At 42.8% G+C, this 120,423-nt stretch overlaps 3 protein-coding genes across 8 annotated transcripts; 2 read left to right on the top strand and 1 right to left on the bottom strand.

Annotated features, from left to right (window-relative positions):
* Window positions 1-1,849: 1,849 nt before the first annotated feature.
* On the top strand, window positions 1,850-29,368 carry SLC30A7 (solute carrier family 30 member 7). Its single transcript, XM_035124067.3, has 11 exons — window positions 1,850-2,256; window positions 2,848-2,949; window positions 6,934-7,047; window positions 8,755-8,842; window positions 9,810-9,936; window positions 11,676-11,825; window positions 13,807-13,857; window positions 15,664-15,799; window positions 22,666-22,756; window positions 24,247-24,396; window positions 25,576-29,368. Exons 1-11 carry the CDS (start codon window positions 2,177-2,179, stop codon window positions 25,621-25,623), a joined length of 1,137 nt encoding a protein of 378 aa, XP_034979958.1. The 5' UTR covers window positions 1,850-2,176; the 3' UTR covers window positions 25,624-29,368.
* Window positions 29,369-30,466: 1,098 nt separating this feature from the next.
* On the bottom strand, window positions 30,467-54,504 carry DPH5 (diphthamide biosynthesis 5). Of its 4 annotated transcripts, none has more exons than XM_035124069.3 (8): window positions 54,367-54,504; window positions 52,267-52,479; window positions 52,057-52,181; window positions 45,380-45,488; window positions 40,637-40,757; window positions 34,802-34,841; window positions 32,305-32,408; window positions 30,467-30,696 (listed from the first exon to the last, which is right to left on the bottom strand). In XM_035124069.3, the coding sequence occupies exons 2-8, from the start codon at window positions 52,399-52,401 to the stop codon at window positions 30,482-30,484; spliced, it is 849 nt and encodes a 282-aa protein (XP_034979960.1). In that variant the 5' UTR covers window positions 52,402-52,479; window positions 54,367-54,504; the 3' UTR covers window positions 30,467-30,481. The 4 variants fall into 4 exon arrangements, with proteins under 4 accessions (XP_034979960.1, XP_088529909.1, XP_088529910.1 ...); XM_088673783.1 differs by having other exon boundaries at window positions 30,467-30,693; XM_088673784.1 differs by having other exon boundaries at window positions 30,467-30,693; window positions 54,213-54,401.
* On the top strand, window positions 54,458-117,211 carry LOC118089425 (uncharacterized). 3 transcript variants are annotated; one of them, XM_035124074.3, is made up of 8 exons: window positions 54,458-54,668; window positions 71,918-72,166; window positions 77,714-77,815; window positions 94,417-94,508; window positions 98,251-98,433; window positions 99,895-99,954; window positions 104,486-104,589; window positions 116,720-117,211. In XM_035124074.3, exons 1-7 carry the CDS (start codon window positions 54,548-54,550, stop codon window positions 104,579-104,581), a joined length of 903 nt encoding a protein of 300 aa, XP_034979965.2. In that variant the 5' UTR covers window positions 54,458-54,547; the 3' UTR covers window positions 104,582-104,589; window positions 116,720-117,211. The 3 variants fall into 3 exon arrangements, with proteins under 3 accessions (XP_034979965.2, XP_034979964.2, XP_034979963.2); XM_035124073.3 differs by having other exon boundaries at window positions 104,486-104,604; XM_035124072.3 differs by lacking the exon at window positions 104,486-104,589.
* Window positions 117,212-120,423: the final 3,212 nt, after the last annotated feature.

The raw sequence follows: 120,423 nt of genomic DNA, 5'->3' as shown, positions 1-120,423 counted from the left end.
GAGGGAAGAGATGCCTGTCCCCCATTTTCCAAACCGCTAAAGGAACTACTGTATTCATATAGACTTTGAAACTGAATCACAAACTGGGAATTAAAATCCAGTTCTAATCCTGAATGTGCTTCCTGGAGCTTTATCAGCAGCACGCTTTAACCAACTGAGCTATCCAGTTATCTATGGAATCAAATTCAATGGAACTTGATTCAAATAAATTGCATTTAGGATGAGAGCGTTAATGTGAAATGTAGCCCATTTTCTAGGAATCTTAACATGGGATAAAGCCACATACAACATGTAGAGTGTCTCCCCCCACCGGCTGCTGCCATTGATTCCATGATGGATGGTTCTTGCAGTATTTTTTCCGTGGATTCATTTCTTATCTGAGCTTTGCTCAGTAAGAAACAGATTAAAGATGGCAGGGAGAGCCGAAGAAGTTAGCTGTGTGACGGTCACTTGTAAAGAAGCAGGCAAAAGAATGGGACACAGTGTGATGAGTTTGGGGTTGGTTGGAGAAGCGGTCAAGCAAGTTCCTTTGCAGAGGAAGACCAGATGAAGGCTGCCAAGAGCCACTGAGCCTCTTGGGCTTGCTGATCAGAAGGTCGGTGGTTCGAATCCACGCAACGGGGTGAGCTCCCGTTGTTATGTCCCAGCTCCTGCCAACCTAGCGGTTCAAAAGCACACCAGTGCAAGTAGATAAATAGGTGCTGCGGCGGTGGCAAGGTAAACGGCATTTCCATGTGCTCTGGTTTCCGTGACAGTGTCCCGTTGCGCCAGAAGCGTTTTAGTCATGCTGCCCACATGACCCGGAAAGCTGTCTGTGGACAAAGGCCAGCTCCCTCAGCCTGAAGCGAGATGAGCACTGCAACCCCATAGTGGCCTTTGACTGGACTTAACCATCCAGGGGTCCTTTATCTTTACCTTTTAGTGCTCTGCTTCACTTTGGAGGGGTGAGGCGGGTTCCAATTAGCTGACTAAGAAGCACCTACAGTAGGTGGGCTGGAGAGAGAGGAGAGATGCTGCAAAGCTGAGCTAGAGAGACACATTTTGCTCTGTGCCGGTCTTTGGGACTCCCCTGGTATCAGAAAGGGGGAGCAAGATCAGTTGGAGTGACAGTGCAGTCCTACGCTCATATTATATACTGTACATGTGTGTGTGTGTGTGTGTGTGTGTGTGTGTGTGTGTGTGTAACTGAAGCCATACTGTATAGCCTAAAGACTAAAGACATCATCATTATTATTAATTGCTCACATAATATGGTGCACACACACCATTTGAATGGCAATACCCATCAACTTTTTTTTCGGGGGGGGGGAGCTGACCCATTCAAATATTTTATTGAAGGGCTGAAGACCACTAGGAGTTGGCTCCTCTGCGATGGGGGCATACAGGGCTAAAGATATATTGTGTGCTGTTTTATATTGTTGGAAGCTGCCCAGAGTGGCAACCCAGTCAGATGGGCGGGGTACAAGTAGTAAATAATAATAACAACAGCAATAATATCAACAACAATTCCTCCACTTCACCCAGACCTTGCTCTAACTAAGCAGTCTATGGCCTTCTTTAAAGCTCTGTGTTGGAGGGTCACTGCTTCGTTTGATATGATATGTATTTTTGTGGGGTGTTTTTTTATACTGTAAACTGCCCTCTGATCCTTGGGCAAAGGGCGATATATAAATCTAATTAATAATAATAATAATAATTATTCACGGCCAGGAACTAATACTAATACTGTAGTGGAAAAGTCTCTTGTAAAGAAGCAGGCAAAACAATGGAACACAGTGTTATGAGTTTGGGGCAGGTTGGATAATCTGTTGTTGTTGTTGTTGTTGTTTGTTGGTTTGTTTGTTTCCAGGCCCTGACTAAACTCCAGCCTTTCCCACAGAGCGAGAGAAGCCCCGCCCCTCCTCTCTTCCCCGCCCCCACGTGACGCAACTCGGCATCCGCTCCTACCGCGCAGGCTCCGTAGCGGCGCCTCGGTCCGGTTGTGCCGGAAGTCTCCCTTGGCGGAAGGGGCCGGCTTCTGGGCTCACCTGGCAGAGAAGCGAGCGCGAAGGGGCCGGGGGCGCCAGCCAGCCAGCCAACCCCGCTCGCCCGCCAAGCCCCGCTTCGCCGAACCAGGCCAGGCCTCGGGTCCCGCTCCCCCTCCGCCCAGCCCGCGCGCGGCCCGCCACCCTGGAAGATGCTGCCTTTGTCCATAAAGGACGATGAGTACAAGCCGCCCAGGCTCAACCTGCTCCGAAAGGTCTCGGGCTGGTTCAGGTGAGGAGCGCGAGCGCGAGGCTGGGGGAAGAAGCAGCCGTGGCGAGGCCCCGACGCGCGTCCACACGCGTGTGTGTGGGAATGTGGTCGGAGGCAAGCCCAGCATGACGGCTTGGCAGCAGGGGGGCTGCCTCGGGGAAGGAGCGAGGCTTTGCGCTGTGTGAGGAGGATGATTTGCTTTGGCAGGCTTTCTTGTCCGGGATGTGTCCCCCTCTTTGGGGGGGGGGGTCGGGAGGTGCGGGGGGGGGCTTGTAACTGACGCTTGGGGGGCCTCCCAGCCAGCCTGGTACGGACGTGGGTGGGGGGCGACCACAGAATCCTAGAGCTAGAAGGCACCCTCAGGGTCATCTAGTCCAACCCCCTGCAATGCAGGGCTATTTTGCCCAAAGTGGGGCTCTCGAACCCACGACCCTGAGCTTAAGAGTCTCCTGCTCTACGGACTGAGCTGTCGCAGAGCACCAGCTTCTCTTCTTCCCTTGAGACTCTCGAGAGGCGGGACCCCTGCCAGCATGGCTTCTTTGCCAACTCTCTCTTCCACCCCCATGCTCTCCTCCTCCTCTAAGTGTGCCCTGTTTCCTGCCCGCCCTTTAGGTCGATCCTGTCAGACAAGACATCAAGAAATCTCTTCTTTTTCCTCTGCCTCAACCTCTCCTTTGCCTTTGTGGAGCTGCTGTATGGCATCTGGAGCAACAGGTACCGGGAAGTAAAGGGAGGGAGGATGCGGGAGAGGCGGTGCCTGTTCAGCTCTGCCACGTCTCCCTCTGGCTGGTGCTGAGGAAGCACCACGCCTGGTGTGTGATGATGGCTGAGAGAGTCATTGGCCCTGGGAAAAGAGGGTGTGTGTTGGACTGTCTCATTCATTCCTCCTCTTTGGAATCATTTCAGTTACCGACTGAGCTGCCAATGTTTGTTTTATGGAAAGCGGTCTTTTTGGTACACGTTGTAAAGAGCAGCTTTTAAACTTCAGGAAGAAAAGAAGGCAGGGAGAGTTTCAAGAGGAGGATGTGACTGTACGGGGGATGGGGGAAGGAAATGTTTTGGAGCCCTTATCCCTTTTTAGCTGGCTTGAAGGTTTTTGTTAGAGGGACTGCGTGCATAGCCACCTCTGAGTACATGATCTGCTAGATTTGGTACTCTTGAGGAGTTATGCTGTGTAGAACTGTTGCTATAGTAAGATCAGGGAGAAAATGCTGCAGGATAAGGAAATCTTAACTGGTCAGGTCCTGCAGATTAGAAGTTGCCAAAGGCAAAATGTCAGCATTCCTTGAGCTCATGAAGGCGTACCTTCTGCAGCTGTAATGATGCTGCAGTGGTTCTTGATTGATATCTAGGCCTTTATTTTTCTCTGGCAAAATTTGGGAAGGTTGTTGATAGTTTATGGCACTTGTATTCTCTTGTGGAAGCCATATAATCAATCCCTTATTTCTAAAGAAGCTGTGTCCTTGTATCCTGTAGTGACCAAATGAATGATGCTCCCCAAAGCAAATCAAGTACACTACACTAAGAGCTGGTTCACACATGGCTTTCCCCCTTCTGTAGACAGAGAGAGCACTATAGGAAACCCTTGACAGATAATTTGGGAAGTTATGGCAGCTTCCGAACCTGTCAATATATTGCAGAATAAATACAAATATCATACTTTGCACATATTGCTATATACATGTTAAGAAACACATGTATGTAGGAGGAGGTGTTAGTGCCATAGGCAACTGGGGAACGGGTAAACAAAAAGCCTTTGAAAGAATTTCCTGCATTTAACCAGTAGAGAGAGAATGAAGTATCAATACAACTTATTCAATATTTATTTGTTTGGGCTGCTTTTAAAAGGTTTATATGCATGAATAGCATGGGTTCTCTTCATGTTGGTGCCCTTCAGAAATGTATTGGTAGCAAAGGTATTTGCAGGTCAGAGCCTGATGTTATGAACAGCAGTTGGGCTACAGAACCATGCCGGCTTTTGACAGCATGGGCCCCTTTCAGTACAGAGAGCTCTGAGAAATATTTGACCATGTATCTGTTGCAACAATATAGCTCACCATAAGATTCTAAGAAGGAAGGCTTTGGCATTCTTATGTCAGAAAATAAATTGTTGTGACTTAAAATCAATAAATAAACCGTGTATGCATGAGATACTTGCACCTTAATGCTAGACACCTATTTGTTCCTGTGATGGGTCTGAACCCTGAAGCAGACTTCAACATTTATTCCACTGTGATGAGCAGGGCAGTGTCCTCTGGGAAGCATGATGAGCTGACTGCCTTCCTGCAAACTTTGAAGTTGTGTAAGTGGGTGGGGATTACCCCAGGAGTTGTGCGTTGATCCCTGCCATCTGGAGCACAAAATAGGGAAGTGGGTGTTGGGTGCTGCTGTTTGAAGGCGTTTAGGGCACCTTCAATCAGCAGAGCTCAACCCAGATGCTCTCCACTGACCCTTTCTTCAGGAATGGTTTTAATCTACGGTATGACCAGCAGTCATTAGATGCCTTAATAGTCCCCATGATGCACTTTTATTAGGGTTCCTATGCATCTTAGCACCTTGTGGTATGACAGGCTATCTTTGTATGCATATAGTCTCTGACTTCTTGGTATCTTTTATACTCAAAAGCTTGGTATCTGTCAGGCCCCATCGCTGTTAGAAGCTGCTCTGTGAATTTTTGCATTACAGTGTCTTGGAAGAGCCCCGTTTATTTTTGTAGCACAGTATATTCATAATAAATATTTAAATATTCCTTCTTGTGGGTGGGTCTTCTGTGAATACTAAGAGAGGTAAGGTGGGTTAAGTCCAAATTATGGTTATGATTAGTGGAATGCTCATTCTGACAATTTAAATAGAAAAACACAATTTCAGAACTAAAGTATTTTATGAGCCTCTGGGAATGAATTTGTTTTTTATGACAGTCTTTATTTTCTGCTCTTGAGAGTCCCTACAATTCAAATAAATATACCACATAAGATACCAGTATCAGAAATATTTTAAACCAAGTAAAACTCAAAGCAGTTAAAAGATTTAATGTTGGTACTTAAAGGCCTGGGTAAGTAAGATGGTCTTATTCACACAGTGTTAAAAAGAATCGGAGTGCCTGGGGAGAGCATTTCACAAGCAGGGTACAATGGCAGAAAAGACGTTTCCCTGGCCACTAGCTGCCTCCTTACCTTACACAAGGCAGGGGAAGGTCCTGTGAGAATGATTTAAAATCTTTGGGAGCTTCATAAGAATGCATTCTGCTAGTGTTCCTGAACAGCTGATGAATGCTATGTACTTCAAATGCTTTTATGGAGTAATGCTAATATAAATACACCTTAAGTTAGAGGAAGGTTAGCATCACTTAATAAAATGATTCACTCCAGGCAGGCCTGTTTTGAAAGCTATGCTTCCAAATTTAGGATAAATCTACCATAGGAATAATTATTTTCCTGGGGTGAGTAATAGTTTTTACTTGCCAAATTGTTCCAGATGCCGTGTGAGACGCAGGATTACATTCCTGGGTGGGATGGTAACAATTTTTATGGAGTTGGTTCCCTTTTGTATTTATTTCTTAGGCTGATCCAAACCTACCTTCACTGATAAATCAGAGAATATGGTTGTTTCAATATGCAGATTAATAATAAGGAAAATAACCATTTCATTGGAGCTGAACTTGCTAATTCTTTTGAGCCTGCTGGTTTCTGGTGTTAAAGCAAACCAGTCAACAGGGACTTGTTGAACTGCTAGAAAAAGGAAGCTTTTCCAAGCAGTGACTATTGTGGATATTAGCATAGGGAAGCTATATCTGGAGATCTACCAGATCATATATTACAATCTGTATGACTGGATCCCCAGGAACAAACAGTATTTACCTCATTGGAGTGTGTGAACCAGTCCTCTTAAAACAGATTCAATGTAGGACTTATTTTTAACTAAATCAAAGGTAAAATTTATTTCACTGGTTCTATTTTTTAAATAAAAAACAACAACAGTTGCAGGTAAACTTGAACATATTTTGGCAGAAAACTGATTCATTACTATAATCCAGTATCATTATAACTATGTAGATGGGCTAGGCAATTTCTCACCAGTAGATTGTAATAACAAGTGACTGTAAAGCTCTCATTAACATTCCTGATTGGAATTTCAAATTAATACTGCCTTTTACCACCTGCTGAAGACTTGTCATTTAATGTGCTTGATCAGGAAATAATTTGCCATGAATCAGTGAACACATACATTTTCGAACTCCTCCAGGTGTTCAGGCATGGCTAGGTGAGGCTATTGCATTGCCTCTATTGCGGGGAAAGTGTTGGTGGCAATGTTACACTCTCTGATTTCATCTGAATGTCTTATCCAGGATAGACTACAAATATCCAGGATTTTACTTTTGGTCATAGTGCACTTAATTCCTTCCTCTGACTAATAAATTAATCATCTTGTAGTTCATTGTACTGAATTTTCCCAATGCTTTGTGCATAAGATCTATTAATTAGTATCACTTCTTAATAGGTTCTGATGGGATATAAATGAACTGGATACCGTGTAAATATGCATTAGCAAGAAAACAATATTTCAAGTAAAAACTCAAAAGGAACACTGGCTTTTGAGCAATCCTTGTGCACAGTGGAGTTGCTAATGGAACGGACCTTGAAGCATTCAAATGTGCTATAACTTCTGGTACCTAACCAAATGTTTTCTTTGCTATTCCAGTTTAGGTCTAATATCAGATTCTTTTCACATGTTCTTTGACTGCACTGCTCTGTTAGCTGGACTGGCAGCGTCAGTAATTTCAAAGTGGAGATCCAATGATGCCTTTTCTTATGGGTAAGTAGATAAAACATAGATGTTCTAAGAAACCTAATGCCTGATGGTAATAGATGACAGAATGTCAGCATACTCTAATCAAACTAAACAAGGCAGTGTTGCGTTTAGGAATTGTACTGAAGTGGGCTGGTGGAGTTAGGCTGTAAATATTTCTATTGTAATTTGTCTAATGTACACCTTTTTGGTAGGAGGGTCAAGTCTCAGACACCTGAGAACTTTTCGCTTTTAATGTTAATGAAAATATGATTCAAATTAATGTCAGACTGTTTAGCTGTTGGTTCGGGTACACTTTCCCACTCTCAGGCACATGTGCAAGCTTCCAGAAATCCGAAGCTCTCTTTGCTTAGGGTACACAATGAATGTTTAGTACGGATACAATTTGCCTTTTAAATCTGACTGGTGCTACGTTGCTGCTGAGGCTTTCTGTGGGTTGCACCCCTGTTTGTTCCTGCCTTCCTGATTGTGGTTTGTTTGGGAAAGTGCTGGCTTGGATGCAGTGCTAAGATGGAAGTCTTCTAGTTGTGTCTGTGCTTGGCGAAGGGAAGAGTAAGGACAGAGTGCTTGGTCGTTGTGCACCACCTAATCTTTCTAACTATGGCTTTGCATTATGCGCCCATGAGACCTTTGTGTCATGATGCCTGAAGGACCTCTTCAGTTTCATGCTTCTCACATGTGCATCATGTTTGCTGGCTCATGGTAACTAATTGATTTGTATCAGTAGCTGTCTGGCAGGCCACATCGGGCCCAATATCATCTTTTTGGCTTCCCTGAACTTGGCACAAACCCTTCTGAGAACCAAAACAGATGCTCACATCTTTGATAAACACACATGTCAATTTGGCTATAACGTTCATGGGGGGGGGTCCACTTCTATTGCTCAGTCAAACATGCAGAAGCCTACAGCAAAACCCACATCAATGGTGCCCCCCCCACTAGTTTAATTTCCTCCTCCTAACTCAGCTCTGATAATGAAAGTGAGCTGATTTGGGAGGTGGGGAAAAGACAACTCTTCAGGCAGCAGAGCATGAGGAGGTAAGTTGCCTTTACTGCTATCCTCCGTGCACTCAATTTTACGATAAAGTTAACACACGTTCAAATTAAACTGGCAAATACATTTTTAGCAAACACATGGCATATCTGGTTTTAGCCTCAGTAAGAAAGGGAAGATGAGCTTTCATACGCAGGACTTCTTTCTGTGTGGGTTCATGCAAAGTGGTGCTCGTTGGCAAGAAGCAAGCTGAACGTTGCCTTGCTGCAGGGAATGGGGGACTGCACCCCCTCTGCAGCAAATCTTCCACTACCTGGTGAGAGTTGTGCCTGCAGATCAGGTGAGCAGCAGCACTCTGGGGTCTTCTCACTCAGTAAATGGTGCCAGCTGGTTTGAAAACAGTGTTCAAGGCTCTGTTTCTCATTCAGTGGGTCAGTGCTTCTCATTTTGAAAACTTAATGTAGGGCTTTTGTGATGATACAGTTCTGGTGTGGAGTCTGTATACCTTGTTTGCATTCTAGGAGCAAATAGTACACGGTGCTAGCTTCAATTTCTTCATTAGTTACTCTTTTTTTAAATACGGTATCACTTTATTCAGATTATTCGTCCACCAATTGTTACTGGGTTTCTCAACTACTGCAGAAAAACTAAGACTTCAATAGTTGTGGAATTTGGGCTAACTCAGAGTGCTACTAAGATCTTTGTAAAAATCTTTCTAGGTATGTTCGAGCAGAAGTACTAGCTGGCTTTGTCAACGGCCTGTTTCTGATCTTCACAGCCTTCTTCATTTTCTCTGAAGGTGTTGAGGTATGTTATGAAGATGACTATAAATCATTCCTGACAAATAAACTCATTTGTGCAGTTCAGTCCTGTGGTTTTTTACGTGGAAGTTGGTCCCACAGAGACCTGGTTTGCATGTCACTGTAAGCCTGCACCTAGTGGCATTAAAAGTCAATACTGCTGCCAGAGCAAAGAAATGTGCATTAGTGCCTCCAAATGCAGGAAATGCATCCCCAAACCATCTTTTCACAAGATTTGAGAAGGCCCAGTTTTAGCCCCATTATCATATTAAATAGCAGGCTCAAACCACAGCATGCTTCCCTATCAGAGGGCTAGGCTATGGGCAGCCAACACTTCTACTCTCAGAAAGACCAAATAGTGGTGCAGTCCCCAGAAAGAATTAGGAGTGACATAGCACAAGCGAGATATTCCAAGCGAAACATTCATCCTGTATCCCGAGGAAAGAGAATGGCAGCTTCATCTGCTGACTTGATTCTCCAGTCTTTTCCCCACAAACAAACGAGATAAGTGCTAAGCCAGGAATAAGCCAAGACTTGCTCTTGACTTATTTCTGGTTTAGTGCTTGTAGTTGGTTTGAAACAAACCATGGCTAGAGTTCACATGAGAAACCAGGCTCTGGGTTTTTTGTAATGTGTGCAGCATCCCTGGGGGATTAAAACAAGCCATGGTTCAACTTGATTGAGTGCTCTTTGGCGTAAGGGATCTAGCTGTGATGGCTATGCTCTGCCTCCACAATACCAGTTGCTGGAAACGACAGGAGAGGATCTTGTGCTCGGATCCTGCTGGTGGGTTTCCCGCAGGAATCTGGTTGGCCACTGTGAGACCAGGATGCTGGCCTGATTCAGCAGGCTCTCCTTATGTGTGGATACAGACTGTGCTTCGCAGAGCACTGATATGTAGGATAACCTGAGAATGTTTTATAGGTGGATGTTGCAAATAACTTGCACTGAAACTTTCCGCTTCCCTGTTGCAGAGAGCCCTTGAACCTCCTGACGTGCATCATGAAAGACTTCTTCCAGTTTCTATACTCGGCTTCCTTGTAAACCTGATAGGAATTTTTGTGTTCCAACACGGAGGACACGGCCATTCTCATGGTTCTGGTAAGATGCTCAAACAATAATCTCACGGGCCTTTCCAGGCATCACTTTTATTACGCATTCATGAGGAATTTGTGCTCATGGTGTTATTGGGGCAGTCAGACACGACCCCACTTTCAATTTTGTTTGTGACCTCTGTAATTGCCACCAAGGGTTTTGCCACCAAGTACTGTCATCTTTTGCAAAGGGATCAAATACTTATTTCAATCATTATAATGCACATCAAACTCTGACTTTTGTCTTCTGGGTTTCTGGGGTTTTTCCTGTTGTTGTTCTGTCTCACAGCTACAATAAGCCTACCATTGAAATTATGGACTGGTCATTTCTTCGTCAGAGAGCAAATTGGCAAATTTAGCAGGGGATCAAATACTTCCCCCCCCCCACTGTAGTATGCTACTACAACTCACTGGTTTTCACTGCCGTCCATACTTAATATGTGAAATGAATTTTTAATATGCGGCACGTAGTATTGCTTTAAATTTAGCAAGGAGCATATAAGCTACCATCTGGAAATATGCAAAATGATGGAAAATTTCATGCATGGGGGAACTACAGTGCTTAAATAGGCGATAGCTTCTGATGAAACTACTGTTGTGTAGAAATATGAACTTTAGGTATGGCTTTTGTTCTGAGCTAGTGTAGAATAGAGCTATGTTTTGTTCAGGTTCAGGCATGACTCTCTCAAGCCATGGTTTATCAGCCTGAGATAGAGCTGTGTGCTTATGAGCCCTTGCAATCCTGGCTTTAGTGCATCTATCCTAGCTTTTTAAACCACAGTTCCCTTTGATGTCTGAATTGGTTTACTTGCCTATGCCCTACGATAATTGCGTCTGAAACTGGGCCTTAGTCGATTGGCTTGATTGAGCAAGGGCACATTTTTAGTCGATCAGAATATTTTTGATCAATTAATTGACTGAAATATAAATCCTTATGGTATGTGCCATCTTAGAGGTATCCCTTCCAGGGACAAAAAAAATGACAAAACCCCTTCTGTGATTCATGCATGCATCAACTGAGAAGAAATACTATACTCCCCCCCCCGCAAAGCTATTTTATTAGTTTATTTAAATACATATAATCAATCAGTTAAGATTACAGTGGTACCTTGGGTTACAAACACCTCGGGTTACAAACACTTTGGGTTACAGACTCTGCTACCCCGGAAGTAGTACCTCGGGTTAAGATCTTTGCCCCAGGATGAGAACAGAAATTGCGTGCTGGTGGTGCGGTGGCAGCGGGAGGCCCCATTAGCTAAAGTGGTACCTCAGGTTAAGAACGGTTTCAGTTTAAGAACGGACCTCCGGAACGAATTAAGTTTGTAACCAGAGGTACCACTATACTTTTAATTAGATACGCTAATTAAGGGTGCTGTTTCAGCGTGAGGCAGGCTGCTTCAGTTGACGATTTTGGGGTATCAAATATTTTCAGTTCTAACAGGTAGGTTTTGGGGCAACAAGTTTTCTTTTTTAACAATGGGGATTGGGGACCACATGGATTTTCTGCCTCAAGCACCGAAACATCTTTGGCCATTTGCGTCTTTTTTTTTTTTTAGCAATTGAAAGCAGCTATTATTGCTTCATGGTTTTCAGACTTACAATTGCAGCTACCTACAAATACATTTGTCAAACCTAAGAAGGCTGCCCCTTCCTCATCACACAGGAATGACTTTTACAAGGGTAACCCTGAGAAGTTCCTATTAGTCATGACAATACACAGTCACTCCAACAAATTTCTTTTTGCAGGGCATGAGCATAGCCATTCCCTGTTTAACGGGGCTTTAAGCCATGGGCACAGTCATGGAGGACACGGGCACAGCCATGATTCCAAGCATGGGCATTCTCATGATCACAGCCATGGACATGGGGATTTGCAGAGTCAAGATTACTGCCATGGTAAGTGTATATGACATAGCAGACTCACAGATGGACATGCACACGTTGTGTCGTCTTCATTGTGGAACCCTTGCATGGATGCACTGCAAGATTCTTGACGTTTCAGGACAGGAAGGTAACGCTGATTGTACAGTTGTACCTTGGAAGTCGAAGCGAATCTGTGCGGCTTCTCATTGGCTGCAGGAAGCTCCTGCAGCCAATCGGAAGCTGTGGAGGCCCTGTCGGATGTTCGGCTTCCAAAAATAGTTTGCAAACCGGAACCCTCACTTCCGAGTTTGCGGCGTTTGGGAGCCAAAACGTTCGAGAACTAAGCTGTTCGAAAACCAAGGTACGACTTACATGGAAACAGTTGAATGTTGCCTTCTGACTATTTAACACGTTTTCTGCTGACTTTATATGTAAGTATCCCATGTTGCTTGTGATATGTGCACATGATTATGTTTCTTGCTGTGTGTGCTCCAAGGGAAATTGCTGTGAATAGGAACTACGTGCCATATGTATGTATTTATTTAAATCTTGGTGTTATTTAATACATGTGTATGCCACTTAGATATGGGTAGGTGTGCTCTTAATAGCACACAATGATCTCCCAGGGGAAACTCACCTGGAGCCATCATTATATATATCTTTAGGCATCAGGCAAAAACTTTCCTCTATAACCAGGCCTTTGGCCTTTAATTATCTGTTGCCTTTTAGAAGGAGATGGAGTGTTTTTAATGTATTTCCCCCCCTCTTGGTTTTAATGTATGTATGTAGGGTTTTTTTTGACTGTCTGTCTGTTTGGTTTTAAGTCATTTTGGGCTGCTCTGGGCAAAATAAGAAAGAAAGAAAGAAAGAAAGAAAGAAAGAAAGAAAGAAAGAAAGAAAGAAAGAAAGAACAACAACACACAAGTGTATACTTACATGCAGAAGAAATATTTTATTCAAATGGATCCTTGCAAATCTGTATCTGAAGCTGCTTGTTGTCATTTGAAACAAACAAACAAACAAACAAACAAACAAACAAACACGGATTCAAATCCAGGTTAAATGGGGACTGGCATCAGTTCTATTTCAAGGTTCATGGCAACATTTTCTTTAACTGCATTGAAGGTGAAGGGGGACAATGACTCAGAGTCACTTTCTTGCCAACTTTCAGGGGGTGATTATGGGCCAGTAGACCTCTCTCACCCTCGCCTTCTTCATAGGTTGGCGGTGGGGATAAAATGTGTTGGAGTGGGGGCAAGACACAACCATGTATGTTGCGTTGAGCTTCTTGATGGAAGCATAGGCTAATAACAGAATTGTTGATTGCATTTTTGACAGCGAAGGAAGGTTGCTGAAAAGGATCTATTTTTTTAAAAAAATCATGCTGTGTAGATGTTGAATAATTATTGTCTAGTATTCAGCCTCCTTTTTTTTAGATAAAAAACACAGGTAATTAAAACGTCAGTGGCTTAGCTGCAGAATAATTTGGACTCCTGTAATATGAGATAATTCATGTCTGATTTCTAAGTGTTTGTTTTTAAGGCCTTAAACTTTACACGTTCTGGCCTTGTTTGACTTGCCTCTGGATTCTCAGCCTAATAGTAACCTGCACTTAGATACGACCCATTGTTTGGAAATCGTGACATTATGTCCCAAGTTGGCAGACAACAGAGCTTTCTATGGTTTGTGCCTGCGTTGTTAATTTGCTTCTTCCATCTTTCTCTTCTCCTGTCACCTCAAAACAGAACCTACACATGAAATCGCTTGGAAAGTTTGGATTTTGGAGAATTCATTGATTCCCTCCTCCCTCTATACTGTCACTTAAAAAAAATTCTAGGTTCAGTTTTTATTTTTATTTTAAAAAAGGATTTCCAGTTCCATTTGATTAAGAAGGTGATGCTGTATAAGCAGTTGCTGAAAATAATACGATCCCTGAAAGAGAACTTCAGTGCTGAACAGAAACTCGCATAACATTGAGAGGATAAATGAGTTTTATCTTCCTGCTGTTTTACAGATAATCATCCCATTGAATTGGCTGCGGGATCCAGCAAACAGATTTTAGAAGGTATGTTATCTACAGAGTGTGCTAAAACAGAGTCGGGGAAAACGAAGCAATAATAGCACAGTGAAAATCTGGGGGGGAAACATATGTATTTAGAAAAAATTTATGTTGAAATTCACTAATAATGAGGTTACACATTTCTTTTCTGACCAATCCTGGACTTAGGGGACTCAGCCCCTTGGGGAGTTGGGCAGCAAAAGCCAACCACCCCTATTTTTTCTACATCATACTCAAGAATTCATTAAGCTTATGTCCTATTGTGTTCAGAAGGAAACAGGAAGGAGCAGTTGTTGTGAGTTGCATCTCTTTGCACTGATGGAATCCACTTTGATCCGGTGTAGGGAGCTGTTAGCAGAATGTGGAGAAACGAAAGCTTTGTTGATTTCCTCTTCTCCCTGCAGCTCCATCCATGTGCCCCAAAAATCAGACAGACAGAAGCGGTTAAAGATAGCAGCTGCTTTTTTAAAATGAAGTAATAATGCAATAAATAAGCACGTCAAAGTGCAAGTAGATAAATAGGTACCGCTCTGGTGGGAAGGTAAACTGCGTTTCTGTGCGCTGCTTTGGTTCGCCGGAAGCGGCTTTGTCATGCTGGCCACATGACCCGGAAGCTGTATGCTGGCTCCCTTGGCCAATAATGCGAGATGAGCGCCGCAACCCCAGAGTTGGTCACAACTGGACCTAATGGTGAGGGGTCCCTTTACCTTTAATAATGCAATGCAGATAAGCTTTTCAAGTCCTGTTAGAACTGTTCTAACCTTCATGGGAGATTATGCCCTCAGCTACCAGCAGAGGGATCCCTAGGCTTAGTTTTGGGATAGGTGCTACATATTGAAATGGAGTGGCTTTGTTCAGATTTGTGTAACCTGCCTATATTTACAAACTTAAGTAGTGTATTTGGCAAAAGAATTTATTGCTGGCACACGAAAAATATTTTCAGCAGTTGAAACGCAGAAGGGATTGTAAACTGGTTTTTTTTTTTGCAAAACTTCTTTCTGGTAAAGCTTTCTTTGAGTTCAGCTCATAAAAATGTGTTAAAACATTTCAGCTAATAAAAATATATTAGTGGTGGGTTTTTAATTGTGCTTGGTGTTTTATTAATTTGGAGAAAAACGATTGCTCCACAAAAAGTTCAGGCCCTCAAAAGGGTGTTTGATCTTGTGACGACGATTTTCCTTATGCTTTGCGTACTACGAAGGGACATGTAACCATTTGGGGAACTGGTATATAGACAAGTAGTGAAAAATTATTTTATTGTTGTGTATTATTTTATTACAGTTTTTTGTTTTTGTTTTAGAAAAGAACCTATTTTATTACAGTTTTTTTTACCATCTTGTGTGTCACCCAGGTGACTTTTGTTAGAGGGTGATCCGCAAATAATGTAAATAAATGGCAATGCCTCTTGTAAAAATGCTCCTGATCATATGAAGGAACTGTTTCCGTAGTATGTTTGGCATGGGTACCACTTCTTGGATTGTTTGTGTTGTCCGAGTGATGTGAAAATAGTTTGCACTGCATCTTCTGGAAACTAGGGAAAAGCCCCGGTATGAATTCTGCTTGTGGCTCACAGCTTCTGACACTGCCTTTGCAGAATGGAATTGAGATCTGCTGTAGTAGATTTCTCCTGCAAATGTAATGTGATGATAGGCATCTCCTATAGTTTTATGATCATCACAGTAAATATTTACACAGGAACTGTTTGTCTGCTATCCATTGTTGGCTGTGCCACTTATTTGAAGGCCTGCTGAAATTTATGCTGGAAAAAAATACATTAATATGCTTTCTGATCTGAACATATTTTTTTTGTAGGTGTATTTTTACATATTGTTGCCGACACACTTGGAAGTGTTGGTGTAATCATATCTGCCTTACTGATGCAGAACTATGGTTTAATGATAGCTGATCCTATCTGTTCGATGCTGATAGCTATGCTTATAGGAGTAAGGTAAGTGCTGTCATGGGTGATCATATTCTAGGATTTGGACTTAAAGCCTTGATTGTTGGTTGCTATAATTGCAGCAGCTGTTCTCTTTATCGCTTACTCGTTCCTCTCCCCCCCATCGCGTAGCCATTTATTTTCACACCTAAAACTAACTTTCTCCTGTCGGCAGCCAATCTTGCTTGCACATGTAATTTCTGAGTATTTTAGGCTTGCAAAATGGCCTTTCTGACCCACATTGTGAAGCATCTTTCCGTTGTGTGTTGTTTATATAAGCAATGTACTGTACTACTAAATGGACAATAATGGCCTCAAATTCAATGGAGTCCTGCCGGCTGGCACACAGTGTAGTCTTCACTCAAACTCAGCTGCCAGACTTCTCATAAAAAGCTGCTCAATATCTGTAGTTGTCTTCTGAGGCTTCTTGCTGCCTTTTGTGGTGGAATGTCTCAAGCTTATTTAAAAAGTACCCCATGCAGCAATGGATTTCTGAACCGGGAAAGCGTTCAGCTGTGTAACATAGCTTTCAGAAACGGTTCTAAATAGAAGCTGACAAGGCATTCAGACTTTTCGGTCACGCAGAACTCTTCATTAAGTTGCATGTTAGGAACAATTTTTTTTTAAGCTTCCGGAGTGAGAATAGGAGTCTAAACCAGCATTTGCCAGTGTGATGCCCACGGGCACAGATATGCCCGTAAGAGGGTTTCCAAAGCAACCACAAGGTTTTCCTCCCCCTGCTGGAATTAGGATTGAAAGAAGCATTCCATTGGACCCAATGGAATAGGTTGCAATTTGTGCTTGATGGTCGCGGCAGTTTCTCCAGTTCGCAGACCTGCCCATGTGGTGTTTAGATTGCTAGGTGCTCTCTAATAAAGTCAAATTAGTGTAAATGTCTCACTGTAGAAGTTGCTGAATCACAGAATCATAGAATTGTAGAGTTGGAAGGGACCACGAGGGTCCCCTGCAATGCAGGAATCTTTTGCCCAGTGTGGGGCTTGAACATGCACCCCCACTTGTGCATACTGGAGTTGATTGGTTGGTGTAAAATAAGCCTGGGGAAATGTGCAGAGCTGAATGAAGCTCACTCAAAAGGGGAAACTGAGGGTTTCTTCATAAGCATGCTTACAAAGAAAACTCTGGTTGTCTCAAACAAGGTCCCTGATATATTGCCCTAATATTTTTTAAATGAAAGAAAAACGCTGCACGTTATTGTTTGTAAAAGTTTAATGGAAAATGGTTGAATTTAAGAGTGGCTGTCAAAGATCTTTCGTTAACATCCTACCTAAACGTTTACAAGTTACAGAAACCATTTTTGTCCTTTAGCTTGTCCCTAGAAAACAACCAGACCTGTTATCAGATTGCAATTTAATCTTTTCCAAGAACCGCAGTGATTTATGCAGGCATGTAGTTCCTTCCAAACAAAAATAGATATGCTTCCAAGCACACAACAAAGATGTCAGAATGTTGGCTCTGCTCTAGAATCTTCTATATACATAGGATTCGCTGTGTGACACAGAATAACATTAATCAAGAGTTCTCAAGAAAGCCACTGTCTAAGCCACAATGGTGATGCGGAAACACCAAAGGCTAAGCATTATACCGAGCTGGAAGAATGAATGTGCTGCATATTAAGTGGGCCGAGAAATAAAGCCTTTGAATGCTGTACCTTAACGGTGGTGCTCATTCTTAATCTACAAAAGTGGCTGTATTTCAAGTGTAATTTCCATGGTACATTTTTGGACAAGGTAGATGGACTCTGAAACGGTTTAGATACAAATGTAAATGTTTCCAGCCCTTGCTAGCTAGCTCAGTAGTCGAAACACTGCACTACTCTGAAGTTGCAAAAGAAAATTAAATCTTGTGCCTTATCCCGCGCCCCCCAAAGTGTAGATATGTCAGTCAAGTATTTCCAACTTAGATTTTCAGGTGCTACTGAATTTTGAGACTTTGATGCCTGTTTGTTCCTTCTTCCAGGTTGCCCTTTCTTTCCCCCTCTTTCACATTTTCTTTCTATCGCTCCCTTCCTTTTGACCAGCTGGAAATTCCCTAAGAAATCTGGGTAGAAATCTTACCCAGGACAGTTTAAAGTAGTCCATTCCTTAAAAGAAAGGGGAAAGCTTCTGCTGAGCTCTCCTTGGTGCTTCATTTCCTATTTGTATTGCCTGCAGACTCCATTAAAAAAACCCTCAGTGGGAGACATCCAAGGGGGTCCAGTTCGCATAATGGACTTCCCACTCTTCCATCTGCAGCCCCCTCCCAAAATCTGCTCTGGCGTATTGGAGGACCCTCTGAAGCAGGTTGGAAAGGTGTGGAGACTTCAGCAGGGAGGAGACGGAAGTCTCATCATTTTCAGTGGTACAGTGTTAGATATTGCCCATTATTTCCCAAAACACACACACACACAGAGAAGATTTTAGCTTGGTTTGCAAACAGTACTTTACCCTTGTGTGCTCACCCCTCCCCTTATGCCTTTCCACCATACCATAGTTTTCTGTTGCATCTGATCTGGCAAATTATGGCTTGGGCTTGCTTTCTGAATCAGAATCGTGAGCCACAGTTTTCCAACCATGTTTCTTAGGCTTTTATTTGACTATTGCTGTTTGTCCGCCTGGCTTTTTGTCCACATTCTTCCCGGTGTTTGTTTAATACATATACCAAACATTTTAATTTCAAACCACACAGCCTCTGATGGGAATTTATTACTCAATATCCGTGTGAATGTTTGCAGTAGGATGGACTGACATAATTTTCTCCTTCTGCGGCGACGCTTCGCCACAGACCTTTGGAAAAAGGCTTATGAGGTCATCTAGCAAAAAACTTCTTTGAGTTTTCCTAAATTACTTGAAATGATTATCATTGAGAATCTCATAACCTTCTTGCTAAAAGGAATAGTTTCTCTGATTCCTCTCCTCCCATTGTTCCTTTTGAATATCCTTTTAAGGACTGTTGTGTTGCAGTTGTTCCGAAGTGGGCTTAAAACTAAAATTAAGCAGCTCAGTGTGCAATGTGTTTGTGGGTTGGGAAGCCTGAGTCTGTCCTGAGCCCACCATGAAATTCAGGGATGTCTAGTAGGCTCCAGTGTGGTCTGTATTTCAGCCTAGGAAGCGATGGTAGGAATGTTTTTCCTCCATAGCATTAATTGGCTGTTTTAAGGTGTGGAGTTAACATACTTTGGGACTGGCTCCAAGAAGTTGGAGCTGTTGGCCTGGAAGTTTGGATCATTGGCATTTTCCTCTGCTACATTGCCAGTGAGCAGCAGTTTGTGGAGGACCCAAAGTGCCTGGGAAAGGTGCCATTGGGATTCAACTTTGAGTCAAGAGCTTTCCAGCCACTCTTCAAACTTAAATGCGCTCAAATGAAGTTCAAATGTTCTCTTTTTGTTCCAGACAGGGTGGAGGGTATTCCTCTCTCTCTTTTTTATTCCAGCTGAAAAAGGATATATATATATATATATATATATATATATATATATATATATATATATACCCTGTTTCTCATATTTTAAGACATACCCATAAAATAAGCCATAGCAGGATTTTTAAGCATTCAAGGAATATAAGCCATACCCCGAAAATAAGACATAGTGATAGGCGCAGCAGCAATGCCGGCCGCGGCAGGAGGAGGAGGAAAAAAATAAGACATCCCTTGAAAATAAGCCATAGTGTGTTTTTTTTGAGGAAAAAATAAATATAAGACATGTCTTATAATATGAGAAACACGGTATATATATATATATATATATATATATATATATATATATGTATATATGTATATATGTATGTATATGTATATGTATATGTATATGTATGTATATATGTATGTATATATATATGGAAGAAGTAGCGTATTGCAAACTTTTTCATTTCTGCCTTAAGTTTTTGTTCTTTCCAGACTTATTATTTCACCATGAATACAGTTATTGGTTGTTATGTAATAATCTCGGTGTATTTGCTGGAAAGGTGGAGAGAGAGAAAACGTGGGGTAGCACTTAAATATGGACTGTGCCATTGAGGGTTAGAGGGTATTCAAAATGGCCGATAATCATGATATCGTTATTTCTCATTGGTATGCTGTGCAGTATGTGCAAAAAAACACACACGTTCCCGTTTACAATGTAGTTGGTGTCTGAAGTTTCACAATATGCCCCCAGTCAGCTAGTAACATCTTCATTTTGGAGCAGGGGTGCCGACTAGGGCCCCAGATTATGGGTGCCCCTTGGGCCCTTCGGAGCCGAGGAAATCCTAAGCAGTGGAACTTGTGCTTGTTGGCTATACCTTCACCATGGGACCTTTCTGCATCTACCGGTTCCATGATATTATCACTTTTGCAGTTAGTGGAAGAAGCCTCTAATTGCTTCCAAATGCTTGCAGCTCGAGCTCTTCTGAAATCTTTGGGCTGTCTCATTTCAAGAAGTGCACAGCTGGCTGTTTTCGACAAGTCATTTCATTATGGCTGAACCAGTCCCTAGTAATTTTGTTTTATGGTCTCTCTCCTCGCCTCCCTCCCACCCTTACTATCTTGGATCATAAGAAAAACATTCCCCAAGCCAGATGCAAGGACAGGAATGTCTCTTGCATTTCTTCTACATTTTTATGGCTATTGTAATTACTGTTGTAATGGATCTTGGGTCTGCAGAATCAACAATGTGTGTGCATGTTTTAAATCATCATTTCTTCCATATAGATTTCAGGAACAGATTCTGCAGATCCTGTATCTGGGGTATTCCTTACCCCATAGTTATTCTCTAGAACAGTGTTTCTCAACCTTGGGTCCCCAGCTGTTGTTGGACTACAACTCCCATCACCCATAGCTAGCAGGAGCAGAGGTTGGGGATGATGGGAGTTGTAGTCCAATAACAGCTGGGGACCCAAGTTTGAGAAACACTGCTCTAGAAAGTCCTTGAGCCACAGGCTGTTGTCTGATAGACTTGGCATTGATTCCCACCCCTCTGCAAGGACACAACAACAACAACAACAACAACAATAAAATTAATAAAAAAATAATAATTTATTATTTATACCCCGCCCATCTGGCTGAGTTTCCCCAGCCACTCTGGGCGGCTCCCAGTTGAGGGTTAAAAACAATACAGAAATAATGTTGGTCTTCTAAATAGCTTATTTATTAGAAGTGTAAAGATACAATATTTTCCTGAACTCTGGATTTTTACAGGAAGTAGCGAGAGAGTCACAGAAGCATGAGCTTGCACTGCTTGTCTTTCTTGTAATGCTCTCATATTCCTTTGTTCTTGACAAACCATCTCTGGATGCAAGTGTTTTTTTAAGCTCTGCAGGTTCAAACTTTTAAATGCATAATGCATGTCATTACTTGGATTCCTGTCTTGCCAACACTCCACCCACCCCTTTGGGAGCAGTATTGTCCGAGGAACTTGGGAGATCTCCCTGGCTGCCCCAGGCTTCCTGTTTGATTCTGGGCAAGCTGAAGCCTTTCTGTAACCGCTTACGTCCCTTCCCTCGGCCTCTGGCATTATTTATGTAGCGTCTTAAGCACTCTGCAGCTAGTCTTTCTCTCCTCCTGGGGCTTATATATCCAATCCCCAGCAACAATGGGACATTCTTTTCTTTTGCACAGTTCTTGATAAAACTGTGTGTGACCTGTGACATGTTTCTTTCACAAGGGCCGGTATGATTGCGTGCATTGTGCCTGTGGCTTGGCTTCTGAACCGATCCCCATGGTTACGATGACCATGAAAACATGTCATTGTGGCAGGTCGTCATACTGTTTTGGCCAGAGATTGAAATGAGCTCGATCCGAACTGCATACTCGGGTTGCAGGATGATGAGTGTGTTGCCCAGTCTTTGTGGGAATCTGTGGGAATCCTTCCAATGGCTGTCTTGCACACACACACACACACACACACACACACACACACACACACACACACTAAATGGCTTCACTTCTTGCAGCTCACAACTAGTTGGTCTCTGTCAATAAGGATTACAATGCGGTGGAAGCCCTAAAACCTGCTATGGGTAGTGTTGTTGTTGTTGAATTTATTCAACCTATTCTTAAACCAGCTGCCTATATGAATATTGTACTGCAAGTAGAATGCTACTAGTAATCTTGTTGGAATACGCAACAACAGTTATAATTGTAGATTTACAGTGGTACCTCGGTTCCGGAAGTCTGTACTTAACCTGAAGCGTACTTAACCTGAAGCGAACTTTCCCATTGAAAGTAATGGAAAGTGGATTAATCCATTCCAGATGGTCCATTGAGTACTTAGAACTGAAGCGTACTTAACCCAAGGTATGAGTGCAATTGGTTCCGGAAGTCCGTACTTAACCTGAAGCGTACTAACCTGAAGTGAACTTTCCCATTGAAAATAATAGAAAGTGGATTAATCTGTTCCAGACAGGTCCGCGGAGTACTTAAACTGAAAATACTCAAACCGAGGCGTACTTAAACTGAGGTATGACTGTATATATTTGTGCCCCATTATATTCTGTGGGCTAAGAGTGGCTTAGCCATTTTCATCAAAATAACCGCTGTCCCCCAAACGATTTCTAATGCAAGACATGTGCATGTAGAGGATAAAGCTTTAGAGCAAATCAAAAGTCCTAGCTTTCTCTCATTCACTTTTTTTTGGTCTGGAAAAAAAAATCTGTTGGTTGAAAGCTGGTTTCAACTTGTCATGTATTTTTTTTTCTTTAAAAAACCCTCTTGCCCCCTGTCACATTCCCTTACAGCACTGCTTGAAAAGGCAGGTTAAAACCCACTCCCCACCAAAATCTCTTTTTGGAGTTGAGGGTTGGGAGGTACTTATTTCTCATGTGTTGCATAAGAATAGTTTTGCATGCTTTTTTAAAAGAAACAAGTGTAGGTTTTAAGATGACTTCTGTGAACCTTTCTAGTGTTGTTCCACTTCTGAGAGAGTCCATTGGCATTTTGATGCAGCGAACTCCACCTTCCCTGGAAAGCGGTCTGCCTCAATGCTATCAAAGAGTAAGTTGAAATATTTCCATAAGTTTAAAACATGTTCCTAGGTAATGGAATCGCAGAAGCCGGACGTCTGAAGGACACTTGTTCTCCAGCAACTCCTGTACACGTCTTCTTCCTGAATGATCCAAAGCGTAAGATGCTGAAACAAATCTAATTACCTGATAGAAAAAGCTTCTGATTTTGCAGTTTCTGTACTGCTGTGGGTTGATACTAGCTGATATTTGATGCTCTCGATGCTGATAATTTAAGGCTGAACAGTGAAGGTGCATGCTTGACACCCTACAAGCATAGCGTCTAGTATTTTCCTTGAGTCACTGGGTGTTTCATGATGCAAACTGCTCTTTATACCTTCCCCACCTTAAAAAAGCCTGTAGCATACTGTGGGGTGGAGAGGGGCAATGCTCTGCATTGTAGCTGTATACTTCTTGGGTATCACCCCGTGTAAAATACAATAGCTCCAAGAAGGTATTGGAACAGAGCATCATAGGCCTATATACTCTGTTTTAGAAATATTTTTATTTGCCTCTTTGAACATTTGATGACCTTCTGCACACTTAAATCAGCAGAAGAAAGCTTGCCTGTGTAATTAATTCACATGTTCTCAGGTTTCAAGCTGTAAGCAGTGAGGTCCCTTTTTTTAATTCAATTATTAGCCAAAACAGTCCTGATAAAATCAAGCATATTATTTTAAACACAATGTATTGCAAGCATGCATTCAATAATGAAGGTCATATTGAATTGGGCGAACAGTAATGTTTCTAACGGCACAAAGGACCATTCGTCCTACGTGGATTGAAAGCCAGTTTATGGGAAGGAAGTTGAAGAAATGGCTCTCTTCCCAGAGGAACCTAGGTTTGGGATTGCTTTATTAGTCTTCAAGGTAAAAAAGAGAATTGACTTGAATTTGGCCTTCTTATTATAGGATGCCATATAGTCTGGTGCCAATGCTGTAAATAAATAAAAAAGTAATAAATGTGGTGTACTGGGTAGAATGTCGGACTAGGACCACGGTTCTAGGGATACCATGGTTCAAATCCCCCCACTTGACCACGAAGCTCACTAGGTGACTGTAGGGCTGTCACTTCCTCTCAGCCTAATCTACCTCCCAGGGTTGTTGTGGGTATAAATTGACAAGTGGGAGAGCCATGTGTATCACCTTGAGCTTCTTGGGAGAAAAAAGTGGGCTATAAATGCAGTTAGACAACCATGGCTCAGTTGGTTAGAGCGTGGTGCTGATAATGGCAAGGTTGCAGGTTCCATCCCCATATGGGACAACTGCATAGTCCTGCATTGGGGGGGGGCAGGACTAGAGGATCTTCAAGGTTCCTTCCAATTCTACAATTCTATGAGTCTATAAGTACATTTGTTGCATCTCAGTTTAAAGAAAAGAAATATGCTTACATTGTTCATTCATGGGGCTCTTTCGTATACCACTAAATTTCTCCTGTTTTGCTTTTAAAAATTGATTTCTAAATGCCTCTTATGTATTTTAGGTTCAGCAGTTGCAAGGAGTTTACAGTATACACGACCCTCATTTTTGGACCCTTTGTACTGATGTTTACATAGGGACTTTGAAACTTTTTGTAGCTCCAGATGCTGACGCAAAGTGGATTCTAAGCCAGACTCACAACATTTTTACTCAGGTATGTTTGATGTGTGCCGTGTAAATGAAGGATAGCGCTGTTCCTTTCAGCCGGGGTAATGCTGTTTTTGTGGAAGGGAAGAGTAAAGAATAACAGGACAAGGTGATTACATTTTGTGTTCTGTAGCGGTCAGTCTATGATTGGTCCTTTTCAATATGTGATTGCTATGAATGCTGATTCACGTTCATTTTTTGCTCTGATAATTCTAGTGTGCATATGTATTATGTATGTATGTATGTATGTATGTATGTATGAATAACCAGGCTAGCCTACATTTTTTTAAATATCAGAAGGAACAGAAACTGGCCAGCTGGCTAGATCCTTAGCTCTGCAGGTCACTGGCAGCCTTAAGGGGGTAAGAGCCAAACAAGCACAGTGTGGAGTGTGTGTGAAAGAGAGATATTCACACTTAATAAATAAATAAATAAATATGATTTTCAATTTTATACATTTCTATATTTTTACAATCATTAGAACATTTCAAAACTCAACTTCCTTCCCCCCTCTTTCTGCGGTTCCTTAATTATTATTTTTTAAAAAAATATTTTCTGCATATTCCAAATTAACTTACCTTAATCATTTATTCATCTAGTTTAAATGTATACTCTTGTAAAGCTGCAGGCTATTACAATGATCCTGACAATGTTCTTATCTGTTTACAGTTTGTTTGTAAATATTCAATCAACCATTTCCATTCTTTTATAAAAAGTTTGTTATCTTGATTTCTTACTTTTCTGAGAGATTTTCACACAATTTGATCTGAACTAACCAGCTAGCTGTTTGATATTCCATTTAAATTTCCTAAACAAAGGAATTTGTGCAGGGTGTATTTTGCATTTATTTCTGGTGGGCTTCTCTAAATGTGCCACGCACCACATGCTTTTGCTAGACAATTTCACAACCATAGCCAGTGTGGCATAGTGGTTAGAGCGTTGGACTGGAAGACCTTGGGCCAGTCACTTCCTCGCACCCTAAACTACTTTCCTGGGCTTTTGTGAGGGTAAATGAGGAAGAGAATGATATACGTCACCTTGAGCTCCTTGGAGGAAAGGCAGGTTCAAAATCTAATAAATGTACAAGAGAATCCATTCCCATTTAATGTTTGGTAGGTTTTTACATGGGTCACACAATCCCCTAGAATTTGTATTCCAATCTGTTTCTTTCTTTCCATCTTCGCAGGCTGGAGTGAGGCAGCTCTATGTACAGATTGACTTTGCCGCTATGTAGCAAATATATTGACCGTCTCGTTGGACCAAAGCTTTCTAGTACTGTCATGATTTAAAAGACACTGTACTTCCTTTGGAACAGAGACCTGCTCCCGTCTTCTCTACGGTTGTCCAAAACTGAACAGACTCTGCTGCCTTGTGGGCTAGATAAAGAGAGAAAAACCGAAAAACTGCATGGCCCTGGACTACTCGGGATTGACTTTCACGAGCTCCAGACCTTTGTGGATTTACTGGCCAAGTTTGTTCCTGCAGCAAACTTAATGATAATGTGGTATTGCAATCATTGGTTTTGCTTTTTGTGAAGCTGCTGGAAGTTATTGCTCATTCCCAGAAAGCCAGTGTTAACTACGGGGAGGGTGGATAGAAAATAATTTTTTATTATTTTTCTTTAAATGTCACAGCGGTTGACATTCTACGACGCGTAAGACTGTTTGTACTTTGCAAACTTAACGAACCAAACCATATTGGGTTTTCAGAGTGCCTTTTCCATCAAAGTATCTGCCAGCACAGATATTGAACATCGGGGATTTTTATTAATTTTTATGGCTACTACTTGTACCCAATAGGAGTCTTGCTTGTGATTGGTGTGATTTATGTGTAATTGCATAATGGTAGATATTAGACTCCCTCTTACTGTTACATTTTTAAACTTCCAAGGAGGTGATTCTTCAATTTTACAATACAAAGATAAAATGATTACGCAGTTTGTTTACAAAATGTTTGACCACCATGATGTAAATCTAGGCCGATAGCACCTTCGCATTCTTAACGGTAATTAGAAAATAACGAAGCACTCAAAACAAAGGATGCATTGCCTCTTTGGTTGACTGATGCTGGAGGCTTTGACTGGCAGATTTACTTTAACTGCAGAATGAAGTCAACAGATGATCTGAACTTTTGCTTCACAGTCCATGTTCAGAATAAATTCACAAGCTCTTCAGTCACGAGATCTTACAGATATTAAGCCAGGCTATTGTTCCAGAAATCCACTAGTTGAACTCGTATATGCAATAAAGCCCATGCATTATGTATACATTATCATGGAATATAATTTGGTGTGTTGAATCTGACTGCATATTTTGAAAGGGGTTTTTTGCATTGGACTTGAAAATGAGCCATAGGTTCTTCAGCACTTAATACCTTCAGAAGGCGAGTCTTCTGAGTGAACTGTGTGGTTCAGCTAAATATTGCTTCACAGCCATCATTTTTCATTTTCTGTCTTAACTAAGGTTCTTTTTAAACTTCACCTTGGGCAGTATATTTCCTGGGTTTGTCCTGCAATGCTAGTGTAATGTATAAAGGCTTGCAAGGCAACTGTCAGAGCGCTTCATGACAGAACAACAAAAATCTCATAAATGCACCTCTTGTTTCCAACGTTGAAGCTGAAGTTGGTCGGAATTGGAATGCATGGTAGGGAGCAAGTCCCTTTTTACTAATCAACAAAGATAAATGAATGAAAATCACCTGATTTCCCCCTCCCTCAAAAGGCCATTTGCTTGAACAGTTGTGTGTCAAGACAAGTTTGTTTAGAAAAACAAAACTTTGCTGCTAACCTTTGGTTAGATGCCCCCCCCCCCCGGGCAACCACCCACAGTTGGCTTAGCTTTAGCTGGAGGGAGATTTATTCATGGCTTTTAATGAAGTTAGGCATCAGAAATGCCTAAAACGGAATTGTATTGGTACATTAGTTTCTGTTCAAAAAAGACTGTAATGTGGAACTTCTGGTTTTTATGGGAATAATCTTTTAAAATGTATCTCTTAACTCGGCGTGTGTATTCCATTGCTTGCCGATTTTATATTTATTTTGCTTGCTATTAATTTAGAAATGCAAGTATCTTAATTCAAGGTCTGGAGATGAATCGTGGCCCAATACACTTCTTCAGTAATTCCTTTCCACGAGACACATCAGGACTGCTTCACACATGAAGATTCCCATATAATGTGAGAAGTGCACTATGAGTAACCTGCATAACACTGTAGAAAATGCATGTGCCCTTTTTTCACACGCTATAGCAAATTCCATTTTTTCCCCTTTCAGAGATACGGTGTACCTCTGTAGATTAATGTGAAGTGCCATTGGCTCTGAACCCATTTCAGTAAAATGGCTTTTAATTAAAGGTAAGAAAGAACCCCCATTTTTTTCCGTCCGTATTTCAGAACTTTGCTTGTGTCTTCTGTTGAGCACACACCAAATCATTGGTTGCGGCTGAACCCGAGCACCTAGAAATTGCTTAACCTTTGAGTTGGTGTTAATTTGCTTAAGGCCTTTCCCCAAGGAAGTAGTCCTCTTTATTCTAACTTCTCTCGCCCAAATGACAAGTACTGAGCCTTGTTAAATCATACTTTGCCAAACACATGGCTTTGGAATTTGCTTTTACCTAACTTTGGCAGCAGAGGTTAAATTAATGCTTAGGTTTTACACAACTGCCAAAAGTGAGATTCTAGTGCAATAGGGGTGCTTACCCAATAAACAAATGTCCATGTTTCTCTCCAACGATAATGTAAGGTCTTCAGTTTAGGGGAGGATGTTTATTTTAGTGGGAACTTGTTGTCAACCGAGCCCTTAAGTTGTATGAAGTGAAGAAAAAGTGTCCTTTATACTTTTAGGCTTGGATGTCGGCACACTATGCAGTCATAGGATCGGTCTAATTTTTGAGTAACGTTTTGTACAACATTAAACCACTGCATAGGGCAGATGTTGGTACAGATGGTAGCCAACTGCCTCGGTGGTGTTCTTACTCCCGAAAGCTTTTGCAGGATAAAGGTCACTTCTAAAAAGGAAAGCTTCCAATTACATTAAGATTTTACCAGGTGAATTACACTGGAATCGTAGTGAGGAAATGGAGATTGGCAGTTGGTTATGCCAGTGCAAATAAAAGGAGCAATTATGTTTTTGAGGGGGGGGGGATTTCTTTCAAATATGGCAGTTCAGCTCAAGTTCTTAAACTTGGCTAACCTGGGTTCCATTTTCTACATTGCTGTCGCATTGATTCTTGCTGCCGAAAGTATTTTTTGTATTCCTGCAACATTTTTTGTTTGTGTGCCCCTTCTAAGTGCCGTTTCCTACCCTGACCTGATCTTCAGTCTTCTGATAATTGCTTTATACCCTCCAAGAAATGTGTCTCATTGACTGATTAAATGCTGCCACCAAGCCTCGTGAAAATGCACAGGCCCACGCCAAGCATTTGGTTGGAATGGAAAATGCCACTAAGGATATGGAATATTTTACTTATTTTTCACAGTCCCATTACCTGAATAGATCTAATTTTGGCCTGAGATCAATTTTCTGTGGGAAATGTTTAACAGAAGCAGTGCTTAATCCCAGAGGTGTACCATAAAAAAAATGATGGGCATAGCGATCTTATTGCCAAAATTGTAACTAGCACTTTCAGATTTGATAGAATGCGAAAACAGTGCTGAAACCCCGTTTCCTAACTTGCACATAAAGTGGGACTTTGGTGTCAGTCAGCCTGTTGTATTTCTCAATGCATGATGCACCGGTGCAATTGAAGGACTTCACTGTTTCAGTGAATTCAAACAGATAATTGATGACTGTGTATACTGTAATTGGTTTGGGAATGCTAAAGCGAGTAGCCAGTCTGACTTGCCGTAAGTGCAATACTGGACATTCTAATGCATACTTTTTCTACTTGAATACAGTCTCTGGAATATTTAAACAGCTAATATGTTTGAGACAATATTTGGGATCAATTTTCCTATCAATAAACTTTTTTCCCTTTTGCAAACATTTTTCAAATGTTGTGTGTTTTGTTCCCGGGTGTGGGTATGTGTGCATTTGCACATTCCTGGCTGTCCTCAAGCAAACCATCTCCTGGACAAATGTAATGTGAGAACCAGAAGTTGGGAGTCACATCTTGTGACATCCAAAGCTCTCACTCATGGAAGGAGAAGGAGAGGCAATCCCCTACCCTGTAAACCTGTTTTGGAGATTTGGGAGGCCCTACACAACAGTGTGGAAGGTTGCCTGAAGAGTCTCTAGAGAGGATTAATGAAAATAGTTTTTTCTCCCGCCCTTCAATGACAAGAGAAATCTCTGCTGCACTGCAGGCCATTCAGTAAATGGAAGATTTACAGAAGTGGCACACTGGATCCAAGCTTAGTCGATCTCAGCTGTGGTGAGGTCAAAATCTAAACCACCATGAAATCAGTAGAATGCACTGCTATGGTCAAAAGAATTGCTACATTATTTGGTGCAGTAATACCATGTCTCTTCCCCCTCCCCTCTGGCTATCGTATCCTGTAATCCAAGTCTTGTTGTGTAAGCAGAAGTCTGTTCACATATGGATAGCACTGGATGCAAGCCATTGTTAATGTGTTACATATGTAAGCCGATAAAACACATGATGCGCTTAATTTCTCAAAGCTTCAGCATCGTTCAGCTCCAAGGCTACTGAGGGTTTTAGCGCCTGAGTAAAAAATTTGTGCTTTGATCAGAATGGCCATTAAAATGTATAGAAAGCAAACATTTTGTGAGAGAAGCCATAGTACAGATGGGCCTGAATTTTTCAGTGGAAGACTGACTCTGTATCTAGAACAACCAGCACTGTTTAGAGAACTGCTTCTGCATATTTTACATGTCTCATTCTGAACTGGCTTTTTATTGGTAGGGACCTTTTTTTAAAAATGCATTTCATACCGAATTTAGGCAGCCTGTCAAGAGACCAGACTTGATTATTGCTCTGCGGGTTATATTCCTTGGTAAATAGTCTGGTGTCATCGTAGGGACTGGCAACAGGACTTTCCGGCAGTCTACTTGAGCAGCTGGGGTGGGCTCTTGCAAAACGTATGGCTAACTAGTGACACCAGATTCAGCTCAAAGCACGTGCATAAAGAAATATTTATTCAGCCATGTGCTCAAAAATGGATTTGTCAACTGCAAATAGCTTGAGCATGTCTAATTCCAACGGATGCAAAGTTCCAGTTATGATCAAGGAGTGTAGAGGATTGCCCAATGCCACCGTAGTCATTTCCTGTAGGGTACCGGAAGCAATCTTTTGATCCACTGCACCCACTCTTGCCAAGCCTACGCAGACGGTGTTTTCTGCAATTTCTGCTAAAAAGGGGAGGAAAGTTAAGAGAACAAAGAATATTACGGAAGCATAGTGAAAGAGGTTGGTGTGCTTGGCACACTTCTGCATGAAGTGATGCTTTCTTTCTCCCTAAAAAAAAGTTACACGCTGCTTACAAAAAGACACTGTCCTCTGAAGACTAATATGGACTTCTCTAAAAGAAAAAAAAACCCACACGTGTACATTGCTTAAGTACTTTGCAATAGGATGTGGCAAATGTGAAAAGCGTCAAGCCCAGGAAGCAAGTTCTCATTCTCAAGGTATTGAATTGCAGGTATAAACCAGTGGGGTAATTCATCAAGAGTCATCAAGTGAAGGCTGCCTAGCTGAAAAGACTCGATTCTGCCCTCCTGGCCTAGTAACTGATTTATCAGCAAAAGGACCAGAGCAGGTTGGGGAAAGGACCAGAGCAGGTTGGGGAGCAGGTTGTATTAACAGAAACCCCATCAGCCCCAACCAGCAATGGCCAATGTTTAGGGATGGCAGCTCTGGAGTCCAACACCATTTTGCCATTCCTAGACTGGAGAATATGCAAGAGAAGTTTAGACAGGGTTGCGGGGGGGGGGGGGGAGATGCTGGTATGACTGAGCTCGGGATTTCCGTGCCCTCTGGCACTTGTCACGGTGTTTTGTGTGCCAAAAGCGGTTTGGTCATGCTGGCGACGTGACCTGGAAAGCTGTCTGTGGGCAAACGCCGCTTCCTTGGCCTGGAAGTGGAGACGAGTGCCGCACCACATAGTCGAATTCGACTGGACTTAACCGTCCAGGGGTCCTTTGCCATTTTCACCCACACTGGGCGCTGAGCACAAGAGGGCGCCGCAAACATGACTTGGAACAGAAGGCAAGAGGCGTCACATAGGATGCTGCTGTAATGTGAAAGCCCAAAGTCCACCACTGATTGGATTGCTATGAGTTGTGTGTGTCATAGTTTTTTTAGACTTGCATCCTTCCAAATAGGGCTTTTTTTACAGAGACTGATTCCACTGATAACAGCCAATTCTTTCATAACCTTTCTGGGCTCTTAATTGTGCCTCCCATTTTGTTTCAGAAAGACAGTGCATGTGAGCTAGCCGAACTTTGCGGAGCGTTTTGTCATTGCTTCCACCCAACCACTACGTGGCCATTCGACACCCTACAGCCCTATGGAAAGTCTCTGCATTTCACTAACCAGCGAGAATCCCTAGATCCGTCGAAAGTTGACTATTAAGACACACTTTCCCAGGATCAATGTGCCTCCGCTGTTTCTGCAGCAACTAGTAGCTCCAGGAAAAGCAAGTACAGCAAACAGAGTAAGGTCAAAGTGATTCACTCTAAAGTATGTTCATATGGGATTTGCATTTCTTTTCTTTTTTTAAAAAAAACCAACTGGTTCGTGGAGTTTGTGGCTGGTTTGTTTGCAGGCCAACATTCTGTGGCTACAGTGCTCTGCCTGCTTGAAGTTCACGCTTGGCCTCTGTAGGCAATTGCTAGCCTGCCAATTTCAAGAGGGCCCATCTCCAGCACAAATTGGGAGTTATTTGATGCTGCAGTGGTCTGGACACAGAAGGGGAGGGCCAGCCTCAAAATGCTAGCGGCCAGAGCTGACGTGCGTACCTGGTTCTTCGCCTTGTAGCCGCCTGTTTTGCACAATAGCGAGAAGCTGCTCGGCTGCCTGGTTCACGCTCATATACCTCGGTGGCTCATAAATCTTCTTCCCCCTGATGGAAGGAAAGGTACGGTAGTCTGGTCAGCAACTGTTCCCCCTGTATCCCAGTTCCATGTACAGTAAAGCCAAGCTGAATTTAACATGGCTTGCCCAAAATGGTTAAGCTTTAAGATAAAACTTTCTTTGTTGCATCAAACCAACGTCTCATATTCACTCTCTGGAAGCTCTTAAGAGGGGGTGGCAGCCAAATGGCTCTCAAATGTAGAGGCCCATTTAGTTTAGACCCTCACTAGAAGCCTGTGCATGTTTTGTCTCACCCATCGTTTTTGGCAAGGAATACACTGAAAAGGAGGTCTACGGGCCGAGGCGGGTGTTATACATGCTGTCCTCTGATCAGCTGGAGACATAAAGCAAACACTTCCAAGTTTTTAAACAGCCGAATCCAGGTGCTATGTTACAGCCACAGGAACAGCAGGCACTACTAGCAGGCTCTTTTTTGTGGCATCAACATCCGAGAACTGCCGGCTTGCAGAAGAAGCGTCTACCAACAATTAAGTCGGTCGGCGTTGATGAAAGTCTCCTCTGTGCGAGTGCTGTGAATCAGAGCCACTGCGTGGCTGTTTTGAAGCTTTCAAGCTAGGAATTAGAGCCTACATGAGTAAACTGAAAATGCTCTCCGCATCTGAGAGGTGCCACATGTCGCGCTGCCTCCTCGGCACAATCACAAGTCACGTATATTTCGAGACCCCTGCTAATCTACCGTAACTGCCGAGATACATCAGAGAGCACGCTATCCATGCCAAATTGGAAGGGAAGCCTGTATTTTTCTACCATATACTGTATAGTTACATAATTATAGACCCAAAAGCCAGCTCTCAAAGGGTTGTTTTCTGCAAAGTTTGCCAGCCCTGGAGTTGGCAAGAGCAAAGCTTATGAAGAAGTTCCAAGGTAAATTTCCACCAGAGATTGTCGGACTCCGTGGATAAGAATCTAGACCAAAGTAGGGACGTGTCTGGAGGTGATCAATACTTTCAGTGGAGAGGAATAACGAAGCTGCCTCGACTGATCTCTCCTAGATTAGAAATACTGAGCGATCAGGAGAAAAACGAAACTACAGTCAAATCTCAGTTCCTGAACACCTCAGTTATCGTACATTTTGGCTCCTAAATGCCAAAAACCCGGAAGTAGGTGTTCCGGTTTTCAAATGTTTTCCGGAACCCAAACTTTTGACGAGGCTTCCGCTGAGTGCAAGAAGCACTTGAAACCAATGGGAAGCCACGCCTCAGTTTTCGAACATTTCAGAAGCCGAATGGGCTTCCAGAATGGTTTTTCATTCAAGAACCAAGGTACCACTGTACCACAGATGAAATGACTAGGGATCATAGCTAGCTAGCCTAACTCTGGGCACTTATTACCGAAGATACGGGGTGCATACGGAACCTGAGAAACTGAACAGACTTATTAAACCATGAGCTTCCCCCCAATCTTAAAAAATTATTCATTAAATGCTAAAAGACACCAAGACAACCATCACAGCTGCGTTGCCACATGGGCCCCATCCTGCAACAGAAACATCGGAAGCTGCATACACTGACTCAGACCATTGATCCCTCCAGCTAAGTGTAATCTATATTGACCGGCAGTGCCTTTCCTGGATTTCAAGTCTTTCCTAGTCGTACTTGGAGCTGTCAGGGATTGAACTTTGGAGGTTCTGCAGGCAAAGCAGATGTTCCACACCTCACACGCCCCCCCAAAAGGGCACCTGAAAGGGAGGGTGCATGCACAACCGAGACAAAACAAGACCTTCTAAATGGCTTTTGTTTGCTAGCACAAAAAGAGTTTCTTTTCATCGTTTGGACGCCGGTTCCGGCCTTCACCTATCCCAGTGCTACCTGAAGCATGTTGCTTCATCCTGTGGCACTGCGGGACCGGCTGCAGACAAAACAAAACTGGGTGCCAGGAGAGATATTTAGGCATCCGCGTTCACCACTGATGTCCACCTAAACCAGGATTCCTAAACCAGCTCTAATTCTTAGTTAAGAGAGCAAGCTGGATGGCCTAAAATGTGATTAGTATGGCAGCTGATCGGTTCTTTTAACTCCAGGGTGGGGGCCCATTAGCCATGCTGGCTTGGTGCTAATGGGAGTTGGGAGTCCAGGTAGCAGTTTGAGGGCTACTGGCTCCCTCCCCCTCACCCAACCACGCCTTAAATTGAAACATGGAGAGAATCTTTCTCTGTATCAGGCATCCCCAAACTTCAGCCCTCCAGATGTTTTTGACTACAATTCCCATCATCCCTGACCACTGGTCCTGTTAGCTAGGGATCATGGGAGTTGTAGGCCAAAATATCTGGAGGGCCGCAGTTTGGTGGTGCCTGCTCTGTACCATAGTTTTAGTATGCGTTTCACTTACATGCCAGCACACACTTTTGAAGAAGCAACTTACTTCATGAGATTCTCCAGCGACTGTTCCTTGACTTTAATGTCTGCAGGGAAACAGAACGGGGGACACACTTCAAGTTGATTGCCTGTGTATTACTTTCACAAGTATTAAGAAGGAGGACTTTTTAAAATCGTGCTGCGTTCGACATAAGAAAGGTATCTCTCTTTCATGCACACCGCTGGCATGTATACATCATGAAATTCTACTCAATATCGATACAGAGTAGATTCCAATGCATAGTTAGCAGAGTAACAACTTAAACATGTTGCAGGCTTCCCAGAAAATAGACCAGAGGCAATTAATATTTCATCCAGCAGAGCTTTACTGCTATGGTAGGCAAATGAGCGTAATGGTCACAAATCCAATACATCCATAAGAAATCCAGTTGCAGCAGCAGACTTAAACTCACAGTAACTTATAACAAGTCTAAACCTTAACACTAAGCATACTATGTACAGTGGTACCTAGGGTTACAAACGCTTCGGGTTACAAACACTTGGGGTTACAAACTCCGTTAACCTGGAAGTAGTACCTCGGGTTGCGAACTTTGCCCCAGGATGAGAACGGAAATTGCATGCTGGTGGTGCGGTGGCAGCAGGAGGCCCCATTAGCGAAAGAGTGCCTCAGGTTAAGAACGGTTTTGGGTTAAGAACAGACCTCGGGAACGAATTAAGTTCGTAACCCGAGGTACCACTGTACAGTCATACCTCGGTTTAAGTACGCCTCGGTTTGAGTACTTTCAGTTTAAGTACTCCGCGGACCCATCTGGAATGGATGAATCCACTTTCCATTACTTTCAATGGGAAAGTTCACTTCAGGTTAAGTACGCTTCAGGTTAAGTACGGACTTCCAGAACCAATTACACGCATACTTTGGGTTAAGTACGCTTCAGATTGAGTACTCTGCGGACCCGTCTGGAACGGATTAATCCACTTTCCATTACTTTCAATGGTAAAATTCGCTTCAGGCTAAGTACGCTTCAGTTTAAGTACTCCGTGGACCATCTGGAACGGATTAATCCACTTTCCATTACTTTCAATGGGAAAGTTTGCTTCAGGTTAAGTACAGATTTCCGGAACCAATTGTGTACTTAAACCGAGGTACCACTGTACAGAAAACCACACCAGAAGGAGAGATAGAAAGATAGTAAGGCTCCTTCTGGCCTTACTTTTATAGTCAGCATGACCTTGACAGAAAGAGATAAAAGAACCAGTTTAAGCCAGCTGTACTGAGCTTCTCTGAAGGAATAACCCATACACCATGAACCTTCTGCCTGTTTCTTTCACAGAGAGAAGCTTCCAGAACCCTCTTGAATTAATTAGAAGAGGAAAGATCTCTACACATCAGATCAATACTTTCTGTGCTAAGAAATGAACTGACATTATAGTCTTACAACCCAACATCTGGTAAATGGTTGAAATCTGACCAAGCCATGCTCATGGCAGACCCGCCGATACCTTTGGAATTAACTTAGTTTGCTGGGTCTGCTCTGACTGTTACTTGATCAGCAGACAAAATGTAGTATAAACACCAACAACTGGGAAACACTGGCCTGCGAGCGCTCCAGTTGGAGAACAGCCTTTACCAAAGGTGTCATGGACTTTGAAGACACTCGAACTCAGAACGCAAGGGAGAACTGTGCTAAGGGGAAGGCACGCTTGGCAAATCCACACCATGATCAACTCCCGCCCAGGAACCAATGTCCCCACTGTGGAAGGATGTGTGGATCCAGAATTGGCCTCCACAGTCACTAACGGACTCATTGTTAAAACCGTGTTCATGAAAGACAATCTTACTCGGCTACGAGTGATTGCCAAAGAAGAAGAAGAAGATTGTACATAATTTATTGCAATGATTTTTCTTCTTGTGGAAAGTGACACAGCATCCTTTAATTGAACTCTCTTAAATACACATCAGCTGTAGATTGTAGCCAAGAAACAAGCTCTGTTGTTTTTTTAGGGCAGACTTACTGCTACATGAATATATTTGGGGTTAGAACGGACGAGATCAATGAAGTCGTTTCCTCTCGCTGTCTTCTAAGTGGAAAACTATGTTTTGTATCATGCTTCACTGAGGAGATGAAACTTCTTGAAACTGATCATCTATTAAGTTAGAGCGGCATGAAACCCAGGGGCCTGGAGATGCAAGCCCCATTAGTTGTGCCTTCCTGTCTCCAATCAAATAACCCAAAAAGACTCATGGCAAGCCTTCACCACATTAGTCACCTTTTCCTATTGAATTAGGTGGGCTGCAGATTTTGGTAAGATGAGCTCATTTCATTTTGTTGAGCCCTAACTCATTCTCTTGTACATTTAAAGATGCAGCTGTGCCTCTTGTCGTTCCATAAAGTTCTCTAAGCTTAGAAGTATTCAGATCTCGGTAAACCACCTCAAATCAAATTTTTGTCAGGGCTCTGAAACATTGTGCGGCAGGTTTTTGTCACTATTTTTATCACTGCCTTTTCTCCTGATGAGTTGCAACGGCTATGGTTCATGTCCATTGATTTCAATGGGCTTATGCCGAGTATGACTTGGCTTGATACGACCCAATGTGTTTCCTAGCTTTTGCAGTCTCGATTCTCCTACTTGGAATTCCTGCTTCATTTTACAGCTTTCGCCTAATGCAAACCTTCAAGTTGTACAGAACAGACGCAATACACAGGAGAAGGCATGCAAGTCCCAACAAAATTCAAGACAAAGGCGATGGTTAAAAGAAGAAGCAGCCACATTGTAAATGACTGCTAACAGTCATGGAGCGACATCTAACGAAGCCATAGTCAGAGCAGACCCATTGCAAATGAATGGGTACCCAACTCCGTAGTCCTGTCAGCTCAAGGCTTTCTGCTTGTGCAGTGGGACTTTCCTCTCTTCTCCTCTCCCTCCATCGTCCCCAAATATGCTCCGGAGACTGGGAAAATGCCTAGGAAGGATTTAGGAGGCATGTAGGGGTGGGGAGAAGAGGTGAAGCCCCCTGGAACAAGCAGAAATCCTTGCACTGACAGGACAGTTACTTAGCACTACATTTTAGATAGAAGCTACAGCCAAAGCCTTTTTCTTCCGGCCAAATCTCTTATTCTGCTACTGAAGTTTCTTAGTACCTTCTATAATTGTACGTGCACAATTGCCCCACTCTAGTTGCCCCAGCATGCAAGGTTGAACGCAAGAGCGTCCACATCTTTATGAGAATCTGACTTCCCAAGCCTAGTTCTTGATCCCGCAAGTGCTGTGCGCTAAAGGGATTTCTCCAGCTGGCCCTTTACTCTGCAATGCCAGCTGAGAGGTGACAGGGCCTTGCAGATCCGACAGGCAAGAAATGGCCATTTACTTTGCAGTAAAGTGCTGCTTCCTGCCTGCTGGGTCTGCGAGGCCAGCTGGGCAGTGCATTCTCGATATATTACAGGGTGACAAAATATGAAACCTTTGTCGCGGTCTGGAGTCCATATTGGTAAGAGACAAAGGATTGATATATCGCCCACAACCTACTTAGGATCTTGTTGATCCATGGCCTTCTCTGCCATGTTCTCACCACCACCAATGGCTAAACACTATGGCACTTTCTATGAGCGTACCCGCAATTTATTGTTATTAATTCCAATATCAATAGACCTTTCCTTCCACCCTCTCTTTATGGGAAGTGAGCTAGCATCATAATCTTTCTCCTGCCATTTATACAGTGTGGCAATTTCATTTCATTCAATCAATTAAAGTTTTGATTTAATCTGTATCCAGCAAACATACTTTCCACCAGCTCCTCAATTAAGTACATTTTCATATTTAAACAAATGGCTGGAATGTCTCCTTCAATAACCAGTCACTTGACAGTGCAGAATTGTTGTAGAGACAAAGAAATGCAGGAACAGAAAGAGGGGAGCAAAAGAAGCCCAAACTTCAATGTTGCAAGATTTTTTGCATCATTTATTTGAAAAAGTCAGCAGGTAATTAAAATAAAATAAAAATCACAATAATGCTTGTTTGTTGACCCTCCTTTCTTGCAGTTCTTAAAGAATGGAGGGGGGAGAGGAGAGGATCAATGAAATGCAAAATGGACAGATTACCGTAAATTGTATGCTAAGGCCATGATGACATTTCACACTGGTGGCTGGGAGCATTTAACAGCTATTAAATCCACTTCTCTCTAAAATGCATTCCAAAATCCCCACCGTATAGGTTTTCATACATTTCAACAGTTAGAGAAGATTTACAACCAAGTCCTGATGTACAGACAGCTTCCAGATGCCAATTCCTGGAATGCACGGAAATTCTGCATGCATGTTCTGACTTGATTTATAAGCTTATTATATGCTGGCAAAATGTAGCTCTTTCCGGTGCGCACATGGAAATAGCCTTTTGACTTGGGAGGTTTGCGGATACAATTGTGGCTTGTGATCAGGGAGAGCAGTGGAAGCCACAGGGGCGGTCTATGCTTGTAGGAACCCCAGTAAACAGTTATGTCCCATAAAGTGTCTGGAGTGTCCTGTAAACTCGTAGAAAACCTGCTTAGCACTGGGGTAATATTTACATTCAGGCTGCAATCAAGGATCCTGCCAGTCGGAAGAAACTCAATTCTCCCCGATCAACCTCAATGTCTAAACAGCACGGAATGATCTAATTGCTTGCAAATTGCATGAGTCTGATTTCCATCCTGATCAAAATTCCACATGTGATTGAATGCATCTGTTTAATCTCTCCCTTTCCTGCACACTGGAGGGTTTCATGCAAGGCTGGATTTAGTCTGAAAAGCTCTGTATGATTAAAATGAATCCTGCCCTGGTGCAGAGACTGTCGGGTCGCCTCCTGTTTCTATTGATCAAGCTCTCCTGCTTTTAAGAGTAGCGGGGAACACAGCCGCTTACGCTATGAAGCTTTCCCCCCTGTCTCTCCTCATGCCAGGAAAAGCTTAATTTCCTTCTGCTGGAACTGCTGTAAAAGACGCAGTAAAAATCCCGGCGATCTTAGTAAAGAAATGAACTTGCTAAAACTTCCTTTTCGCTGGATGATGATTGCAACTTAAGACCTCAAAGCCAGGAAGCTGATGGCATGGGCAGGCCTCGTTTCCTTTTCTCACTGTTAACAGACAACTAAATGATCACCGGGCTAAGGACCAGTTTACAGAATTCAGCAGAATCTACCGGTAAAAACTTCTGCTGGACTGTTTCACCTTTGGGCTGCGAGAGTGGGGTTGGGATAGATGTCTCCCGAAGAAGAAATGGCACAAAAAAACCCCTGTACATAGAAGAAAACCACCACAACAAGGCAGAGGCTCGGCTCCATGACGTGCTATTTTCCTATGTCCAGGGAAGGGTTTGGGGTTTTTGCTCAGCTTTGCTATTTCTTAAAGATGCAATTGCTGCAGGCAAGGAAAAAGGCAGAGGATGCGTAAGGCGGAGGACTTTTAAGTCTACAGTTTGATGCTGTTGCTTCTGCTTTTGGACAGAAGGGCAGAGGCTATCATGGAGGAGAAAGCGACCCATGGCTACTAGCGATGCTCTGCCTCAAAGGTTGCAGGCAGTGATGCTTCTGAATGCTAGTTGCTGGAAGCCAAAGGAGGGGAGGACGCTCTTGTGGTCAGATCCTGCTTGCTGGTTTCCCATAGGTTGGCCCCCGTGAGAAAAGGCTGGGCCACCGCCCTAATCCAGCAAACACATCTTATGTTCAATAGCTGCTCAGCTACTGAGCGTTCTAAATAATGCTGTCTGGTTAAGTGTGATATAAGGAAGTGGTCCTTCTCCTACTAAATTAGCAAAAATGTATAGATTATGATTTATATAACAATGTAAATATTAAATGAAAAACCGAATAAAAATATATATTTTTAAAAAAAACAGGAAGTGGCCCTTACCAAGTAAGCAGAGGGTGTGCATGCCATTTCTTCTGTTTTTGGCTATTTTGTCATAAAAGCTCTCAGGCTTCCACGTATCGGTCCAGAAAACGACAGACACAACTTCTCCGAAATTGTAGAGCTGCCAAGAAAAGAGGGGCAGGGGGGAGAGATGATAATGAGAAGGACACCTATCAGAATTAAGGCTGTAGACTCAAGACTTGACATGGCGTTATGTGCAACATCGAGAGGTTTTTATGGCAAGGGCCGAATCTCGGTGTTGGAGCATCTCTTTGCCTGCAGAAAGGCCCAGGTTTAACCCTTGGTATCTCCAGATGGGGCTTTTCCAAGTTGAATTCAAAAGTGGCTAATAACAACCATAAAAAGATTGACAAATTAAAAACAACAATGCTCCCAAGGAAAGTCATACTGTAGGCTGAAGTGGCGGCGAGGCTGATAAAATTGTTTTAAAAAAGAGAAAAATCAGTGGCTGCTTGATATTTAAATGCAAGATTCACCAACAACTTAAAATTATTCCCCCACACCTCTGCAGAAGATAAATGAGCTGCCACAGTGTACGGTGTGTGTGTGTGTGTGTGTGTGTGTGTGTGTGTGTGTGTGTGAGAGAGAGAGAGAGAGAGAGAGAGAGAGAGAGAGAGAGAGAGAGAGATGCTTGTTCCAGCCTGAGTTCAAATCCAACCTAAAGCCCCGTGTTTCAAGATTCCAAATAGGATGGTAAACACACTTTTAAAAAATAATTTATTTTCAACATCACAAGCTGGCACGAAACGTTTCAAAAGGGATTCAAAAGAAAATGAGTTGGTTATGAACAGTGCCCCAATCCAAAATAGCAGAGGAAAATGGTACACAAACAGAACGGACAAAGGTAAATCAAAACTGATATTTTGAGGTAGTTTCCCCTTGCCTTCAGGATCTTACGACCTTGCACATTTCACAAAATAAATTTGAAAGCACCTCAAAGAAAACAAATCAGGATCCAGTGATCTCTGATGCAAAACTTTTTTTTCTTGTAAGTCAATGTTTTTCAGAGTAAAATGCTCCTTTGGGAATTCCAAGTTGAACTTCTGCAATGGTTTGACATGGATGTGGAGAGAACAACATTTTGCTCCCTCACTTTTTCATGCTGGTTCTTGAGTTGTTTAGATTTTTTAAAACAGGGTGCTTTTGAATCTTAACTACCGGTACTTATATCCTTCTCAAATTCCAAAAGGAGTCTTTTACTCCCAAAGATGCTGAGTTTTGCTTTGTAAATATCACCTTAGTTGAAAGAGTTGAAAGCCTGTTTTTCTATGTATGATTTCTGGGATATTCAAAGCTACTCCTGCTTATTTAACTAGGGCACAGTTAGGTTTTGACGCTGTCCTGGGCTTAATACAGAATAAGATGCTGAATCGCTGGTGCAGGATAATTCATAAGGCAGATCTTTGTGTCTGAGGAACAGATGGTGCTAGCTCTGGACAGTTTCTGGTTTCGAAAAATTTCAGATGTATTACTGCATTATGGATTCTCGGTGCAGGGGCCGAATTCATTTGGAAATGTAGCCAGAAACATTCCCTTGAAAACAGAATACAGGAAAGCTTTTTCTCAACTCTGTTTTGAACAGTTGGGGTCAATGGGGAGATTTGGGAGCATACCAGCTCCAGGCAAATTATGTATTTCCGAAGGAGCAACACTGGTTATATTATTGAATGCAAACTTTATGGGCAGCAACTGGTTTCAGTGCATTATTCTTAAATTGTTGGGTCCAAGATCCTGAAGCCGGGGGGGGGGGGGAGATGTTTAAAGAAATTGAAGTGTTGGAAAATGAAAGAAAAAAATACGCTTTTCATTACAAGGCTCAGAAGGTAGCTTCTTTTGCTGTAAAGGCTTACAGTCTCATGAAAAGGGATTTGGAATTTATCTCAGCCTGTTGAGTTTCTGAAGTCATATATTTCTATTTTTAGTTTCGTTTTTGAAAACGTTTTAATTATTTTTGGTCCGTTATGTATATTTTTATGTGTAGTTTTTAATGTGTTTTATTTTGTTTTGCTTTTTTTATTATCTTGACGCAGCCTGAAATTTTATTCAGCAGAGTTTTGGCGCACAGAGGCTGAGACAACTCATATGTCAGTACTGTTGCTCCTTCACAGATGAGCGGACAGCAATGGGGGACATGTCCCCATTCAGAAGGTGCCTATCACCCCATGCTGCCAAGTTAGAAAGCTTATCTTACACACCATTGGTCCAGCTACGTCCCTGCCCCTTTGTCAATGGTTCTTGCTCAGTCAATGATTCTTGGAATATTACACAAGGCGTCCTCTTTAAATACGACACTTGGGTAATCCAGAAAGAGAGTGAGAAATCCAGATTTTGCGTTTCACAACCAAAATATCCCTGCCAGTAACTTGCGGGGACGGGTGGATGGGTGGGAATTTGCTCAAAATACAACCAGGAATTACTGTCAGTTGACCACTGCATTACTCAAAATAGGGGGAAAGGTCAATAGGCAACGTTTAACCCTTTGATTCATACTCGGCTTGAGTATTTTAACTTTTGAGTATTTTGAGTATTTATGTATTTAGGTCAAAGCCCCCCCCCCCCCCGGTTGTCTTTTGCTGAATCCCAGACTTGATCACAGTCTGCCAAAGCGTACAGCTATCAGTTCCTTCGCCCTGGGTCAATGAAAGTGGTTTTAAAAATCACGAGACAGAAAGAAGCCCTTGCTCCAATGCTCAGTCCACAGAATTCTCTGTCTCTCCTGACCATTATTCATCCTGGCCCCATTGTGATGAGTTTGAACTCTAAATGCATGTAGCTTAGAGAGCCACTTGGCTGCAACCTTCCCAAACAGACACAAGCCATCAGCTTAAGCTCATGTTCTTTAAAAAGAAAAAAGCCCTACAAAGGTGTTTCCTGTTTTTCAGTAACCAGGGGCAGACTAATGGAGCAGGAGCCTTGTGCATCGACAAAATCAGACTTAAATTAAAATGCAAAAAAGGAAGTCAGCCCTTATTTTATGAACATCAAATCCAATCGTTTAAGAAAGTGCCCCTAACTTTTTGTTGTTTCAAATCTATCGGCACAAGTCAAATCCACTGATACAAATCAAATTTGTCCCCGGCATCTGACACTCATAGGTATATGGTCACTGATAATGGAGGCTCCATTTAGGGGGAAGGGCTAGGAGCCATTGACAGACCCATCCCTCTGCGGATTTCTCCAATGGTCCCACTTTACAAGCGACCTTCCCCGGGGACCATTGCCATGTCTCTTGTGGCAATTTCGCAATTTAGTTTGGCGCTATGTAACATGGAAATGTCCCTTTCCTTTATCTGAAACGTAGTGGAAATCGCCTTCTAAGGTTGAGAAGTGCACTAAAATCCACCCTTTGTGGCTTGTATGTGTACCTGAGGCTCAGCTGTTTCTCAGCTCCAGCCCCAGAGGCAACTATACAAATAGATTCTTCTTCTTCTTCTTCTTCTTCTTTTCTTCTTCTTCTTCTTCTTCTTCTTCTTCTTCTTCTTCTTCTTCTTCTTCTTCTTCTTCTTCTTCTTCTTCTTCTTCTTCTTCTTCTTCTTCTTCCCCAGCTTCATGACACCCAGTGCGGAGAATCTCTCTTAGCCTCTCCAATATTTGCTTCTGGGCAGAGTGGATTTGATTTAAATCACGATTTAAATAACTAGTCAGTAAGACTTGATTTAAATAAATAAAAAGTTACAGAAAGACTCATTCTTGCTGGTATAATCTTAATATTTAAACCAGATGAAGGTTTCATTTTTGAAATAATAAATTTTCAGAGCAGTTTTTACAGTTATATCAAAAATTACTAATTTGGTTATACTATTAGAAATACATAGACAGGTGTTTATATTTGGACAACTTTTCTGCTGTACTTTATTGTAAGGAGAAAAATAATCATTTCCTTATTAACAATTTAAACAATTTATTTAACTAAAACAATAACATCATAGCATATGTATCCATGTTTGTTAACTGATGTGGTTAAACAATTTTTTGTTAAAACAATACCAGACTGAGTTTTAACACACATGAAAAACTCAAAACAAATCCTTATTTCCTGATGAATAGCCTTTGGACTATAATGTAACTTAAATAGAAAACTATCTTTAGAAATATTTTTCCTCCAGAAGCATTTTACAGTGGACCCTCTGGATACGAACTTAATTAATCCCGGGGGTCTGTACTTACCTGGAAAAGTCCGTATCCAGAGGTGCCGCTTCTGCGCACGCGCGAAGCGCAATATAGCACTTCTGTGCATGCACGAAGTGCGTAGCACGCTTCTGCGCATGGCAAAACCGCACTTCCGGGTTTGCCGCGTTCGCAACCCGAAATTACGTTCCCCGAAGGTAACGTAACCCGAGGTACCACTGTATTTTAAAACTCCAATTTAAAAATAAATAAATCCGATTTAAAAATAAATAAATCCGACTTTTTTATTTTTTAAAAAACCATTGATATTTATCCACCCTGCTTCCAGGGCATAAAGAAGAGCATTGCCTACATTCATAGAAATAAAGCTTTTACTTCTTAGAATCTCAGTTACATCATGCTGTTTTATTTAAAAAAGGAGAGAGAAAGGAAGCGCCACAGAAAGTCCGGCCACAAAGTGTGCAACTTCTCACAGCTGTTTCCTACAGATCGGACAGCGTGCCTCAAGCCTGCGCTCTGCAGAAACCTGTCTGGAGAAATAAACAGAGCTGTGGTTTCCCGCTGCCGGGAAGCCACTTGCACGAGAGGAGTTACCTGGAGGCCGCAACAGCCGACGGCGTTCAGTATGGAGGCATTGTGGATGACTGTGTAGGGCACTCCCAACTTCACCGCCCGGAGGACGAGGTCACTGTGTGTAGTCGCCCTGCAGTAACGAGGCAGTGGGTTATATGGGGCGTACAGAGGGCCTACGTTGGGCCTCACAGACTTAAAACAGCCTTCCACAACCTAAGATAAGATAAGATATCTTATCTTCCTTGGATTCCCAAATTCCTATCAGGCCCCAGCCAGTACTGACCGATGGGCAGGGATGATGGGAGTTGTAGTCCAACAAAACATCTGAAGAGCACTCTCTCTCTCTGTGTGTGTGTGTCTATTATGTGTGGGGAGGCCGATTAAGAATATTTCTACCCAGTTCTCTTTTTCTAGAAAAAGAGGTGCCAGAACTTGCCATGAGTGAGTTATCTTAGAATGGCAATGGCGCCTACACCTGAGAGTTCTGGCTGAAAAAGATGTCCTGCCTCTATCAAACCTATCACAGCTACTCAAATAAATAAGTGCCTGTAGGCATATAGGAAGCTGTGACGACCAGTGTCCCACTCTCTCTTACTATCACTGCGGCACAGGAATCCAGAGGGGAAAACACCCACCCTCTTCTCCTGCCGCCTCAAAAATAAACCCCTTTTACTAATGGGTTTCTTAGTAAGGAGAGCCTTCCAGCTTGCGTGACCTGGTACCTCAAGAAACTCTAGGCTGTCTGATGGGATAACCTCTTGCCTACAGTAAAGGGTCTCCCTCAGTTTGATTCCCCACTGTAAAATTTTGCCCTATGCACTCTGGCAACTTCTTGGCACCTCAGGTTACCCTTCTAAGCCTCCTCCGTGTAACTTCAGGACACAAACTGCCACCTCCCTGCCTGAGGTGAGTTTTGCCCTCTCTTGAGCCACCACGGCTGTGAGTCCTGGTACCTCGCTGGAAAAAATACAGACGGACCTTTTTGGCAAAACAGAGATGAAGTTTTATTGTGTTAAAAGCATAAGTGTTTCTTTAACGTGTCAAGTATTTATTTGCCTTGTTCCAGTTGTACAAAAAAAAACTCAGTCAAACATTTAACTTTAAGTTTTCCTAGCCTCTTCACTTTCTTCATACAAGCCACCACATCACACCACACCCTCCTCCCTTTCCCTCCTAACTAACCAAAACCGACACTCCCTCCTTTTTAACCGGGCACAGTCCCGCCCCCATCAGAGTTCTATGTCAGTCAGGCTGGAGGTGGGTTAACTCTTTGCCAGCCGGGTAGGAATAAACATTCCAAAAGTGCTTCGATTTGTCACAGAAGCACAGGAAGTAACAAGAAAAAGGAGAGCCCAACACAAGATGCTGGAGGAAAAGCAACACACTTTTTATTTACTGCAATTAAGTGCATTCCTCTTTCTTCAGCACCTCGAGGTTGGTTCTCCTGTTTCGCCCTTTGCGAAAGATACATGATGCATCACATATAAACAAGCAAAGATCCTGAGGGTAAATCTGTACACTTTTTGACCGATAAAGCCTTAAACGGCTCAGGACCACAAAAGATCAGGCGCAGGTTCTAAGTTTGCACAGAAGGCACTTTAGCAATGTAAACATGCGGAAGGTGAAGGAGGCAGCTTTTTGCGTTTTAACTTGAATAACGCTGTATTAATGCAGTTTTGCCTGCTAGTTAGGCGGCCCCTTCTTTTTTTGCCCCTTACAGAAGATTGCAGAGCATCTCGCTGACTGGGAAACATCAGCATGCAGAGCAGCACCGGCATAACTCCCGTCCTCTTCTTAATTACTGTGCAAACAGGCCTTCGTGCAATTGTAAACGAGAAACTTTGCATGCGTGCTCTAAACTTGCACCAGTATGCAAAAGGGGTTTTGTTTTCTAACTGTTCCCATTTGCTATTGAGGAGAACTTTGGGGGAGATGGATTGTCACCCCTCAGGAGTGCTAGATCTGTACTGTACATGCCAGACAGGCATCTAACTTTTTCTTTAAAAATCCACTCTCTTCAGAGGGATGTACAGGAACAAATGGTTGGGCAAAGTCCAGGGAAGAGCACTAGAGTGGGCAAACAGCATGCAAATTAAGGCACAGATTGATGCTTCAGTTAAGAGGGCTGCATCCTCTGTTGAAAGCAGATTGCCACCCTCACTTTTGCTCAAAGGGGTCATCTGAATCTATATGGCCTGCCCCATCTGAACTGTTTTGTGGGGTGGCAACCGATCCCAAGACCGATCTTCTGCAGCATCTATGATTACTGAAAGCCCCGGCTTTGTAAATGTTGCTGCTCAAGTATTCATCAATCATGTTCGCTGCATTAGGCAGCCGGGTGTGGAAATGCATTTAAATAAGAAATGCAAAGCTGAACAATGGCTTCAGCTGCCCTCTTTTCCCCAAGGTGTCTTAGTTCCGTGCTGCTCATTCCATGGAGGTGAGCAGGGAACAGAAACGGCATCTGGCGGGGAAGCAGCCCTTTCCCAGCCACAGGCACTGAATTTCCAAAAGTGCCCCGGAAAGTCTCTCTCTCTCTGCCTAAACCCCTCTCCTTTCTAACATTTTTGTCACTTGGAGTTTTCAGGCACTAGCCAAAGGGAACAGGATTTACAGCTTTTTCCCATATAGGTTCTGCGGTCACTTCTTGATTCTAGCTTGTCACCAGAGGCTCTGGTGGCCCAGTGGCACAGAATGCTGACTGCCAGCTATCACTGTTCCTGGACAGGTTTAGCCTGGGACTTAGGAACGTCCCAGCTTGACCACCACAATGTGCTGTGTGTGGAGCTACCCTTAGAGATGGCATGGTGACTATCTCTCCCTGAGCACAGTTCAAGGGGATGATTTTGACATAGAAAGTCCCAAATGGCATGGGGACAAACAAGCTGAAAAACCCTCCCCTCTCCTGATACTATCCTTCCCCTGAGCCACAATTGTCATGGATGCTTTAGCTGAGATTCCTGCATTGCAGGGGGTTGGACTAGATGACCCCTGGCATCCCTTCCAACTCTACAATTCTATGATTGGCCAGGGAACCCCTAATAGTTGAACCTTCTTTAGGGTTCTACTTGAGCTTGGAAATCAGATTTCTCTGAAATCAGGCAGCGGATTTCCCGGATTTCTCTGAAATCAGGCAGCGAAGGTTCTGGTGACAACTCAAAACTATTCCTGTCCTTTTGGACCTTTGAACAAGAGTATTGTGCCGTTGATTATAACTGCTGATCAGATACAATGGATACTGTGATTGCTTGGCTCAAGGAGCTTTCAATAGATTTATTCTTGTATGGCAGCCTTTCTCAAACTTCAGCTCCCAGATGTTCTTGAACTACAACTCCCAAGACTGCTCAGGACTGCAATACCACAAGGACTTGCCTCTATCCATATGAAGCTACCCAGATCCTGAGATCATCTTCTGAGGCCCTTCTTCATGTGCCTCCTCCCCGAGGGTGGCAACATGAGAACGGGCCTTTTCTGCAGTGGCTTCCCGTATGTGGAATGCTCTCCCCAGGGAAGTTCACCTCACGCCTTCATTATACACCTTTGGGCGCCAGGCAAAAACGTTCCTTTTTAACCAGGCCTTTGGTTGATTTGATTGACATTCTATGCCCTTTTAAAATGTTTTTTTTTGGGGGGGGAGGTTATCGGGTTGTCGTTTTCATTTTTATTAGGTATTTTGTGGTTTTATATCTCGTGAAGCTGAGGCTCCAATACTTTGGCCACCTCATGAGGTGGAAAAGACCCCGATATTGGGAAAGATGGAGGGCACAAGGAGAAGGGGACGACAGAGGATGAGATGGTTGGACAGTGTTCACGAAGCTACGAACATGAGTCTGACCAAACTGCGGGAGGCAGTGGAAGACAGGAGTGCCTGGCATGCTCTGGTCCATGGGGTCACGAAGAGTCGGACATGACTAAACAACTTCTTGATTTTATTCTGTGAATCGCCCTGAGAGCCCCGGGTATAGGGCGGTATATAAATTCAATAAATAATGATCATCGTCATCATCTCTGACATGCAAAAAATATTTTTGCTGCAGCAGTACAAAGGTGCAAAATTTTAATAACATTGTTACTTCCTTGAGTGGCGTAATGACTTTAATCTCTCAGTCTGGCATCATCTGCAGTTAAGTACCAGCTCAATTAGAAAAGGGAGGAGGAGGAAAATGGTATCCTAATATTCCCTAGAGGTATATTTACATTAATTACTCTCCCCCCCCCCCCGCTTGACACATACATTTCTTTATAAGGAGGGAGCCATCGCATGATGTGCACGGTGATTACGTTTTCCCAGCCCCCTCCGCCCCCCTGCGGCTAACATGGCAATATTAATTTTGAATCACCAGCTGGAGACAAAAAGCCCTCTCCTGTATGGCTTGACATTACAGATTGATGATGCTTGACTAGCTAGGGCAGAAGAATGGCCTCCTGGTAACAGAAAGGGCTGCGGCTTCCAGGGGGAATAGGAAAACAGAACTTAAGAGGCTTAATAAACCAAACCGACAGAACCCAGATGTCCACAGTATACATGAGAAGTGTGCGAGGAACATCGCAGCACCGAAAGCAACCACATGGCTCAGAGCTGCAAAATGTAATTGAACCGAAACTGCCTTTCAAACAAGTATAATCGAGCATCTCAGGCAACGAATAAGAAAAGCCATGCGGGGGGAAATCCAGTCGGATTGCTTTTTGGACAATTGCCACGGATTTTAGGGCTGTCACCTCATTATTGATGGGACAGTTTATATAGGAATACAGGCCTTCTGTTCACTCGAAAGAAGTGCTCCGTATTTTGGCAGACAGGAGATTCCTGATCTACTAACCAAAGCTAGGAAACCAGGAGTGCACCATGGCTAGCTAGCATCGTCTCCAGTGCTTGAAATTTGCCAGGCGCCAGGCGCATTTTGCACCTGGCTATCGGCCACTTGTGACCAAGTGAAGTTGCCCGGGCGCCAGAACGGCACCTGACGTCTCCACCATCTGGAGGTACATGCCTGGGGATCTGCACAAATAAAAATGAATTTCAGGAACCCAAAAGTTGCATTGAGCCATCTGACCCAAACATGGCAACCAGGCATTGCGTTTTGGTGACTGTAACCCTGGTTTAACAAGCCATTTGGCACCTAGCTTTATATATCTGAGTTTCTAACACAGGCGTTTGCTCCTCTGCTCCTCCCCTTCCATGGTTCGGCACAGACGAAGGTCAACACTCACTGGATTCACTCGGAACCAGAGGTCAAAAATCCACTTTCAAACCCTGGTTTCAAATTCCGGTGAGAGCCAATGTGAATGTGCGGTTGCAGCATGCTTAAAGCAACTGTGGGGGAGAGGCAGAAACTTGTGCGAGAGGTGGGAGGAGGGAGCGTGCGAGTCTATGGGATGTTTGCGCCAAGATGTTGCTTTTACTTGGTACAGATGTTCATTGTAGACCTAACATAAGCGTTAATTTCAGTTGTATAGGCCTGTTCAGGCTTGTGGGACCCAATTTGGGTTTTTGTTTTTTAACTAGAGCTTTGAAGTCCACCACCTGGAGCCAGGAGCAAACCAGTAGCTCGAATGTATGGGTAGATGCAGAGGTTGGATGGCCATCTGTCATGGATGAGATTCCTGCATTGCATGGGGGTTGAGCTAGATGACCCTTGGTGTCCCTTCCAACTCTACAATTCTATGATGTGGAGATTTAAAGGAGGCTCTGAGGAATTTGTGATCGGGACCAGAAGCATGTTCACAAACCCTTCTTCCCCCTGACCTGCAGCCCCCATACTTTTTAAAGTAATCGCAATTAGGACGTGGGAGGTGTGTTTTTTAGCTGTTGTCATTGTTGCTGTTATTATTACACTTATTCGTCACTTTAAAAAAAAAAAAAAACCCCAGAAAGTAACCCAAAGCGTCTTACAAAGTAATATAAAAGCAAACCCAAAAAGCATCATAGCATATATATAAAAAGGCAGGTCTAATACAACTCACCTCACTAAAAATAGGTAAGAGGCCACAAGTATACATGAAATCCTCTAAAGCCTGGGTAAAACGAAACACTTTGGCCTGCCACCTAAAAGTTGCTAATGGTGGTACCAGGCATGGTTCTCTGGGGAAGGCATTCCACAATGGGGGAGCCACCACTGAAAAGCCCTGTTCTCGTGTCACGTTAACCTCTGCACCTCCCTTGCAGGTGACAAAGGTCCTAGACAGAGGTGGTCCTTGAGGTATTGGGGTCCTGAGTTGTATAAAGCTTTATAAGTCAAAACCAGCACTTTGATTTGAGCCCGGAAACTAATTGGCAGCCAGTGAAGTCATGCCTGAGCTGCTGTCATAAGCTCAAACTGTCTTGCCCTGGTCAGCAACCTGGCTGCTGAGTTCTGCATCAGCTGCAGTTTCCAAACCATCTTCAAAGGCACGTACAGAGCATGGCAGTGATATAACTGTTAGACCGATTCGGAGTCAGAAACCCTTGCTGATCCACTGCAAAACCCCCGAAGATCAGTCAGTAGGTCCTGATACACCTTTCTGCCCAACCCTGATGTCGGCAGCCAGTTTTTTATATTCAAAAGAAGCATAGGTGCTTCTCCAAAACCCTGGATTTGCTCATAGCCAACATGTTTGAAAGGCAGTCCCCGCCACATAATCAAAGTACAGTACTATAGAGGTTAAGGTTTAACATGGCTCTGGTAACAGGATTATTTAGAGGTGTTGCCTCCTCTTACCCAAAAGGATCTCCAACTACAAGAAAAGCCACATCACACTGATGTGCACCCTTCAGGATTGTATCTGCTTCTTGTTCTACAGTTTCTCTGTCAGCAAGAATCAGTTCTTTGCCATAGAACTCCTCCTAGGGGGGGAAAGAAAGGGGGTATTATTTCACCCAGAGCTGTATCCCACCATCCCTCCAAAGAACTTAGGGTGCATTTACATACCAGTGCTTCCTTTCCAACAGTGAGGATTGATGTGTAGGCTTCCAGGTACACTCGGCTACACTGCTTTATTACCTCCAGGCCTTTAACTGTAATATCTTTGGCATCTCCAAGTCCAAGTCCAATCAGGTAAAGCATTATTATTATTATTATTATTATTATTATTAAGGAATGTAAAAGAATAGACACCAATTCCAGGGTGGAGTGCTTTGCAACCTGCCAAAAAGTTGAATCAGAACAAAAAAGCAATCAGAAATTCAGTATATTGTTGTTAGTTAATGGAAGATTGTAAATAATTTTGTTCTGTGAACTGCCCTTTGTTCTGTGAACCATCCTGAAACCTCCAGGTATAGGGCGGTATATACTGTACATTCAATTAACAACAACAACAACAACAAATAATAATATAATAATAAATAAGGTTTTCCCCAGCAGAATTTATTTCTTGAATTACAGGTTTCCATAAGCAGTAAAAGAAAGCAATATATGGCTACTATTTATTTGTCACCCAGTGCAAAACATCTCTAGGTGGGTTATATAACAATTAAGAAACCATCAGGTTTTGCAATAAAGCAACAATGCCCCTCCTCTAAAATTATATATAGCAGAGAAACAGCAGTAAGCATAGTAGTCATATTCCTACAAAAGCATGGGAGAAGAGGTAGGTTTTAACCTGGCGCCGAAAGGATGTTACTATCAGCATTTCACAGATGTGAAGCCACAACCGAAAAGGCCCTGTCCTTTGTTGCCATTCTCCAAACCTCTCAGAGAAGCACCAGGATAAAGGGTCTCAGGTGAGATGGGTATGTTCGAGTCAGGAGATGTGTACCATTGGATACTGGGGTCAATATGGTGCATTTTGGTTAAACCAGAACTAAGAATCGGGCTCAGAAATGGATTGGTAGTCAGTGCAACTGCGCCAGAGATGGGGTTATATGTTCCGATTGCTTTGTTCCGATCCAACATGCAGAGAAGCACTGCTTCATCCTCCCCCTCCTTTCCTCAAAGCCAGCCAAGTAAAGCTGCGGTGCTACGAAACACACTTACCTGGGAGCCACCACCACTAAATTCAGTGCACCTAGAAGCAGGTTGCATTTCTACTCTGGACTGGCACGAAACTCATGGTCACTGGGTGACTTTTAGACTGCCCATTCTCTCTCTCTCTCTCTCTCTCTCTCTCTCTCTCTCTCTCTCTCTCTCTCTGCCTAACCCACCTTGCAAGACTGTCAGGAAATAGCAAACTCTGCACTCTCCTGGACTGCTTGGAGGTGAAAAAGGGGGAAAGACTAGGAGAATTGTATGAACACTTAATTTAGAGTTCCAGCCCCACTGTGCATGTGTAGACGCGGGTTGTCACTATTGTTCTGGCAAAATATGGGGCGGGGCATGTGGGTGCCAGTTGTTTTTGTGGTGCTGAAGTGACTGCAAAGCTACCCATTGCAATCTATTGCTGCCTAACACAATACGGCCCCTCAGGCATCTGTCACACTCCCTCCCTCTCTCACACACAAATTTGTAAATCTGCCTGTGCTTGGCTACCCAGAGCTTAAATACATGACCTTTCACACATGACCCTTTCAAACGCTCATCTTTGGAAAGACCCAAATCACAGGTTCACAGAGATGGAAAGGGAGCCAAGGGTCATCTAGTCCAACCCTCCTTGTGATGCGGGAATCTCAGTGAAAGGGAAAGACAGCACATGACTATATCGATGATGATGATGATTTATTGATTTTTTTTATACCGCCCTATACCCGGGATCTCAGGGCGGTTCACATAATAAAATCAAGATATAAAACCTCAAAATGCATAATAAAAATAAAAACAACAACCCAATAGCCCCCCGCCCCGAACGCAGCACGAAACCGTACCAATACAGGACATACACTGGGATACGGGATAACCCCTAAAGTGGCAACGTCGCCCAGGACACCGGACTGCAAGCTTACCTGAGAAACCCCACCACGCACACCTGTACACGCGCCAATATGCAAAGCAGGGCTCGCTTAGCACCGGCTGCTGCGGCTCCTGCCATTGGCTGGAGAGTCCCATCACTCCCCCCCCCCCGCCCCGGCCTGCTCCCGCCTCCCCGCTCGTACTCACACGTGCGCCGCCAGCGGAGCACCTCTCAAGCCGCCGCTGCCACTTCCGGGTTTCCCCGCCGCTTTGCCGTCAAGCGAGACAGCTTCGCGACAGTTTCGCGGCGGCCGAAGCCGAGAGACAGAACGAGGAGCGGCTCGCCGTGGGGGGAGGAGGAGATGAAGGAGGCGGCGGAGGCGCGCGGATGGCGCCTGGGCCGCTGAGGTGGGAGCGGCTCGCCATGAGCACGTGGGCGGCCGGCAAGGCGCTCGCGGGGCCCTCGGCCCGCCTCGCCAACGGCCTAGAGATCCCCATGCTGGGGCTGGGTAAGTGCGCAGGCCGCCCCCTCGCTTGCTTGGTTGAGGACACTCGTTATACAGTATTCCTATAATAATATAATATAACATAAATAAAAAAACCCTTCCAGTAGCACCTTAGAGACCAACTAAGTTTGTCATAGGTATGAGCTTTCGTGTGCATGCACACTTCTTCAGATACGAAGAAGTGTGCATGCTTCAGATAGGAAGAAGTGTGCAGTATCTGAAGAAGTGTGCATGCGCACAAAAGCTCATACCTATGACAAACTTAGTTGGTCTCTAAGGTGCTACTGGAAGGATTTTTTATTTTTGTTTTGACTACATCAGACCATCACGGCTACCTACCTGTAAATAATACAACATATTATAACAAGCCACCCCCTCGCTCACTTTGTTGATGACGCTCATTATATTCCTATAATAATATAGCATAAAATAATATAACACAATATAAGCCGCCCCCTCACACGTTTTAATGACACTTGTTATATTCACATAACATCACATCACATAACAACATAATATAAGCTGTCCCCTCACTTGCTTTGTTGATTACACTCATTGTATTCCAATATAATATAATATTTATAACCACACACACAAAACCCCGTTCCCGCCTCATTTCCCTCTCACGAATTGCAAAGTGGCTCGTAAACAAGAAAGGGCAACGGCTTAAGGAAGTCAAACCCTTGAAATGATGAAATGATTGTATAATTAATGAAATGTATAAGTTTGAAAAGTATAAAAAAAACTTGAAGGAAAAAAGGGGCAACAGCATGAACTGAACAAACAGTGTTTCGCCCTTGCAGTACAAACCCTATGGGATAATTGACAGATCACCTGCAATGGTTTTAATTTGCTTCATTGCATTCATCATCAGCATATGCCCACCTTTGATCTTCCAAGGAACCCTGTGAGGTAGGTTAGGCCTCTGGATACTTGGTAGTCCTTCTGGCTGTTAACCAGAAGGTTGGTGGTTTGAAATACACTCATTGTATTCCAATATAATATAATATTTATAACCACACACACAAAACCCCGTTCCCGCCTCATTTCCCTCTCACGAATTGCAAAGTGGCTCGTAAACAAGAAAGGGCAACGGCTTAAGGAAGTCAAACCCTTGAAATGATGAAATGATTGTATAATTAATGAAATGTATAAGTTTGAAAAGTATAAAAAAAACTTGAAGGAAAAAAGGGGCAACAGCATGAACTGAACAAACAGTGTTTCGCCCTTGCAGTACAAACCCTATGGGATAATTGACAGATCACCTGCAATGGTTTTAATTTGCTTCATTGCATTCATCATCAGCATATGCCCACCTTTGATCTTCCAAGGAACCCTGTGAGGTAGGTTAGGCCTCTGGATACTTGGTAGTCCTTCTGGCTGTTAACCAGAAGGTTGGTGGTTTGAGCCCATCCTTACTGGGAGCCTTGTTTCATTAAGGAGATGTTTGGATGGCGATACTTGGCTCTGTGACCATACCTTAAATCCCGTTCCTCCTCCTGTAGAATTATTTCCCCATGCACAACCCAAGTGCAGAACATTGTGTGGAAAAGAGGGCTTTTGTTTTTGTAGGTGTTGGCAGTGAAGCATCAGAAAATGGTCTTTGGTGATGTAATATCTCCTTGCTAAGTCCTCTGCCTTAGGAGTGTTAATCACTTTCCTTTCATCAGTCAAGCATCCATTCAACCAGTGATGATAATGATGAGGATAATGCTAATTAGCCTTTATGTAGTACACTTCAAGTGTTCAAAGTGCTTCCTATCTTAATAACCCCTACATGGTGATCAACTCAAAAAAATGAAAGGTGGGTGGAAATTCGCATGCATAATAGGCAATGAAAGGGAGCATTAAAGAGAAAAGGAAAGGTTTATTTCTTTGCCTTTCCATGGCCACTATGCTGCATCAGCTCACAGTGATTCAACAGCAGCATAGTATTCACCAGCTACCGTACTTGCATTCAAGAACTACATAAAATTAGCAGGAGGTCACTCTTCCCTAGTTGCTCAGGCATGCGAGTTTTCATTATGAAGTTTGGAAAAGTCTGTTTCTCTCATCAGTGGAGCAGAGCAAATAAATGTTCTTTTCCTAGCTATGCCCCTTTGAGAAGTGGAGAAAGGGATTATTTTGTTCATTGAACTGCAGTTGATGTTGTGGGGTGGGAAAAGGGCTTCCTTGCATAATGACACACTTGGCTTTCTCTTGAACTGATCCCGCTGTTAACTTTTTAAAAAGACTGCGCGTGCGCAAACACACTTGCACACCCTGCAGCTATCAAAATTGGCATCTGGGTTGGCTACTCAGCAGTGCCCAAGCAATAAGAACTTGCCTGTGTCTGCTAAAATCAGTGGCAAAACACCCATTGATTGTAAGGCACTCCTTGCTGAGGTCCCAAGTAAAATCCCGAAGAGCAGTGTCCTCCTCTTCACATTGAAGGAATATTTGAAGATGGTAGAAAGGGGAAAATCAGGAGCTTTGTGGGCGTGGAAAACTTGAGTAAATAATACATCAAGGCAGCTGCAATATTTGAAATGCTTAAGGTGATTCTGTGCTTGTGTGCCATTTAAGATTATTAGGAGCGAGTTTTGTTTTTAGGGATATTCGTCCAAAATTACTGATCTTCTTGAGAAATCCCGGTTAAGCCTCCCAAGGAACTCCAGGGTCCCTAAAACACAGTTTAAATGTTGGTTTAATTAAAATCTGCAGAATATCTCCTCTTCTTGAAACCCCTTTGAAATAGGACCACATGGTGCTCATCATACACTCTAATTCTAATAAGTAAGAAGGCGTCACTTCCTGGCCTTTATACTGTAAAGGCTTCTGTGGCCTTGTAAAACTTCTTTTTAAAAGCTTCATTGTAGCATAACGGCTAAAAACAATTGGGAAAAAAATAATAGAGCAACCAGAGCAGCTTATTGAAAGCAACGCAGTGCATTCAGTGTGCCTTTATTGTTGAAAGCCATTGTGGGAGGCGAGGGACTTAATAAATGGAATCTCCTGGTGTTTAAAAAGTATTTCATTAGTTCTAGTCTTAGCAAGATACTTATATAAGCATTTTATTAAATTACAGAACAGAAACCAGTAGTTGCAAAGCTGTTCACCATGTAACAATTTTGGAACTTTATATGGTATATGTTCTTAGAAGAACGACCCTGGTTTCTGTGGCATTTTAAAAGCTGCCTTTTAAACATTGCAGTTTTTTGTCTCCTTATTGTGAGGGGGAAATTTTTTGTTTTGATTGTGCATCCTTTATTTAAATAATAAAGAATTCTGGTTGATGTAATTATTAGAATTTCAGGGTTTTAAGTAGCACGGGCCTGTGAAACAACAAGCTGCCAGAATGCTAGTGTAGTACACAGAGTTCTGAACTTAGCTCTGTTGGTTCTGGGTTCCAATTCCTGAACATAGCTCTGGTGGTTCTGGGTTCAGATTCCTGCTTATTCTTGACTGAATGAAATTGAGTCTCTTAGCCTAACCTAACTCCTAGCAGATGAAATTGAAAACCATCCTTGGTAAGATTCCACACACCCCCAGTAACTTCTCATGGTGTTTCTCTGAGGGAAGGTTCCATGGGATTAGGAAGTATCCTGGCAATACTAAGTTACTATGATTTTCTTTAATTCTACTAATTGTTTTGATGACTTTATTCCTGTTGTTTGCTTTATTTATATGTTATTCTGTTTGATAATATAGCGATTGCAGTCTTTGTTGATTTTTAAATGCCATTGTGATTATTGTGAGCTGCTTTGAGCTCTGTTGCTGGAAAAGCAGAATACAAGTATCAAATCAAATCAAAATGTACAACTTGGTTTATCTATGTAATCTCTGAAAGATCCAGAATATGAGGCTAACTATAATATTCATAGATACTATCCAAATGAGGGGAGATGTATTAAAAAGGTAAAGTAAAGACCCCTGACAGTTAAGTCCAGTCACAGACGACTCTGGGGTTGCGGCGCTCATCTCGCTTTAAAGGCCGAGGGAGCTGGTGTTTGTCTGCTTCCGCAGATAATTTTTCTGGGGCATGTGGCCAGCATGACTAAGCCGCTTCTGGAGCAATGGAACACCAAAACCAGAGCAGTGCACAGAAATGCCGTTTACCTTCCCGCCGGAGCGATATCTATTTATCTACTTGCACTTTTTTGCGTGCTTTTGAACTGCTAGGTTGGCAGGAGCTGGGACAGAGCAATGGGAGCTCACCCCGTCGCGGGGATTCGAACCGCCGACCTTCTGATCGGCAAGCCCAAGAGGCTCAACAGAGGGCGCAATGAGTAGCAGGAATTGGCAAAAATTATGCACCTTGTGCTATTGGAAGCCCAAAGCCAACATTAGACACAACCCTGACTGTCTTTCACTATCCAGAGTAGAAGAAAACAAATCTAGTAACATAAATAGCACAATCCATTCTGTTAACCTGAGTTTGCCATGATGAAGGAAGATTGGTTCATGAGGCTTTGTCAGAGAGATTTTTTGACTTTGTGAAAAGTATCTGGATATGCTGGAATAAATTCAGGGGATTTTACAGTATAAGAGAAACAGATGGCCAAGTATTTTGTTCTGGCTGCTTTCTAATGCCAAGGATTTGTGGCTAGCTGAGCAATTCACTCAATTATAGCTTGTGCATACATATTTGAAAAATAATAATAATACAGTAAAGGAAAGGAAATTCATAAGCCAAGTTGCTATCTTTAAGTTGTTTTCATCAGAATTATTCGTAAGCAATTTCAGGCACAAATCCATATGATCTACTGTGACACCCACCCACCCCAAAGCCATGAATTAGTGTTTTATGGGATAGAATTCTTAAGTTTCAACTAATTTTGTTGGTAGCTTGGTCAATTAAAATAGTTCTGCCTCTTTTCTTTCTTTCTTTTTTTAAAAAATTGCTTTCATCTAATTAATGTAGTGTTGTGAACACACCAACATTATTTGCTGAATTCTTACATTATTGTTTTGATTGAATATGGAGGGTGTACACCCTTGGCCAAAGTATGCCCTCTATCCTGGCATCTACGGTTTCCCCCTAGAAATTTGATATTGCTGCTGGGTGATTTCCCCCACCTGTAGTCTGAATATGGAATATTCACTGATACTGCTTTCTAACACAGGAAAGGAGGGGAAAGATTATTTCTGCATCACTTCCATTTCTCTTTCTTCCTCTCTTCTGCCTATGTGGAGGAGTCAAGCCTTTGGGAACAATGTTCCTTCTTGTTTTTGAAACCATTTTGCTTGGGTAACTTTCCGGTTTGATACAGATCCAAATGGTGCTACAAAATAGAAAGGGGGGGGGACTTTTACAGTAATTTGAAATGAGAGCATGTTTCAGTTTTTATTCCATTATTCCATTAGTAGCAATCTGTTAAAGCAGGGGTAGGCAACCTAAGGCCCGGGGGCCGGATGCAGCCCAATTGCCTTTTAAATCCGGCCTGTGGACGGTCCGAGAATTAGCGTGTTTTTACATGAGTAGAATGTGTCCTTTTATTTAAAATGCATCTCTGCGTTATTTGTGGGGCCTGCCTGGTGTTTTTACATGAGTAGAATGTGTGCTTTTATTTAAAATGCATCTCTGGGTTATTTGTGGGGCATAGGAATTCATTCCTCCCCCTCCCCCAAAATATAGTCCGGCCCCCCACAAGGTCTGAGGGACAGTGGACTGGCCCATGGCTGGAAAAGGTTGCTGACCCCTGTGTTAATGTAACCTTGAGATTTCAGGATTGTATCGAATGCTAGTCCTACACAGAGTAGACTCATGGAAGTTAATGGGCACAACTAACAGGTTCATTCCTTTCTGCTTTAGAAGGAACTGAGTTGGCTACAACTCTGAAAGTTTAAACAAAGTGACTTCAGCTTATCACAATCATAACAGCCCATCCTACCTTCTTTCCTGATGCTAGAGCAGTGTTTCCCCAAACTTGGATCACCTGCTTTTTTGGGGGGGGGGACTACAACTCCCATCATCCCTAGCTAGCAGGACCAGTGATCAGAGATGATGGGAGCTGTTCAAAAACAGCTGGAGACTCAAGTTTGGGAAAGCTAGGATGCGGCACTGCTTTGCTGCTCTGGGTTTTTCCTCCAGTCTGCTGAGGTGAGAAGCAGAAAGTGGTTCAGATAGGCAGAAGCCAGGCCTGTGGATACTCATTCTGGAGTCCAGGAGTATCACCACTTAACTACCGTATTCCTCGCCCGCTTGTGGCACATATTGACCAATTCCAATCCATTCTGTGAGTTAGCCTAAGAGCAATTGAAATAGGTAAATGCTTCCTATTAACCAGTCTTTAACAGTGTTTCATACAGAACTGGAAAAGGCTTTGTAGAAAATGCACAGGCATACAGTTTGTTTCTTTGTAAAGTGTTGGTACACAAAGTTGTTTGTTGGACTGTTTCAACACATGGTTAATGTTCTTAAACCTGATAATTATGTTTGTCTTTCTCCCACAGTACTTCTAAAATCTAGGGAAGCTCTCTAGCATTCCCCCCCCCCTTTTCACATGCCACATTTGTAATTCGTGGCTTTTCTTTCTTAGCCAGAAGCTATGTACAAAAAACCGGGAAGACCTGAATGGCTGTATCACATGAGGCTGCAACTTGGGTTGCAGCCATTGTGCCTTCAGCTGAGTCAGGGGGAGAATGCTGATTTTCCGTTCCCCTTGGGTTTGTCGGTGCCTCTTGTCAAGGGAGACAGCTATGTAGATGACTGAATTAAAAATCCCCACCTCCCCAAATAATGCATATCAGAAAGGTGCATTTGCAGGTTGCTTACCATGAAATCACAGAAGAATAATCAATGCCTTGCTTAGTTTTTGCTTCTCAGTTTAAAAGGTAGAAATGGGTAAGGCAGTACCACTTAATAAGCAGTCTTTCTTTAATGAGATGGTAGCTTCTGAATTTTATGTAGTGTACCTTTCCTTTTGCCCTTGGGGAACCAAAGAGCATTAATATGCTGCACGACATATTTAGGATATACTGTATTCTTGTTTTCGTGCACTCACATTACTCCCAGGTAATCGTGCATAGGACTGCAGCCTTAATGCCCCTAACTACATCCTTCAGGTTTTCATACACCACTGTATACTTAAATAGCAGAATTGTAGTAATAGTAAATCGTGAATCACAAAATTGGCCTTTGAGCCATTTGCTGTTAAAGCATATCTTCCTTATCCCTGAACAAAGTGAATGTCTTAGGGCTAAAGTAAGTTGGTCGTTTTAGTTTGGGAAGGTATGTTCTCATTGTCTTCCCCCCACCCTTCCAGAATGTTCTGTGAACCAAAGTAAATGGGTTGGCAAGACTGTTAGGGAAGAACAAAAGCCTACTCCTTGTAAGAAATTGGGTCACCACCAGCTTTAGTTCCCACCTTAGCCGTGACTGCAAATACGCCCCTTTACTCTCTCCCATGACTGACATTTATAGGGGGAAGGAAAAGTGGGAGATTAAACCACTCAGTTTCTGATGCTACTGCCTATTCTGCTGAATAGGCCCCTGCATGTGTGAATGAAACTAAAAGGCTTCATTTGGACATAAGCTCAAGTTTATTACAAGAACAAGCTGCACCAAAGCCTTGAACTTGTGCATTTACTTCCCTCCTCCGGCATGGCCACAAGGAGGAGATCAGAAACTTTCACTTCAGTTTTTTTATGCGTAACCACAGCTTGTTGCAATTAATCAGACCTTGATTTATCACAACAATGGTTTGTTGAAGCAACCCAATTTTGAACTATAGGCTATGAAGTTGGTTTTAAAAAATAAATATAAAATAAAAAACCTACAGTTAAAATTAACCACAGTTGTTTCAGAATAAGGCTAAATTGTGGTTAATCAAAAAGCAGAAGTGAAAGGTTCTGATATCCTTGCATGAGTGTGAGGTGCATTCTGGCTCATTCTTATTCTAAACGATAGCTTATTGTTACATGCAAATACAGCTAATGTATCGTCCTAAGTAGGAATCATTGCAATATATGGGTGCTCTTCCCCCCCCCACCCCCACAGCCATGGAACTATAATAAAAAGGAATTTTGCTAGTTACATTATGATTATTATATTTCATTTGTATCACACTCTCTCTCATGAGCTCAGCATTATTATTATTTTGTTAGTAATCCTGCACCCTAGGGATATACAATTTATGGCAGTATGTAATAAATATAAAAATGTGTGAGATTAATACAGAATGCATTAGTTGTTTGCAACTGATTGTACTTCTCTTCTACACACTGATTTAACTGCAGCGAATTTTCCCCAGGAATACTGTGAACTGCATTTCTGTGAGGCTACTGAGCATTCTCTGTTCAAGATCCTTAGTCTTCAGTATGCAGAATTATAATGCAATTATGATGCTATTAGTCAGATGTAATAGCATCCCTTAGGTAGAAAAAGTGTCACAAGTACTGCAGTTGAGACATTCATTGTCTCGAGATATTTAATTGTGTCACAACACACACACACAGTATTCTAAATAGGCAGCAAAACAATATACTGAGCTAGTTTACAAATTTCAGACAGGTAATCTGAAGGCTTAGTTAGTCTTGGAAGGAAAAGAATTTATCCTGTGCTGAAAGTAATAAATCTGTAAATTCTTTTGATCTCTCTCATGTGAAAAACAGATCCAGCAATACTTCTTTGGTTTCTTCCTATCTCATGGTGGGAAGAAAAGGAGAATAGGGAAGCCCAAGGATCTGTCCAGGTATAAGAAGTACTGGAAGTTATTTCAGTTGGCTGTAACAAAAGGAGTAGAGTGGAAATCATTGAAAACTGGTTCACACCAGCAATTCTTCGTGCACTATTAACTGTTCAGATCTAGTCACAAAACATTCTTCTGAGGAGAAAAGGTTTAGTGAACCCTGGAAATTGGATTTGATTTATGCCAGAAAATCTGCCTTTTCACTGCTTGAGATTTTCTATGGAAGAAAGCCACAGCCTTTTACCAAACGGTTTCTAAGGAAACATCTTATAGCAGAGCATCTAAAAACAATTTGGTTGTTAATGAGAAATAGTTCTCACAACGGTGGGAAAGTGCCGAGTGGAAGAAAAGGCTTCAAGATTTTGGCACTTTCTCCATAAAGACATTTAAATAAAAGTGTGCTGTGCTGTAGCACAGCTTATGAAATTTCCTGCATAGAAGGGACTTTAATCACCTGGCTTTCAGTGCTCTGTGCTCTGGTTTCACATCTTCTTTTTACTGCAGGTAAAGACTTTAAAGTGAGCTGCAGAAATACCTTTTAATTTTTTTAAAAGCAAGTTAGATATTTAGAAATTTGTCATTCAATTGATATATAATTTTATGGTATTACTTAAAAAAAGAGAGAAAAAAGTGGTGTTATGAGCCATCAAACTTCGGAAATACAGTGGTCCCTCGACTTAAGAATTTAATCCATTACGAATGCACATTCGTAGGTCGAAAACCTCGTAAGTCGAAAAAAGCGGTTTCCCATAGGAATGCATTGGAAACGGAAAAATTCGTAAGTCGAGTAAACCGCATCTAAAATCCGTAAGTCGAGAAAGCCCCATCTAAACCGCAACGGTTTTCCTTTCGGATGTCGAAAAAACGTAAGTGTGCGGCCATTTTTTCCCATTCGTAACTCGAAATTTCGTAAGTCAAGTACTTCGTAAGTCAAGGGACCACTGTATACTTTCCCCAAAAGGTTTCTACAATTTTGGCCAATAGTCTAGTGTATTATGCAGCATGCTTTGAATCTTTTCTCTGTTCTGGAGTGAGTGCTGTCTGTCAGGTTCTGTCTGGTCTTCACCCAAGAGCCTCCTGTTCTGTGAATGGCTATCTCTTGGGGCTGGCCAAAGAAATGGTATCATCCTCCCTCTTTCCATCCTATTGGTTTTCTCTGCCCAGGCTGTAAATATTTCTAGGTCTTTGTCTAGGTCATTCTGTCCTGGGGTTGATCCTCCCATATTACATCTGTGTGGACCTGCTTACTAGCATCTGCACAGGCCAAGAACAGGGGACCTTTTTTAGCCCAAGGTCCCATTCTGGCCCAACCTCCAGGGACCACAATGGCACTAGTGAGCAGGGCAAGCAGAGCAACTCCTGCCCTCCATGCATGCAAGCAAGAAGTACAAGTTCAAGCACTCATTCTAGCCTGCCATAAAGGAGACTACAAAGCAGAGCCAGTAAGGTGTGGCCTGGGGAGAGTCTGAAGGGCCAGACAGAGGGCTCAAAGGCCACATTTGGCCCCTGGGGCTGAAGTTCCCCATTCACGGCTTCTTAGGCCATCAAGTGGGATCTGCCTCGTTCCTCCATCTGAATCCTGCTTGGATTTGAACTGAGCCCTCTGCCTGCTCAGCTGTCTAGTGATGCTACTCTCAGAAATACTGTTAATACACGGGAGCATGGTTCCTGCTGTTACGTAGCCATAGGGCATCCCTGTAGCTGTCACTCATAAACATTTCCTTAGACTTGCTGTGGTGGGATGCTGAGAAGCCACTTAGGGAAATGAAAAAGAAAGAAGGGTAGATTAACTGATCAGATATCCTACATCAGAGACATATAGAAGGGTGTACTAGCCTCTGAAGCAATAATTTTGTTGTGGAAAATGCATTCTGAAGTAATTTTGGTGCCAAAACTAAAACAGAGCACCCTGCTTCCAAGTATGTAATTATGCACTAACCATAGCTAAGGTATTATCTTCATCCTAAATGCTAATGTTTATGGCTTCTTTATGTATGCCCCATGCCCCCCCTAGTCGTTCAGTTTTTCTTATTTTGTTATTATTTCTGCTTTTTAACTTTTTAACAGAATGAAAAATTCAAAAGTAAAAGGTGTGTTGGAAATGAAACGATCAACATTCTATCAGGATTGTTTGATTAGTGGGATGTCTCTATGAATGTTTAAGGCAAATATTTTGAGAACAAGTTGTACATATACAAAGTTGTATGTGTTTGGGAAGGATGAAGCTCAGGGGTAGAGCATCTGCTTTGCCTGCAGAAGGTTACAAGTTCAATCCCCAGCATCTTCAGGTAGGGCTGGGAAGGATACCTTGTCTAAAACCCCGGAGGGCCACTGCCTGTGAGTGTAGACCAGTGAGGGCCAAACTTGGCCCTCCAGCTCTTTTGGTACTACTATTCCCATCATCCCTGACCACTGGTCCTGTTAGGTAAGGATGATGGGAGTTGTAGTCCAAAAACAGCTGGAGGGCCAAGTTTGGCCATCACTGGTGTAGACAGTATCTAAGGTAGATGGACCAGTGCTGTAAGGATAGCCTGTACAAGGATTTAAAGAGAGAGAAGCATGCTGAACGTTTCATGGTCGCTTGTGTTTTTTTAAAGCAATGTTACTGAAACATGATTGTACAGATGTAATTGTACTTTAATTGCTTTTTATCAAAAAATAACATGAAGTTGCCTGATTCTTTTATGCAAGACTTGCTTTGGAAATGATTAATAATAATAATAATAATAATAATAATAATAATTTATTTATACTCCGCCCATCTGGCTGGGTTTCCCCAGCCACTCTGGGTGGCTTACAACAGAAAAATGAAATAAAACAATATCTTAAGCAAAACAGTGGAACTGAAAGGCCTATCCAGGTTTAGTTAAAACATTCCCACGATGTAGTCCAAATGAAAGACTGGATGTCAAAATAAATTAGTATGCGTATGCTATTATGGATCAGCTTTCCACTTTATGGCTACATCCTGCAAGGACTCCTCTCAGTTTTAACTAGAGCTAAAGATACAAGATGGTTTTACAAGATGGTTATTGAGTTCTGTATAACTACCTATAGGTTTTCTTAGCACACATCCTGTTTTTATGGGAACAACATTTCAGAGGATATAGATAAAGGTTGTAAATATTTGGGGTGTCATTCCAAATTGTACTGTAGGAAGCTCAACAGTTAACAACTTCTGAGCCTTTTTGTCAGGAAATTAATTCAGAGGGCTAAAAAACAGTAATAGGATATTCTCAGCTGAGGCAATATACATGAATAAAAGATAAACATAACTCTGAAAAACTTAAGAGCAGTCCATTTGTTTTTATAATGTGATGATGATAATATTGTATAACTGCCTGAGAGTCAATAACAGGCACCCCCAAACTGCGGCCCTTCAGATGTTTTCGCCTACAACTCCCATGATCCTTAGCTAACAGGACCAGTGGTCGGGGAACATGGGAACTGTAGTCCATCTGGAGGGCCGCAGTTTGGGGATGCCTGGTCAAAAACATAAAACCTTGTTACTTATCATCTCTGTGGATTTTATCCAATATTAGTCCTCCTCAGAGTTCACCCATTGAAATTAAAGGACATCACTAATTTAGCACACTTTAGCAATTTGGCCTATTCTGGGTTTGTCTTAGCTGGATACCACTTTATAGATTTTGTTCAAGATTCAAAGCATTGGGGTTTCCATCCAGAACTATACACAGAACAGAAAGTGTGCAGCCAGATTAGGGAGGAGAGGTGATTGTTGCAGATGTAGCTGCTTTCACAAATTACCATAATTACATTGTTTTAAAACCATCTGCTTGAAAGGAAAGGGAGATTAAGAATGATATTGTGATTCGTTAGTACATTTGCAAATTAGTAAGAATTATAGCACAATCCTGTACATGTCTGCTTAGAACACTGAGTTCAGTTGCTCATACTCCTAGGTAAGTGCGTACAGGATTGCAACTTTAAATCATAAAGATAGCTGTTCACGAGGCGAAGAAAAGCCAGAGACATTCAGTGCCATTGGGTAGAAATGTATATTGTAGACTGATGACACAGGTTTGCTAGCCTCTGCCTTAGAAATACATATGGTCTTCATATGCTTACAAAATATGTCTCAAATTTTGGGTGGACATTTTTGGATAAGCATCTTGGACCCTGGTCCAGGTCTGAAAGGTCAAATTCTTGTGTATTTCAGTAGTACCTTGTACCGAACCTCTGTGGAAAGAAGGAAGAGACTATTACAGTACTCTCAGGCAAGCTAGTTTGATAATTGTTTATTTACATTTTGCTCTGTTGTTGTTATTATATATTAATTTTTTTAAAAAAAATCATAGCTATTTGCTCATAGAAATCACTTTAAAAGTGGTGAGAAGGAAAAGACTCCAGAATTAAAGCTTTTCTCCTCTTGCATTAATCTGGCGTGGTTTGGATAAAGGCTGGAAACCTGGCAACCTACAGGCAGAATTCAATCCTCAGAAGGCTGTCAGCTGGTCCCTGCGGTGGTGGTCAGGATTCAGAGGCCATCTCCCCCCGTCCCCCAATACTGCCATTCCTGCAACTTTTCAATTAAGATTTGGTGGCAATTATGTAATTTTCCAGTCTGTGTCTGCTGGCTGGTATATTAATTGTTAATTTGGAAGGGAGGTGAGGAGGAACTATCTGCCATCTGCAATATTTAATTTTTGGCTAGGTGATCCTCAGGGTCCCTTCCAGCTCTGCAATTCTACGATTTCTTCATTTGTGCGGATTTCACCAGAAGTGAAGCTACTCCTGTAGGTTTTCAGAAAGAGGCCGGTTCATTTGTTTGTTTGTTTGCCTGTTTCATGAAATTTTGCTGCAGCTTCCTGCAAATGTGGCTGTCTGTAAATATGATATCTGGAGTTACTAGCCATTTCCTTCGAGCATACTTAACATACCCAAAGAGCAGTGTTAACCAAGGATCCAGGTTCTTTTGCATACAGGAGTGGGCTTTTGTAGAAGTTCTGTGTGCCCTAAATTTTCTTACTGGAATCTATTATGCATGAAAGGGGTCTGAGCCCATTTGCAAGACCTCTGAATGAACTCCATTCATTTGGTGTGCTTGGAAGTGGCTATTCAGACACAAACAGACACAATAGCTACAACCTAATTTCCTTGGCACCGACACCGGCTTATTAAAAGGGAAGAGTTTGTTATATAAAAAAGTGTAGTAGCTTTTCTATGGTAGTTATATAATTCAACATTCCATTAATATCTCCATGGTGTAATTATATAAGCACATTCATTTCTTCACATGTCTATAGTGTGTTGGTTCTGGATACTTCCTAACTTCCTTGGTAACATTTAAAGACAGTTGTAGCATGTATCGTTACAGTATATAGAAATACAATTTGTGCATTTTAATATGGAATGCATCCTGTCAGTGTTGAATTTACCATTTTCATGGTAATCATTCTTAAGTTGTCATTGCAAGTAGACATGATAAATAATGATATGAAGGCACAGTCGGCTAGATTGTTCAGAATGTAATAAAATAAATTACCAAAATGTAAGGCTAACCTGTACAAATATTTAATTGCGTTCAGCAGTTGAACGAGGGCTGTGACAGTAGTGTTGGGATTCCAGGAAGACATGTTAGAATAAATAGTGTAAGGGTAGAAAAATGGTAATCAATTAAATCGAAGGACCATGTAATTAGGAAGCAACACTAATCCGGGGAGGTCTTCAGCTAGCAATCTCTCTCCTGCTAACTCCAGTGTTGAGGGTAGTTTTATGCACACAATGACGTCAAAGTGTATGCGTGTGTTGTGGGTGATATTGTTTTTCAGATAGCTTGGACCTAAGCTGTTTAGGGCTTTACAGGTCATAACCACCACTTTAAAAAGTGTCCGGAAACAGACCAGTAGCCAGGGAGCTGTTGTAGCAAGGGAGTTGTATGCTCCCTTGCATTTGTATATCTCTGCATTTGTTTTAAGATGAATAAGACACTGGTTAAAGGGAAGAAAACATTTTAAAAAAAATACATAGTAGTAAACGATCTAGTTTGAGATATCTCATTGGCCCTCTCTGCAGTATTTTACTTATCAGCCTGCGGGAGGAGAGGGGAGATTACTTAATGAAAACTACAGATGACTAAAAGCATTGTTAATACAGAGAAGGATCAGGAAGCTATACAGAGTGAACTAAACAATCTCAGGAACTGGGGCAGTAGAACAAAATGTACTAAGGTTATGAGAACAAAATTAACCCACGTGACCATCTCTCTGGACTCGTTCAAATGGCAGAAAATATCTACATGATGGTGTATGTGGGAAACGATCATGGGGAGAATGATGTTTGAACTGGGCAGGGTACATGGTGAGCAACTAGCCAAAGGCTCGCTTGTAGCTGCTGCTGGGAAGAATGGAAGAGCCTTCACAATATGTATGTGGTATTTTTCTATCGCATTCAGAGGTACAAAATTGCATGGAGAAATTCAGAAGCGCACATGCAAGTTTAGCATGTACTAAAAAAAATAAGGCCCCACAGAACTAGCATATCAAATGGGTGAACATGGAAACTTAGTGTAGAACTGACTGAAGGCCGAGAGTTGAGTGGGCTCTTCCTCAAGTTGTTGTGCTGGTAGGCAGATGGGCGGTAGGCAGGAAAAAACAGATACACAGAAATTATGAGACAAACTCCCTGCTGTACCCGCAAGGGTACACGTTCTTTATCTTGCAGTCCTCCTGCTAATTGCTTTTCCGGCTAAACCATTTCCCCTCCTGTTGGCATGCGTACTGTGCTTGATTAGAGTGTCCAGCAAGGACCAGACATGGACTTGCATATGTCACCTTACCACCATGCATCTAGGCTGCCAGGAACGTCATTCCCTATTCAGAACCCTTAAAATCACTTGCATTCTTGGGTTTGTAAACATTTTTTTTCCCTGTCCTTAAGAACCAGAGCATTGTGTGTGTTTTGCAACGCTTTATGTTTTAAAAATACAAGTTTCTAGCTCTTATGATTGCGTTAGAGAGGTTCAAAATGTCACAATGACTTTCAGTTCCTTTTGTTTTTCCTTCCTTTGTTGATGGTTCTCAGCTGTTTGAAAACATGAATAATAAAAAGAAGCATATGTTTTGCAGAACTAACAAAATGGACACACATCTGTGCAACAGAACTTTATTTTTGGTAGGCAGAAGAAAACCTTAAAAACAGCACATGAGTTGAATTGGATACTTGCTACTATAATTTCATTTGCACTGTTGTTGGAAATGAATTAACCGTGGCTCCTAGCCTGCCTGTGTGCTTGCCCCTTCCACTTTAGAGGCATGGGGTATGTGTAGGTTTTTCTGGTAAAAAAGATGTAACCCTACCCTCACTAGTTTTCTCTGTACACTATAGATAGATTCTTTGAGTGAAACCATGCCTTCCTACAACTTGCTCACACTTCTAAACTTTCTAGGTTTGTAGTGTTATGGAAAACTAGACACTTTCAGTCTTTCTCATATTGGAGTGGTTCATACAGGCATGTTAATCATCAGGTGGTGATTTGTGTGTGTAAATGGATTGTCCACAGACCTAAAACTACAGATGGAACTGTCATGTCCGTCAATGTCACCACATTGGAATTTGTTGAAACACTCAGCTGCCAATCATCAACAGATGAGCAATTCAAATGAATTTTGCCCAGCGCATTTCACAATTGCAGCACAGTTTGCCACAGAGAAAGCAAACCACATGTTTCCTTCTTGCGTGGAAAGCAAAAGCCGGCAGAAGACATTGGGGGGGGGGGGTTGAGTTTATCTATCACATCAGTGGAACTCAACACTCTGTTGGATCCCTTTCACACAAACGTCTCACATGGAAAGGCACATTACAGGGTTTGCTTTCTTAGCAGAAGCTGAGTTTTCATCGTAGGATGCAAAGAAAGTCATACATCAATACTACTAGGTTTCAACTAGTAATGAGGCACCTTAGGCCTGTTTTGACTGACAACATTCCACACTGCAAGCACAATCCATGTAAAATAAATTATTTCACACTTCCCAATGAATCCTGGAAACCACAGGCAGGAAGCTAGACAGCTTTCATAGAGAATCGTCAGTTTGCAGGATGCAAATTTGCAGGATGTGAAGTGTGAAGTAGCTTAACAGCGGTGGTAACAGATATGCCCCAAATAATGAAATATAGGATTTTATCCCTGGGTATCAGTTTTTAACTTAAATCTATTTTCATTTTATTCTCATTTCACTTTTTAAATGTTGCATCCCAGCAATGTAGGCTTTTCCATAATTTTTTGTGCTGGAAAAAATTCTGAAATTGAGGTAATTGGCCTTAGGGGGGGGAAATCAGTGGCATCAGAATATCTTATACAAGTGATCTGGTTTTTCATGCCTGCTTTTAATTGCATTTAGTAAACAAAGCTAAAAACTCTCAAACTGCCAAGCTTGCCTAACAGTCATTTGCAGTTGGCCTCCTTTCATTGTTGCTGATGAACATATGCAATGGAAGATTTTCAATGGAAAAAGAAAACACTGGAAAAAAAATCCACCCCACGTCTCTGTTGCAGTCCTATTTGAAATACGAAAAACGTATACATAAAATAATGGAAATTTTGCCTTTTGTGTTTTCAAGGAACATCCCATTATGGTGGCTACTCCCATGATGCTGTGGTGTATGCGCTTCAGAAATGTGGCATTCGTCACATTGACACGGCAAAGAGATATGGCTGTGAATCGCTCCTGCAGAAGGCCATCAAGGAGAGTGGTGTAAAACGGGAGGATCTCTGGATAACTACCAAGCTCTGGCATGCAGACTATGGCTACGAGAACACTAAACAAGCCTGCTTAGAGTCCTGCAAGAGACTTGGTGTTGAGTATCTAGGTATGGCATTTCTCCCCCTAATTCTCTTTGCAGTACCCTGTTAGGAAATCTGAATTAATATTTAGCACGTGCCTTGCTTGCCCAGCTGGTGTCCTTGCAGCAAAATGCTTTTACCAAACCTCTTATATTAAACTTAGGCTTTTCATCATGGAGATGTTTCTTAGTCATGGCAAAGAGCTTAGGAAGTGGGCTGTGGGATCATGCGCTGGTTCTTCACAGTCTCTCAGAGCTAATTCTTCCCGTCTCCCCTAACTGCAAATATGCTAGAGAAGCATTAGTGATAGGCAGTGCTATTTTTCTAGGGAAAGAGGTGCCGAAACTCACCGTGAACGCCTTCCTTGTTCTCTTAGAATGGCAATGGTGCCCACCTGAGAGGTGCCAGAACTGTGTTCCAGTGAGTTCCAGCTGAATAAAAGCCCTGGTGATAGGTAAGACTAACCTGATTCCCACCTTAACCAGCTCTTGAAGACAGCTAAGTGGGGAACCCGCTTAGCCTTAACCATTGTTGACCTCAATGGTTGAGGCAGAAGGGAAGAATTCAGTCTGGGGGAATGTGTGTTCTGTGTCCAGTACCCAACCACTTTACCATGGTTAAGATATTGCCCCCGTTACATCAGCACTGGCTCCTAGTAAGAAAACAGACAGAGTATCATGACCCAGAATCCCGACACTTGTGTTTGTCTGCTATGCTGTTGCAATAGCTCTGCGGAACTAAGTTCACAATGACACAGCATCTCCTCTTGTTACTTCCTTAACTTTTGTTGCTGCTCTTTGAACACTTGCATTTTGTTTGGGGGACTTCTTCAAAGATGCCTCATCATCTTTGGATCTGCTGCTTCAGGAGTATTTCCATGCAAAAATACATTCCCCCCCCCGCCCCCGGATGGCAGAAGTTGTCCTTGAGCCAGCTGCCCAATAGAACCTTAAGGAGCATGTGCCTTGATACCTGCTTTAAAACAGAGGCAGCCAATGTGATGTGGCTTGGCTACAACTCCCAGCGCCCCTGACTATTGGCCATACTGGGTGGAGCTGACTGGAGATGTAGTCTAGCAACATTTGGAAGGCAGGTCTAAAGGCTTTCTGCTTGCAGTTTCTCAGTGAAGGATGAGCTGGTTTCCTCCCATCACCATTGCTTCAGGAGAAGTTACGGATGGCCACTTAACTTGTTCCTGAGTGTTTCAAAGTACAGTGTTCTTAATTACTCTGTCCAACCTGCCACAGTAAAACTGTGTTTTCTGGCGATTTGCAGTTCACATAGCCATGTCCTCCATAGTGGTTTTTATACTACAGAAACTCCTCTTTCCCTCTGTTGGACTTGGTGCTGTTGCATCCCAAGGCAGTTCAAAGTCATCTCAAAATAACTTGCCTCGCCAATCTGCCATCTCGGGCAACACAAGAGGCAAAAGCTACTGAGAAATTCTCCCCAAGTCCCATTAGGATGAATAGGAGCCGCATAAAGATATGTTTATCCTCACTCGCCATGCAATATGAACTGTGACTTATGCACCCCAATGGCTTTGTAGATAGTGAGGGGGTGCCGCCTGCCCTTAGTTTGGATGCATGAGTGAGGTGCATTAAGGCATTACTGCATGCAAGCTCAAATAAGGTGTGTGACAAGTATTGAGGCACAGGCTGCCTTTAAAAAGCAACTTCCCTCCCACTCATAGTGTAGCCCTCTTCAAGCTGGGCTGCATTATTCAATGGGACTTGCAACTCACCTTGCTTCCTCCCTTCCTGCTAGATCCTCCCACTCCTACTCTTATCTTGGGAAATGGAGGAGAAGTAGTTGGCAGCAGAGGGCATGAGAATGGATTAGGAATGCCTCTGCAGGGACTCTCCTTGGCAGCAAATGACGCACGGTGCGCCTGATTTCTGACTACAAACCACATGATCCTTGGCAGCCAAGGAGAGACTTCCAAGGCGGAGGACTTTCAGGGGCAATTGGAAGAGGTATCTGCGGATTAAAAACAAACAACAAATCTCCAATCATTTGAACTGTAAGATCTCAAGAATTTGTTTGCTTACCTGTTAATTATCATACTGTAATGCGCAATCTACCAGGGGATAATTCCTGAGCTAAAATGAGTGTCCACTTCAGCAAATGGGCAGCCTCCATTTGTACACTTGTGCAGAAACCTTTTGATCTTGGTGGGGTTTGGAACAGGGATTTTTTCCGAGTTGTTGGTACAAAATGGCAGGCTGCACTAAGATGTTGCCTGTCGTTAACATTGAGCTGCTGTGACACCTGGGGCCATGCTGACTTGTGCAGGTTTTCTCTTTTCCTGATTTTGCATTAGAGTTTTTCTAAAGAACTGCGAGCGCATGCTCATCGTGCAAAAGCCATCTGCAGGTTTTGTGTCCAACTCATGACAAATTACAGTGTCTTGTATTTAGCTGTGGAACAGGGCTTTAACAGATACATTCCACTCATTACATTTGTGTGTGAGTGTGTGATACGTGTGTACTGTGATTTTCACTCCATATAAGAGTTATGTTCCGATGATGAGCATCCTTACTGAATCAATATGAAATTGCAGAAATATAAAATCTCTGGCTTTGGCTTTAGAGGCTGTATTCCATGGGATTTGTTTGGACTCTTCTTTGCAGATAACTCTCCACCACCCTGACTATGCTCTGTGCTTTGCTGAATGCATAATCTGTTTTATTCTCTCCCATGTGTGTTTTGACTCACTTTCTGGTCTTTGTTAGCAGCTTCCCTTTTATTCTGTTGGGAATTCGGATGGAATTGCAAATATTAGTTCCACTCACAAGCATGCTGGTGACTGCTAACGATGCAAAGTCAGCCTTGCATTTTGAATGGAACTTTTTCTTCTAAGCTTTGATGACTCCTGGGAAACGCACAACAACGGAAAATTAATGAGATGCCCATTGACTTGCAATAGCAGAATTGGCTGTATATCAAAATACCGTATCAAATTACTGTATACATTGAGATGTGTTAGATTATTTTGCGTTTTTGGCATTTGGCTCTGATTTGCCGCCATGTAACATTAATTTGATTGCCTGTAGTGAGCAGAAGATGCGTGTCTGAAGAATGTTAGCTTCCTTCTCACTTTTTGGTACATAGCTGTTGTGTTGGGCCAAAAGCTACAGTGCTTCTTGCACAGTGAAATAACATTTTTGTTTTGCTGAATATAATACCGAGTCCAGGAAACACTTGAATCTTAAGGCTTAGTTTCAAATATTTATTTATTTATTTATTTATTTTTTAAAAAACCTGAATGCTGGGGTTGAAAACATGTAGACATGATCCCTCTAAGGCTTGATTTCAGTAGGAGAGTTAAACATAATTCCCATTGGGATCAGTGGGACTTACAGTTCAATCCAACGTGTATTTACTTGGAAATAAGTTCCACTGAGTTCAGTGGATCATATTGCCACATATGCTTAAGTATTGCAAAGTCGAGAATTGCTTAACTTTGGATAGAATCATGGTTTCCTTTTAAGGATTTTGGTTGGTTTGTATGTTTATTTACTGTATTTTTATCCTGCTTTTCAGACAATTATTGCTCCACAAAGTATAACCTACCTTTCAGGCTTTCAAAAGTGACTTGCAGTTGAAATAATACCTAAAATGCAGGATTAAGAAGAACTCACAGAACAACATAATGAACCCCAAAGGGCAACAAAAACAGCATATAAACCTGCAGCAGGACTCTTATCAAAGCCTGTTCATAGGATAAAGCACAAATTGAAATTATTATTATTTTGGTTAGTAGTGCTAGAGCCAATTCTCAGTTGACTTCCTATACTCAGCTGTGCATCCCTCAGCATAAGTACATGTGCTGCTGTCAAGTCTGAACAGTGGCTGTGTGCATTTTTTCCTGTGCTCCCCTTTTATTTTAACAGTGGGATCACTTATATTTGAATTATTTCTAAAGAGGAGCGCAGAAATAGATATCCACGCTATTCATGCTTGATGGAATGCATGTGTATGTCATAATTGCTAGACATATGAGAGGGCAAAAAGTCAAGAAAAGTGGCCCCTCCTTTTTAAAAAAGACTTCAAAAAAATGCTGTTTGCTGAGGTTGTGCATTAAGCTGCTCCAAATGATGAATAAGCATTTGCTCACACTACTGCAGTGTCAGCAGCAGAACAGGATTCCATTCACTCCTCAGCTCAGTCCATCCATTTGTGCATGTGTCTTATTGCTATTAAAAGCATGATGGAGCTCCTCCACCAGCTCTCACGTGAGCAAGTGGTTGTTTTTCCTATCTGGTGGTAAAGGGGACATTATGAACTTTGCCCATAAGAAACAATGCACTCATTTGGACCCCTGTGGACATGTGGGTAGAGGACTAGATTTGGACCTTCGAGTTCAGCTGTAAATTTGGTAGGTGGCTTTGGTCAACCCTCAGACCTTCAACAGTAAAAAGAGAAAAATAATAACGATTTGCTCATAGCTGTTAGGGTGAGCACTTGTTAAGCACTCTCCTATTTATTAATTTGAAAAACCAGTTCCTGACATTCCGTAACACGCTCCTGATGTTTCGCCATGCATTAACGTGACCAAGAAATAGATCCCATGATGGGGATTTTATTTATTAATTATTTCAACAGTTTGTATACTGCTTAATCACATTCGTATCTAAGCAGTGAGTGTACAGAGTACCCAATACAATAAGATTAAAATGTGTTAAAGTTGGGTTCATGCTACAAAACGACTACAAAACTTTGGCACCAGTTGGGAGTTTGTCTTCAGTTTTGGGATTCACAGTTAATGAAGCGCCCAAGAAGCTTCCTGGTTTGTTTTTTTCTGCCAGGTAGTACAAGAAGATGGGGAGGGAGGGGTTTACAAGCATGTAATATGTTCACCTTGGGACATCCAAAGTTGTGTCGCTTTGTTGTATAAATACTGCACAAATTATGACAATCTCTGGTGTCTCCGAAAGGACCTCTGAGGAACCCAACAAACTTGATGCTTAACATACTCTCTCATCTGCTGAGGTGAAGAGCCTCTTTGTACAGTAATTGAGCATGTGATTTTTATTGGCAGTATACTTCCCCTCACTTGTATATATTCACCCTGCAAAATGCAACTTGAATGTATGCACTGAAAGAACCAATGACGACCAAGATGCAGTTTGCATGCAGAATCATGGAGGCGCTGATTCGAGGAAGGATGAAAGCCCCACATATTGGAACAGGCCAGAGGTCTTGCAGTTCTCAGGGCTGCTAAGTCATTTTGCTTGGGATGCTGCAGTTTCTCAAGCTCAGCACAAAACTGCTTTTGTATACTGCTTTTTGTCTGCGGAGTGGCTGTGTCTATGAGCATCTAGGAAACTGGGCTTACCTGCATATTAAGGCTGCTTCACTGGAACTTTTGCACTGAAATTGCATTAAAACTAGTAGAGGTTGCACCATTCGGTATTTTGTACTCGTGGTTCACAGGTGGGGACTGCAACTCCGCAATTCAGCAGCTGATTTACCTTTTCATTGGGAGCTTTTTGGTTCTTTAAAACAAGTTTGGTGTGATTTGTTCATGAAAAACAACATTGGATTTTCTTTCTTTTTTTCCTTTTTAGATCTTTACTTGGTGCATTGGCCGGACACGCACATCCCTGGTAAAAGCAATCGAGAAGTCAGAGCAGAGACCTGGCGAGCCATGGAAGAGTTGTATGAGAAAGGTGGGGTGACTTTGATAGTTACTGCTGATTTTTTCCACAGTTGCAAAAAGGCAGAGAGTGTTACTGTTGTGCTATCACGACACACAGAGGGACATTTTCACCATCTTTTCCACTCGGGATGTATCTTGGGGCAATCTGATGTCATGTCATTCATACCAGGGCTCGGAAGTGCCACAGAATAGTGCTCCACTCTGGAGTTTTGTAACCCTTTCCCTGCAATGCTTTTTTAAACACCTGAACATTTAGCAATCCTGATGAACTTTGCTCCTTTCTTTGTCCAGTGAAGAAGAGGCCTAAAGACCGTCTTTTCAGAGTAGGCCTCTATAAGATGGGGTGGTGGGAAAGAGAAGCAGCATCGCTGTCCGGAGCTCTGTTGGAATGTCCAGTGGGTAGAAGGAGTCTGATGTGGGGCAGGCCCAGCACAGAGGGAAGTATTGAGCAGGACCCATTGAAGGACTCTGACCCTGGAGTGGGACGCAGCAGATTGAGAGGTGGTGACCTAGACCAAGTGGGTTATCAGGAGAACAGCCCACCTCAGTGTCATTGGTTACCCCAAGTCTAGAGCCATAAACAAATCATGACACAGTGTAATATGTCATTTGTTGTTGTTCATCAGAGGTTGTATTCACCTTTACCTTTAAGACCTGCCAAGGAACAGAGGATTGTTATTATGTCTTCATATGTGAAAAAACACAGAATTCAAAGAGGGTGTGCTTTCGTTTCCCCATGAGTGTAATCTGGGAGAGGAGGGACAACCTCAGGAAACATTTTCCGAAATACCAGAGTCGTTTTCAAATGGAATTGAATGCCAAAAAAAAAGGCTAGGCCGCTGAACTGAAGTAGCTATGTGTCATGGCATCAAACCCAAGTGCTCTTGTTGCAGTGGGTTTGTGGGTCTGGTTGCAGATTCTCAGAGCCTTACCAATACTGTTCAAAGCAGATACTAACTGGGACAAAGGAGCGCTTGTGGTGATGGTGGGGATATTATTGGTGTAACAATTTTCTGTTGGTGGTTTGGGGCAAGGGTTCTAGTTGACTGACTGAATGAGGAATTGAAACTGATTCTCTCTCTCTCTCTCCCCCCCCCCCCCGGGTTAATTAACTTACAAAGCATCTCTTTGGGAATTTTTTGAACTGAATCTCAGCCCCCCCAATAAAAACACCTTGTGCCCCTCTTCTCTACTGTTTCCTTCATCATGTGCATTAATTTAGCTTGGCTGTTTATTTGCACCTAGGCAGAGCGAAACGTCAGGAATTAAAACTGTTAGGCACATCCTCGATTTATCACCCCTGCACGAAACTTCATTACAGAACCTATGGATGCCGAACACAATTTTCACCCTAAGCTACATTACTTAAATTAACGTCACGTAAATCTCATTCCAATTAAAGTAGCCTTTCTGTCCTGAATCTTCTGTTATCTGGTCCATTGGCTCCTGCATCCCACAAATCACCCCTTTTCTGCCTCAAGCAGTGCAGAAATTTTGAACCTCTGGCCATGTGTTTTTGAAGTGATATGCAAATGTTAATAAATTTGGAGGTTTATAGGCAGTACCCCATGAGGGAAGAAATGATTAAATAATTTGCTTGCATGGTTAACCACTAAAGTTTCAGTTGACACTCAGATAATGCTTAATCATCCCTTTTGACTTATGGCCCTGGCCTGGGGGTTAGAAGCAGTTTTTTAATAAAAACAATAGCATTGTTCCTTCTAATTGTTCACTTATTTTCCTCATCTGAGTGCTTGTGTAGCACTGTGACCAAGCTTTCAATTCTAAACATACTTACAGAGGAATAAGTCCTCTTTGACTTATAGTAGGACAACTTATGTGTACAGATGCACAGGATTGTGCTGTAAGAAGATAAGCTGGGAAGATCTTGCAGTATTTCCAGTCTTGGCCCAGCTGTAGACTCACTTGGTGAGCCATACTGTCCAAAGGTTTTCCAAAGAAGTTTCTTATGCACATGGAAGCTTTGTGCCAGCTCTGCTGAAGAGACAGAAAGGGTGTGGGCAGGTGGGGGGGGGAAGAGTTGATTTTGGTAAGGATTATAACAGCATTAGGAATTTTAACATTGGGGGGGGGAACAGCTTTGGGTTTGAGGGCAAAATGCCAAAACCCACACCAGGAACCCATCAAGACGAGGTTATGGCAGTCAAAAACATAGCCTTAATGGTAAGGATTTTTGACATTGTTTTGGAAGGGGCCTTCATGAGCGCCAGAATGATGAAGGTTAAAAAACAACAACCTACTACCTTGTGCAGGCCCAGTTATATCAATATTTTATTCAGTACCTCAGACATGCATTTGAGCCATTTTCACTGACCCTTTGAAAGCATACTGTAGAAGTGTGAACAATTAGCAAAATTAAAACACATGTGAGGTTATTAAAAAGAACACTGGAAGATGAGGCATTTGATCAGGAGCACAAATTACAAGGCTGAGTGAAAGCAATGAAATGCATTTATTAAATCTGCTTGTTCCAGCTTTCTAGGTTTTTTATTTTATTTTTTAAAGACAATAATAATCTCCCACTATGGTTTATTACACAGTTGTTCTAGGACTTTATTTTGATTGTCACAAAAACTGTTCTGAGTGTACTTTTTTTAAAAAAAAGAAAAAAGGGTTATCCAGTTGCTTAAGCTTGAAAAGAATGGAGCATTCCAAGAACAGAATGAGAATGTTACTTAAGAGCCATAAAAGTTAATGAGAATGTTCTCTATAAAAGCTGCAGGTCAAGCTATATATAAACGTCTCCCCTCATGCCTGCCTGCTTGAGAAATTAGGGAAGATGGTCTTTGATAGCCTCTGAGGTTTTGGAATTTTAACCTTGGTGTGTAACAGCAGTGGCAGGAAGCAAGCAAGCAAGCAAGCAAACAAACAAACAAACAAACAGGGGAGGTACTTTGACCTCCCTCCAGTCTGGTGCCCTTATAGCCAAGGAGCCTTTCTTGGACCATCAAGTCTGGTGAGTGGCCCAAACATGAACTTCCCTGCCTGCCCCTCAACCTCAAAAGGGTACCATTGGTGCCTTTTTGAGTACTCTCAGTGTTGGGCTACAAACCCACAGCCGCTGTTGGAGCTTCTTGCTGTTGATGGGTTGTTGCGGAGAGAAAAACAGCAGGGATATAATCCAAAGGTTGCCCTAGGGACGTGGTTGCTGGGTTCCGTTAATTGATTCTGTGGATTCTGACTATTTAAACAGGCCTTCAAATTTGTGCTTTAATTTCTCGGCCGCTGTTCGGCAAGGGTGGTTTGGTATGGAAAGAGTTTCCTTGAGATGCAGGCTTGTGAGATAGGCCAGTTTACTTTGAGTTGTCCTATGTCCCCATTGTAGACCGGGGTGGGGTGGGGGTAGAGGTTTCATTTGATGCATGTCCTTTTCCTCTCCTCAGTGGGGAGGGCAAGAGACTGGCAGGGGAGGCTGCAGATGCTCATAAAACATTTGATTTGAGCAGCCCAACTTATTTTGGAATTGAGCAATGGATGCTCGCTCATTCCTGTGAGGGAGCAGGGGTTTTTTGCCACAGGGCTAACTTTTGAATTGGACCTGTGTTTCTGTCACTTTTTTTTTAAAGTAACAGTACAATAGAGATTCATCCAGGTCAGAGCTTCCTCCTGTGGTTTGAGGTGGTTTATGAGGGATATCCGCTGCACCACACCCTGTTTGATCAGATAAGGGATGCTGTATGATGGTAATGTATCTCTTCAAGAAAACAAACTTGTCTCACGTGGCATTCATTTAAACAGTAATGATTTGCAAAGCAGCTTTTAATAAGCATGACGAGAAGCGACACATTTTTGTAAGCAAAGATACGGGTAATTAATTAAAAGATTTCTGCACAACTTTTGTGTGAATTGTCCAATTGGCATCAATTAGAACCTTTGACAATAATAGATTTTTATTATTATTTTAAAAAATACTTCTTATTTTTTAAAAAAACAAGTTCTCTATACGGTAGACATCTCATTTCCTTCAACTGGTTTCTTGTATAATCTCTCCCTTTCTACAGGAGGTATGCCGCTGCCTAATGTGAAATATCTCATAGTATATACACTACACTACACTACACTACACTACACTATAGGGACGCGGGTGGCACTGTGGTCTAAAACCACTGAGCCTAGGGCTTGCCAATCAGAAGGTCGGCAGTTCGAATTCCCACAACGCATTGAGCTCCCGTCACTCAGTCCCTGCTCCTGCCAACCTAGCAGTTCAAAAGCACGTCAAAGTGCAAGTAGATAAATAGGTGCCACTCTGGCAGGAAGGTAAACGGCATTTCCGTGCACTGCTCTGGTTTGCCAAAAGCGGCTTAGTCATGCTGGCTACATGACCTGGAAGCTGTACGCCGGCTCCCTCAGCCAGTAAAGCGAGATGAGCGCTGCAACCCCAGAGTCGTTTACTACTGGACCTAACGGTCAGGGGTCCCTTTACTCCTGGTTTTGCAACTTAGGCCAATCTTGCACCCTGTGTTCCTTCTACAACTAGTGCAAAGCCTCAGTTGGTCTGATGTCCCATTCAGTCAATGGCGCTATGGTAGCACTATGGACGCAGGTGGCGCTGTGGTCTAAACCACAGAGCCTAGGGCTTGCCGATCAGAAGGTTGGCGGTTCGAATCCCTGTGATGGGGTGAGCTCCCGTTGATCGGTCCCTGCTCCTGCCAACCTAGCAGTTTGAAAGCACGTCAAAGTGCAAGTAGATAAATAGGTACTGCTCCGGCGGGAAGGTAAACAGCGTTTCCGTGCACTGTTCTGGTTTGCCAGAAGCGGCTTAGTCATGCTGGCCACATGACCCGGAAGCTGTACGCCGGCTCCCTCAGCCAATAAAGCGAGATGAGAGCAGCAACCCCAGAGTCGCCCGCGACTGGACCTAACGGTCAGGGGTCCCTTTCCCTTTACACCATACTATACTATATATCCTCATAGTAAACCTTTGCACTCTTGATTCTCCCTTTGCAGGCAAAATTCAATTGCATGACTTCTTGTGTAACATAAACGTTGTGTGACATAAACGTTTACAGTTGAATACAATGCAGAAATTTGCCCAGTGTGTACACACACACACACACACACACACACACACTCCCCATCTCAGGAAAGGCCACATCTGTTGAATGCCTGCCTATTGTTCATTTTGATACAGAGCCTGTGCCAGGAGAAAAGTGATGACTCACAAATTCAAAGCTTGTTTCTGCACCATGTTTGGCTTTGGCCTGTGATGAGAGGCATCATCGCCTAAGGAAATTGTTATGAGCGAGTAAAATTATCAATAATACCATTACACAAATGTTCTAAAAAGTGTTTTGATGTCTGAACTTGGTACAGTTAAGGCTTGAAAGCCTTGATAAAAACACCCATGTCAGTGTTCAAGAGAGATAAGGCAAGCTATTGTAATCAAACAAAGCTCGGGTGCTGAGACCATTTATTTACGAATCTTTGTGGTTAAGAGTTCAGCTTGTCCATCTTACTCTGAAGGTCCCCTCCTTCTTTTTTTAATCTTCACATGGAGTTTGTTTTGAAGCTTTTTCTGGCAAGAAAATGCAGTGCGGCAGCTTTCAAAATGTTCAGCCTCATTTCCTGCAGGGCTGACCCAAGGAGGTGGTGAGGTCAGGCAATTTGATGGACTCCCCAACTCGTCCCAGTGGAGCTGCCTTTCCTACTTGTTATGGAACACCCCGGAAATTTGGGTGCAGCCTGGGAGAATTTGTGATTTGCATGCTCCCACCTCTTCCAAGAGACCTGCTGAGCTTGTCATGACTGAGAAAACCCCAAATTAGTTAGGTAAAAAGGTAAAGGACCCCTGATAGTTAAGTCCAGTTGCAAACGACTCGGGTTGCAGCGCTTATCTCGCTTTACTGGCCGAGGGAGCCGAAGTTTGTCCGCAGACAGTTTTTTCCGGGTCATGTGGCCAGCATGACTAAGCCGCTTCTGGCGATACCAGAGCAGCGCACGGAAATGCCATTTACCTTCCTGCCCAAGCTACTTGTACTTTGACATGCTTTCAAACTGCTAGGTTGACAAGAGCTGGGACCGAGCAACGGGAGCTCACCCCGTTGCGGGGATTCGAACCGCCAACCTTCTGATCGGCAAGCCCTAGGCTCAGTGGTTTAGACCACAGCGCCACCTGCTTCCCTTAATTAGTTAGGTTAACAAATCTGATTTCTTGAAATGGCATGTGGCCAACAAGGCGAACATCATGGGAGGGGTGTTTCCAGCTGTCCTGCCCCTTGCGCTTGGAAGCATTGCAAGTTGCTCCAGGAAAGGGACTGTGAGCAACATCAGGGGAGGGGAGCTCTTGGGACCAAGGTGAAACCGTAAATCAGGGGTCCCCAAACTATGCGGCCAATCACCTTCTAAATCCGGCCCACGGGCGGTCCGGTGATCAGAATGTTTTTACATGAGTAGAATGTGTTCTTTTATTTAAAATGCATCTCTGGGTTATTTGTGGGGCCTGTCTGGTGTTTTTACATGGGTAGAATGTGTCCTTTTATTTAAAATGCATCTCTGAATTATTTGTGGGGCATAGGAATTCATATTTTTTTCCAAAATATAGTCCGGCCCCCCACAAGGTCTTAGGGACAGTGGATCGGCTCCCCTGACCCCTGGTGTAAATTATCTTTACAGTTTTTTGTTATTTTTGTTGTTGGATGCTGGGTGTTGTTTATGTAATTTTGTTATACTTAAAGTTCTGAAATGTTTTTTGTACATTATAATATTTGCTACTGTGATTTGCTAGGTCATTAGCAAATTCTTTTTACAGTTGGTTTTTAAATGTATTGTGGTAAGCCACTTTGAGCATTTTGGGGTGGGGGGAGGAAATAAATAAATGAATGTCCACTAGCTTGGGGTTAAACCCCGCCCCACACCCTTTTTGGATTTTTTGTCAACCCCGGATCGTTCCTCCGCCGTTCCCCCACCCCGCTTGTCACACGAAGATTGGCGGGCGCTGCTTGCCGGGGCTTGTCAACCCCGGCAAGCAGCGCCCGCCGGTATTCGTGTGACAGGCGGTGGGGAAGGCAGGCAGGCAAGAGAGAAAGCACCTGCCTGCCTGCCTTCCCCGCCACCAGTCCCCCGGAGCCCATAAGAACACATTGATTAAGTTTCAGTGCATTCCTATGGGAAACCAGGACTCGCTAGACGAATTTTTCGTACGACGAATTGAGTCCTGGAACGAATTAAATTTGTCTAGCAAGGCACCACTGTACTGTGCATTTAAATAGCAATAACATGACCTGGGACCCTATTGTGATGGGTAGGTATTATTATTAGTAGTAGTAGTATTAGTATTGTTGTTGTTGTTTAGTCGTTTAGTCGTGTCCGACTCTTCGTGACCCCATGGACCATAGCACGCCAGGCACTCCTGTCTTCCACTGCCTCCCGCAGTTTGGTCAAACTCATTTTCGTAGCTAAGAGAACACTGTCCAACCATCTCGTCCTCTGTCGTCCCCTTCTCCTAGTGCCCTCAATCTTTCCCAACGTCAGGGTCTTTTCCAAGGATTCTTCTCTTCTCATGAGGTGGCCAAAGTATTGGAGCCTCAGCTTCACGATCTGTCCTTCCAGGGAGCACTCAGGGCTGATTTCCTTAAGAATGGATAGGTTTGATCTTCTTGCAGTCCATGGGACTCTCAAGAGTCTCCTCCAGCACCATAATTCAAAAGCATCAATTCTTCGGCGATCAGCCTTCTTTATGGTCCAGCTCTCACTTCCATACATCACTACTGGGAAAACCATAGCTTTAACTATACGGACCTTTGTCGGCAAGGTGATGTCTCTGCTTTTTAAGATGCTGTCTAGGTTTGTCATTGCTTTTCTCCCAAGAAGCAGGCGTCTTTTAATTTCGTGACTGCTGTCACCATCTGCAGTGATCAAGGAGCCCAAGAAAGTAAAATCTCTCACTGCCTCCATTTCTTCCCCTTCTATTTGCCAGGAGGTGATGGGACCAGTGGCCATGATCTTGGTTTTTTTGATGTTGAGCTTCAGACCATATTTTGCGCTCTCCTCTTTCACCCTCATTAAAAGGTTTTTTAATTCCTCCTCGCTTTCTGCCATCAAGGTTGTGTCATCTGCATATCTGAGGTTGTTGATATTTCTTCCGGCAATCTTAATTCCGGCTTGGGATTCATCTAGTCCAGCCTTTCGCATGATGAATTCTGCATATAAGTTAAATAAGCAGGGAGACAATATACAACCTTGTCGTACTCCTTTCCCAATTTTGAACCAATCAGTTATTCCATATCCAGTTCTAACTGTAGCTTCTTGTCCCACATAGAGATTTCTCAGGAGACAGATGAGGTGATCAGGCACTCCCATTTCTTTAAGAACTTGCCATAGTTTGCTGTGGTCGACACAGTCAAAGGCTTTTGCATAGTCAATAAAGCAGAAGTAGACGTTTTTCTGGAACTCTCTAGCTTTCTCCATAATCCAGCGCATGTTTGCTATTTGGTCTCTGGTTCCTCTGCCCTTTCGAAATCCAGCTTGCACTTCTGGGAGTTCTCGGTCCACATACTGCCTAAGCCTGCCTTGTAGAATTTTAAGCATAACCTTGCTAGCGTGTGAAATGAGCGCAATTGTGCGGTAGTTGGAGCATTCTTTGGCACTACCCTTCTTTGGAATTGGGATGTAGACTGATCTTCTCCAATCCTCTGGCCATTGCTGAGTTTTCCAAACTTGCTGGCATATTGGGTGTAGCACCTTAACAGCATCATCTTTTAAAATTTTAAATAGTATTAGTATTAGTATTCAGTAAAGCTAGTCGTTAAAGTTGCCAAAGGCTGTTCTCTTAAAAGGCTGTTTTGAGATGTGAAACAAATAGTAGCACGTGTACGTTTCAACTTCCTCTTCGACAGAGAAGGAAGCTGATTTGGTATTTTGAAAAACAGATTGAGTAAACGGCCGTCAAATGATGGAATGACTGCATTTATATACAGTATATCCTTCCTGCCATTGTACCTATGGCCGTTCACAGTTTTTACAACAAATGGTCCAAAATATAGACCAACAGAGTTCTCTCAGCTGATAGTTGTGTCCGGAACTGATGGTACCAGTATGTGTTCTCTAGCCTAGGCTTCGTCACTTCTGCTTTCCTTCAAGCCACACAGGTATATTTTAGGCTGCCCCAACAGTTCTCAGAGGCATTGAATAGTATGCACTCCCTGGCTTGCACTTCCTCACCGGCCCTGTTACTCCTTCGCTGAAACCCAAGTCCACCCAAAAGTGCATAAGTTCTAAACCACTGAATGTTACAGAACGCTGGTGTGCTAATCCATCAATAATAATGTCATACACATGGAGACCATTTTGAACATTTCCTGGCCTGCTTGCGTGTTGGCGGAGCACACAAAAGCTTTGCCCTGTTCTGCCCTGCCCCCATTCTGTCCCCCTGTTCTGCCCCTGTTCTGCCATCTTCTGGCTCTGAAAGGACTCGGGTGTTGGTGGTCGCACATCAATTGGATGTGCGCAGAATGGTCACTGCCTGCACTCTCCTTGCTGGTTGGTTCCAGAGATGGAGGCTTTCATTTTTCTTGGACGTGGTAGCGATGGAAACGTGCTGTGTCTTCAATATTACTTTAGTTACAAGTATAACATAAATGGAAGCAGAGACGTAGCTGCAAGTTGCAGAACCACTAACCCATATCAAATCCACGGGGAGAAATCCTGCAATCTCTTGCCACCAGCCAATTCTTAAGTGCTCATCTTGTGCCCATCCCTGCCAGTTCAGGGGATAACCCACAGCCATCAGAAGAACATTATTTTGTCAAATCACCGACTTCAGGCACTTTCAGACAAAACCATTGTGATGAATCCATTAATGGCGACCTCATAACAAAGCACAATCAGTCTCGGTTAATAGAGTGATCCTGCAGGGATATTTTTGAAGTCCCGAATAAATCACTCCAAAGGTGGCCTGAAGTTGTATATTCAATACTTGACTTGCACGTATATTGATGTAACTCCAATTTCATAGTCTCCGCTGTTGGAAAACTCTGCAGGAAGCCGGTCATATTTGGAAAGAGGCTGCTTAATTGCCCCCCTTTCCCCAAAAATAACATCCATCAAATCAAATAAGAAATGAGTAGGTGAACATAAATTGTCATTTAAATCTAATTAATTTGTAAAACCTGCGTTATTATCCTCCTTTGATTTATGAGTATGCAGTGCTTATACCCTCTTTAACATAGTTTCTCAACTTTGATGATAAAGTATTTTGTTTTCCTGATAGAAGATGGATTATGTACTACAAACCTCATAAAAATGAATCTAAATTAAGCTCTTAAAAACAACACCTTAATATTTAGATAGAGGTTCCAAATAGATCCTCAGCTCCAAATGACTGATCTCCCTGATAGTAGGCAGCTAGGTACTTGTATTTTTGGAAGCATAGAAATCATCAGTATTCTTGGATACTTGCCGAAAAGAAAATTAGTTGTTTTTATTAGACATTACCCAGTCTTCTCTAACACAAATGAATCAAAGTCTCCTTAGTAGGACCACTGTTATATAGGTGCATATGAAATATTATTACTGAGTTGTTTCTGAACTTCCTTTGTCATAATTCACAACAGCAGCTTTATCTAAAAAGTTGGTGGGAGTAGTTCTAAGGACTGAATAAACCAGAACAGGGTGATATTGACACATTATATCCAGAAAGAAACAGTTTGCTTTACACTAGATCAGGGTTTTCCAGACCTGATTTGCCAGCTGGTTTTGGACTACAATTCCCATAATCCCTGACCATTGGTTCTGCTAGCTAGGGATTATGGGAGTTGTAGTCATCAAATCAGATGGGGACCCAAGTTTAGGAAACCCTGCAATAGATTATCTCTGCATGTCTACGTACATGAAGATTGCACGTGCAATCGTGCATGGGCTCTATGCATAGCCAGGATTTGACACCAGCATTTGAAGCTGTTAACGGAACACAATCATTAACCGTGGATAAGGCTGACATTGGTTGGGGGTGACACAGGGAACTCTAAGACCTACATCAAATGCCTTAAACGTGTGTCTGTACCAATGCACTCTTGCTGTTTTCGTTTTGATCTTCCTCCTTTCTTCCTGCCCCGATTTTCTTTGTGCAATTGGCTAACTTGGTAACTAGTTTTGATGTCACACTGGGGTTTGGGAAGGGTCAGCCCAAATAAATGCGGTCCGGAGGGGGAGATGCAGCATCCATTGACACTTCCCCCATCCAATTCACATTCAAGTTGTTTCATGTGATACCATAATTACGAGGTATGGTGTAAGGAAATTAAAATCTTTCCCCAAGCTATGAAACCCATCTGGGTTGGTAGAGCATGAGACTCTCAATCTCATGGTCGTGGGTTCAAGCCTCATGTCGAGCAAAAGATTATTGCATTTCAGGGGGCTGGACTAGATGACCCTTGTGGCCCCTTCCAACTCTACGCTTCTATGAAACCAGTCCTGTGCCCACACTGAGTGCTACAAACCCCATTTTGCTTGGGTATGGGGAGGCTTGAACCAGTTGCGTTCTTGACATAATAGAAAGCAAACTTGGGAAACCCAGTTTGAAACAAACAAATGAGAAACTAGCGGCTTAAAAAATGATGGAGATGTAACTACAGTATTATCTTTTATTAAGAAACCTGAAACTAAAATGAGCAAACCCCTGAGGAACTAGACTCTGATCTTAGAGCAGGACAGTGATCTACCAGCAACCCACACTTTAAAATACATTTGTATCTTCTGTGGTTCTCATTGCCAGCGCTTGTAAGTTCTTTCATTCTTCAAGTCAACGTCAATTAAGATTTTCAATACAAAGTGGAACATCTTCGCTCCATACCCTTTCATACTACAATTGGAAGTAATGTTTTGTTCCAGGCTTCTTTTGAAATATTGATTTATTAGTTGTGTGGACCATGGTGAATCTATTTACTTTTTTTCCTCTTCCTCCATAGGCCTAAACTCTGGGAGCTTGACCTGCTCTAGCAGATTAAATTCAAATTATGCAAACTGCTGCATCGTGGGTTGTAACCCAATTAACAGGACACATATTGAGCACATGATCGTTAGTTTAAATGAAAGTTGTCAAACAGCCTGGTGCTCAAGATTAACGGGTCTACTTTCCAAATGCCTTTTGGAAGCCAAGAATTAGGACATCTCCATCTCCCCCCCGGATTTTGTAGAGCATTGTCTTTTAGCCTGCCCTTCATCTAAAAACACAGTCGCTTGGCTCTTTGTGTTGCTGGGACTGAAGCGAAATTAAGTCTCACTTTAGATTATAAGCTCCTTTGGGTAGGAACCTGTAAAGGACAGTGTAGTTAAAAGCGATAATATTAACACAACTGTGTAAAAAGCCACATTGCAAAGATTTCCTTTGCTATCTATTAAAATACTGCTTGTTCTTTTTGGAAGCTGGAGTGCCATCGACGGCATGCCGTTGTGTCTAAACTAAGGACCACAAGTGCTCATTGGCAGGCGAAGTTTCTGAATTTCTAAACACTTGAAAAAATACCAGCGAATGTTGACAGTCGCCTGTATGAGGTTTTTCGTCATTTGTCCGCATATGTCTGACAACAGGGGTGTAGTGGATCATGTGCAATAGGCAGCGAGGGTCCATATATAACACGCAGAACTAGGGCTGGGCGATATCAGCTTTTCAACGTCGTGGTGTATCACCAGTGTATACCAATACACTGCAGTGTTGGAAAGGAAGGAGCGTGTGGTGCATGGAGGGAGGAACAAGGAGCATCAGCCCTGGCACTGTGAGGCGCTAGGGTGGCACTGCTGCCACTCCCACTGCCGCCAGCGCCCATTGCAGGGAGGAAGGAGGCAGCTGGAGAAGAAAGGTTAGGCGCTTCTGGGTGGCAGGCAAGCCCCACCCATGATATACCGCCGGGTGAAGGCACCATTGCGCTCTGGCCCTCAAACTGGTCCTGGATGATGTATCAATACATTGGCCAGGCCTATGCACAACCAATGATTATACCCACCCCTCCCCACAATGGACGGATATACTTGTAATATATGTCAATGAAGAATGCTTTTATGTGTTTTTTCATTGAAGCATGTTGCAGGTATATTCATACTTTTGTGGGTAAGTTGGTTGTGCCATGGTGGATGCTGACACTTTGGAAAAATTGCCTCATATTGTGAACATTTTCCTCGTTCCAGGACCTTCAGGGCAAGGTATCTGCCGATTTAAATGCCATATATTGCCGCTTGCGCGTATGAATGCGTGCAGCTCACATATAACAAGCAAAATTGATGCATTGCCGTATTTTGCTGCTCCTCTCTAGCATGCAAATGGCATGGTGAGTGCTGTATCTGAATTGCAAATGTTCCTTTTATGTTAATATAAATTTATATTTAAATCCTGGATCAAGGTAGGTGTCCACCCCATTATACATCCCCGAATGCTATTAGCATTAATGGGAATTATGCAAGCATGCTGGGCTCGACAACACAGCTGTTTGAGACGGACAAGGAGTTCCTTCCCTCTAGCTGTTCCATTTATGTATGATTCCCGTGACAAGACAAATCAGTGGTGATTCCACGCATAGGGTGGTTGTGTGCCAATTCATTAGCATGTTAATAATCCTTTCTAAATTGTCTCATGCTGTATTTTTCAGATTAACTTGTGTCTGTTCTGTTTTCACCTTTTCACGAGTGAGAGGTTGCTGGATTTATGCTACCTCCGTGTTCTGGGGGCTGTGTCGGCTCCCTCACGCTTCGGTGCAGCAACACATTAAAGTCCTGGCCTTCCTTGATAAAGCGCTGCTAGTCTTGAGCCCCATCACATGTTAAAGGTTGACTCCTTTTCATATCACAGTCCCTAAGAGCAATCAAAAGATCCAGCCTATCTTGTCCATAAACATAGTGCATGTAGCAGTTAAGAGGATGTTGTTGTGGTCCAAGACGTTCGCTATTCAAATGTTGCCATTGGAAAAAGCCCCTTTTCTCTCAGCCTCAATATGGATTTGGAGCTTTTTCATGCAATGACATTGTTGAAGGTATCTTTTGGAATTTGCGTACACTCTGGTTTACAAAGTTGGGAATGTTCAGCTTCGACCTTCTGCTGTTTACTTTGGCTCCTAAGGGTTTGTTGGTATTTTATTGAAAAGTTTTCAATTATAAAGAAATGAAGGGATACAAATTAAAATGAAAGGAAAGAAAAATGAAAGGGCACAAAAACGTGTAGAGAAAGAAATAATACTGTATATGGATATGTGCGGAAAAACCCCAAACCGATACATTATTTTCTAAAGTTGATATTTTTATCTGAATACATATGTAACTATTAATAGCCTGTTATACATTTTGTATAAATTCATTCCAAATATTGTCATATTTATCCGAGCAAAGTTGATAAGCAGTTTGTTCATAGCTTGTGAGTGATCATATTGCCAATCTATTTATTAAACAGGATCGTATCTTAGGAGATCCCAATAGTGTGTGTGTGCGTGTGTGCGTCCGCACACAGAGAGATACTTTTACTTCATGCTTTAAAAACCTTTAAAATATTTGTTATAATAGAGTGGTCATTGAAGTAAAATGTTGTTGTCTACCCTGAGCTCTCGGGGAAGTGAGCTATGTGAACTTTGGAACCAATGGTCTGTCCCTGGCTATTCATAAAAAATATAATACATTGTTTACTGCCTCAGATGAAAGGTCCATCCAGTCCTTTTGCCCGATAAAGAGGTATTGCAAGTAAGCTCACAACTAGGGTGTGATGGAACTAGCCACCTCCTGTTTTTCATTTGAAGCTTCTTTTTAAGAGAGAGAGGTTTTCTCTGAACAAACCTTTTCTGGAGAACTTTCTTCTCCCAGGAATTCTACAGTGGCAGAAGCGTGAACACCATTCAGAATTATTTGAGGGTGAACTTAACGGAAGATTGTTGGGTAGGTTCCATTCAGTGTTGGAAATGGTTTTTAAAACATTATCTTTTGTTAGGCCAGTATGGTTAAGGGACCAGAACTTGCTCACTTTACCATAATGTGCCCTCTAAAACAGAAATCAAAATTAGTGCATGGCTGCTTCTTAGCCAAGAACAATGCTCCGTCATTTTGATGGCTGCTTAAAGTTATTCCTTTCTCCCATTGTCGCCTGCCGGACTGTTGTCTTCACAAGCCCCTTATGCTGTGTTTGGGCTGTCAAAGTCGCTTCCATGTTTTGTTACCCGTGTCTTAAATTTTCCTCCATCAATGAGCTTGACCCTTGTTCCTCAGTACTCTGGGGAAGGGAGGAAACCACCCTTGTCTCCACTGTTCAAGGAAGCAGGACGACCTCGTACTTTTCCATTGCAGTATTCTGTAGAATACACAGGATAACTAACCTAGCACTGCCATGAAGCACAAGAACATCAGTATGGCTGATAGCTGCCCCATATAATAGTTTCATTCTGAAACAAGAGCAGTTTGAAAGCTTGCAACCCTTGCCAATAAAAACATGAGGTGCATTCAGAGAAAAGAAATTGCCTTAAACTTTCTGGATGTTAACAGTTTGCCTATGGCAGATGAAACCACTTACACAACAATCGCTTTAGTTTACCAAATTAGGGCAAATTTCCCCCCTTCTTTTTAGCTGTTTCTGGAACTAGTGGCACAGTTCAGATCTATATACCCACATAATTTTGTGGAAGCATGCTTAGCTGCATGCATGTAATTATGACCCTTTGATGACAGGCAGCGTTAGAAAATGCAAAACCCAGCTATAGATTTGTGCTCTTAATTCCTGACTTCATAAGTATAGTTTCTGTGGGTTTTATTTTACTGAATGTCTTCCTTGCAGTAATAACGTGAAAGTAGTCAGATGTCTGTTTGGATTGTTTGTCCTTGTGTTTTCTTACACCCTATTAGTCTTCCACGCATGTTCCACTTCTTTTGAGCTTTTGGCAGGCTGTTCAGAACATCATTTCCTCCTTTTCAACCTGGCAAAGTCCAATTGTTCTTTGCTTACACTACACCAGCATTTCCCAGAATTTAGCCTGGAGCTTGAATCCACCAGGGAGCCCCCGGTGTGTTTAGATTATAAAACTGCTTCCTAAAGGGATCTTGATTGAATTGTGTCCTCAGATAATGCTGTCAAACTGCAAGTTCAGTGTTGTTCTTTTTAAAAAAATTACCCTATGATGTTACTCAGAACTCTCATTACGCATAAATTGGGGCGTGTGTAATCTTCCCCTCACTTGATGACCGTTTCATCATTCCTGAAATGTATTTATTTTTATAGCCCACCCTCTTCTGAGAGCTTGTATGTAGGTAACAACCTTTTCTTATAAGAAAGCTGACTGATGCTGAGAGGTGGTTATTTGCACAGGGCCATTCGGACACAGCCTAGGCATGCTCTACTACTTAAATTTGGGTACGAAAAGTATTCAGATTATAAATGTTAAAGCACACAGACGGTGTCAGCAATTGTCTGCTGGCTCTACGTGTTCACTGATGGCAGGGGTTCCCCGAGTGACTACAGAAATTGTACACGGGAGTGGACCCCATTTCCACATTTAACAGGCTGAAGCACTGTTAAACCCAGCCCTCTTTTCAGTTGGGCCACTTGGTTATAATGTGTGCCCTAGGCCCCTCTCTTTTCTCCCACCATGGCAGAATGTTATAAACATGCAGCACCTTTTTGCTTTTGTTCAGGTTTATGCCGGTCTATTGGAGTAAGCAACTTTCTTATTCATCATTTGGAACAACTGAAAGAAGATTGCCAGGTAACCCCACACATTAACCAGGTGAGTGAGTATACTATGCATAGTGGTTAGAAGGCCCCCGGGAACCTGCAACAAGAACCTAAGGAGAAAAAACACCTAACAGAAGCACAGCTGTTAGAAGGCACAGAAAAAGGACAGAAAGCAACGGAAAAGGAACGCAGGAACGACACCTGAATTGTTCGTTCCGGCGAACAGAGGGAAGGAAGAGGGAGCTTTCCCGCCTGCAAAGCCCTTTAAAAGATGTGGTCCCGCCCCGACCGACCTCATTGGCTGGTCGGGGGGTGACGCAGGCGGGAACCTACCATCACGTAGGGGCTGAACTCGCAGCCCCTACGCGATGGTACAGTCGGGCAGCCCACAACCCCACCTCCGTCGCAGGCGCGGAAGTGGCTCTAGCAAACTGGTGTTTTGGGCAGATGATGGAGAGCTTGAGAGGGCTTGAATCCAGCACCACACACGCAACAAAGTGAGGGCAAATCCCAAGGCAACAGCCGCTACTCAGTCCCACATCGAAGCTGTGCCTGCCCCATTCCTATATAATGGAACCCAAGGGTTGGATCCTTGCTAGCCACGTATAGCACCGATTTTGCCCATGTACTATGCTGATTTGAGCATTAAAGGTTGGGGCAGAAACTGTACACATAAAGTTCAAGTCCTTCATCCAGTGAGAGCCAGGAGACCTGAACCTCCTGCCAATCAGTTTCATTGAATAATTCCAAACTAGGGGTTCTGCTATAATACTATAATACTATAAAGGGGGGGGGAGTTAGGGTTAGGGTTAGGTAACCCTAACCCTAACTTTTCCCATGTGATGCATAATTTTATAAATCTCTTATCACATCCTTTCCATAATCTGCATGTTTCTTAAAACACACGCATGCCAAGGTACTCCAACGTACTGATAATTTATGGTTGTCCTTTTCTGCACTTTCCCCCAGCATTTTTCTTCCTTGGGAAACAACGCACTGTTAGTTCTCTGGCATTTAGCGAGTCTGAAAGCTCCACCTGGATGGAGTATTGCTTCTCCATTCTTCCTCAGAGTCTTCAATAGTAAATACTGGGCATGTCCCATAGCCTGTTCAGGCGCAAGCAGCATGGACGAATGAGCCGCCACCATCATGTCTCTGCAAACTGTAAACATGTGGTGCTGAATGCCACAGAGAGGTCAAGAAACTTCAAAGGTTGAAGAGATGGATGTGTCTGCTGTTTGAACCTTGTCTCTTATCCAGCCCGTCATTTTTGATCACAGTAGGTTTAGGCTGACTCAGCCTAGCCTTTGAGAGCCTGGTTTTTTCAGAGTCTGGATTGAGCAGATGCCAGGCTATTGTTCCTGACTATTGTTGCTTAGAAAGACAACATGTACTAAAGATGAGAAACAGGAAGCAGCCCTTCATCCTCCTCGGGGTGGACGAAATTTTCCACATTCCCTGTGTTGATGTCATGGTGCTAAACTCGGATATCGTGTCTTCTTTTCCATCAAAAGTACGCAAAATGGTTAGGTCACTGGAAGACGTGTGACAGCTAAGGCAGCTTTCTGTCCAGGAACCGTGTCATTTTTTTGATTTGCTTAATCATCCATGCTTCAATTACAGGGAGGGGTAACATCAGAATAGTTCACGTTTTATCACGTTTTGCCACAGAATGACTTCTTGTGAGATTCTTGGGGTCCTATATCAGTTATATTCGTCTCATATTCACACATACCCTGTTTCTCATATTTTAAGACATACCCATAAAATAAGCCATAGCAGGATTTTTAAGCATTCAAGGAATATAAGCCATACCCCGAAAATAAGACATAGTGATAGGTGCAGCAGCAATGCCGGCCGCGGCAGGAGGAGGAGGAAAAAAATAAGACATCCCTTGAAAATAAGCCATAGTGTGTTTTTTTGAGGAAAAAATAAATATAAGACATGTCTTATAATATGAGAAACACGGTATTTATTCCTTCTTCCTCTTGCCTGTCACCTCCTCCTATTCTCCTATTCCTCAGGAGGAATTGACTGTTGATTTTGAGAGATGGGACACCATCATTGAACCACTGCAACCAATAACGTCGGTTTGGATGGGGCACACAAACAGAACACACCAGCAAAGCTCCTTGCACAGATGATTTGTGCAAGCAAGCTAACAGACTTATATGCCTTCTATCTTTCTTTCTTTCTTTCTTTCTTTCTTTCTTTCTTTCTTTCTTTCTTTCTTTCTTTCTTTCTTTCTTTCTTTCTTTCTTTCTTTCTTCTGCCCACACTCCTCTTTTAATAAACTCCACATTTTCCTGACCCATGATTGTAACTAAAGGACAGGTTTCTATGTCAACATTGACCAGGTATACTGTGACACCTCTCTCCCAGTCTATGAAAGAGTAAACTTTTATATTCTGCTCTCATCCCCAACAACACTTGGGTTGCATAGTCATAACCACCAGTGGAGATTTCACCATATCTATTCATTTAAAAGTGTGTGTGTGTGCATGCACGCACACTAATAACAAGTCTAGTTAAGACTAATGAGAAATCAAGGACCATGTTTTCCTTTTCCTTTCCCCCCCTTTTTTGAGGTTGTGATCAGCTTCCCTAGTGGGACCCTTTTTGGCCTCAGCATCCAACACACTTTTTTTTTTTTGCCCAGTTCCCTGTCCCTTCTAGAACTTTCTATGTTCACCCCCCTGGTACTCTTTCTTCTTCCACTCCTCTCCTTCACTTCTCCCCCTTTGACTGTTTAAGTTCCTTGGACCTGACCTTTTTTGTTTGCTTTATACCATAAAGTTTACAGAATATTGGCTAGATTAATGTCACTGTGTAACCAGTCCATATATGTCAGGAGGGAAGAGACACGTATGCTGTGTCTAAAATATATATATTTAAGAACTGGATTAGTTGCTAAATAAGAAACTTCAAGTAAGAATTTAAAAAAAACCTACAAATTTAAATTAATGGGATTTTCCATTTTAAGGATACCTCAGCCATGCTGTGTGTGTTGTTTAAGAAAGGCTATGTTTCCCCAAGTTGCCCCTCAGGTAGGATTCATTAACGTGCTACTGCTGCACCTTTTTTTTGGGGGGGGGAATTCCTTCCCGTAACCCTCTGTTAAGATTTATGCACAACCAACTCACCTAATTGAAGATTTTGATGAAAGCCTTACAAATGAGGTCAAATTTGATCATATGGGTGAATACTTGCCAGGCTATTCTGCAAGACTCATCTCCACACAGATCATGTGCTGAGATCATTTCATGATAGTAGAAGAGCAACTGTGTGAGTTTGCTCGACAAAGAGGTGGAATTGTACAACTGAGGTGAAGGCAGGTACTTGTATAGTGGTATTTTGGTGACAGGTCATGTATGGCTGTGCTGTTCTTTTCTGAGAACACGGTGTAATCTCAGTTTCTTGTTCATAGAAACATGGGGGAGGAGGAGGAGAAAGAGGTAATGATCTTGCATGAATGCTGTCTTAGGGCAGAGTTCTATTGCACCCAGCAAACTGCTTCAAACATTACTGCAAAGAGTTGGTGCATCTCTGTAACTTCCGAGGATGTTGGCAGCCAGCGTACAAATTTTCCAGAGTACCATGTTTCAACCCAAGGGTGGCATTTTTCCTGGCATTTTGAAGGGGAGAAAAAATATCAGTTTCAATTCTTTCTTTTTTTTAAACTGACAGCACTCTGATAAATAAGAAGTAACACTTCAGTTGCCTGACCTTTGAGTTGTGATAGATTAAAAGCTGGCGATGGTTTTAACTGCAAAGTTTCTTCTCTTTTATAAAAGGTTGAATACCACCCTTTCCATAGGCCTCAAGAATTAGTGGATTACTGCCAAAGCAGGAATATTGTTTTCGAAGGCTACTGCCCACTTGCCAAAGGTGAAGCCCTTAGTCATCCAGACGTAATTCAGCTTGCAAAAAAATATGGCAGAACTCCTGCACAAATATGTATACGCTGGAGCATACAGGTAAGTTCTAAAGTTGCCAGCATTCTTGGTCCCGTCCAGGTGTGCTGAATCCGAGTAGATATTGCGGGAAGGGACTGACATCACGCACGATGTTGTGACATGTGATGTTTGTGCGTTGTGCAGCAGCTCGGCTTCCATTCCCGACGGCTCCTCCACCTTTTCCTCCTCCTGCTGCTGTCACAGGCTGGGGGCTACTTCCTCTCCATGGCAGCAGGAGGAGAAACCTCCAGGTTCCTGGCTAATGTGATAGCATCACATACAGGCATCGCACCTGGACAAACATTGAGGGGGCCCAGCCCCCTGCTAACAAATATTGGGGGGGGAGGCTCAAAGGGGTTCACCATGAACCCATCTCTATTAAAAGAAATGTCTGTAATATAACGTATTTCCCGCCCACCCACATAAAACATGCCCAGTAGTAGTAGACATACCTCGTGTGCCTTTTAGTGCCCTCAGTGCTAGGAGTACACTGATGTTTCAAGGTTGTACGGTAGCTATTTAAAGTAATTGGCTTGAAGTCTAGACGATTGTTGGGTAGAGAGATTGAAAGATACCTTGTTCCTGGGACTAAGTTTAGCTTGGCTGTTCCTGCTAGTGTTACACAAGCAATCTGTTAGTGGAAGAGATCCAAAGATTGAGCATCCTCTTCTTCTGTCAATGTAGAACTACGGTGGCTGAAATACTGGCCTGCAAGAAGTAGGGTGCTGTGTGGATTAATTCTTTGTCAATGCCACTGTGCCCAAATGTGACCTGCAGAGTTGTGTTTGATGAGCGCATGGTTCTTCCCTTGGATAATATACTTGCAAGTCATTTCAGTATTAGTGTTTTATAGAGAGACTTCTAATATTGTTATATTCGGAGATACATAGGACCCAAAAGTGACTGCAGACATCTTGCTAAAGGAGGTATTTTGGCCTAGTGCAGGCTCCTTCAACCTCAGCCCTCCAGATGTTTTTGGCTTACAACTCCCATGATCCCTAGCTGGCAGAACCAGTGGTCAGGGATGATGGGCATTGTAGTCTCAAAAAATCTGGAGGGCGGAGGTTAAGGAAGCCTGGCCTAGTGCTTCCAAACAGCAGATGAAGGGAGCAAACCTGTATGTGGGCTGTACCACTGAGGATAGGGGTTTACAGGGTTCATAGGAAACTAGCACATCAGGGAGAAGAGTAGACTAACACCTGGTTTCCATGTACAGTACAGGGGTTTTTATGTGGAAGAGCTATCAGTCATTAGAATTCCCCACATGGTACATTCCAGACACATGCTTATCATCTCAACTAAGCTGAATCGTTTCAGGTTAACTAAACATTTGTAAGGAGATGATTTACTGACAACTTCCACTAATTAGACTCATTGACTTAGGTGAGATAGTTCAAATTCATTCTCCCACTCCCTCTTTCCATTTTCTTTTTAAAAATAGAACTTTAGTAATATATAAATGGTTTTTATTTTTCATTCTAGAATGGCATTGTCACTATTCCAAAGTCTACCAAACCAGAGAGGGTCCTGGAAAACTGTCAGGTAAGAGCAGATTGCCTTGCGCCAGGTGTACATAAATTATTGTACTTTGGACATAACTTTTCATTATTTTACACTCCTCTTCTGCCATCCCATGTCTATTAACATAAGATGGAATACTTGGGAATAACATGAGAATGAACCAGAACTTTAGCAAGCACATGTGAAAGGAAACAATGAGAAGTTAAAAAGCTGTTGATTGATCTGAAACATCACAATCCCAGTGACTTAAAACATTGAGAAAATGGCAAGGAGCCAAGTGAAGTAGTAGGCACCTCCATGAGAAGAACAAAAGTGTAATCACATTATTTAAAGAAATGTAATATAGCGTATTAAGGGCATCATGTGCTAAAAGAGGAAATAAATCCTGCAGCAATTCCCAGTTAAACCTAGACTAAAGCTAAATTTGAAACGGATAAAGCTAAATTTGTATGTTTTAAAATGAGTTGGGCTACAATGAAGATTTAGCCTTATAAGTAATAACCTAAACATACTTCCACTTGCTGAAACTCAAAGTTCCCTATAGAGGGGATATCTCTCCTCTTTTCACTAGGCAGAAAAAAGGAGGAATTTGAATTTGATTGTATAAGTTTTAAAATCATGTGATTTTAGTAACATTTCTAAAAGTAAAGTATTAGATACCTCTTATTTTTTGTATTGATTCTGCTTGCTCCACTTGATGTTGTCAGTTACCACTATGAGAGATTGTTCTCTTTGTCTGTTTCTTCACAAAAGACTATTTGTTCCCAAAATGAAAATAGAAAGAAGTTTGGCTTAGGAGTAGAATGAAGTTTAGCTTTAGTTCTTGGGAGACCAAATATTGAAAATATTTAACACTCAAGTGCAGATTGAGAAGGGGACAGTTCCCCTGCAATTAAGGAGATTAAGGGCAATTATGTTTGCAATATGGGTGGGGTGGGAAGCAGAGTGAACCAGATCAGGATTGGGGGGGGGGGCTTAAGACCCTTGTACCAAGATTTAACATTGCTTCCAGACAGTACATGTATTGAGGGGTTTTTTTTGGCATAAAGTTTGTGGACAAGATATATACAGCATCAGCTGTTTATTGAGCAGCCATTCTGATTTGTTTGTGGGGGAGTTTTATCCCATAGTTTCTAGTGCATTTTCCCCATCACTTTCCTAACTGCAAAAGGTCTGGAATTTTTTGAAGGGAGAGGAAGTGGGTTTGTTGTGCAAAAGCGTCACACCCACTTTAATGGCACAGCCTGAATTTGCCAGTATGCAATTTAATCCCACTCACAAAATATGGCAGTCTGGAAGTGCCCTAAGTGTTGTTGGATTGTGCAATGAATGGAAAGCTGTTTTGGGTGTCCAAAATGGTTGCATTTAATTTCTAAAGACGGAACTTAGTGTGCACACATACACACGAAAATAAGGGTAAGTTGAAAGCAAGCTAAAAGGGACATTCAAGAGACAATTGTCTATAGGACAATTGGAGCTTATTTAATACCAGAATACCAGAAGTACAGATTATAACGATGAACACAAATTGGAAAGATACAAACAAGTCCAAGAGAATGCAAGTGTGATTGGTGAGCAAAGTCAAGGAGGTTATAAAAAGCAAGAAGGCTTCCTTTAAAAAGTGGAAGTCTTGGCCAAGTTAGAAAAATAAAAAGGGGCACCAACTCTGGCAAAACAAATGTCGGTTGGTGATAAGGCAAGGAAATTGGAGAGCACCTTGCTAAAAACACTGACACAAGCAACACATTTCTTTAAATATATCAGAAGCAGGAAATCAGCCAGAGAGAGGCGGTTGGTTTCTCTGATGGCAAAGATTCGAAAGGGTTATTGAAAGAGGATAGGAAGATTGCAGAAGAGCACAAAACTTATTTAATGTTAGTTTTCAGCATGGGAGATGTTGGGCAGATACTTGCTCCTGAACCACCTTTTCAGGAAGGGTTTTTGAAGAACTAAGGTTGCGTTCTGCTGCACACTTACTTGGCAATGAACTTCACTGTACACAGTGAGACAGAGGATCACTCACACAAGACTGTGATGGCCAAGAGCTTAGATGGCTTTAAAAGGGGTTTAGCAAATGCATGTAAGTCTTATCGCGACCTTAGGGTGAAAGCTGGGAGATAGCTGGATAGATAGATAAATAAGTAGATAAAATTATCCTTGATAGTTAAATGAAACCTCTGCGTTCATAGACCAGTTGCTATGGGTGAACTGAGGGAGAAGTCATGACATTTATTTGCATCAGCGTTTCCCAAATTTGGGTCTCCGGCTGGTTTTGGGCTACAGTTCCCATCATCCCTGACCACTAGCTAGGGAAAATGGGAGTTTTAGATCAATAACATCTGGAGATCCAAGTTTGGGAAACCCTGATTTACATGTTAAGAAAATATATATTCCACCCTTTCCAATGCATTTTGCATCACACAGGGCAGCTAACAGTGACTGAACCAATCAAAGCATATAATCAGCATATGAGCCGAAACAAACAGATACTGTAAAATGAAGGCAAGTGCAGCAGATAAACGCAACTAAAATTAGGGTTTGTTAAGGCCATGCTACACTGAACAGGAAACTATTAGAAGGAGAAGGTACAAGGAGGGTTCTGATTAGCTTGTCAGTTCACACTTGGTAACCAGGTGTTGCAATTGTGTTTTTAAGGGTTTCGGTCGCTAATGCAGTTTACCTATGTAGGGAAGCTTTTTAATGTGTAATGTTTTATTATGTTTATATATATGTTGGTAGCTGCCCAGAGTGGCTGGGGCAACCCAGTCAGATGGGCAGGGTAGAAATCATAAAATTGTTGTTGTTGTTGTTGTTGTTATTTAAGTGTTCCGCCACCCCACCCTCCAAAGAAAATCAGCACAGAGGTGGTGTTGGGGAGGCAACACAGAAAGCATGGGAAAGCAGTGGGCTGGCAAAATGTGCCATGAACATTTTGCCATGAGCAGTCGCACAGATATTCCAGTTGTCTTCACCAGTTAAAACAGTGAACCAGTGCTTTAGTTGACTAAGCTACCAGTTTGAATAAATTAATGCTTGCAATCCTGTCCTTTTAAAAACTTTGCTAAAAACACACCTCAGGTAGTCCTGGGGAAGAAGGGATTCATTGCTTCTGAGACAGCCAAGGGAAGATAAGGACTCCTTACCGATATGCCGGGTGCGTAGCATAACAGTTGCACATCTTGTGCTGCCGTCTCTGCCTTTATCCATGCACACAGCTTACAGGAATTCCCAGTTCAGGGAACCAAGCTAGGGAAAGGGGAGGCAGGCAAGGAAATGGCCTTTCACCGTACGACATACGCTGCCTGTGATCGAACTTAGTAAACTCTAGGAAAGAGTCCCTTCCTTACAGTCTGTGTCTATCCTCCCCCAGGAGCCATTCTAGCAGTTCTACGTGCCAACTGGTGTGTTCCAGGAACTAAACCTGTGCTTCTCAGAAAGTGTATTTACAAGGAGGGATGACTCCTTGTCTGGCTAGGAGAAGGGATTTTTTTAAAAAAAACAAAACTCCCAGCCAGGGAAACCCCTTTCTCCCAGAAGCTCTTAGTCTTATCAACATTCTGTGTATAGTATGTCATCACTGTGTCCCCCCCCCCCAAATGAACACTGGCTTAATTAAATAGTCTTAAAAGTGTAAGACTTGTTATTTTGTTGTGGTTTTCTTTCCCAAGTTCTCCTTCACTTGGTGTTTTGACCCACATTTCTCCCCAAATCGTTAATGGTGATTTACAGGGGTGTGGGAAGACAGAACAGAAGGTATTCATGGGCATCCCATGATTTTGGAACAGATCGTGGTATTATAGCTGTAGATGAGACTTCAGGGTCCAACCAGGGGTAGCTACAAAATTCTGTTGAATTGTCTCCCACAAGAGTCAGCAATGGCTATTAACTTGGGTGGTTAAATTCATGGAGGATAAGGCTACCATTGGCTACTAATTCTGATGGCACGCTGGTTGTGCTCAGATCCTGCATCTGTTTGGCCACTGTGGGAGCAGGATGCAGGACTAAATGTGCCCAGCAGCCTCTTTTTAAGTTCCTACATTACGTTCATGTTCAGTTTATGTTGTACTGAGCGTGTGGGAAGTTGGGAACAAACAGTGATGGACAAGAAATGGCTTAGTAGTGCAGGCATGGCCAAAGTCCGTTTCGGGGGCCCAGTCGATTTAATCCGGCCTCCTTGGCGGCATATGTCCCGGGGTAAAATTGTAAAAAAAAGCTCAACAACTTCAATCCTAAAAAAAGCTCAACAGCTTCGGTCAGCCCTCATACATGTTCACTTCATCAAATCTGGCCCTCTTTGAAAAACGTTTGGGCACCCCTGGCTTAGTAAAACAGTTTAAATAGATCAAGTATGTGAGCCTAGACACGTCATAGAGAGGAAGTCAAGTATCTTCCAAATTAAGTAGAGCTATGACATTCTAACTATCTGGTTGTAGATACAAACTCTTGAACCAAAAATATGATTCAGGATGCCGGAGAGTTTTTAAGAAGCAGGCGGGTGGTTTTTATTGTTGCTTTGTATGTGTCCCACTAACCACATATACATTCCCCTTAGGTCTTTGACTTTTCCCTAGCAGAAGATGATGTTGCAATTCTGAATGGAATGCATGATGGGAGACATGTCTCCTGGGATCCAACCCCAGTTGTTTAGATGCCAAGGTTTGGATTGTTGTTGTAAGTTCCATAGTATCTGAAGGGACAATGCTGCTTTTGTAATGTATTCTCATGCAATAATGCAAAAGAAAATGAAATATTGCCTTGATAATTAGCGGTACAACCTATTTGGGTGTGGTAATATGTACGGTAACTTAATACAGAGAAGGTAGAATTTACAGTTTTCTCCCCCAAGCCCTTTGGCATCATCACTCTTCAGCCTTCCCAACAAGTTTGATGCTTTTTTTTTTCTGCTCCAGCAAAGCCCTGCCATTTTGTATCTAGCATTATTATTATTTTAAATACTGTAATAATAATGGGTGGTATTCAACTAAGTTTGAGTATAGACTTTACATTCATGGGCCTAATTTAGTCATGTTCTTGGTTGTCACGGGCCTATTCCGAGTAAAACTTGACGCAAAAAGCCCCTCCACTATTTCCTATGAAACAGCCCTCTGGCATGAAGCATTCCTTAGATCGCTCTCATCCTTTCCATGCATGCCAGCACAGGATGTGCTCCAGAACTCCAGTAAGAAGCGCCCCATTCCTTCTGACTGGAAGTTATCCTTGGCCCCAGTGGGGACTAAAATTTCAACATTTGCAAGCATCTACAGTGAAACAGCCTCAGATCCGTAGATTCTGCAAAAAGTGAAGGACAGCTGCTATTTTGAATTCTCTAGTTCATTCTGCTTGGTTCTTCTGTACTCAAGCAACCCCAGAAAATTGTGCCTGTCTTGCCAAGGCCATCCAACATCTTATGGTAATAATAAGTGCCATAGAGCTAGTTTCTGCTCTTTGGTCATCTTTGTTTCCCCCCAAAGTCAAGAGACACCAGAGCAAATTTTTATGCAAATAGGTGTGAACGAGTTCTAAAGAAAAATACCTTCAGTATAGAGAATCTGTAATACATCTAGATGAGCCTGATCTGGGGAGATTTTCTAGCTTCGATAGAGGCCTACCTGCATTCTCACTTCCTGAGGGTCAGCTATGGGAATGAAGAATACCACCATGGGGTCCTGCTATTTTTTCCTCCAGGGTCTTCATGAAGATTCTGGTAGCCATGATAACCGATTTCCAGATAGTAGAGAACAATGTTCAGCACCCCAACCTCAACTCAAGGTCTTCAGGATGTGATGCTCATGCGTCAGGGGATGCAGAAACAAAGATTAAGGGATAGGAAGTAGGTATCACCTTCTTTACCTGATGCCCCCAAGGCCCCAATGGTAAATCTGATCAATCGGTTCTATTAGGAGACTATTAGGAGACTGGGTTAACTGCTGGTAGTGCCAGATCTACTTCAACAGGACTCTTTTCTTCATCCTCAGCCACAGCTATTTCTCTTGAGTGTATGGAGGTTGATAGGCAGATCTTGATAGCCATTAAATGCCCCTCAGGGTGAACTTCATTGATTTAGCCGCTCGTAAATCTTCCACTGCTCCTACTTACAACAGCATTTGGAAAGCCTTCAAGGGCGTACCCACCACGGGGCAAGTTAGGGCAGCTGCCCTACTCTAGAAGCAGGGCTGGTGGGCAGAGGCGGAGCACAGCCCGGCGGAGCGCGAGTTCGCCATTCCCGCCACACCCTCCCTCCAGCTCCCCGGCGCGCCCTCAGGCAAGGCCAAGCGCGGCGGGGAACCAGGGAGCGCGGCGCGGTGGGCGGGAACGCCGAACTCGCGCTCCACTGGGCTGGGCTCCGCCTCCGCCCACCAGCCCTGCTTCTAGGGAGGGGCACAGCCCGGCGGAGCGCGAGTTCGCCGTTCCCGCCCACTTTGTGGCCCCTCCCCTTCCGTGCCTTGGCCCCTCCCCTTGCCCCCCCTACTTTTGATCCTGGGTACGCCCATGAAAGCCTTTAGATGTTTTGATTCTTGGGTTTGTTGCAGTTTCACTAAGAGTTAATTTAGTTTTCATCTAGGTTGGATTTCGGGGTAAACGTGATGTTATACACTTCACGCTGGAACCTAGTATTAAAACTTGCATTAAAGTCTGTGTAGTGTATGTTTTAGACAGAGCCTCTGCCCATTGAATTATCAGCCTGGCATTAGGTATGCAGTCACGCTGGTCTGATATTTTCGGAGTTCCTGTGTCTAGAAGTGTATGGAAAGTCTGACTGTGATTTATATTGTTTTAGGACTTCCTGGAGCAGTTTTCCCACTGCTGTGCTGTTTTAGCCGTATCACAAAACAAAAGTTCCTTGCTTTTTTATCACCCCAGCTTGTAGTGAGCTGGTATTGTTGTTTGTCCCTGAAGTTTTGTTGCTAACACTTTGAGCGGAGACAACGTTTCTCCCCTTGATTACAACTCCTGAGGGAGATTCTGAAAACATTTTGAAGGGATGCCTTAAGGGTCCACGCCCTAAATTACATTTGATCATGTTTTTAAGAGACACTTTTCCGACGGGTTCCCTTGGTCCACCTCTCACTTGCAGTAAAGTTTGGGCTTTTTCACATGCTACATGACTGCAAACTAAGGTTTGACTCGGGAGTGTGTACTTAAGAGCAGATCACGTTGATGAGTGATATGCTAAAATTACTTGCAAACATGCATGCATTACAGATTTTCAGAAGTTTAATTTGTGAAGAGGTTTATTATTATTATTATTACTATTACTATTAAGGCCTGGAAACGATGCCTTATGAGGAACGGCTTAGGGAGCTGGGTATGTTTAGCCTGGAGAAGAGAAGGTTAAGGGGTGATAATGATAGCCATGTTCAAATATATAAAAGGATGTCATATAGAGGAGGGAGAAAGGTTGTTTTCTGCTGCTCCAGAGAAGCGGACACGGAGCAATGGATTCAAACTACAAGAAAGAAGATTCCACCTAAACATTAGGAAGAACTTCCTGACAGTAAGAGCTGTTCGGCAGTGGAATTTGCTACCAAGGAGTGTAGTGGAGTCTCCTTCTTTGGAGGTCTTTAAGCAGAGGCTTGACAGGCATATGTCAATAATGTTTTGATGGTGTTTCCTGCTTGGCAGGGGTTGGACTGGATGGCCCTTGTGGTCTCTTCCAACTCTACGATTCTATGATTCTACTATTTTGTTGGCAAGCAGGAGCTACTTAAATTCTTTGCTGTTGTGTTTTCTATGACAACCCTGATGCTTCCTGCAATAAACAAACACAGTGTGCAGGACAGATCCCTAAATGGCTGGTGTGAACCGTGAGACTCTGACCACATCTCTCCAGTATATTCACCAGGGCATATATGCATGCCCTTCATACTTAGACGTAGGTGGCGCTGTGATCTAAACCACTCAGCCTCTTGGGCTTGCTGATTGGAAGGTTGATGGTTTGAATCCACGCGACGGGGTGAGCTCCCATTGCTCTGTCCCAGCTCCTGCCAACCTAGCAGTTCGAAAGCATGTCAGTGCAAGTAGATAAATAGGTACCGCTGCTGCGGGAAGGTAAACGGCGTTTCCGTGTGCTCTGGTTTCTGTCACGGTGTCCTGTTTCGGTTTAGTCATGGCGGCAACGTGACCCGGAAAGCTGTCTGTGGACAAAGGCCGGCTCCCTCGGCCTGAAAGCGAGATGAGCGCCGCAACCCCATAGTCGGCTTTGACTGGACTTAACCGCCCAGAGGTCCTTTACCTTTTACCTTTATAATTCTTAGATGCTTATCTGCCCCTAAAATCTTGTTCTTGTGGTGGAGGAGGAGATGGCCATGCGCTCCCCCAATTCCTTATTGCATAATACAGGTTGCAGGTGCTCCACATGGATGTCTGTGCATGACAGCATGAAGGGTGGAAAGTTCCCGATGTTGGGCACTCTGCCTCCTCCTCCTCTTTCTTAAGGGAGAAGATGCACCTGATTCTCTCTCTCTGTGTGTGTGTGCTGCACATTACATTTGTGTGCCTTAAGCAAGATGTGCAAATATGGCCACACATCCATCACAGAATTGGGGTCTTTAAGCCAGGGTAAGCCTCTTAAATGGGCATTTGTATTTCCTGTAGGAATCACCAGTGCAGCTACAGCAAAAGTGCGGAAGCTTCTCTAAGCTACATCGGAGTATTTCTGCATTATTATTATTTTTGCAGGGCAAGCTTGAGTTGGCTGGAGATTAGATCCAGCTAACCATGCGACCTTGTGTTCTAACCTTAAAAAGCTGGTTTGTTGACAGTGGGGAGGGTGTAATGGCAGGTGCAACCAGCGCATGGAAATTGTGTGAAAGCACACTTCCTTTCAAAGAACAGTTACTGAAAGTAACAGTTATGTTCTGTGATTTCTCCCCCACCCCAAAGCTTTTCACCACCATTGCTGCTCCTGACAGCTATTTGTTTGACTTCCTTACAGTGCAGAGGAAGGGCAACTCTTGAGTAAAGCTACCTAAAAGCAAGGAAAAATGAGGCCCAGGCTTCTCTAGTGCAACTGACAGCTCGATCGGTTGTGTGCATTTAGAATGTGCCACAAGAGCTTGAGTGTGAAGGTTTAAGCATGGGGAAACCCGTATCTGGTGTTAAGCCCTCGTTCCCTGGGCGGTTAGCTGTGCAAAGTGCTTCCTTCTCAGTTCTTAAGCAGCACATGGCAGGTTAAAGAGAGAGCATACGAACCTGGGACATTAGTGCAAAATGGCACTGCCCATTAGCAAAAGTAAGGATGGTGCTTCTGCTGCAGCTGTACAAGTTAGCACCGCAGGTTAAGCAAATCCCTAGAAATAGGGATGAGGATCCCTGAGGATCTGAAGACTTGCTATACCACAATGTGCAAAGCACAGCACAGGCGCAGATCCCAACTTGGCCCACAGCACCTTCCTTACAGATACTATGTTACAGGTAGGTAGCTGTGTTGGTCTGCCGTAGTTGAAACAAAATGAAAAAAATTCCTTCCAGTAGGACTTTAGAGACCAACTTAGTTTGTTATTGGTATGAGCTTTCGTGTGCATGCACACTTCTTGTGTGTTACAGTCAAGAAAGCCTCCTCCCAGCATCACAGGAATGGAATACTATTTTCTTGTATAAACTGGGAGTCTTCCTGTGTTCTGCTTGCTGTAGCTTTCCATCAACTTGTAGAGAATTTTTATCGAGCTTTCTGGCATGCTGCTGAATTTAGAAAACAAGGAAAAGGTTGCTCTCAGTTCTTTTGACCAGGAAATACTTTGGGCTATGAAGTTTCATATTGCTTGATCAACAGTTTTGAAAAGAAGTAAATTTTTGCCTTCAGAGATGGTTTTGGCACGTTTTCATAGAGCTGGGGTGAAAGAAGAAGCTTTTATCAGCATATCTCAAGACCTGGCTTTTCTAATGGTATTATTTATAAATGACATTTACACCCCACCTACCCTCACAGCAAGGTAAAGGGGGTATGAAAGGTTCTCCCTCTCTTCTGCTTTATCCTCAAAACAAGACTGTAAGGCATATTAGACTGAGAGACAGTGATGGGCGCAAGGTCAGTCTGCAAACTTCTCTATTTCAGTTTGCCACCTGGAAAATAAATTAATACTGACACAACCTCACAGGGCAGGTGCTGGCTAAAGTTGCCAACTCTCTCTCTCCCCCCCTCCATTTCTGCCACACTGGACCCATTCTTGGGCTAGACACCCACTCACAAATCAGGTTAAATCTTTTCCAGGTATGCTCAATGTACTGAAACATTTTACCTGCTGAACTTCTGCTGTTAAATGTACGGGAGCAAAAAGAAAAGAAAAAGGAAAGAGAAATTGGCAACCTTAGAACTATATAAGGTTCCAAGTGATTCACATTCCTTAAAGCACGATCGCAGCCTACCAGATGTTTTCCAAAGTTCCTAGCCCACGAAAATGTTCACAAGAGCGTACCCAGGATCAAAACTAGGGGGGGGCACTTCAGCCACGCCACCCACCCCCAGCCACCCGATTGGATGGCTGGCGATGACGTGGCTGGGATCCCCCCAGGAGGCGTGGTCAACATCCACACACCCCAGAGGAGAGGGGACTGGAGCCATTGCCGCTGCTTCGCCCGCTCCTTTTACCGGCAGTGGTGACTAAAACAAGGTGACTAAAACGAGGCAGCAGCAGCTGCCTCCATCGAGGGAAACCTGGATCTGGACCTGGGCTAACTTCAGCCCACACTCCTTCAAGTCACAGCGAGCACAGCACAGAAAGTGCTGCCCCACAATGCTCTGCGGCACTTCATTCGCTGCCGCTAATGCCGTTTTGCTTCAGTCGAGCAGGCCGAGGCAGAGCACAGCTGGCAGCTTCCCTGCCTGTCGTGCTGTGCTCTCCCTTTTATGCTTCTGGGGGGCAGCTGCCCCCCTGCCCTGCACTGGGTACGCCCATGCAAGAGCGTGATTGTGTGTGCCTACTTATGTTAGTCATTTGTGGCTTAGTAATGGTCTGTTGTGGGAGGGCATAGCCAGCTTTCCCATCTTAGAGAACACTCCTGTGTGATTTACCTGCAAACAGTTGATCATGCTAATGGATCTTTGTAAGCTGGGCCTATATAAATGATCATCCTAAATAAGACTAATAAATAGCAGCAGCAATAAAGCAGCTTGACTATTTATTGACTGATTTATCTATGTCTTGAGTGACCTGAAAGTGGTGGTTCAAAAAGAAAGGGGAAGAGCGAGCTTCTCAGCTATGTTAGGAGTGTCAAATGGTGCCACTGTTCAAATTTCAATACCACTCGTGCATGTCCTTTTTGTGTTAGAAACAGAAACATTCGGCCAAGAGAAAATGTTTCGAAAGACAATTTGGGGTATGTAAAGCACAAATGGTGCCCCACCTCATGTTTCCTCTTAATACAATACCCAAGAGGGTATCCCTCAGTGCCAAAGATAATTAAGAAACGCACCGTACCCATTTAAAACAAATACAGCATTCCTAATTTCCTTCTTTGGGCACTTGGTAACTTTCCTCTGTTACTTCCCCATGCATCTGTCAACTGTTTGCTGATTTTCATCATGAAGCAGATTAATTCTGTGCATGCCTACTTGCAAGCAAGTCCCATTAGACTAAACTTGAGTGTTGCAGCCTAGAAATGTTAATATCAGTAAAACAAATGGGGCTGACTTTTGAATCATAAGTTCATGGGATGGGCCCCCAAAGTTCTTTTCACAAACGCAAGTGGTGCTATTGAAGTTTTCCACTTAAATAGAATTAAAGAAGTGCTTTTGATAGGACCATACATTTCAATTTAAAAATGGCTTTTGTAGTCGTTATTTATTCTGTGATCAATATTCAAGAGTGATGCACTTTAAACAGTATTTTTAAAGCTTCTTTTAATGTTCCAAGGAGGCAGCAAGATGGGAAAGCTTCTCATTGTGCGTTTGGGTCTTGCCCAGTGGATAGAAATGTACGTTTCCCCACAGGTTTCCATTATCCCAATGTGCATCCTTCCACGGGAGATGCATTTATGTATCTCCTTTGAGTCAAGATCCAGAAACACACACTCATGCTTCTTTCACTCTTTATCTGTAACATCCCGGGTCAGAACATATTTCGGGATGTTTGGTGTAATATAGGTGCTGTTCTGCATCTGTTAGATATTTGCCTGGCCCTCCCTCCAAAGGAGACCAGGGCGGCGTGCATACAATCCAGCCTTACAACAGAACAAACTACTACAAACACTCTCGCAAAAACGGCAGTAAAACAACAGAACCTCCCAGCTAGCAGAAATGATAAAGACATCCGTCCCAATTGCCCTTTCCCAAACAGGCTTGAAGAGACAAGTGTGTGCTTCAACTGGTGGAAGGCAGGGAGGGAGAAAACCAATGAGACGGACAGCCACAGATCAATGGGGAGGGATTTCCATAACTAAGGGGCCGCTACAGAGAAGACCTTAGCCTGTGTCCCTGCCAATCAGGCTGCACTTATTGGCAGGATCACAAGCAGAGCCTCCCCTGCAGATTTTAAATGCAGAGTTGGCTGATATTCCCATCTTCTCTGACCACTTGCTATGCTGGCTGGGGCTGATGGGAGTTGGAGTCCAACCCACCATGTGGTTGGGCACTGGGCTGTCACTGTCTGTGGTGGCAGAATTAGGCGCATTTTTTGAAAGAAGGAAGGGTGGGAGGGAGTTGCTGCCACCAACTCTGGATTTCAGGGAACCATTTGTGCTACACACTTTCATTGCAAGTTCAAGTCAGAAATTTCCCCATGAGAACTTTCAGCTCAGATTTATTTTTCCCCACTGAATGCAAGTTACGGTGGGGCACCCCCTGAATAAATAAATTACTTTTGGGAGCCAGCCTAGCATGACTTTATGATACTAAGTTTGCCACTCTAGATAGGTTAGGTTTTGCTCATCTGGAAACTGTAGGCAATCCACTGCACTCGATCACAACTTTTACTTAGGGCAGGAGTGAAATGGAGTTATTTCTGCAGATAAGCAAAAATTAGCTTTCAGGGGAAATCCCACTTAGCTTGGGTCCTCACACCTGGGCAGAAGTCCTGATTAATCTGAACAATTTAAAGCCACAACAGAGCATCTTTTGCTAGACCGCTCTGATGATCAGTGGGGGAATGGAAATGGCTGTGAAATAATAAAGAAAAGAGGAAAGATCAACAAGAAAAATGTCAAAGGGAAGGGTGAGGCTGATGGCTGCCCAGCTACAGAGTTTCCTGTCTGATTTTTCTGAGGGTAGACTGTTGTTTAATCTCCACTTTTTGTTCAGTCTTTTTTCTTCAATGCAGCTTGCTTATTATATGACTGAAAAGCAGTTGAGAAATGCCGATGGTGGTTGTAAAATGCACACATAAGGCATTTCTGACCAAGCTGTACATTTGATTGCAGAGAACTGAAGATGTTACGGCTCCTTTCCTTGCCCACAATTTAAGCTAGAAGATAATTATGTCACCGCTCTATAGGCAGTAAGCAGGCTGCAGAAATTATAAGTTCAGAAGCCTCAGAGTCAAAATATATGTACTATGGGCCTGATATACTGTAGTAAACACCAGCCTGTTTCCCTTTAAAGTGGTACAACTGGGTGACGTGAGCTCTGCCTTTTCAAAGCTCTGCTCTTGGATGAAAGTTCCCTTGCCGAAGTAAACAAGGCTTGCGAGTTGTCAGATCTCTTCTGTATGTTTGATATTGGTGGAGTAAAAGATGCTTCTTTTAAATGCCCCGCGAGAGTTAAACAGTTTACTCTTTATGACTCCAACAAAGACTTCCAATTTGGGAAGCCAATGTCTGATTACTGAGCACACTTCTCAGGCTTCTATGAAATTCTGCACCTGTGTAAGAGAATGAATTTGCTGGCATAAGTTTGCCATGAGATCCTCTTAAATTTCCCTTGAAAGCTTGCTTTAGCCATCTCTATATGACTGCAGTTTCTCTACTTTCTTCACGACATAATACCCAAAGTTGGCATTCATTGTACATCAAAGTATACTACATACCACTCCCATTGTTCCCAATCTGTTTCCTACTTCCCAAAGTTCCAGTAACCTCTCAGTGGAAAATATATAAAGGATGGTATTCATGGCATTTGTTCTGTCAGCACAAGCACTTCTGATTTTACCCAGAGAACTAATCCATTTTAGTTCTCCTCCCCCTGCGCCAAACAAAAGAAAAGCACAGGCATCTTTAAAGGTGCCGATCATGAAAGCTCCCAGACCTGCTTGTCTGCAGTTTGGCAGGTTTCTCTCATGTCTGCAGTTTTCAGACCAATTGCCCACAAAACACATTGGGAGATTAAGTGATTCCTATTTTACCTACCCCAAACCTGTGACAGCTGCCCTTGCAGGAAAACTACTGCAGATTTTACTCCTGAGATTTTACAGGATTCATACCTCCAAAAGGGTGGTCTTGTCTACAAATTTCATCCAGTTCTACCCCAAAATAAAGTTTTAATATGTTTCCTTAATAAAAAATAAAACCTTAAAGGTTTCCAGCAGTGGACCAATTTGTAGTTTAACAGGCTTTGTCTACTCTGGAGAAGCTAATATACCTGCAAATTTCATCCATTTCTGTGGTACATTATATAATATAAATCACAAGATGCTGTGTGTTATGTTTCTCTTGAGGTAGGGCATGTTGATTCTATGATCAAAAAGGCGGCTCAGTCACAAAGAACTTGGGAGATATCAAAGAAGCTCACGTTTGGACAATAATGCAATTCTAAGTTGAGGGAATTCTACTATAAACTTCACCCCTATTTTCATTCTACAGCTGAAGGATCATTTTATCTGCTTCTGCCGTGCATGCTTTTCCCATGATGGAGCAGCTCTCTGGGATTTTTCTTTTACTATTTCCCGGATGTTGCTTTGCAGAGTTGATAGTTTCTTAACTTATTAAGGTTATTTTTCAGTTGATTCAACTGAATATTTGCAGGGTGTTGGACTCGATGACCCTTGTGGTCCCTTCCAACTCTACAATTCTGTGATTTTGTTTGTGAAGCCCTGCTTTCCATCCTTTGGATCAGTGACCACGTCTATCCAACTGGAGACAAATTTCACCCATGCATGCCTGAATCCTTCTTTCTAAGGACTGATATTTGTATTGCTATCTAAGCATATTACTCTGGCACCAGCTACTATGTTAGCTTTGGGGGTGTGGGTGCTGCCAAAAACTACTGCAAGCTAACATATGAATTGAGTTCTAGTCAGCTATTTGGGTGGAATTGCATATGCTTAAGAAGTTCCGTGAGAAAAAAACCTTAGCTCTTCTGCAGTGTCCAGTGTTGACGGTGATGCAAACTTAAGGGAACAGTTTGTGCACTGATCGGTCTGAGGTTGACACATACTGCATTCATTGTTCCTGCTTCTGGAGAGAGAATTCCTCAGGTTCTCACTCCCAGTGAATGAAATCATAATGAGACTTTTGAAGAGGCGTAAGTGTTGGAGAGCACTTAGGAATTCACCCAGGCACCTTAGGAGCACGGTTGCATCTGTTGGGTTTAGAGAAGGCAATAACTCCACCTGACAGTATTCCTTTGCAAAAGGCAAGCATCAACTTGCGCTGGTCTAAGTAAAAAAAAAAGGGGGGGGAATTGGGAATGGTTTCAAATTTGTTTTCAAATAATGACCTTCACAATCTGAAACATGATTAAACTCTGACAGTGCCTATGCTAAAATGAAATTGACTATTAAAGTTAGCAATATTTATGTATGTATGTATGTATCTGTGTATGTATGTTGGGTCATTTGGCCTATAGGCATTCAAGGTTACTACAAACAAGCTGGATACAGACTATTGTTTTTAAGTGAATTGGAAGTGATTTGAGAAGTGTTTTGCTAATCCCATGTCATTTCCACACAGTTATTCCAGCCAACTTTTTTCTCGGTCAGATTTGTTTTGCTGGTTTTTGAAACCATGCAGATCCTGTTAGCCTAAGCAGCAGTAGATTGTACAAAACAGGACTTCTTTTTTCTTCTTCTTCTTTGGTGATCACTCGTAGCCAAGTAAGATTGTCTTCCATGAACACGGCCTTAACAGGGAGTCTATAAGTGACTGTAGAGGCCAATTCTTGATCCACATGTCCGTCCACAGTGGGGACATACGGTAGGTGTTCAGGAAGGCTTTTAATGTTTAATAGATTATTGTGTTTTATTTTTCTGTTGGAAGCCGCCCAGAGTGGCTGGGGAAACCCAGCCAGATGGGCGGGGTATAAATAATAAATTATTATTATTATAGGTTTCCAGGCGGGAGTTGATCATGGTGAGGGTTTGCCAAGCGTGCCTTCCTCTTAGCATGCTTCTCCTGAGTTCAAGTGTCTTGAAAACCCACGGCACCTTTGGTAAAGGCTGTTCTCCAATTGGAGCACTTGCAGGCCAGTGTTTCCCAATTGTCAGTGTTTATACTACATTTTTTAGATTTGCCTTGAGAGAGTCTCTAAACCTCTTTTGTTGACCACCAGCATTACACTTTCCATTCTTAAGTTGGGAATAGAGTAGTTGCTTTGGAAAATGATAATTAGGCATGCGAACAACATGACCAGTCCAACGAAGTTGATGTTGAAGAATCATTGCTTTGACACTGGTGATCTTTGCTTCTTCCATTACACTGGCATTAGTTTGCCTGTCTTCCCAAATGATGCCGAAATCCAGCATTGCCTGAGCTTTGTGAGTGCAGCATTCTCCCAATTGAAGTGCAGAGTGTTTGAGGACCAGGCCATTTGCAGGGAAACAGGACTAAGGCTGAGTTTGCTATGGTTGCATTAGCAGTATACCAAGAGTATTATAACTTTACAGGCTAACATTTGACATCCTCTTCTTCTTCTTTTCAGGTCTTTGACTTTAGTCTGAAAAAAGAAGATATGGAATTTTTAAACTCTATGAATATTGACAGAAAACTGATTCACCTTACCTACCCATTATGGAAAGGATAATCTTAAAACATTGCAATGGCTCAAACCATGAAGATATCAAAACTACACAAATCCGTTTTGCTATAAATGTATTTTAGATAACCCAATATTCCCATCTTCCTACCTCACTAAAATACCTTTTGGGAAATCATGAGTCATTCTTCATCCCAACTAAATCTAAGTAAAATGATATTACAGAAGACAGCAGCAGCCTTGTGATTCTTGCCACGTGCCAGGCAAACGGGGTTTGCCATTGGATGCTAGTGGAAATGAACTGGTCTGGTTAATTTAATGAAATGCCCACATACACATAATTGCATGAAAGCAACTAAATCAGTTTAGAACCAGATGCTCCTATTAGATCATCACAGTCTCATTTTACTGGCAATAAAGATCTTTAAACAAGTAGTAGTCCTTGCTTGATGAAAGCTCTTTTAATTCATACTTCTTATAAGCAACAAATCCTTCACTTAGTTAAGGTGCAGACAAGGAGGCAGCATGTAGATAAGCCTCACTCTGCCTGCAGTGGCTATAGACCAGTGGTTCCCAAAGGGGTGGGGGTGGGATTACTGGAAGAGTACATGTCTTAACTTTTTACTTTTCTAGTATGGTTTGACCAGAAGTATCTTACTCTGTTGTCCTTTCCTCCCAAGAGAATAACATTCACTGAAGTCACGTTTACTGAGGACATCCAAGGTACTAGAGGTTCTGCTTGGTTCTACTTCCTGTAGTGCAGTCATGCTCTCTATGGTTGACTGGTGATGGGCATATTAACCCATCTTTGGTTCTTTCTTCAGAACAGAGGTGGAGCTAGCTGCTGTGGCACCTGGAGCGGTGCACATGCTGTCCACCTGGGGGCGGGTGTCCCGGGGGCGCTGCCAGTGGCGAGCATCCAAGGGGGGCACCACGGCAAGCGTACCAGGGGGCAGGCCTCCCACGGGGGGTGGAGCGAGCTGCCCATGACGGGCTGCTTCCTAGGTGGGGGGGAGGGAGTCGCGCCACTTTGCCAGCAGCCTTCCTCCCTTCCCTCTTCCTTTTGACAGCTCGGTGGAGGCTCCCACCCCAGAAGCAGCCCGGGAGCGGGGGGAAACAGCGCGCTGCCCGCCCGGAACCCCCAAGCCTCCCCCGAGCTGTCAAAACGAAGGGGGAAGGCACAGCTCCGCCCCTTCCCCCGATGGCTCGGGGTAGGCTTGGGAGTCGTGGGCGGGTGGTGCGCTGAATGTCTCCTCCCTCAGTGATAAAACCCGGGTCGACCACCCCCACTGCCCCCTTCCTCCGCTCCACTTCAGAATGCAGAAGTTAAGTGTGTTAAGGCAGAATTTCAAATGTGGTTATATTTAAGGAGCTGCTCATGTGAACAGCAGTGAGAAAATCCTATACACACCTGGGAGTATGCCCCATTGAACTCTCCGTGGTTTGCTTTTGAGTAGACTTGTACAGGATTGTGCCCAGTTTTCATCCAATTACTCCTGCAGGACTATCTTCTGCTGTTTTGTTTGCCTTTGTTCGCAAGAACCGATGCTTTTTCTGCCATGGCGTCAGAAGGCTTCCAATCCTGACATTATCTAAAAATGAAACCTTTATATCCCATTACCACACATTCTGAGTCACTCCATCCCTTCGATTGTGTCATGTTACTCTGACATACCAAATCCCTCCGAGTAGGATACATAAGAACAAGTTTCACAAAGAAAGGAACATATTGTTTGTTTTCAGCCTCCGTTAGCTCACTTCCTTTCAGTTGTCTCTATAAATTAGCAAAATATGTCCAGGCTGTAGCCGTGAGGCCGCTTGCAAAGGGGTTTCCTTACGTGATTCTCCATGCTTTCTCTCTGACAGTTGCAATTTAACGGTTCTCTTGTTATGTCCGACGTCTATCAACTCAAAACATGAACGCGTTAGGGTTCCACGGCTGATGGAATTGACAGAGCAGTTTTATCTGAGTCATTCAGAAACAGGCGTGCAGCAATTGAAACGGATGGTTTGCAAAACACACACGCAAGTAAATGCACAAGTGAGGCGTTCTCTTTCTGCTCCCTGATAATTTGCAACTGCCGAGAAAGATGCCCAGGATAGAGCTCCATTTAACAGGACAGGAATTTCCTCCTGTGTGGTTATTAGTATCCTGTGGTTATGGGTCATATTCACCGTTTACACCAAGCCAAGCTGGAGCGTTTCCTTTCTCAGTTCTTAAAAACCAGCGGCAGAGAAGTTTCTTCAGCTCAAAGGTTGCATTCCCCCATTGCTAGCCATCTAAGGACTCCATAGTTCTCGGAATCAGATGAAACCAACGAGGATGGGCGGGGAAAGAGGCAAATTGTACTGTACGATTTGGACTACGCAACAAAAACTAGAGGTTTCCAAATACGCATTCACACATGCACATTTCTCTGTCCTCCGAGAGGCATTATCACAGTTCCAGGACACATTCCAGTGATTGCCAAAGCCCTCGAGACTGATGAGGATCATGTCCCCAGGCCTGAGGTCCTCAGGCTTGTTAGTTGATGGAGACGCAACAGATGTTTCTTCAATAATTACTCATAGTGATTATTGGCCAGTCATTGATCAAAGGTATCAATCAAGAACTTCCTTTGGGAGTCTCTCCCACACACACCACCGGTTGAATCCTGCTCTGGGTTGGTATGGCACAGGCAAATCTTGACCCATTGCCCTCCTCCAACTCGGGAGCAGACCTCAATGGTGGCTTATTCTGAAACCATCTTCTGGGTAATGATACAGTGGAACCTCGGTTTTCGAACATAATCTGTTCCAGAAGACCGTTCAAGTTCCAAAACGTTCCAAAACCGAAAACTCAATACAGAAGCCTCAATACAATAGGGAAACTCAAAATGGAAGCTGCCAGGCGCATTCAAAAACGGAAATATTTACTTCGGGGTTTATGGTGTTAGGGTTCCGAAATGTTTGTCAACGGAGATGTTAGAAAACCAAGGTTCCACTGTAGTTTTATTATTTATATCCCGTCCATTTCTGGGCAGCTTACAACATATATTAAAAATGGTCAAACATCAGACATAAATCATTTCCCAATATGTACCTAATGAAATCAAACAAAAAAACCTCCCTTCCAATTACATTTCCAGCAACGGGGATTATAATTATTGTTTCCTTTGTTCAAAATAAATGGAGTAATATATTGATAGCTCCAACATCATATTGAAGAACGCCCCCAGAAATCCATCCCAAACTGATAAAGGCCTATTTCTCCTCTGTCTTGTGCACTTTATCATACACTCCTTTACACAAAATGCCAATATAATCTTATAGATCTTCAACAGTTATCGGAGACAAGGGGAAATTACATCAGGCTGATTAATGGTTTAAGATATGGGACCACATCAGAGCTGGCACAACCAACAAGCAATGCAAGAATGAAAGAGGAAATATTTACACTTCGTTACAAAATGAAGTGGTAAGTAGTGTGTAGATGTTTTAGGCAAGAGGAAATAAACTTTTGATGCATTCTCACAAATCCATCTCTCCGGTTGTGGAGAGATAGAGAAGCAGTCCACTATGCATCAGCTAGGATCATTGATCATGAGAATAACAGATGAGGCCAGGAGTAGAAAAGTAGTCCTGGTCCTTTGCTTCATCTTGACGTTCGT

The sequence above is a fragment of the Zootoca vivipara genome, chromosome 7 (assembly GCF_965207765.1).
Source record: "Zootoca vivipara chromosome 7, rZooViv2.hap1.1, whole genome shotgun sequence".
Classification (NCBI taxonomy): Eukaryota; Metazoa; Chordata; class Lepidosauria; order Squamata; family Lacertidae; genus Zootoca; species Zootoca vivipara.
Note: the sequence above shows the minus strand (reverse complement) of the source record. Positions and strands in the feature narration are given on the sequence as shown.

Excerpts from the sequence above, each read along its gene's own strand:
- LOC118089425 (XM_035124072.3), top strand. The coding sequence starts at position 54,548 with ATGGCGCCTGGGCCGCTGAGGTGGGAGCGGCTCGCCATGAGCACGTGG. Across the intron at positions 54,669-71,917 it reads GATCCCCATGCTGGGGCTGG|GAACATCCCATTATGGTGGC; the intron begins GTAAGTGCGCAG and ends TGTGTTTTCAAG. Across the intron at positions 94,509-98,250 it reads TAACCCCACACATTAACCAG|GTTGAATACCACCCTTTCCA; the intron begins GTGAGTGAGTAT and ends CTTTTATAAAAG.
- DPH5 (XM_035124069.3), bottom strand. The coding sequence starts at position 52,401 with ATGCTTTACCTGATTGGACTTGGACTTGGAGATGCCAAAGATATTACA. Across the intron at positions 52,182-52,266 it reads CTGTTGGAAAGGAAGCACTG|GAGGAGTTCTATGGCAAAGA; the intron begins GTATGTAAATGC and ends TTCCCCCCCTAG. Across the intron at positions 45,489-52,056 it reads GTAGTTGGAGATCCTTTTGG|GGCGACTACACACAGTGACC; the intron begins GTAAGAGGAGGC and ends TCGTTACTGCAG.
- SLC30A7 (XM_035124067.3), top strand. The coding sequence starts at position 2,177 with ATGCTGCCTTTGTCCATAAAGGACGATGAGTACAAGCCGCCCAGGCTC. Across the intron at positions 11,826-13,806 it reads GAGTCAAGATTACTGCCATG|ATAATCATCCCATTGAATTG; the intron begins GTAAGTGTATAT and ends GCTGTTTTACAG. Across the intron at positions 13,858-15,663 it reads CAGCAAACAGATTTTAGAAG|GTGTATTTTTACATATTGTT; the intron begins GTATGTTATCTA and ends TTTTTTTTGTAG.